The sequence below is a fragment of the Oncorhynchus mykiss genome, chromosome 30 (assembly GCF_013265735.2).
Source record: "Oncorhynchus mykiss isolate Arlee chromosome 30, USDA_OmykA_1.1, whole genome shotgun sequence".
NCBI lineage: Eukaryota > Metazoa > Chordata > Actinopteri > Salmoniformes > Salmonidae > Oncorhynchus > Oncorhynchus mykiss.
The window spans coordinates 37,728,120-37,872,298 of NC_050570.1; the positions used below are offsets into that span (position 1 = coordinate 37,728,120).

Sequence of the window (144,179 nt, forward strand, 5' to 3'; positions counted from 1 at the left end):
TGAACCATAAAGAAATGGGATGAAGCAATGTGTCGTTTCTTTTTTTCAGTCAAGTCTTGGTGACCATAGCTATACTTCTGCAGTAGTAACTGAATTAGATATGTTCATCTCTGATCAGTTACGTCAGAGTCCCTTATTGTTTTATGAGAGAACAAGATCAAGCCATTGTCAGTTAGGAAATGCTAACCCTAGGTCATCTAGATCAGTGGTATTCAAAGTCTGGGTCGTGACCCCTAGTGGGATCGCTGGGGAGCTGCAGTGGGGTAACATTTTTGGGGGGTATTTTTTCTTACAATAATCTGTAATCGTAATATTTTGTATGAGACAATATACAAATGTTTTCAAGAGAGATAATTAGAAAAACACTATTTTATTGAGTAAATGTATTTACAGTATTGGTTTTTTTTCATTTTGATAAGGGATTTAAAAAAGAGATGCAATAAATGTAAGATGATTTGTTTATGTAAAAATAGAAACCGATTTTAGGTTGTGTCAGTAGATTTGGGGTGGGGTCGCAAAAACATATTTTAAAGAAAATGGGGTTCCCAGAAATAATGAGGTCCCCTGCTGAAAAAGTTTGAATACCCCTAATCTAGATTGAACACTGTTGCCATCACCGACTGCAGGACCGTGGTTTCAGATTCTCATTTAGAATTTATCAGTGTGGCTGGCTGGGCTATGTAACGTTGGCCCTTATATTAGAAGAGATGAATCGAAAACATTTTAAAGGATCAGGAGGATTGCAATAAACTATAATTCTCTCTCTCTCACACACACACACACACACACACACACACACACACACACACACACACACACACACACACACACACACACACACACACACACACACACACACACACACACACACACACACACACACACACACACACACACACACACACACACACACACACACACACACACACACACACACACACACACACACACACACACACACACACACACACACACACACACACACACACACACACACACACACACACACACAGAAAGAGAAAGTGGAGAAATCTTAGCCTGATCCTCGTCAAAATATCTCACATTTTCTCCCCTGGCCACTGGGGAGAGGCTAATGGTCTCATATCTCAATATGCTGCTGGGAATCATTCTGGGTATTTTTTGTGTTATTATACTTATTATTATATAAAACTTAAGGGTTTCAAAAAGGTTATTTGGCTGTCCCCATAGCAGAACCCTTTTTGGTTCCAGGTAGAACGCTTTTGGTTTCCATGTAGAACCCTTTTTCCAGATACGGTTCTACATGGAAACTAAAGGGTTCTACCAGCAACCAAAAAGGGCTATTGAAAGGGTTCTCCTGTGGGGACAGCCGAAGAATCCTTTAAGGTTCTCGATAACACTTTTTTCCCCCCCTAAGATTATAGATAACTTATCACTGTAAACTTCTTCTCTCTCTGTGTGAAGAGAGAAATCTGGCCTTTTATATCAGTCTCACGGTCATCCATGTGCGTAGGTAGCTTTATCCAATGAGTTATCAGTGTCTGTATGTCGGTGTTCTTTGAGGCCATGGTGCAGTGTAAGGGGGCAGGCAAGGCCACGGGAGAGTGAGATGAGAGAATGAGTTTTGTTGTAAAAACACTCCTCTTTGAAGATTCACCCAAAGAGCGAGGTCAGGAGAGTGAGTGAGTGAGTGAGTGAGTGAGTGAGTGAGTGAGTGAGTGAGTGAGTGAGTGAGTGAGTGAGTGAGTGAGTGAGTGAGTGAGTGAGTGAGTGAGTGAGTGAGTGAGTGAGTGAGTGAGTGAGAGAGAGAGAGAGAGAGAGAGAGAGAGAGAGAGAGAGAGAGAGAGAGAGAGAGAGAGAGAGAGAGAGAGAGAGAGAGAGAGAGAGAGAGAGAGAGAGAGAGAGAGAGAGAGAGAGAGAGAGAGAGAGAGAGAGAGAGAGAGAGAGAGAGAGAGAGAGAGAGAGAGAGAGAGAGAGAGAGAGAGAGAGAGAGAGAGAGAGAGAGAGAGAGAGAGAGTGAGTGTGTGTGTGTACACTGTGTGTCCCTGTGTTGTCTATAAGGTCAAACCAAGAGGTGCACATCACGACTTGAGGACAGGCTGAGGCTCATTAGGTGAACCCACAGGTGGATCTTCTGCTTTCAAGGACTAAAACAGCCTCTCCCTGAGGCAACCTTTACCAATAACACTCAAAAAGTCTCTGAACCATGGAATATGAAGAGAACTCCTGACTGGTTTCCTACAGCGAGTGTGTCACTGTGGGCCTTATGTCATGTAAGGACTAGACTGTCTGTCAGGAGGAAATGTCGCGGCATGTGCCTGTCTCGCCAAGTTAAAACACATCTCATGTGATGACTGAGCTGGTGCTACTGCTGTGAAATAAGGACAAAGATAGATATGTCATGCTTTGTTTTGTTTTTAATTAGAAAAAGTATTTCAGATTTTCAGATACTTGAACACAATATACAATATTATACCATACATTGTGTGAAACATTTAATATGTCCGCCTGCAACTGCAACGCAGTAGGTAGGTATTCAACAGACATATAAAAACCACCTCTCATGCAGATAGTGCTAAGTCTGGCTAGTCACTTGGAAACGACTCAGACCAAAAGCTTGAACATAGATTAACAATGTTATACTGATGACAAATTTTGAATTTCAAAACTGCTAACAAGTTTTGGTCGGATAGAACTAGTTCACATTAGCACGCTCAATTACAAGAAGATCACATTTTTGTAACGATTCATCACGCGGGTGCTCAGAGATATTGTAGCATGCCACCAATAATCCCCTTGAACGACTTCACATATAAGTAAGTACGTGCGAGGTGTGAAGACGAAGACACTTGGTTCTGTGTGCGTCTGTCTTCCTGTTGTTTCTGTCTGCTGCCGTTGAACCAGTAGATCTGAACCCCAAAATCAGCCATCTGCATTCAAAATGTTGTATACAGAGGAGTCTGGTTACTAGCTTACTACAAGCTGCTCAGAGAGTCTTGGTTTGTAGGTCTGATATTGATACCGAGCCTAAGTGATAGGCTACAGTATAAAAGCCACAGCGGGCTTGTATTTATTTTTAGCTCTTCCCAGGTCTCTGTCGTTTAACATATCCTCTATGCGTTGTCAACCTACAGGTTGTGTATATGTCTTGTTAGCTGTTGCTCAGGGCACTCAAACATTTGTGTGAATATATTTACTTAGGATATAATATATATATATATATATATAAAAAAAGGAAACAATATTATAATAAAGAATCTAAAAAAAGACTCAGACACAGAGCCTTGAACACGCTAGACACCACCAACCTCCAGGTAATGCAAGTACATATACATTTAAATAGATTTACACTGACTGAAACAGTATTCTTATGTACAGCTGAAAGTAATAAATACACTGTTATAAACAGCAAAGGACCAACTTGAGCTCTAGTGACAAACAGGAATAGGAGTGTGGAGTCCGGTCAGGCCAGGTGGCAAAGGCCACACGGACGCACACACACTCACTCTCACAAACACACTTTCTGATACTCGTACACGCACTCACACACACTCACTCACTGACACACACGATTGCCATGTAAGTCTGCTGAAGTGAGGGTATAGTCAATAAGGCAGTTGAAGTACCTTTGAGTATGTCAGTAAACCTAAGGGAACAATGGAGGGAGGATTGGTGATATCTGAAAACCAGTCATGGAGACCTATAAGGGAAGATCTACCTAGCAGATTTTCAGGCGTGGATGGTTTTAATGCTGACCCAAAGATACAGTGAATTACACTGTCCGGGGGCCTTTTGGTTTGGTATCTCTGTCACGTAAATCTCTAGATACCCTTCTGTGGGTTATCATCCTATTGTTCTCAAAATAAGCACAAACTCTACAGTTTGTAAGTGCCAAATCTATTCTAAAGATTACATCTAACGGATCAAATCCTGATAAACTCCCCGGGCCGGCCAGGAAATGTGATACAGTTAGCGGGAAGGGAAGAGAGAAAAAAAAAGAATGTTTCGATTGACGTCAATGGGCAGACGCAGCACCTCCTTCAGTTATTCCCTTTTTTGGTGGAGGAAGAAATAGCTGACCTGATTGTTTTAGGGGTCAGAGTCAGGAGTTTGTAAAAAAAAAAAAAAACGTGAATAATAGTCACAGCTAACCAAGGTGTGACTGGGCTTCTACACAGGCAGCCGCCTAGCCACCTTTCATCATCTGGCCGGGTCCTTGATTTGTTACAGCATCAGAACCAGGCGGGTTCTGGAATCATTTGGTCGAATAGGATTAATACACAATAGCAGGATACCTTGAGATGGAGCTAGAAATATCCTTCTAACTTGAAGTCTGAGTATTATCAGGATTTGAGCCATGAGGGTAGTGGGGGGGGGTCCTTCAAGGAGAATGAGGGGAAGCAGATTAGATGGGGAGAAATGGGTTTAATTATTATTTTTTTTGCTGAGTTATAGTGATCTATCTGCCTACCGTTCATCTACAGTGAGGTCAGACACATGAAGCAACAATCTAGCAACAATGTAACATGAATCGTGATTTCCATAGAGAAACATATATGTTGTGCTCGGATTGAAATGGTATCTTGTTGTCGTGTTTTAAGTATTTGATGAGTTTGTCCAAGAACTGTTTGTCTAAGTTAGTTTGATTTCTTCTATTGCCCAATACTAGTAAGGAAGACTGTTCTCTTTGTCTGAGATATAAAAAGGATTTTGCTCTTGAGCTTTCGGATAACTCTTTAGAAAAAAACTAAACATTTCACGTACATACTAAAGTGTGTTCAATAAATAAAAAAAGGATTAAAAAGACAATAGTAAAAAAGACACAAAAGTATTTTGACAAATGGTACAGGAAAAAAAGTAAACAGTTTTCTCTCTCTATAAAAACACACGTCCATCCGTCAGTAGTTTAAACGCTACCCCTTGACATCCCATTTTCGTTAAAAAGTCACAAGGTACAAAACTTCTCTCAGTAGTAGTGTCAACATTTCAGATGCCAGTTTGGATGGAAAAACAACCGTTTCCCAGATTGGCCCAAGTCCTTCATTTCCTCGAGGCCTGTCCGTTCCGTCAGGTCCAAAATGTTTGCAGCATTTTTCCTGAGAACTTTGTAGCCGCCCCACTGAAACTGTCCCTCTGTCGCCGGCTCCTAACGCAAGTGCAAGGATAGGGTGGGGTTAAACTGACGCCCCATCCGGGCTCAAACTAAACCCATCGTGGGCTTGTTAAAATGCACAGCTGCAGGATTTCTCCTGTTTAAAACATGAAACCAACCACCTTCGCGGTGCAGCAGAGCCCATTATGTGTCTGTGGGTGATGCATCGTGGGTAATGATCTCTATGGACGACGTGGGCTCCATGGATTCCTCGGGGTCCTGACAGTCCGAGTAGTCTACCGGAGACCGAGACGCCTCCCCCAGACTATCCTCTTCCTCCTCCTCCTCATCCCCCTGGCTCTGTTCATCTTTCTCTGTACCCTCAGAGTCCTCCTCCTCCAGGGTGAGTTCAAACTGGAACTTGTCTCCCACCTGGCCCCCTTCGCCTCCCTCCTGATCCCCCTGCTCTGTGGCCCAAGGAGGAGAGGGGCTCTGGGGGATCATGCTCTGGTACCAGTTCCTGTTGTCCTCCAGAGTGTCCAGGATGTCCTGGGCGTCAGGGTGAACCAGGTCAGCCCAAGTCTCCCACAGAGGGTGGACAATGTAATCTATGAAGCCCACCTGGAGAGAGGAGAGGGGGAAAAAAAGGGGTGAGTCAGGAATCAGTGTATGTGTATGCTTGAATGCTATATGTGGGTGTGTGTGTGTGTGCGTGTGTGTGTGTGTGTGTGTGTGTGTGTGTGTGTGTGTGTGTGTGTGTGTGTGTGTGTGTGTGTGTGTGTGTGTGTGTGTGTGTGTGTGTGTGTGTCTAATATCATACCTGGCTTTTCTCTACTGAAGCGGTGTGTTTGTCACACATGGGGCTGATCTCCATGCCTCTCTCCCTCTCCCTGTCTCCCTGGTGGAAGAACTCCTCCATGATGCGGTCGGTCCACTGACGGTACAGCTCCAGGGACTTGGTCGGGTTACTCAGGTCAGCACAGTGAACCATGTTCCTCAGCACCTGATGGAGAGACGGACGGAGAGAAGAACCGTTAGAGAGGGAGAAGTAGGAGGGAGTGATATGGGGTGATAGGGGAGAAGGAGAGGGGAAGACAAATTGAGGCAGTGAACAGGGTTGGAGAGAGGGGAGGAGGCAGAGGAAGATGAAGAAGCAGAGGTCATCCCAGTGGGAGGCCATCTTTCAAAACAAAAAAAATAGATATACCCCTTTTTCCTTCCCAATTTCGTGGTATCCAATTGGTAGTTACAGTCTTTGTCTCATCGCTGCAACTCCCGTACGGACTCGGGGGAGGCGAAGGCCGAGGGCCGTGCGTCCTCCGACACACGACCCAGCCAAGCCGCACTGCTTCTTGACACAACACCCCCTTAACCCGGAAGCCAGGAAGCCAGCCAGTGTCGGAGGAAACATCTTACACCTGGTGTCCTTTTCAGTGTGCATTGAGCCCGGGCCCGCCACAGAAGTTGCTAGTGCGCAATGGGACAAGAACATCCCTGCTGTCCAAACCCTCCCCTAACTCGGACGACACTGGGCCAATTATGCGCCGCCCCATGGGTCTGGACTTGAACCAGGATCTGTAGTGGCACAGCTAGCACTATGATGTAGTGCATTAGACCACCGCGCCATTCGGGAGGCCAGTGGGAGGCCACCTTAATGACACTAATTAGAGCTATTACAATACAAATAGGGAGAGGAGAAGGGTCTGGAAGAGACCGGACGACGACCAGGATAAACCCACCTGTATTCTGTCGGTGTAGTTGTCCAGCAGCAGGACCCCAGAGCTGGTCACCTTCTTGGTCTCCACCATGGTCTTCAGGTCCGCTAACAGACTCATGTGCTTGGACATGTCAGTGGCCAGGACCATGTCGATGACCATCTTCCTCAGGCTCTGCCTCTGCTTCTTGGTCAGGTTCTGGAAGATGTCACAGTTGTCCCCCTGGAGCAGCTTGAAGCCCACAGCCAGGTGGTGGTTCTCTAAGACGGACTCGTCGTTGTACATCAGGGCCAGCTCAGAGTCTGGGGAAGACAGAGGAGAGTGAGTCACTTGGTCAGCACTACGTCGATGAATATGGATATGGCTATACATTATGGATATAGTATTCCCAGTGGAGGTACGCAGTAAACAGGTGTAGTAGAGAGACCCACTGGTATTGATGAGGAACTGGTTGGACACCCCCGGGTGGTCGACATCGTGGATGGCTGCAGCAAAGATGGCCGCCAAGATCTCCAGATCGCTGAAGACCGCCTGCGTTGAAAGGGAGAGGATCCGGGGTTTAGAATGTCTCAAGTGAGAGAAAAAAACTCAAAGCAACAGGCACAGAGAACAGCTCATCTCAGCGCAGCCCACTCTCATTGATTCCTATGGCCCGGTGTGCGCTATCGCTAACAGCCAACGTCGTGGAAAAAAAACACTGCGCTGGCCTACATTAGCGAGGTGGCTAGCTTATGTTAACTTTGTCTCTCTATAGGCACTCAGCCATAGTGGTTTGACACTGGGTGTGCTGGCTTTAAGAGCGGGGCCATAATCAGGATGGATGGAGGGATGGGGTGAATGTATAAAAAGAAGAGAGTGGCTTGTGACGCGTTGAGGGCTGGGTCGTGCTGTTAGACTGCGTCATGGATGAGGTTCCACTGTATTTATAGAACCACAGAGGGAAAGGAGCTGTGAGAACGAACAGATTGTGTGGCGGGAGTGAGAGAGAGAGTGAGGGAGGGGGGAGGGGGGGCAAGGAGAGAGGGAGAAAAGGAGGAAAACTAATGGTTTATGTCTACAGGTTGAGGGAAGATGACTTTGGGAGCATGCTCGGGAAGGTGCTCAAGTTTGAACTTAAAAACCCGGGGAAGATTTACGATAGGACTCATAGGTTGGGGCGGGAGTACGGCGAGCGCACACTAAGGCCGGAGTTCAATGAGCTCAGATGGGTGTGGGATGGTGAAGCAAGGGCAGGGTGTGGGGCTCGGATTTCTTCCCGAGGGACTTAAGCTTACGTCGAGGGCAGGGGTGGAGAGCAGGATGTGTGTGGACTGGGCCACGTCTGCCGCGTGGAGGCTGTTGTGGTAGGCCACGTCTCCATGGTAGTGGTCCTCCAGGGTCATCATGTACGCCACAAACGTCTCCGTCGGGATCTTAAACGTCTTCAGCAGGTCTCTCTCCTGCAGGGGACACGAGGATATGAGTCAGTACATGTTTTCCGTCCAAAACGTACAGCTGTAACATATTGTGTGTGTGCGTGTGCCCGCCTGCCATGCATATGTGTGCATGTGGGGGTGTGTGCGCGTGTGTAGGAGCCAGTTATAACGTACCTGGAAGATGGCATACATGATACAGGTGAGCGGTCTATGTTCGGAGTACTCGGACACGGTGAAGATGTTCAACCCCCACTTATTCAGATCCTCCAGCTCCTTGGAGAGCATATCCTCCTTGTCCGTCTTGACCCCGAACCGTGAGATGGAGGAGCTGGAGAGGGAGGGTCCGTGAGAGACCTTCTTCACTCCACTGATCTGAGTCATCATCAGCTGCTGCTTCTTCTTCTCCCGGCCGGCCTTCTCCTTGGGCGTCACCGACGGCATGTCCATGTCGTTCTGTTTGTCTGGAGAGAAGAGAGAGAGAGAAAACAGGGGGGGGGTTAGGATACTCCGTGTCATTCTGTACATGTTTGTGCGTGTGTGTGTGTGAGCACAGAGAGAAGGGCAAAAGAGGAGAGGAGGGAAAGGGGAGTGAGATGACCCGTTCACTTTCACTTCCCCTGCCAGAGAACATTTGGTTTAGTGAGGTCATTGCAATGAACTCTGCCTGTGAACCGGGTCCCAGGTGCACTGGTCTGGATGCACCTGTACAGGCTAAAAGGAAAGAATAGACTCATTCATCCATCCATCTTGTTCTCCTTCCTCCCTAGTCTGGATCACCTGCTACGTCCCCTCGGTAACGCGTTCTCTCTGTGGTCCTTTCTCTCCCCTGCTCGGCTCCTGCTCCCTTGACTCAAAAAGGCCATACGTTGATAATACCACCGAGACAATCCCATTGAGAAGCAAAGGGGTAAAGAAGGTCCCGAATGTTCCACATGCACATCTCCCGGAGGTGTTTTACATCTCTAAGGCAAAGGGGAGGGGGGGGGGGGGCTGTACCCCCTCTCACCCAGTGCTCTTAACCCCACATGTTTGAGATATCACATCCTCTAGTGGTGTGGTATATAGCTCTTTACAGTATACGCCCACTCCTCTGCAGTCGACCCTCTCACAGCTGAACTATCCTGCCCTCCCTCCGCTGAGAGTTATTAAATTACCACTGCTGTAATTCAAATAATCACTGTCACTCTACCCCCCCCCCCCCCCCCCCCCCCCTCTCTCTCTCCCTCTTTCCTCCTTCAGTCATTATAGAGACTGGGCGATTAAGCATTCTGTAAAGTGACGCGTGGGGAAACAGGGGGAAGAGCAACACACTGGGTCCTGTAGTTCATTATCACCGTCATTATCACCAGTGAAGCGATGTCTACTAGCTGCTCAGACACGCCACTGAGCCCACTCTCCTATTCCCATACACACAGAATGGACCAGAACTCTGTGAATGGAAGGGGAAGTAGGTTGTTGTCATAGACATAGAATGTCGTTCTATTTTTCAATGGGTTTTGTATGGACCCTCACATAATGGCCTCTGTCTGTCTGTCTGTCTGTCTGTCTGTCTGTCTGTCTGTCTGTCTGTCTGTCTGTCTGTCTGTCTGTCTGTCTGTCTGTCTGTCTGTCTGTCTGTCTGTCTGTCTGTCTGTCGGAAGTGGTTTTGCTAATTCACCGCTTTTCATGCAGGTGGAGTGTTGACATGACCTCTTTCCTCTGAGGCCCAGACTAGACTGTCACGTCTCTCTCTCCCATCTCTCGCTTCCCTCTCTCTCTATTTCTCACACATGTATTCTTCTGAAATGCTGAATCCCCTCTAGCCCGTTCCATATTATGCTCAGATGCGAGAGAGAGAGAGAGAGAGAGAGAGAGAGAGAGAGCGCGCACATGTGTGTGGGTGGATTTGGGCTTTTAAATCCCCTTAATGAGTTCTGCCTGGCTGTTACTGTGGTAGCGAGCTGGACAGAGCCCTGTCCACCATCATCTCCAACCCACAGTCCCTCAGGGATGAGTTGCCCAATATGATGCACTCACTTAAAGGGATCAACCAGAGGATTAACAAGGTGTCCCAGGACTTGACAATATGAACAACAACATGGGTGGAACATGATGTCTAATGGCCTGTGTTGTAGAGAGGGAGATTTGAATAAGACAGCCTTAAATGTCAACCATTTTATCCCCTTGCCTTTGTTTTGTCTATATATTTTTTTATGACCCCCTTTTCCTCCCCAATTTTGTGGTGTCCAATTGGTAGTTACAGTCTTGTCTCATCGCTGCAACTCTCGTATGGACTCGGGAGAGGCGAAGGTCGAGAGCCGTGCCTCTCGAAACACAACCCAACCAAGCCGCACTGCTTCTTGACACAGTGCCCACTTAACCCGGAAGCCAGCCGCACCAATGTGTCAGAGGAAACACCGTACACCAGGCGATCGTGTCAGTGTGCCCTGCGCCCAGTACACCACAGGAGTCACTAGTGCGCCAAGAGACAAGGCCAAACCCTCCCCTTAACCCGGACGACGCTTGGCCAATTGTGCACCGCCCCATGGGCCTCCCGGTACCCGGCCGGCAGCGACAGAGCCTGGACTCGAACCCAGCATCTCTAGTGGCACAGCTTGCGCTGCGATGCAGTGCCTTAGACCACTGCGCCACTCGGGAGGCCCTGCCTTTGTCTTCTAAAGAAACAATGAACTGTAACATAATTAGAAATATCATCCCAGTCAGTGGTGAGCTCAGTACAAACTACCAGCTGTCTGTCTCCCAGTGCTTTCCTCTGCTTCTCTTTCCCATATTAACAGCCAACCAGCTCCAGCTCTAACCCACTCCCACAGGGAACTATGGAGCGGTAGAAAGGTAGAAACTCCCATCTCCCATCTGCGTCTGATCTACGCACTCACTTCCTCAGGCATGGAGAGATGGGGGGAGCGAGGAGGGATGGGGGCAAAGAAAGCGAGAGACACATTAACATGGGGATGAGTCACTGAATGGGCTGCTCAGTTTTCATGAGGGGGTTCCACCGTGCCCCCGCCGCACCTCTACTGCGGAACACCGGTCCCTCCATCTCTCCCCATTTCCCCCCTCCCAATCTCTCCCCCATCTTCTCTCGCTCAAGACGCTGCAGTGGGAGAATCCCATCCACTTTCGACTAAATAGGACTGGATTCGGATGGCGGCGCATCACACATGGTACAGGACGCCATGGACGACCGTATTGTCCTTTCTCTTCAATCACACTGTGTCCCAAAAGGCACCCTATTGCGTATGTAGCGCACTATATAATGAACAGGGTGCATTTTGGGAGGCATCCACAGAGTCACGACTGGAACCTCCAACTACCCCTCTCTCTCTCGCAATCTGTCTATCCACCGGCTCTGATGTTGCCTGGAAATCTCAGCTGTCAATCAACCAGCAGCAGAGGCACCTCACTATGAAGTGCGTCGCCAGCGAACCATCTCAAAGCTTCAAGCTTTTCCTCTCTGATTTGGTTTGGATAGGCATTTAGAGGGGCAGGACGTGTCATAAACAGATCAACCAGAGTCGATGCAGTGTTTTGCAGTGCACGCCAGCAACAAGCAGACAGCCAGCCTCAGCCAGACAAAATGGAGGGGGAACCCCACAGACACACTGCGGTATACTGCACACATATATGCATCTGTGTGGGTGTATTAAAATGTGTTTTAAGAAGGCTATAAGAAGTGGGTGGGAACAGTCAGGCATCAAAAGCAAATGAATTGGGGTTCCCAAACCCGGTCCTGGGGCCCCCGCTGGGTGCACGTTTTGTTTTTTGCCCTAGCACTACACAGCTGATTCAAATAACCAACTCATCATCAAGCGTTGATCATTTGAATCAGCTGTGTAGTGCTAGGGTAAAAACCAAAATGTGCACCCAGCGGGGGCCCAGGACCGAGTTTGTGAAACGCTGACCAAATGAGAGAGAGAGAGTGTGTGTGTGTGTGTGTGTGTGTGTGTGTGTGTGTGTGTGTGTGTGTGATCAGGGCTTTACCTAGGAAGGTGTTGGAGATGAACTCGGACACCTGGTTGCCGGAGCGACTCATCTCTGATAGGTGTGTCAGCTCCCGATTCAACATTCTCTTGAACTGGGGAAAATAAGAGGGGGAAAAGGTCAGGATCCTGGAAACTACCGGAAAACCTGGAAGAAATGATGGTGCTGGAAGATTCCATGGAAAAAAAACATTACTGTATGCTCAGTCAAGCTTTATACAAACATTAAACAAAATCTCGAAACAAATCTCGAGACGTTACACAGAATCAGTACAAAAGGGAGTTGGAAAATAACAATTGGATTGTTTTCATATAACAACTAAAACCCCCTGAGCATCCTATTATACAGTGCAGATTCATCTGGTTTCACGTTCATGCTTTATGGTTCATATTGCAAGGGGACATTCTGCTAATCTGCAATGTATAAAACCCTGTATTATTATACAGTCTATGAGGAAAACCGTGCATAACGACACAGGATCTGCATGGGAATGTGGGGAAGCACCCCCACTGCAGCAGCATCTGTCTGTGTATGTTTTTCAGAGAGAGAGAGGGAGAGGGAGAGGGAGAGGGAGAGAGAGAGAGAGAGAGAGAGAGAGAGAGAGAGAGAGAGAGAGAGAGAGAGAGAGAGAGAGAGAGAGAGAGAGAGAGAGAGAGAGAGAGAGAGAGAGAGAGAGAGAGAGAGAGAGAGAGAGAGACAGACAGAGACAGAGACAGAGAGAGAGAGAGAGAGAGAGAGAGAGAGAGAGAGAGAGAGAGAGAGAGAGAGAGAGAGAGAGAGAGAGATCTCTAGCCCCATCCACAGAAACGCTATTCTGTTTTGAAGAGCTGCAGGCAAGATGGAGACGCAGCCCAGCTAAATAACACCAGTTCTGTTCTACGACCACAACCCAACTACACAGCTCTAGAACACAGAGACCACCAAAAATACTACAACAGCTCAAACACCAAAACACAGAGTAATGTCATGTTATCCCAAGCAGCAATGTGAGCTAATGGCACAAAACACACCTTAATGTAACCCCAAGACACAGACAACAGGTAGTTCACTTCAGGCATTTTGGACCCCGTTTTTCCCTCCCTACAGGACAGAGAGCCAGCAGCAGCAACGGCCGTAGCAGCACTGTAATCCACCGCGGTAAAATAGAGTGAGGCAGATGAACGGATTCCTTTAGTGCTAAAAAAAAAAAAAATCCCCCTCTTCTCTCCTCTTCTCTGCTCCCTTGGTGTTGTGGCTCAACGGCTAATAGAACAGTTAGATAAAGATGACTGGTCGCTCTCTCTCTCAGCAGACGTCTCAGTGAGGGTCTCCATGTCTAGGTAAGAAGAGAGGGGAGCAGGCTAGGTGTTGGAGCCAGGGTAAGGAGCTCCGTCTTGGGCTAGGAGATCCACAGAGCTGGGCGGCAGCTGGAGCTATGGAGTTATGAGCTAGATCTGAGCTAGGGGGGGGCTCTGAGCACGGCTGAATAATAGACAAGGGGAGGAGGGAAAAAACACTGGGATGGAGAGAGGACTAGGAGAAGAACTGCGATGCTCATCTGACTGGGGGGGGGGGGGGGGGGGGGGCTTCCTCTGCTGTATTCATCTAACTCCACTCTCACTGCTGCAGCTCTCTCCCTCCCTCATTTCTCTCTCTCTCGGTCCCCCCCCCTGCTTTTAGTCTACCATCCCCAGCAACATGCTGCACACAGCGCACATGATTTGACAGAAAGCGGAGCAAAGCAGAGCGAAGGGGGGGGGGGGGGAGCCCCCAGCAGCACAGCCCGGCAGTGGGGAGGGGTAGGAATGGGAGCCAGGGATACAGGATACAGGAGCTCTCTTCTTCTCTATCCTCCTCTCCTCTCTTCCCCCTCCTCTCCTCTGCAGCCCTGCCACTGCAGATAACCCACTTCCCTCCTCCCTGACATAAGCAAGGATGAGGAAAGCCTCTATTTCTTATCTGTCTGCCAGAGGACCACAGACTAGTGCTGCCATTCAGCCATTTTTAATACAGTATTTGAGGGAGGCATGGGGGATTGCATGTATAAATGTACCTTACGCAGTAGTGGGGGAAATGAGAAGGAAGGGCACAGTTTCTCTCTTTCTATTGCCTGACATGTGTCAGCAGGACCACAGTGGCTGTTCATTATCCACAGCCCATAATAACATGAGAGGTTGTCAGGGTATCCGTGGCAGGCTATTTTTACACAACCGTGGAGCGGGAGAAAAGCGAGAGAAAACACCAAAGAGAGAGAATGGTAGATAATTGCATCCTTCACCAATTTGGGTTGACATCAGATCAGCCCCCAACTCTCTCTCTCTCTCTCTCTCCCTCTTTCCTCCACTCTGTCTGTGTACGCCAATTACCAGAACATCCCAACGCCATGGCAACAGTGTCACGTGACCAGAGAGAGTGGTGCGGCTGGCTGGCTGGCTGCTGTTTCAGCGAGAGGTTTCCCCCTCCGAACACTAGCGAGGCAGCCCCGCCGTCACGAGGACACACCAGTGGTTCAACTGCTGAGTGAAAAGCACTAGTTCCTCCCCTCTTTCATTCCACCTCTCCCTCACTCTCAGCCACTTACATGTCAATTTCTCTCACTGCTGCCACTTCCCAACAGTGTCATTAATCTTGGTCTCTCTCCCGCCCTCCTACGATCAATGGGGTTGGCTGCCCTTGGAGGAGCAGATGTAAACAAGCAAACAGACAGGCAAAGGCCGGAGGCCATCCGCAAAAAGCTATCATTTCAACTGACTGTGTAATTGGGATGCGTGTTATTTGAAATGGAACCAGGCCTATTCAGGAAGACCTCAATATAGTTTCAGTTATCTTTCCTCCTCGGCAAGGCTTCTCATTGCTTGTCGTGAAACAATCCCCCAGTACGGCGAGAGGACTATCCACGATTGTGAAACTGAGTGTTCTCATGTCAGCGCTCGTCTGTAGGAAACGGCAGGAAAAACCTTCCCAGGAGTCTCCGATGAGCGAGCGGAACACTGCGCTGGGAATGATGGGGCGAGAGGAGTGTCCAGATGATCCTCCTGTTGCAGAGACGGGCGAACCAGAGAAAGGGAGGAGGGTGGCGGAAAGGATCCTCCTGTTGCAGAGACGGGCGAACCAGAGAAAGGGAGGAGGGTGGCGGAAAGGATCCTCCTGTTGCAGAGACGGGCGAACCAGAGAAAGGGAGGAGGGTGGCGGAAAGGATCCTCCTGTTGCAGAGACGGGCGAACCAGAGAAAGGGAGGAGGGTGGCGGAAAGGATCCTCCTGTTGCAGAGACGGGCGAACCAGAGAAAGGGAGGAGGGTGGCGGAAAGGATCCTCCTGTTGCAGAGACGGGCGAACCAGAGAAAGGGAGGAGGGTGTCGGAAAGGAAAGGGAGACAAAAAAATATAAGACATGAGAAGAAGCCCTCGTTATATAATACACTGCATACGACATAATATGAGGACTATAACAGCGGGGGATGTCTCTGCGAGGTGGTGGAGAAAGGAACAAGCGCAGCTAAAACAACGACACTGCCGCCTCCGCTCATCAGGACTCAACAACAGCTCTACTGAACACACAGCACTTGTCACATCCCTATCCCATAAACACACCCCAGCCCATATACACCCTAACCCAGAAACACACCCTATCCCATAAACACACCCCAGCCCATTTACACACCCTAACCCAGAAACACACCCTATCCCATAAACACACCCCAGCCCATTTACACACCCTATACCATATACACACCCCAGCCCATATACACACCCCAGCCCATATACACACGCCAGGCAATATACACACCCCAGCCCATATACACACCCCAGCCCATATACACACGCCAGCCCATATACACACCCCAGCCCATATACACACCCTAGCCCATATACACACCCCAGCCCATATACAGTGCCTTGCGAAAGTATTCGGCCCCCTTGAACTTTGCGACCTTTTGCCACATTTCAGGCTTCAAACATAAAGATATAAAACTGTATTTTTTTGTGAAGAATCAACAACAAGTGGGACACAATCATGAAGTGGAACGACATTTATTGGATATTTCAAACTTTTTTAACAAATCAAAAACTGAAAAATTGGGCGTGCAAAATTATTCAGCCCCCTTAAGTTAATACTTTGTAGCGCCACCTTTTGCTGCGATTATAGCTGTAAGTCGCTTGGGGTATGTCTCTATCAGTTTTGCACATCGAGAGACTGACATTTCTTCCCATTCCTCCTTGCAAAACAGCTCGAGCTCAGTGAGGTTGGATGGAGAGCATTTGTGAACAGCAGTTTTCAGTTCTTTCCACAGATTCTCGATTGGATTCAGGTCTGGACTTTGACTTGGCCATTCTAACACCTGGATATGTTTATTTTTGAACCATTCCATTGTAGATTTTGCTTTATGTTTTGGATCATTGTCTTGTTGGAAGACAAATCTCCGTCCCAGTCTCAGGTCTTTTGCAGACTCCATCAGGTTTTCTTCCAGAATGGTCCTGTATTTGGCTCCATCCATCTTCCCATCAATTTTAACCATCTTCCCTGTCCCTGCTGAAGAAAAGCAGGCCCAAACCATGATGCTGCCACCACCATGTTTGACAGTGGGTATGGTGTGTTCAGGGTGATGAGCTGTGTTGCTTTTACGCCAAACATAACATTTTGCATTGTTGCCAAAAAGTTAAATTTTGGTTTCATCTGACCAGAGCACCTTCTTCCACATGTTTGGTGTGTCTCCCAGGTGGCTTGTGGCAAACTTTAACCGACACTTTTTATGGATATCTTTAAGAAATGGCTTTCTTCTTGCCACTCTTCCATAAAGGCCAGATTTGTGCAATACACGACTGATTGTTGTCCTATGGACAGAGTCTCCCACCTCAGCTGTAGATCTCTGCAGTTCATCCAGAGTGATCATGGGCCTCTTGGCTGCATCTCTGATCAGTCTTCTCCTTGTATGAGCTGAAAGTTTAGAGGGACGGCCAGGTCTTGGTAGATTTGCAGTGGTCTGATACTCCTTCCATTTCAATATTATCGCTTGCACAGTGCTCCTTGGGATTTTTAAAGCTTGGGAAATCTTTTTGTATCCAAATCCGGCTTTAAACTTCTTCACAACAGTATCTCGGACCTGCCTGGTGTGTTCCTTGTTCTTCATGATGCTCTCTGCCCTCTGTGTGTGCTGCATCCCTACTGCATCTCTCCCCCTCCTCCCCTCTCTCTCAGTGTTGATCTGTTTAGGTATCCACCACCCAAGGTTGTCTCTATGAATCTCTATGAGCTGACTGTAAATGAGAATGAGAGTTGATGTTAATATTTGATGATCTGAGTGTTGATGCTTCATTCAGATATGCTGTGGCCTCTGACACAGAGAATGGGCTCAGAGAGGTCTGTCGGAAGCTCTCTCTCTCTCTCTCTTCTCGCTCTCTCTCTACTCTAATCTTCGGTCTCTCACCCCCCTGCCTCCCTCCCCTCTAGCTGCAAGGGGTGGGGGAGATCCAGCAGGGAGCTGCTGTGTTTCCCAGAAGCCTTTGCAGCAGAGCCAGTATAGAACTGCATGGTGATTGCATTTCGTTGTGAAAAAAGTCCCTCCATTCAGATTTGATCCTATAGGACAGGACACAGTGGATAGCAGTCAGGCATACAGACAGGCAGGCATACAATCAAGCAAACAGACAGACCGACAGGCAGGCAGGCATACAGACAGGCAGGCATACAATCAAGCAAACAGACAGACCGACAGGCAGGCAGACAGACCGACAGGCAGGCAGGCAGACGGGAAGACCGGCAGATAGGGATGTACAGGACAGTGCATGTCTTGTGGCATCTTTTGAAATGACTTGAGTTTATAACACCACTTTATAACACCACTGACACAGAGGATCTCCAAAACTCAAAATGTAATTTCATGTCCTCTTTCCGCCACTAGTGGACACTGTGTCCTCATATTGTCAGCTGAACAGACTAACAGTTAGTCCACTGCTTAACTTCTCAGCTAAGTTAACATTGTTGAATTTGACACTACTTCCATAGAAGTGAAAATATGACTCCGGCTCAAGATGGGGAATTTGCAGAGCAAAATAGCACGGTTTTATCAAACGTCATGCAATAGTATGATTTTAAACCGCATACGACTTCGGTGCCGGGTAATCTTATTAAGTTGCGCTTGATTCCCCGGCCTTGGCAAACATATGGCGCACAGGGATTACACAGTGGTTATGATGGGGCAACATAGACAGTGACATGTGTTTCCTCAGGGACGAGGGCAGTAAGCTTAGAGACCAACCCCACAGAGCCTGAATCCACACTACCTCTGACGACTCGCAAGCGACTGGCTCTGGCTGCGATGGCAACGTGTGTCTGTGTGTGTGTGTGTGCGCGTGCGTAAGAGTGTCTGCACGTGTGCACATAGGCATGCCGTCATTAGCCCACAAACAAGATCATCAGAGGAACTGGCGAACTGCATGATACAAGAGAAAGGGGGAAATAGATGATTAAAGAGAAAAAGAGAGGCGGAACAAATAAAGAAACAAGACAAGGCATATCACTCAAATCTGACACCGGGTCCCGTCAGTGCAGGCTGTCAGAGAGCTCCGGGTGGTTTTCACTTGTGTTTGGCAGCCCCATCTCAACCTACAGAGAGATCCGTTAAGATACGCTGCACTAAACCCACTCATCGTGGCCTTTAGACGTAGGAGTTCAACACCGCCGCCTCACCGTATTCAATGGCAGATGTCGACTCTTTCACAAATCTGACAAGAAACCACCTCATGGCTCACGGGGGCATTGGCAGGTGGTATTAGCAAGAGATGGAAGCACCACGTATCGAGCAGGCCACTTTCCTCGTTCACTCAAACAACTTGGTTTGGAGACATGCAGATTCTCCGGATAAATGGAATGATGGAGGACATTTCAGAGAACAACAACAACGTCCTTGAAGCTAGAATCCATGTTACGTCCATTTTATTTTTCTTTTTTTTTAGTTCAAACTGTTGTACCCAATCAGAACCCAAAATAGAAGCTTGTCATACTTCAATTTTTGTATACAAAGTAAATGCAAGCAAACACTGTATAGCCTCAAAACATAGTTCAAACGACCATTTTGATATCATGGATGATCAGTGATTGGCAGCGTAACTCTTGCTTTGAATTATTTGAGAATGGGTACATTTCTCCACAACCATCCCTAATATTTTTTTATTTATTTTTACCTAAACAAAGGTGGGGTGACGGCTTTGTTATTCTATCAATTCAGATTGAAATATATTCCATGAACATTGAAAAGCTAAAGTAAACTTTAAGCAACTCCAGCAAACAGCTGTCTCACAACTCTCAAAAGGACTCAAAAAGTCTACGTTAATATTTCACTGATAAAAATGTATCAGTGAACACTGAAAGCCATAGCACAGAAACTCAACTGACAGACCCACAAAGACTATCTGCAGGGCACTGGCAGCCCAATTCAGACAAAGCATCCACGACTGCAGCTTTGACCAGTGGTGCGCTCTGCTGTCGTAAGTCCAGTCATGACAAAGGACCAGCATTACATCCATTAATATTGGTGTCCTTCTCAAAATCTTACCAAATAGCCCAAGTGTACACAAACTATAATTATATAAAGACTTGCAGGCAGAGAAATAACTTTCCCCAAGACTTGGTTAAAAGCAGCATAAAATAAAACTCAACTCGGTATAGGCCTACCATACAGCAATGGCAAAACCCCAAAGCAACCGCATATGATGCGGAAAAATAACTTAAGTTTTCAGTATGAATACGCCAATACATTTCCACCCCAAAATAGATCAGAAAAGTCCATTTAAAAGCTTCAAAATAGGAAAAAGCTTCAACAAGTAAGCAATTCCAAAAGAATTTGAACTTTACCTTTCTCCAACCGTTCAGTTTCCCCAACTTTCTCTCTTTCTTTTCCAGGCAGCAGGCTCCCATCTTGTGTGTATGAGCAGCTTGGTTGGGTTTAGTCCTGCAGAGTGCCGGGGCTCGCGGAAGCAGCGTCTGTATGTACTGAAACTGTGAGTAAGGGCCAAGCCTCAGACTCTGACGTGGGGAGGGTGAGGAAACGCGATAGCTCTACTGACTCACTTTGAGTTGGGTGCTCGGGCTTGCCTACTCTTATCGCGAGGGAGCTGGGTGTGTGAGTGCGTGTGTGACTTCTGCTCAACGCACACACACACACACACACACACACACACACACACACACACACACACACACACAGTTCTGCCTCTCTCCCCCTGACAGTCTACTGCCTGTTCTCTAACCCAGAGTTGCAGCAGCCAGCATCAGGGTAGCATTGTTTACACTGTCAGTACACTGCTAACAATATCATGATCATTCTGATATTCCTGTTGTCAGTCCAAACAGTGCGTTTCCTTGAAAAGCAGATTCAAAGTAAATAAAATGATAACCTACCTCTCCTGATTTGACCTGTTGAAACTAATAGTGAGAGTTTGAAACCCTGACTCGGGGGGGAAAAAGGAACAGTCAAACTTCTAATTGTTCTTGACTCCTACACGGAAGATGCAAGTCTGAGCAAGAGCACATCACTTACAGGCAATCCGATACAGTCATAGAGCCAGACAGACAGACAGACACGGACAAAGTTCGATGCACTTTACCTTGGGTGTTTTACCGGAATCAGTCTAAATGTCAGAACTGAAGACTTTCACCGCCCTTTACTTAGGTTTCAAATGCTGTCAGATCTTCAAGAATGTTGTCTCCAACGTCATCTGAAACCGTATTCTAAGACACATTTGTATTCTCTTCATGACAGTGAATGCAGCTGGCATCATGCTCAATGCTACTCTGTGAAAGTTGTCTACGTTAAAAAATACACTTCAGTGTACAGTACAAGCAAGGCAAAGGAGACGGTCTTGATCCAGTGTCTCGACCACGCACCAAGACGGTTCAATGGGGTCAGTGGGGTATCTAACGGTACAGAAACAATGGATTTTAAGATAACCTCTCCCTACCGTGTGTTGGACTACGGGTCTGGCCTATGAGTGTCTTATGTTATCTTATCTCTCATCACAATGGCCCAAATAATGGCCAAAGCAGAACCAGTATGGCCCTCAGGGCAGCACAGGGAGATTCCTCGGAAGTCAGGGAACTGAATCAACACAGGGAGATTCCTCTGAAGACAAAAACTGAATCAACACAGGGAGATTCCTCTGAAGTCAGGGAACTGAATCAACACAGGGAGATTCCTCTGAAGACAAAAACTGAATCAACACAGAGAGATTCATCGGAAGCCAGGGAACTGAATTAACACAGGGAGATTCCTCTGAAGACAAAAACTGAATCAACACAGGGAGATTCCTCTGAAGACAAAAACTGAATCAGCACAGAGAGATTCATCGGAAGTCAGGGAACTGAATTAACACAGGGAGATTCCTATGAAGACAAAAACTGAATCAACACAGGGAGATTCCTCTGAAGACAAAAACTGAATCAACACAGGGAGATTCCTCTGAAGACAAAAACTGAATCAACACAGGGAGATTCCTCTGAAGACAAAAACTGAATCAGCACAGAGAGATTCATCGGAAGTCAGGGAACTGAATTAACACAGGGAGATTCCTATGAAGACAAAAACTGAATCAACACAGGGAGATTCCTCTGAAGACAAAAACTGAATCAACACAGGGAGATTCCTCTGAAGACAAAAACTGAATCAACACAGGGAGATTCCTCTGAAGACAAAAACTGAATCAGCACAGAGAGATTCATCGGAAGTCAGGGAACTGAATCAACACAGGGAGATTCCTCTGAAGTCAGGGAACTGAATCAACACAGGGAGATTCCTCTGAAGACAAAAACTGAATCAACACAGAGAGATTCATCGGAAGCCAGGGAACTGAATCAACACAGGGAGATTCCTCTGAAGACAAAAACTGAATCAACACAGAGAGATTCATCGGAAGTCAGGGAACTGAATCAACACAGGGAGATTCCTCTGAAGACAAAAACTGAATCAACACAGGGAGATTCCTCTGAAGACAAAAACTGAATCAACACAGGGAGATTCCTCTGAAGACAAAAACTGAATCAACACAGGGAGATTCCTCTGAAGACAAAAACTGAATCAACACAGGGAGATTCCTCTGAAGACAAAAACTGAATCAGCACAGAGAGATTCATCGGAAGTCAGGGAACTGAATCAACACAGGGAGATTCATCGGAAGTCAGGGAACTGAATTAACACAGGGAGATTCCTATGAAGACAAAAACTGAATCAACACAGGGAGATTCCTCTGAAGACAAAAACTGAATCAGCACAGAGAGATTCCTCTGAAGACAAAAACTGAATCAACACAAGGAGATTCCTCTGAAGTCAGGGAACTGATTCAACACAGGGAGATTCATTTGAAGACAGGGAACTGAATCAACACAAGGAGATTCCTCTGAAGACAGGGAACTGAATCAACACAAGGAGATTCCTTTGAAGACAGGGAACGGAATCAACACAGGAAGATACACCATATGAAAGATTCAGGGATATTCTGAAGACTGAAACAGAATAGTTTGAATCAGCATCCATCAGTGACTCCTCCCTCAGTCTGTCTGGCGCCCAGTCATTCAGTCTGTCCATGTGACTGTTTAGGCTGGGACGGCTTCTCAGTCTGGCTCGTGTGTTTCTTGTTTTTGGCTTTTTTTCAACCAAGGTGAATGAGTTTGAATCAATAATCTGTCAGTTGTTCAGTGTCTGTTGAGTGACTAAACCTCATTTGCCCAGCGACATTAACTTTCTAAGTCTGTATTGTCTGTCAGTCAGTCCCTATGAAATGTGTGTGTGTGTGTGTCTGTGTGTGTGTGTGTACGCATGCAAGCTCCTCCATTGTCTTTAGTAAAAGTCCCTTCTGTCCTGCGTGTGTCCTGATGACGTCAGCAATGGGCCAAATAAACAGGGCCATTAACCCTGCCCCAGGGCATTCTGGGAGGTCTATTGTAGTCTGGTCTGAGCGGGTACCAGGAAGGAGACAGGAAGACAGTCACACAGTCCAAGGGTCCTATGCATCTCTTTTATTTTCGGGACATTTCTGGACTTTTTGGGGAGTAATAATGTTTGACCATAAAAGAAAATCATAGTTTCTCTAACCCTAAACATTACACTAACCCCACTCCTTAACCCACCAAAACCCTAACCCCAACCTTAACCCCAAAACCCTAACCTAACTGCTAGGACATTTGGGTCCTGATAAGGTAGGAAGACAAGTACACACACACACACACACTCCATTTACCCAAAGACGCAAACCCTCTCTTGCTATGAAATTGCAAACATGAAATTGCATTGAATTGAGCAGGACAAAAATTGCACATTGTTTCTGTGAGATACCGTGGTTAACTAAGTTGCAAACAAATATGCAGCTGATTTGCACATGAGCATGTAACAATCAAAGGACAGTCTGGAAACAACTTTTACAGCCTCTCGCCTCTATACTTTCAATGTCCACTTATCTTCTTCCACCGCACAGAACTATCACTAAAACATGCACAGAGCTTTGGTGTTACAGTTGTCACATTACTGTATGCCCTTGAAAAAAAAAAAAAAAAGCATGAACAAGTGAATGTGTGAACAAGTAATGTCAACTAGGGCTGTCAAACGATTCAAAATGTAATCGGGTTTAATCGCAAGATTTGCTGTGATTAATCGCAAATTCATAATTGTCTCAAATTGAGCTGTAATTTAAGATATTTTATACAAAAAGCACGACAAGAATATTGCCGTTTTGATTTTGTCCAAAGTAAACGGTTGGCAAAATCTGGTCAATTGATAAGCACTCTTTTTTTAACAAAAAAAAGTCAACTTCTTTTGACGTCGCATTGTTGTTTTGATAAAGAATGTGGTATTTTGGACGTTTTCAGTGTATTTTGAAAGCTTCCAGACAAATGTGATAAAAAAAGGTGCACCAAACTAACTGACAGCGCTCATTTTTAACATGTTAAAAAGGATCAATAAGGAGACACGGAGCGCTAGCTACCCTGTTCTTTTCTCTGGGCTTCCTCCAACATTCACTGACCGACATATGAAGAAGAGAGCCGTGTGCCTGCAGCAGTTACAGCCCGAACGGACGGCTCAGAAATGAAATTTTAAAATCATTATTTTTAACACACTTGAATAATTCTACTCTGTTTGGCTAAGTTACCTTTTCACAGAATGGCATTGCAGAATTTGCACTTCCACACGTGGAAACATTACTACTGATACGTGTTAACCTCTTTCACACGTGAGAAGAACAACATTTCACCACCACATGTGAACTTGCAATTCCACATGTGAACGTGAGATTTTCACATGTGAAGTTCTCTTACATGTGACACTGCAAATGTGATTTTTACACGTGTTTGTTTATTACCTGTGAAAGTGCAACTCCACATGCGAAAGGGAGATTTTCACATGTGAAGTTCTCTGACATGTGAAACTGCAAATGACATTTTCACGTGATCGATTTTCAAATGTGAAACAGCACATTTCACATGGGCAACTGAGGTGAAAACATGGTTTTTCTTCTCACGTGAAAAAGTGGTGTTAACATGTAAACACTGTATTTAAAAACGTGAAAATATGGTTTCACCTGACATTTGGCGTGTTTTCTTTTGTAAGGCTGCGTACACAACTTGTCCTTTAGCAAAATAGACTACATAATATCACATGGTGAACTGCAGACCCAAGGCCACTACTAAAAACACAAGCATGAAAGGGACCATGCAGGGTACTCGTACGTATTGTAGAAGCACACCGCTGACCTATCCCCCCTGGCTGGCACTGTTGTCAAGAAATAGCAATACACTTTCAAAACCACCCAGCAACTTCATTTCCCGTTCGTGGTTCCAACGGGGGGAAAAACAAAACAAGTCACAATCTAAATCCACTGTTTGATTTAGGATCCTGAACGTACATTATATACGGTATCTAGTTGCCAGCTCCTTCAAGCCAATGCAACAGCGGTTGAAAGCAAGCTTGAAGGTTTCTATACTGTAGGTCTACAGGGTGTTTCAAAAGGAAGATGTCCCTCAAAATGCTCTTGTAAGGTGCAGGGGTGCCCTTGCAAACTAACTATTTTGCAGCACATACAGATTCACAGACGGCTGCTCTTCAAAACCAGCTTAGCAGTGGCTGTTGACTTGAAGGGCAGAGGTACAGCGGCTGTGTATCGTTTATACAGGGAGTTTGAGTCTTACCTTATTGGAGGCCATGTCACTGACGGAGCGGTAGGTCTGGATGGTCTCCAGCTGGTCCAGGCACCAGTCCAGCTCCTCCATGGTCTCCATGGCCAGCTTCTGGTACGACTCATCTGTCAACAGGCACACAGACATAGGGCAGTAGTCAGCAGGGTATGGAGGGGAAGGGCGAGGTGAGAGAGGCTGGCAGGGCGGCTGCTGCGTGGCGGCCGGGCCCGGTGGTGGCAGAGGCAGAGGGGGCACACGGCCACAATGCTCTTTCATCATGAGCAAGGCTAACACTGAGGCTAACAACTAATGGCCAAAAGGCTAGCGCTAACAGCTAGTGGTGAACTCTAGAGAGAGCAGAGTGGGACGCCACAGTAGCTGCACTCTCTCTCTCTCTCTCTCTCTCTCTCAAACTCTGTTACTGGCTCGCTCACTGGCTGACTGGCTGACTGAGGTTGTTTGTTTCTTTCTGCTACTTTCGCTCAGATGCACTGCACAGTCTCCCCCCCCCACCCAACTCATTTACATAAACCATATTTTAGAGCAGGAAACCGGACCCCTCTCAGGAGAACAGACACCTCCAGACTCATACTCGGTCCCATCATAAACGATCTCGCACTTTGCACACCAAAGGACATGTGATACATCTCCGCATAACAGATACAAATACAGCAGAAACGTCAAACACTTTATATAGAGCGCCACACGTTCGTAAAAGCAGAACCACGGATTAATTCAGGGAGTCTCCAAGTTAGACACAGTCAGTGCTGGGAGACATTGGGCCAGAGAGGAGGAGAGGAGGGGGTGTTGGGGTGAGCTGGGGTGGTGGGGGGAGGGTGATGTGTTGCCCTCTCTCAGACACACACAGGGTAGCCTTGTGCTCAGTGCTCAACTGTGTGTTCTGGGTCTCCTAGCTGCCGCGGCACAACATAGCGCACTGCAGCAGACCCGCGGTAGTGCCGACCTTAGCGTGGCCGCTTAGAATGTTACCCCCGCTCTGATCTCCCAGCCTTCAAAGTGGAGCGAATGTTTGCTCACCAAAACATGAGAGATACAGGGGCATTATAGCATTCTCCCGGCCTGCTGCAGAGAGAGGAGACGAGAGAGACTGAGGCCGCCGGCTGTTTGCAAACTCAATCAATCCTTTCCTCTGTAAGGCTGGAGGCTTGGCTGGGGTAAACCCTGGAGTGGAGTACTGGAAGGTTGGAGAAGTATGGGGGACTCTGGTACTGTATGTCACTATTCTCCCACACAGCACTGCTCTCAATACACGTGATGCACTATGTTAATATACGAGATGCCACTATATTAGATGTCACTATTTTTCTCTCATGGGTCTGTCTAGCTTGCAGTGTGTATACAGGCTACAGTGTCTTGTCCACGTAAGACGTTAGCATACGTAATGTGGCTGTGGATATGACTTTGTACAGTAGTGGTCAGTCCCCCAAATCTGCATCTCCACCCAGTCCCACTTCTTTGCCTTATATAAGACCCCGTTTTGGCCGCAAACCAAGGTCAGGCCAGGTCAGCCTCAATCAGTGAGTTCATCTGTTGTGGGGAAGCCATGATGGGATAGAATGGCACAAATATACACAGAGATTTGATCACTTGTAAACATGCTTACTGTAAATGAGCTCACCAGAAAGCCGACAACTGGGTCAAAAGGTGAGCTATGAAAGTGCACACAGGAGCTTAACACACATCAATAACACAAACAATAAAGCCTGACGTGTATCCAAAGTCCCTTCTATAACTGACGAGATTTGATTCGTTGCTTTCCCTTGTGTAACTACAAACGGTGACGTCGGTGACTCAAGTACAGTTACGTGTGTTGCTATACTGATAAAACAACATTTGAGTTGTTTTGCAGTCACATGGGCGACATTTTGATTTGGCGTTCCATATTCCATAAGGTAAATTGGACAGTTCCGTGAGAGTTTGGTGGTATTTTCCCTCCACTGAGGTTAGTGTGATGTTTTTGAGCGCTATAAAATCCTTTCCCTGACTGGCTGGTCTAGTCTGGGCTAGGGATGAGCTGGCACAGCCTATAGGCTGGTCTGGTCTGACATCAGTGGGTCTGGGCTAGGGAGGCAGCTGTGAAAAGGCCCAGTAAGTCTAACTTACCACATACACGTAAGAGTTGGGGGTTTTCACCACCTCTCCTCCTCACACACTCTCTCACACAGTCACAAGGAACACTCTGATCACAATCCCAGACACATCTGGCCTGCAGGGGCCTACAGCCAGGAAACACACACACTCGCAGAACCAACTCATACACGCACACACACACACACACACACTACCAGTCTGTAAGTTTGGACACATCTACTCATTCAAGGGTTTTTCTTTCTTTCTTTTTTACAATTTTCTACATTGTATAATAATAGTGAAGACATCAACGCTATGAAATAAGACATATGGAATTATGTAGTCCCCCAAAAAGTGTTAAACAAATCAAAATATATTTAAAAAAATAGTAGCCAGAAGGCCAGCATCCCGGAGTCGCCTCTTCACTGTTGACAATGAGACTGGTGTTTTGCGGGTGCTATTTAATGAAGCTGACAGTTGAGGACTTGTGAGACGTCTGTTTCTCAAACCAGACACTCTAATGTACTTGTCCTCTTGCTCAGTTGTGCACCGGGGCCTCCCACTCCTCTTTCTATTCTGGTTAGGGACAGTTTGTACTGTTCTGTGAAGGGAGAAGTGCACATTGTTTTACGAGCTCTTCAGTTTCTTGGAAATTTCTCGCATGGAATAGCCTTCACTTCTCAGAACAAGAATAGACTGACGAGTTTCAGAAGAAAGTTATTTGTTTCTGGCCATTTTGAGCCTGTAATCGAACCCACAAATGCTGATGCTCCAGATACTCAACTATTCAAAAGAAGGCCAGTTTTATTGAATCTTTAATCAGAACAACAGTTTTCAGCTGTGCTAACATAATTGCAAAAGGGTTTTCTAATGATCAATTAGCCTTTTAAAATGATAAACTTGGATTAGCTAACACAACGTTCCATTGGAACACAGGAGTGATGGTTGATAATGGGCCTCTTTACGCCTAAGTAGATTTTCCGTAAAAAATCAGCCGTTTCCAGCTACAATAGTAATTTACAACATTGACAATGTCTACACTGTATTTCTGATCAATTTGATGTTATTTTAATGGACAGAAAATGTGCTTTTCTTTCAAAAACAAGGACATTTTTAAGTGACCCCAAAGTTTTGAACGGTAGTATACATACAGTGAGACACACTCACCAACAGTTGATTAAGACTCAAATACTGTACACACTTAGGCACAAAAATTTGAGTGCAAACATAAAACCTCGTCCGAGGAAAGATCTCTGGCGCTCACCTTTCCTCTCTCATCATTCTCAAAATGGAACTTCTAGCCACATATCCTGTTCTCCCAGAATCTCTATCTCTCTCTCTGTGTGTGTGTGTGTGTGTGTGTGTGTGTGTGTGTATGTGTGTGTGTGTATTCAGACCCTTTGACTTCTTCCACATTTTGTTGTGTTACAGACTGGGGTGAAAGTAAAGTGGTAAGGTCTGGTATGCCATACCGGTAAAACGTGAGCCTATCACAATGAATACATGTCCAAAAACGATAGGCTATTACACCATCATTTAACATTGCTGCATGTCAGCTGCATGAAAAAAAATGAACGAATGGACTGAAAACCGGGTGTTGTATGCTCCAAATTGCGTTATGGTTTGAGGGGAACACTTACATCTTGTCAAGGCGGAGATGAGACACGCTCAAGGACAAGGCGGAGATGAGTGGACAAGACTGAGGCGCGAGTGGACAACAGTGGATGCCTCAGTTCAGGCTACAAGTGTAAGCTTAATGACACTAGCAGCAGTTCATTACACTACACTTCGGTGTTTGTAACTGATGTCTCTTTCGATTCATCAAATTGCGGTTGCACAGTGCACTGTTGGTGTTTGGATGCTTAAATTATTTTGTGAGTGAACGAATGTAGCCTGCTGGAGCGCCTTTGTTACGTGATTGTTTGACAATCAGATGAAAACATCATGATGCGCTGCGTTAAAAGGCATAGGTGGCATGTCCATAAGGCTAGAGGAAGCTATACTTTCCCTAAAGTAAATTGAATTTCCAAAAGGATATAGCCTAATTAGCTTACTCCTGTCTATACAGAAATAAATACAAATAATTCAAAATAGGTTACTACACCAGAAAGCATGATTTGGCCACAGAGGATCATTAGCGGTAGATTATTTTAAATCGCATAGCCAACAGTCGGAAGGGCCCGCAATTTGGGCAGCGTGCGCTGCAAATACCAAATAGATGATTGTTATGTTGCGACTGTCAGTGAAAAACAATGGGCCATATCCCAGAGCGTGCATATTCACTGTCTTTATCATTCGGTCAGTGCCAATTCTGTTTGTTTTTGGACAATCATTTCCTCATCCAGGTTAGATGGACGTCATATTGTATTTGTGTCTCCCCTTTTCGTTGGCCGATTATACGGATCAGACAACATCGTTTTTATGTCGGTGTCGGCAGAGTAGGCTACCCTGTCATTTTCATAGTATTAAAAAAAAATGTGTGGGCGCACTTCGGTGCCTGTACCAGTAAGAAATTAGATCTATATACTTTCACCGCTGGTTACAGCCTGATTTAAAAATATATATAAAATTGAGGTTGTGTCATTGGCTTACACAAAATAAATAGCCCATAATGTCAAAGTGGAATTATGTTTTTGGAAATTTTTACAAATTAATTAAAAATTAAAAGCTGAAATGTCTTTAGTCAATAGGTATTCAACCCCTTTGTTATGGCAAGCCTAAATATGTTCAGGAGTCAAAATGGGCTTAACAAGTCACACAATAAGTTGCATGGACTCCCTCTGTGTGCAATAATAGTGTTTAACATGATTTTTGAATGACAACCTCATCTCTGTACCCCACACATACAATTATCTGTAAGGTCCCTCAGTCTAGCAGTGAATTTCAAACACAGTCTCAACCATGAAAACCAGGGAGGGTTTCCAATGCCCTGCAAAGAAGGGTGACTATTGAATATCCCTTTGAGCACGATGAAATTATTTATTACACTTTGGATGATGTATCAACACACCCAGTTACTAAAAGATACAGGCGTCCTTCCTAACTAAGTTGCTTACCATCACGACACTGAATGTTCACTGAATGTTCCTAAGTGTCCTACAGTAGTTACATTTTTGACTTACAGTAAATTGGCTTGAAAATCTATGGCAAGACTTGGCAACCAACTTGACAGAGTTTGAAAATAAAAATAAACTAATATCATGCAAATATTGTAAAATCTAGGTGTGCAAAGCTCTTAGAGACTTACCCAGACTCACAGCTGTAATCACTGCCAAAGGTGTTTAACATGTATTGACTCCGGGGTGTGAGTACTTATGTAAATGAGATATTTCTATATTTCATTTAAAATAATTTAGCAAAGATTTATACAAACCTGTTATCACTTTGTCATTATAGGGTATTGTGTGTAGATGGGAGGTGAGTTTTTTATATTTTTTAATCCAACAGCAAAATGTGGAAAAAGTCAAGGGGTGTGAACACTTTCTGAAGGCACTGCACTTTCTGAAGGCACTGCACTTTCTGAAGGCACTGCACGTTCTGAAGGCACTGCACTTTCTGAAGGCACTGTACTTCTGAAGGCACTGTAGTTTCTGAAGGCACTGTAGTTTCTGAAGGCACTGTACTTTCTGAAGGTACTGCACGTTCTGAAGGCACTGCACTTTCTGAAGGCACTGCACGTTCTGAAGGCACTGCACTTTCTGAAGGTACTGCACGTTCTGAAGGCACTGCACTTTCTGAAGGCACTGCACTTTCTGAAGGCACTGCACGTTCTGAATGCACTGTACTTCTGAAGGTACTGCACGTTCTGAAGGCACTGCACTTTCTGAAGGCACTGTACTTTCTGAAGGCACTGTACTTATGAAGGCACTGCACTTTCTGAAGGCACTGCACCTTCTGAAGGCACTGCACCTTCTGAAGGCACTGCACCTTCTGAAGGCACTGCACCTTCTGAAGGCACTGCACCTTCTGAAGGCACTGCACCTTCTGAAGGCACTGTACTTTCTGTCAGGTCGTTTCAGAACAAGTGTGTGTCAGATGCATGGAGTTGGGCTATGGTTTGTGTGTGTGTGTGACAGCTGTGATTGAGACACTCCTCACTCAGTTTCCTGTCGAGGATGGGAGGTGAGGGGGCAGGGGGCTGGCTCAGTTTCACTATGAACCATTAAAACTACTGAAGCGTCACATCACTAACGTCCAGCTTTCACATCACTGACAACCTAGGCCTACAACACACAGGATGGATGTTGTGGTCACATTTGTTAGAAACCCCCTATACTCCCTGAGGAGAGAGACAGGAACAGGACACTGGTCCTCCAGGGCCCATTTCTTTCTTTCTCTCTCTCTCTCTCTCTCTCTCTCTCTCTCTCTCTCTCTCTCTCTCTCTCTCTCTCTCTCTCTCTCTCTCTCTCTCTCTCTCTCTCTCTCTCTCTCTCTCTCTCTCTCTCTCTCTCTCTCTCTCTCTCTCTCTCTCTCTCTCTCTCTCTCTCTCTCTCTCTCTCTCTCTCTCTCTCTCTCTCTCTCTCTCTCTCTCTCTCTCTCTCTCTCTCTCTCTCTCTCTCTCTCTCTCTCTCTCTCTCACACACACACACGAGCACAGGCACGCATGCGCGCGCACACACACACACACATGCACTCACACACGCACACACACACACACTTGCATTCTATTCTTTATCACTCTGTTGAACTCTTCCGGCATCTTTCTCTCTCTATTCCCACCAGAGAGATCCTACCACTGCTCTGAGGAACTCTGTTTTTCTCATTAGTACTGCAACAGCACTTTCTCTGCAGCACCATATCGTCTGCAAATAAGGGTACTGTTTACGATGGATCTGATGTTCTACATACCCACATCAAAAGCCCACACAAACAGTGACGTAGGTTGATACACAGCTGTGCCAAGGGGGATCTGACCTGTTTCATGTATAACAGCCATAATAAAACAGAGCTAGTCTTCAGGACCGTGAGGTGTTGAGCAACTCTTCCTGAAAAAGACTAGTGACTGGATGTGAGGAGAGGGAAGGCGCCTGCCTGGCTTCTCTCTGGTTGTGTTCCACATGGCACCCTATTCCCTATTTAGTGCACTACTTTTGACAAGGGATCATCAGCCTCTGGTCAAAAGTAGTGCACTGCATAGGGAATAGGGTGCCATTTCAAATCAAATCAAATTGTATTGGTCACATACATGTGTTAAGCAGATGTTATTGCGGGTGTTTCTAGCTCCATCAGTGCAGTAATATCTAACAAGTAATGTCTAACAATTTCACAACAACACACAAATCTAAAGTCAAGGAATGGAATTAAGAATATATAAATATTTGGACGAGCAATGTCAGAGCGGCATAGACTTAGATACATTATAATAGGCTGGAATACAGTATATACATATGAGATGAGTAATGCAAAATATGTAAACATTATTAAAGTGACTAGTTTTCCATTATTAAAGTGGCCAGTGATTTCAAGTCTATGTATATAGGGCAGCAGCCTCTATATGTGCTAGTGTGATGGCTATTTAACAGTCTGATGGTCTTGAGATTGAAGCTGTTTTTCAGCCTCTCGGACCCAGCTTTGAAGCACCTATGCTGACCTTGTCTTCTGGATGATAGCGGGGTGAACAGGCAGTTGCTCGGGTGGTTGTTGTCCTTGATGATCTTTTTGGCCTTCCTGTGACATCGGGTGCTGTAGGTGTCATGGAAGGGAGGTAGTTTGCCCCAGTGATGCGTTGGGCAGACCGCACCACCCTCTGGAGAGCCCTGCAGTTGTGGGAGGTGCAGTTGCCGTACCAGGTGGTGATACAGCCCGACAGGATGCTCTCATTTGTGCATCTGTAAAGGTTTGTGAGGGTTTTCTGTGCCAAGCCAAATATCTTCAGCCTCCTGAGACTGAAGAGGCGCTATTGTGCCTTCTTCACCACACTGTCTGTGTGGGTGGACCATTTCAGTTTGTCAGTGATGTGTACGCTGAGGAACTTGAAGCTTTCCACCTTCTCCACTACGGTCCCGTCGATGTGGAGAGGGCGGTGCTCCCTCTGCAGTTTCCTGAAGTCCACGATCAGCACCTTTGTTTTGTTTACATTGGGTGAGAGGTTATTTTCCTGGCACCACACTCCCAGGGCCCTCACCTGCTCCCTGTAGGCTGGCTTGTCATCATTGGTAATCAAGCCTACTACTGTTGTGTCGTCTGCAAACTTGATGATTGAGTTGGAGTCGTGCGTGGCCACACAGTCATGGGTGAACAGGGAGTACAAGAGGGGGCTGAGCACGCATCCTTGTGGCGCCCCCGTGTTGAGGATCAGCGAAGTGGAGGTGTTGTTTCCTACCTTCACCACCTAGGGGCGGCCCGTCAGGAAGTCCAGGACCCAGTTGCACAGGGCGGGGTTGAGATCCAGGGCCTCAAGCTTAATGATGAGCTTGGAGGGTACTATGGTGTTGAATACTGAGCTATAGTCCAGATGGGATAGGGCATTGTGCAGTGCGATGGCGATTGCATCGTCTGTGGATCTATTGGGGCGGTAAGCGAGGGTTAACACGCTTAAATGTCTTACTCACTTTGGCCACAGAGAAGGAGAGCCCACAGTTCTTGGTAGCAGGCCGCGTCTGTGGCACTGTGTTATCCTCAAAGTGGGCGAAGAAGGTGTTTAGCTTGTCCGGAAGCAAGACATCGGTGTCCGCAACATGGCTGGTTTTCCCTTTGTGGTCTGTGATTGTCTGTAGACCCTGCCACATACGTCTCATATCTGAGCCGTTGAATTGGGACACAACCTCTGTTTATTGTATTTATCAATGAGATTATGAGTTATGACTTAGTGCACACACTCTGCGCACATTTTCAAATCCTCCAAACCGCACACACACACACCTACATAGATGACCCCTCGCTGAAGCCTGTTGGTAGAGGTCAGCTGGGTATGCAGTGATATGGTCCTCAGATGTCTACAGGGACACTGATCCACACTGCGTCACAGATCTGATCAATAAAGGCTTCCAAACGTCCTTCTCTTCACCCCTTTCCTCATCCCTCGCCACTGTCCTCATCCCACTCATCATAGCTATGCCCTGCTGTCTCCAAAGGACAACTAAATGAGACTAGGGTTAACCATTAAAGCTTAGCTCACCACATGGCTCTGTGGAGTTTGACTAGAGCCACACTATCAACGTCTAGCGATCAGACCAATGTCTATATCACTCTGATGTTTATTGTGTTAACAGAGTTTGGGGTGATCTTTGGGGGCATCTGACAGTCACCCAACATGACTCCTACTGGTCTGGCTTATAACCAACAGATGACACAATCTTCACTATCAAAGGACACACAGAGAGAACTCTGAACCAAGCAGCCCCAGGTCCCTTCTGGCTCTATGACAGTGATGTTACACGAACGTCATATAGCATTTGGGAAAAACGACAACAACTGGGTAGAAGTGTGGTAATTGGGGTATGAATCTTTGTGATCCGTGTTAATATGGTGACTTGGAGGGCTTAACTCCAGTCATCGTCCGTCCCACCAGTCACAATGGGCCCTATTGAGGTCTGCCAACAGTCTTTCGCGGCTTCACTGCAAGTATATTGTATGTTTTAAACATTCAATAAAAAAAATAATTATTTACAGTCTTTCTATCAGTGTGGAAGTTCATGTCAGATGAACAGGCAAAGCTTGGTCTGTGTGTGTGTGTTTGAGAGCATTAAGAGTAAGTCCTTACTGCTGGGTTTAGTTAGATGAGTTTCTTCAACTCATTGTTAACAGTACAAATTGTTCCTAAATGGCTGAAATGTTCTATTTCAACTGCAAGAATTGACACTTGTTGACTAATTGAAACTTTTTGAAGTTTGAAGGAATTTAATTACAGCCCATTCTGCCCAGATATGACTAACAGGGACATAGATAACACAATGGTTCTGATAGTAAATTAAGCAGTACACAGTAATGCATTGACTGATTCAAACAGACTCTGTGTGTGTGTGTGTGTGTGAGCATCCATGATCGCCGCTCCCTGTCTCTGTACATTCGTTTCCAGACGTTCTGTAACACTGCTCTCCCTGTCCCTCTCTCCCTCCCCTCGGCCCCTGTAGCCCGCCAGACATTTCTGTAAACAGGCCAGGCGAAATGACTAGGGAACACCTCAGACACGGAAGTACCAACCGAGGGAAACCAGCAGGGAACGCTGTAAATTGGTCATGCAACCAGGTAATCAAATCAAGAAAATCACCCCACCATGCATGCCCCCATCCCTCTCTCTATCTCTCTCTCTCTCTCTCTCTCTCCGTCGCTCCCCCTTTCAGCCCTCAGGATGGTTGGCCAACCTTGACTCCCCTCTCTTTACACGCTCACTCAACCTTACCCCCATCTCCTAAATCAGAAAGACCCTGGGAAAGATAGACAGTTTGGCACGTGTGAGGTTTGCGTGAGAAGTTGCTTGAGAGTTTTCGGAGTGAATGCTCACCGCTCAAACGCAACGCTGACATCATTTACTGGGGGCATAGGCATCTGTGTGAGGCGATCAAACGCACATGCACACACACACACGGACAAACACACAGACCAAGCTTTGTCTGTTCACCTGACGTGAACTTTCACACTGATAGGAAGACAGTTGGCAGACCTCAACAGGGCCCATTGTGAATGGTGGGACAGACGATGACTGGAGTTAAGCCCTCCAAATCACCATATTAACACGGATCACAAAGATTCATAACCCAATTACCACACTTCTACCCAGTTGTTGTCCTTTTTCCCAAATGCTACATGACGTTCGTGTAACATCACTGTCATAGAGCCAGAAGGGACCTGGGGCTGCTTGGTTCAGAGTTCTCTCTGTGTGTCCTTTGATAGTGAAGATTGTGTCATCTGTTGGTTATAAGCCAGACCAGTAGGAGTCATGTTGGGTGACTATCAGATGCCTCCAAAGATGACCCCAAACTCTATTAACACAATAAACATCAGAGTGAGTTAGACATTGGTCTGATCGCTAGACATTGATAGTGTGGCTTTAGTCAAACTCCACAAAGCCCAGTGGTGAGCTAAGCCTTAATGATTAACCCTAGTCTCAGTTAGTTGTCCTTTGGAGCCAGCAGGGCATAGCTATGATGAGTGGGATGAGGAAAGGGATGAAGAGAAGGTGAGAAGGACGTTTGGAAGCCTTTATAGATCAGATCTGTGACGCAGTGTGGATCAGTGTCCCTGTAGACATCTGAGGACCATATCACTGCAAACCCAGCTGACCTCTACCAACAGGCTTCAGCGAGGGGTCACCTGTGTAGGTGTGTGTGTGTGTGTGTGTGTGTGTGTGTGTGTGTGTGTGTGTGTGTGTGTGTGTGTGTGTGTGTGTGTGTGCGCTTTTGTGTTGCTGGGCAGTTAAGGACACTCACAAAGTGGATGCAAAATGTTAACTCCTGATCCTGATCCAATTAGGACTTGATCAGTTTAGCAAATGTTGAGTTTGGTTTAAATCATTTCCTAGCTGCCTTCACTGACATGAAGACATTAGTTACGTAAATTGGACATTCTGATTAAATAAAATGTAAATACTGTTACAATCAAAACAAATAAAACAGGTACTTACTTCCTTAAGGCTTGCTAGTTTGAGAGGAATTTATTTTCGGAGGAAAAACACACGTTATATGAGTTCACTCCCATGTTTGGTTAGTGTTCCAGAAAAAAATGACATGAAGGTATATCATCATTCATTGTCTTTTTTTTTTTAACGAGAGGGAGGAACTGAAAACTAGGAACCTCGCCAAACATTCTTTATCACACCATTGACAAACATCGGAAAAAGGAGATTTCTCTTTTATGCTTTACAAAAGAAAGGGGGCTTATGTATTCTCTCCCAAATTCCCAAAAGAAAAGCATCTGTCTGTGTGGCTGCTTGGTTGACTGTGAGGGTTTGAATGGATCTGTGCTGGGATAAATGTTCCCACTGCTCAAAACCATGTCATTTCAACAAAGAAATTCAATGTGATGACGTTGAATCAATGCAGAAAACTGATTGGATCAACGTAAAGGATTTTTTTCCGCCTAACGTTTAACCCAAATCCAATGACATGGTGACCTTTTTTTTGTTGTTGTTGATTTTTTTGTTGTTGAATTCACATTGGTTGATAACTCAACCAAATGTAAATCAAAAACTAGATGCTGAAAGTCCGTGCCCAGTGGGATAAGACGGAACCTATGGCTGAACAGGGCTGCTGCTGGCAGGGGAATACTCGAGGGGAAGGGGAGCCATCTACTTTATGACTGTGCTGACGTCAATGGCATAACTCAAATACTTACTGGGTGCATGCTTCCAGCTTTCAGAACCTGTTCTAGGGCAGGGCACACACCAAAACCTGATATGGAGTTGAATGAAAAACTGTAGTGGAGTCAAGTTGTGGTTTTGTTACATTTTATGGTGACACAACTGTGTTTTTCTGGACAGTGGTTTAAGAACACAGTTTGCTTTGGCAACAACAACTCAAAAAACAAATTCAACACTGTAAGAGATGGATGGTTTGCGGGGTGAAGTGTAGATGCCATGGAACAAACATGACTGGATGAGACAACCGTGTGTGTGTGTGTGTGTGTTTGTGTGTGTGTTCTGAGCAGCTTGACCACACAGACTTAATGTCATTAAAAGCATTGAAATGAAATATTGGTCTATTACAGTCCTCTGCATATGGCCTCAAAAACAGGCATCATGGTAATATACAGTGCATTCAGAAAGTATTCAAACCCCTTGACATTTTTCACATTTTGTTACGTTACAGCCTTATTCTGAAATTGATTAAATTGTTTTTTTCCCCCCTCAATCTACACAAAATACCCAATGATAATGATAAGCAAAAACAGGTTGAGAAATGTTTGCAAAAACCTGAAGTATCACATTTACTGTCAAGCGTAGGTGTAATAGGTGGCAGGGAAGTCAGGCGCAGGAGAGTCAAATGGAGTGAAACATGGAGTCTTTTAATAAAGTCCACGGAGTATGCTCCATAACACTAAATGTACATGAACATACAAACATGGGTACGAGGACCCGACGCGCACCTATACAACAATCACACTACACTGACAATAAAACAATCTCTGACAAAGACATGAGGGGAAACAGAGGGTTAAATACACAACAGGTAATGAATGGGATTGAAAACAGGTGTGTGGGAAGACAAGACAAAACCAATGGAAAATGAAAAAAGGATCAATGATGGCTAGAAGACCGGTGACGTCGAACGCCGAGCACCGCCCGAACAAGGACAGGCAACGACTTCGGTAGAAGTCGTGACATTTACATAAGTATTCAGACCCTTTACTCAGTTGAAACACCTTTGGCAGCAACTACAGCCTCAAGTCTTCTTGGGTATGACGCTAAATTTTTTACATTTATTTAACTAGGCAAGTCAGTTAAGAACAAATTCTTATTTTCAATGACTGCCTAGGAACAGTGGGTTAACTGCCTTGTTCAGGGGCAGGATGACAGATTTTTACCTTATCAGCTCGGGGATTCGATCCTTCTGGTTACTAGTCCAACAATCTAACCACTAGGCTACCTGCCACCCCATGCTTAGCATACCTGTATTTGGGGAGTTTCTCCCATTCTTCTCTGCAGATCCTCTCAAGCTCTGTCAGTTTGAATGGGGAGTGTCACTGCACAGCTCTTTTCAGGTCTCTCCAGAGATGTTAGATCGGATTCAAGTCCGGGCTCTGGCTGGGCCACTCAAGGACATTCAGAGACTTGTCCCGATGCTACTCCTGCATTGTCTTGTCTGTGTGCTTCCGGTGATTGTCCTGTTGGAAGGTTGGTCAACTCTAGGAAGAGTCTTAGTGGTTCAAAACTTCTTCCATTTAAGAATGATAGAGGCCACTGTGTTCTTGGGGAACTTCAATGCTGCAGAAATGTATTGGTACCCTTCCCCAGATCTGTGCCTTGACACAATCCTGTCTCGGAGCTCTACGAACAATTCCTTTGACCTCATGGCTTGGTTTTTGCTCTGACATGCACTGTCAACTGTGGGACCTTATATAGACCTTCCAAATCAGGTCCAGTCAATTGAATTTACCACAGGTGGTCTCCAATCAGGTTGGAAACAGGATGCACCTGAGCTAAATTTTGAGTTTAATAGCAAAGGGTCTTTTTTTATATTTTTTTCATTTGCAAAAAAAAATGTTTTCACTTTGTCATTATGGGGTATTGTATGTATATTGATAAGAAAAAAAATGCATACATTTTACAAAAAGGCTGTAACGTAACAAAATGTGGAAAAAGTCAAGGGGTCTGAATACTTTTCCGAATGCACAATATGTCCACCGTGTGTGTGTGTGTTTATTGTCACATCACGGAGTCACACACACTTTTTCCTCTGATGTTCTGAGGAACTGCTGTGACACTCTGTGGTTGTTAAGAACACATGTACCCACAGTCACACTAATACCACTGTCTGATGCAGCGGGCAAAGTCCTCATTCTAGATCTCTCCTCCTGATTCCAAGGCAGTGAGACAGTTTACCAGCCCTTCCAAGAGAAGACCACAGTGTAAACCAGCCCTGTCTGAGGTCAGAGCTACAGTAATGTCATGCCATATCTGTTCCAGGCAGGCTAGTGGGTAAAGATAGCCCTTCTGTGAGGAGAGAAGAGTGCAGACACACTGCCTGACCAGTCGACCCACCCCTGACTGGAGGGCTCATGTTGGGGCTTGTTTGTGACACTGGAGACATGGAGGACCAAAGGTTAACGGGGTAAGAGGGTAGTGGTAAGAAGCAAAATATAAACGCTGCACTGCAAAGGCCTCTGAACAGAACTCTACAGGCCAGGCCAGCGCCTGACTGATACCCGACACTCAGCATAGAGGGAGTGAGAGAAGGCTGGGGGGGGGGGGGCTATATGACCTGGATGCTGCATTAGCTAAGGGATTAACACTATACAAGACGAGTAGGTATCTGATGTCATCAGTCCAGCTAGTTTCAGGGGGGGTATGTTTTATGAGACTGACTTACATCAAAACCAGCCAACCAACATGTGAGATGAATTGTAAACGTATAGAAAGTACAGAACAGCTACATAGAAAACAACAGTAACAACTGGAAAAAAACTGGCATGTCTCCTGTCCTGATCAGATAGAATTGTTCAGGAATCCTGTTCGACGTTATGCACATGATGGTGTTAAAGAGTTCACCTGTTACCCAATCTACTTCACACGCACACACACGTGTGCGCAGGCACGCACTTGCTCGACACACTCACACGTAGGCACGTACGCACGCACGCACGCACACACACACAACGGATTGAAGATGTGATACAGAACACAGGTGTTTTCTGTCTAAGAGGCCAGTACAGGCTGTGTATCCTTGGCACAACCAGGACGAGGCAAGCGAACGAACGCAGAGTTCAGAGGAGAAAAGACTTTCAAAGAAAGCGTTATGCAATATTCTGGACTGTCAGGTGGGTACGTACAGGGTGAGCTACGCCAGTGCTTTAATGTCATAACAAATGGACTGCCGTCGCTTATTGACGAAACCAAATTCAGATGTTCTGCTGGTTTTCCTTGGCTGTTCAGTGGGCTCTCTCCATCACCATCCAGAGAGAACGTTTTTGAAAAGATCCATGCAGCCTAAAACAGTTTCTAAAGTATGTGACACAAATAATAGTTTTGATTCGGAAGATATTCAGATAACCTCCATAAGAGGACGAACAGAAAATAGATGAAGGTAGGGCTGGGCGATAAATCAATATCAATAATTATCGGAGGTAATTACTTCCCTCAATAACGATATAAAAAACTTTAGATTCATTTTCGCTAATGTCGATATAGAATAATTAGGTCCAGCAGTCCATTTCACCTCTGACGCAGCAGGAACGTGAGGAGAAGTGACAATATGAACGTGGAGAGGTATATGCCCACTAAAACCCACTTAGCACCTCGAGTGATGGAGTAGCCACTATTAACCACAAAAAAATGAGTGATGTAGGCGAGAACAGTGGCAGTGATAACCATGGAGAAGGAGCAGCTTCCAACAAAGAAATGATTGATAAAAAGGGTTCAACTGTTTCAGTAATTTGGAAGTGGTTTGGCTTTTTGAAGTCCGACAAAGAGCAGAGCAATGTTCGGTGCAAATTGTGCCGTAGACAGGTGGTTACGAAGTCTAGTAGTACGGCAAACCTTTTTTCAACATCTGAAGCAAAATCACTCTTTGGGGAACATGCAGGAGGTTTGAGTTTGCGCCACGGTATTTATAAACGCCCCTCAAGCACCAGCCAATCTGGGGATGTTTGCCTGAAGCAGTCAACACTGACAGCGTTTATGCCCTACAAGCAAACATTGAAAAGACAAAAGACATCACAAATGATATTATGCATTGCATTGCTAAGGACATGCTACCAATTAGCACAGTCGAAAAGGAAGGTTTCAAGAGGCTTATCAATTGAATTGACCCCAGGTACCTGCTCCCTGGCCGTAAACATGGAAAATGTTCCTTAAAGTATAATTTGATGTGTAACTCACATAATAATAAAAAAATGTAACCTTTATTTAACTAGGCAAGTCATTTAAGAACAAATTCTTACTTACAATGATGGCATATCAGGGAACAGTGGGTTAACTGCCTAATTCAGGGGAATTCAGGGGAACTCAGGGATTCGATCTAGCAACCTTTCGGTTACTGGTCCAACGCTCTAACCACTAGGCTACGTTTTTTTCAGGCATTAGGCATTGTTGAGTCTGAAGCAGATATGCACCTTTTAAACATTATTTGATTAATTTCGTGATTATTATCGTTATCGATGAAAAAAATATATAGATATCGTGATAATTGATTTGCCATATCGCCCAGCCCTAGATGAAGGTAATATCAATCAATCAAATGTATTTATAAAGTCCTTTTTACATCAGCAGATGCCACAAAGTGCTATACAGAAACTCAGCCTAAAACCCCAAACAGCAAGTGATGCAGATGTAGAAGTACGGTGGCTAGGAAAAACTCCCTAGAAAGGCAGGAACCTAGGAAGAAACCTAGAGAAGAACCAGGCTCTGAGGGGTGGCCAGTTCTATTCTGGCCGTGCCAGGTGGAGATATGAAATAGCTGATACTAACAGAAACATTATCTAAACTGTGCTGGATGTACAGTATGGTTGCTTACATTCGCAAATATCCAAAGGGTCTTGTCCTAACCTTCACACAACCTCACTTCACACAACCTCTTTTTTAACTAGGCTTTTTAGGGCCTGTTCCCAAGAGTGAAAAAGGACTGTTATGTACTTGTTTGGCCAATGCGACACGCATACACACACACACACACACACACACACACACACACACACACACACACTTGTCCATTAGCTTGATTTGAATCATGACTCTTCCTAACAGTACACTCCAGTTGGATACCAAGAAAAATATTATTTGTGATGTCATACGGTCTCCAAAAGTTTGAGCAAATAACCAGAGTGTGGATCAAAGATGGAGGCCAGTGGATGGCAGGGCAGAGGGCCGGCGCTGGGGTTTAGGAGCAAGCTGTGGTATTCCGCACCTCGGCTTGGAGTAAACACCACAGGACATCAGTCAGGGAGAAACACACACCGACGCAGCTGTCACATACACACACATATACCCACGCTCGAACGCATAGATGTAGGATCTTCATTTGATCCCCCACTTACAGGAGTCCTGTCCTGCAATGCAGTGCATTTAAAACCTGTCATGTATTTGACGTTTTAAAAAACTCTTCTGAAGTGTGTTATTTCCACTTTGACATTTTAGACTTGATTTTCCCTTACGAAAAAACCGAGACAAAAATGTCCATAAATTATAATCCACATAATCGTTCACAATCTCTGTTGCTGCAGGACTCTTTTTCCTTCTGTAGAAAACGGGCTCAAATTAAGATCCTACATCTGTACACGCACAGACATACACACACACACATAAACATGCTTGAACGTACAGGGACGCACACACACATTTGAACACACACTAGGAGTGCGACGTGCTCTTGTGGCAGTATCCAGGGGAGTACACAGTATACAATGGAAGAAGAGGGAGGTACTGTAGTGTTGTTGGTACAGGGCGGTCAGCGCAGAGAGGGACAGTTAAACATACAGGGACAACAGAGGTCAGCTCTGTGCCTTTCTGCTGCACACATAACAGTTCCACTAACTAACAGTTCCACTGGTCATGTTTCCAGGGGATTTCTTTAGGCGTGACACTGACATATCATGGAGATGGTAATGTTTGGACAGTCTGGGTGGTTGCCTCGGCAGCCTGGGTTTGGTTGGAACATGAAAGGAAGTCACAGTTGTACAACTGAATGCACTCAACTGAAATGTGTCTTCCGCATTTAACCCAACCTCTCTAAATCAGGTGAGTGGAACTAATGTGATGTTAGGGCTAGTACAACATTGTCACAACATTGTCTCATAGTGGCAGCAAGGCATGTGTGGTGGCCAAGATTGACCAAGCCTGGCCAAGCCTGGCCTGGCATGACAGGGTAGTGCCATTCACTCAGAGAGGTGGGTAGTGAGGATCAACATTGGGGTATGAAACGGGCCTTACTTGAGCTTCATAGATGGCTGCCAGTCTACAAAGAGGGATATCAAGGTTTTACTAATGCTTATAAAAAATTAAACACACATTACCGTAGCGCCATGTAAACTAAAATGTATTTTGAGGGTGTCCCATTTTGGTTTCTGAAATCCCTCTTATCAATTTTATCCTAGAGCTAATGTTTGCTGGTTTTCCAGCACATAAATGGTTATCCAGGATCCCTGCAGAAGCTCTACGTAAACACAGTGGGGTGAAGGTTGTGAGGGAGAGGTGTGTCTGTGAATGCAGACACTGAAACTAACTCTGAGGGTAGCTATGACCTCAGGCCTAGTACCCACATGCCTGAGAGAGTCAGAGAGAGAGGGCATCTCAGTTCAACGCAGGAAGAAAGAGAAAAAAAAGCACATCCTCTCTCAGCGATGAGAAAACAAACCATAGGTCAATAAACAGTGTGGGGGAAGAAAAACAGCAGCCATTTCGGAAGCAGTCACTGACAGTCACAGTCACGGACTAGCAGAGGTGTTTGAATGATACCGCAGACAAAACAGAGGTCCCATTAATAACATCAACAGTGAGTGATGTGACTGTGACAAAACTCTGGGTTAGGTGCTGGATGTCCATCTAGGTCCTACAGACATCTAGCATACATCCAGTGCCAATACAGTACCACACCTCCAGGCCTGATTTTTCATCTTGACACAATTGAGACATGGATTGTATGTCTGCCATTCAGAGGGTGAACGGGCAAGACAAAAGACTTAAGTGCCTTTGAACGGGGGACGGTAGTAGGTGCCAGGCGCATCAGTTTATGTCAAGAACTGCAACGCCGCTGGGTTTTTAACGCTCAACAGTTTCTCGTGTGTATCAAGGATGGTCCAACACCCAAAGAACATCCAGCCAACTTGACAACTGTGAGAAGCAGTCTTCATGGGCCAGCATCCCTGTGGAACGCTTTCGACACCCTGTAGAGTCCATGCCCCGACGAATTAGGTAGGTGTTCTTAATGTTTTGTGCACTCAGTGTATATACCAGTGTCAATGACTATTTGTGTGAGTGATCTGGGAAAACATTCCAATCCAAAATTAAATCTAGAATTGGCTTCCTATATCGCAACAAAGCATCCTTCACTCATGCTGCCAAACATACCCTCGTAAAACTGACCATCCTACCGATCCTCGACTTCGGTGATGTCATCTATAAAATAGCGTCCAACATTCTACTCAACAAACTGGATGCAGTCTATCTGCCATCCGTTTTGTCACCAAAGCCCCATACACTACCCACCATTGCGACCTGTACGCTCTCGTTGGTTGGCCCTCGCTTCATACTCGCCGCCAAACCCACTGGCTACAGGTTATCTACAAGTCTCTGCTAGGTAAAGCCCCGCCTTATCTCAGCTCACTGGTCCCCATACCAGCACCCACTCGTAGCACGAGATCCAGCAGGTATATCTCACTGGTCACCCCCAAAGCCAATTCCTCCTTTGGTCGTCTTTCCTTACAGTTCTCTGCTGCCCATGACTGGAACGAATTGCAAAAATCTCTGAAGCTGGAGACACACATCTCCCTCAGTAGCTTTAAGCACCAGCTGTCAGAGCATTTTACAGATCACTGCACCTGTACTTAGTCTATCTGTAAACAGCCCATCTATCTACCTACCTCAACCCCATTCTGGTATTTATTTATTTTGCTCCTTTGCACCCCAGTATCTCTACCTGCACATTCATCTTCTGCACATCTACCGTTCCAGTGTTTAATTGCTATATTGTAATTACTTTTTTTTTGTTTAAATGTCCATAAAAATGACACAAACAAATGAGACTCTTTATTGTACGTCTTCAAGGCATAGCCAAGAATCCTGACACAAAATGTAAAATATTTTTTAAATAAAATATAAATATAGGACAAAACACACATCACGACAAGAGAGACAACAACATAGCAAGGCAGCAAGACATGACAACACTGCACAGTAGCAACACAACATGACAACAACATGGTAGCAACACAACACAACATGTAGCAGCACAAAACATGGTACAAACATTATTGGGCACAGACAACAGCGCAAAGGGCAAGAAGGTTGAGACAACAATACATCACGCAAAGCAGCCACAACTGTCACTCAGAGTGCTTGAATGAAGAGATTGAGATAAAACTATCCAGTTTGAGTGTTTGTTGCAGCTCGTTTTAGTCTCTAGCTGCCGCAAACTGAAAAGAGGAGCGACCCAGGGATGTGTGTGCTTTGGGGACCTTTAACAGAATGTGACTGGCAGAACGGGTGTCATATGTGGAAGATGAGGGCTGCATTAGATATCTAAGATAGGGGGAGTGAGGCCTAAGAGGGTTTTTATAAATAAGAATCAACCAGTGGGTCTTGCGACAGCTATACAGAGAAGACCAGTTACAGAGGAGTATAGAGTGCAGTGATGTGTCCTATAAGGAGCATTGGTGGCAAATCTGATGGCCGAATGGTAAAGAACATCTAGCCGCTCGAGAGCACCCTTACCTGCCGATCTATAAACTATGTCTCCGTAATCTAGCATGGGTAGGATGGTCATCTGAATGACATTGCATGTAAAATGATGTTTTGATGCTCGTGGTTGTATTCATTTAGGATCTATCACATCCCTCAACTGTCCCAGAGTGTCTCGCACAGAACAGGTCGATTTTTGTACTACAGGGGATAGTAGATCGACATAGGCTAGTGTTTTTGCTGTTCGTTAGGCCTACTCATCTTGTTGGCTGACGAAAAGTAAATGTCTTCAATATGCACCTCGGAATTGGATTAGGACGCACGCAGTTGCGTCCCCGATGTGTCCGTCTTCACTTGTAGCCTGAGAAAGACCCGATCACTTCGGATTGCGCAGCACACTCAGGGAGAAGGGCACAGCACAGCACTCTGGGCCGCAAAAGGCATGGATTTTTTTTGTTGTTGAGTGCATTCACAATTGGGATGCTGCTGTGAAATTCGAGGCAATATCAAGTGCTTGTCAAATTGTGAATGAGGGAGACCATTGAAGTGCGTACTGCCTGCGCAAAGAATCAAGCAGAGCTCATGCCTTTCAAGCAACTTTTTTTCAAAACAATCATTAGTCTCATCATGCAGCCTTACAATGTATTACAAATCTAAAATATATAGCCCAACATTTGTTGGACAACTAAAGCTACATTAATAACTCTAAATTAAGCATATAGGACTACCTATTACTTTGTTAACTGCTCGACATAGAATAGCAGCGTGTGGCCACTCCCTCAAATCGTTTGGAGAAAATATTTAGATTTTATTCAGCTTTGTTCAATTGTATTCTTCATACTATAAAATAATATAAAATAATGCCACGGAATTATAAGCTAATCTTGTCTGCTAAATTACCTAGTGTAGCCCACAGCCATATGGCATAGCCACATCAGGACCTAACATAAGGACAACTCAGAGTATGCTATTCTGTTCTTCTGAAATAGACTACATTTTCTTCATTTCATGTTTCTTTAGGCCTGTCTAAAACAACTCATGGATTTATTGTGAAGGTGTAGGCTATTTCACATGGATTTATTAGACTTTTTCAACTGGCTTGCAGGTTATGTGTGGAAGCCAGGAGATGCTAAATGTGTTTATGTTAATTAACGGTCAATTACAGTGAGACCAACAACAAAAAAACAAATTAGTCCATCAGTCATCGGGGAACATTTATTGGTTGACGGGAATAACCAAAGTGATGAATTATCCCGGGGGTGAATTACTTCATGAATGTGTATTGTGACACTTAAAGAATAAGTTATGGCACAAGTTATTAAAGTGTGTATTTATGTAAAACTGTTGTTTATGATGTTATACAGAATGTCCATGGAAAATTATGCATTTATGGTAGGAATGTGTTTTGGGGCAATCATGATGGTACTTTTGTAGCTGAAGGGAGTTCCTGGAAAGAGTACACCTACTTGGCTTTTGCCTGGGGGAGAGCAGGCTGGGCAAGTAACAGGTTGGCTAGAGTAGAGTTATAGCTGACTTTTGTCATAGGTTGTTGCCCGGAATAGTTTATATTGAGAAGAATTTGATTTATTCAAGTCTTATTCAAGTTTACACACTACTGTAAAAGCAGACAAACACTCCTGTCAACTTTGTCCTTGTCTCAGAGTGTGAAGGTAAATATACTTATCTCTGATTATAAAGTACAGCCTCATCCAGCTCCCTGGTGATTTCAAACAAGATATCCTCTCTCTGTTTTTTTCAATGTGAGCACAAGACCCCAAAACACACATCTGTACTCCTGAGAAAAAAAACAACATCTTTCCTAACAACTCTAATAAACCCACAAAATCAGAGAAAGTCTCACTTTCAACCAGTTAAGTGCATTAAGATCGTATAAAGCCTAAATTCATCACACACAAAACTCAGCTAAATTCACTGTCAACCCTCGGGCTGTAACGATGACACGCAGTATGTGCTCTATAACAGGCCACGAGAGGGAATAGCAATGTTATGTCATACTGTGAAAGATAAAAGCAGTGTCCCTGTCAAGAACTCATTCGTGTCAACAGACAATGGACGACTTGTTGGACAACAGCCTCCCTTTGGGGTTTGAGGTTAGGATACCATACACCTTACTATAGGACTCAATGTGACTTTGCGATAGTAGAAAAGGTCATTCTAGGTTAACCAACAGGCCTTTGCTATAGCGGTAAATGTCCTTCCAGGTTAACCAACAGGATATGCACCTGTGGTGTATACTATAGTGTGAGAGGATCTCGCTTGCCCGCTGTGGTATATACTATGGAGGAAGAGGTCATTCTAGTTTAGTTAAACTAATAGGATATAGTATATACTAGAGTGCATCAACTCGATTCAGCAGCAGGCCAATTTTTTCATGAGCGGATGGTCATGCCAGATCTGTTTTTGTTTTGTTTTCAAATCAACTTTGCGATTCTTGTTTGTGATGAATAGTGCAATATAAAATACATGTATTATGATTATTATTACCCCGAGGAGAGGGGCTGTGATACTGACGCAAGTCCTGGGGCTTTTGTAGGGAGTCCCCATAATGCCCTGTATTGTCTTCCCTAACCACTACGGAAAAAGTCACATGACAGGCTGTGTCGCACGCTAAGCCTGGGCACGCTAGGAGGACTGACTCCCTGGGAGATTAACGTTACACCCACAGGAGCTGGATCATAATCACGGGTGAGCGTATTGACCCTCCAATAAAATAACTGAACGCAATATCATTCAATTACAAGTCTGTTTTTGTTTCTTTTTGTGGTTCCTGGGTCTTGTCTATCTACACGGCAGGATTAGTAGGCGGTAAATACTGCACGTCTACTGTACCAAACATACTTGAGAAGTCGATTCTAAGTCCATGTAACTTCTACCACCGAATAGTAACTAATCCATCAGACATGGTTCTTATCTAGTGGAGACCTATGAGTGAGGAGCCTTGTTTGCTACAGACCCAAGGCCCCGGGGGGCCACATGGACACACTGCCCAGTGATCACAAGCCCGCTTCACTTCTCTTCCGGAACCACTCAAGGAAATTCCGCGCTGTTTTTATCCCAGAACAGGAACTCTGGTTCTGGGGAAATGTGTCTGTACTGACACTGCAGAAAACAAACACTCAATGAACAAAGACACTGTACACACATTCACACACGCACACTTTTCATGAGGACACTTTGTCAAAGTTACGGAACACATGCTCGCAAAGCTGTTTCATTGTCATTGTTCCATAGAAACTGAATAGACTATCTGTAAATCAGTAAAAACACATTTTCCTTTCAGCTGGAGGCCAAATCCAGTTAGCAGGCTAAATGACTTGACCACCATAAACCCTGGGTTTCACACTGCTCCTTTCTGCCTGCCTACCAGAGAACCGGGTCAAGCCTGGATCAGCGTGTCCCTTCTCTGAGGCCAGAGACCGGAGGCCAGAGACCGGAGACCAGAGACCGGAGGCCAGTTCCAATAAACATTTGAAATAAGTTGACCACCATTAACACCCTCTCATGGGTTTCACTCCGCCCTGCCTGATTACTAGAGAACAGAGAACCTGGCCCTGCTACCCTTCTCTTTCCTTCCCAGCTAGACTAGAGGCCTAAATCAGTTGACCGTCATCGGCACTCTCTCTAGGGTTTCACTCTTTCACGCTTACTGGCTACTAGAGAATTCTGCCTGGTTGCCTGCTCCTTCTGGGGCCTGTGAGCAGGAAACAGTAAAGAGTGGATGACAGGAGGTAATATTATAGGACAGAAATCCTGTAAAGGACCACAGGGCAGGATAATACTGGGCTGGAGAAAAGTGGGCCCAACACTCTGTCATCTGGGGGTAGGAGTATCTTTTGCCCAATATCATTATTGCAGACTACAGGGAAAAGGAATACTGTGTATGTGCGTGCATGTGGGTTGTCCTGACCGGGAACACACACTGTGGCTGACCCCCGGCAGGGCAGCAGGGACTAATAATCGCCTTGGCAACAGGCAGCAGTGCGTGGCATGCCGGTATGGTATTTAGTGGACGTGCTGTGTTAGAGAACAGGGAGAGATGGGTGTGGCATTCAGAAAGGCTAGATGTGCCATAGGACCCGGTACCGATGCCAACAGGGATACTATGAGAAGGGCAAATGTCTGATAGTGTCATCACTTCTTAATTAAGTGTGTAACTGCAAAGGGGGAATGCTTGAGATCAGCTGTCTGAGTGTGTGTGTGTGTGTGTGTGTGTGTGTGTGTGTGTGTGTGTGTTTATCCCTGAATATGTATAGCTGTGGTCATGAGGGAACCACATCCCAGTCCTTGGCAGATGGCCACCTATGTGTCAGTGAGGGTAGGTGCACCCGGTGTGGTATCAAGTATTACCCGAGCCCCTGGCTTCTCCTCACCTCCAGCTGGGCCTGCTCGATATAGAGGCAAGTCACCGAGACGGCTAAATAAAGGCAGAGACTACATGTGGACGAGAGCGGATTAGCACAGTTAGCGCTAGGAGGATGTGTCAGTGCATGTGTACACTCATAACAAAGAGCCCAGGCTGGCAACACGTAGAGAGAAGGAGCAGGGCAGGTATAGCATGTACCGCCTGGGAACGCAAGGCTAAGGTCGCGATGCATAGTCGCATACTGGGCCACACGTACAAGGCTGGCCACACACACACACACACACACACACAAAGTTAGTTTGACCAGTGAAAAGTACAAGGGTCCTTATCAGTTCACACAGTGACTTTGGCATACTTCTCCAGAGGGCAGCCTCATACCTTCATTACTTTCTTCTCTCATCTTCCTTTCTTACTTTCGCTCTTCCCTTCCTCTTCGCTCCCTGTCAGTCTAACCACACTTTCCTAATACCACTGACCCCACGTTTCCCCGTCCCCATTCTCTCTCCGCTCTTCCTCTCCTCTCTTCTCTCTGATCTCTAAGGGTGCATTCCTGCAGCTTTGATCTGTTAGTGAGGGACTCCTTATCTCTCTTAACCGTCTTTTCTCATCTCCCCATCTTTCTGCCCTTCTTTTCTCTCCATTGCCCCTGAGTGACCTCTCTGTTACATTCCTGCACACCAGCATTGTATTAGCAGCAGGGTCAGACCAGGATGGGCATATGAATGAACACTGATAAACAGGATGATGAAGAGTACCTCTTCATTCCCTGCCTGCATGGGCTCAGGTCATTACAGCCTAGGCATTTATTATACTGTAGGACCCCTGGCACAGCTACAGAACAGAGCGAACACACAGGCACACACACACACTCACACACACACACACACACAGACAGAGAGAAAACCAGGGCTTAAAGAGAACAGACGTATTAAGTGTTACTTAAAAAGTGCCCAGACTTGATTGAATTCAGAGAAAGAGCTCATGTTTCCACCCTAAGCTATAAAGGGCCTTGACTGCAAACAGGTGGTTGGAATATTAGGAACCAGCGATGATAGGACGACACATTCTTATGCCTTAAAAGTACTGAGTGCTGTGGTTGCAATTTACTGGTTAAATCAAGGTTCATAACATCGGGTTTAAAGTTAACCACAAATTAAGCCATGTTCCAAGATGATTCAGTGATTTGCTGGAACTTTGACACAGAGGGGCCCTCACCAAATATGTGCTTAAAGCTTAGAGGGTCATCTGGGGATGCTCTTAGACAATGAAGAGCCAAGATAGGGCCCCTTAAGGGGACTACCAAATACATCAGGGGCTATGTTTATCTTTACCTCTCTCCTGTTTTATAACAGTGCTTACCTTAGCTCCAGACTTCATTTAACTCAACGAGAGGTATAATACGAGTGTTCCTGAAGGTTCCTGTTTGTGTGCGCAAGGAAATGTTTAGGGAACCTGACAAAAGCAGGCAAAAGCAGGATCTGAGAAGAATCACTTTGTTCTTTGAGAGTTGGCAAAACTTGGCACACCTGGCAAAGTCATCAAACATGCTTAAGAAAGACTCTGGCTTTCTCTAATGGACAGATTTTAAATGGGTGTTACCTCGTTTTTATACCCTAGTGAAACAGGAAGCCATAGAAGGCCACCATACAGTTCCTTAGGCTGAGATCAAAAAAATAATAATTAAGTAGAATGTTTATGCAGATTTAATTTTGTTTGATTTAATTGATAAGACTTTTTCGGATGCCATTCATTTTGACACCTATCTTTTTGAGAAGAAAAAAGAAAAAGAAACAATTGTATTCATCTAAAATAATATTGTTTCCCAATTTTTTTGGAGCATACAATCTAGCTCACTATTTGAATGATTTATTTAATACAGTCTTTTTTTCTCATGTTTATCAAGGGTGCCAATCATTTTGGATCTGTCTTTTTGTTTTTTTCCCCCTTCTTCGTGGTGTCCAATTGTTGTAGTAGCTACTATCTTGTCTCATCGCTACAACTCCCGTACGGGCTCGGGAGAGACAAAGGTTGAAAGTCATGCGTCCTCCGATACACAACCCAACCAGCCGCACTGCTTCTTAACACAGCGCACATCCAACCCGGAAGCCAGCCGCACCAATGTGTCGGAGGCTACACCGTGCACCTGGCAACCTTGGTTAGCGCGCACTGCGCCCGGCCCGCCACAGGAGTCGCTGGTGTGCGATGAGACAAGGACATCCCTACCGACCAAGCCCTCCCTAACCTGGACGACGCTAGGCCAATTGTGCGTCGCCCCACGGACCTCCCGGTCGCGGCCGGTTACGACAGAGCCTGGGCGCGAACCCAGGGACTCTGATGGCACAGCTGGCGCTGCACTACAGCGCCCTTAACCACTGCGCCACCCGGGAGGCCCTTTGGATCTGTCTTTAAGCATGACGTGGCTTCCTGATCGATCCCACTTCCAACATTAAAAGGTCTCTGTGCTTGCGTGCGTGCGTGTGGTGATGGGTGTGTGTGCGTGTGGTGATGGGTGTGTGGGCATTCTTGCATGCATCCAGGTGTACCTGTGTGTGTATGTGCATGTCCATGTGTCTCTCTCTCTACGCCCTATAGCAGGATTTCCCAAACTCGGTCCTGGGGCCCCCCATGTTGTTTTTTTCCCCTGGGACTACACAGCTGATTTAAATATGTAAATGACCAACTCATCATCAAGCCTTTAATATTTCAATTAGCTGTGTAGTACTTGGGGGAAAAAAAGAAAAAACGGGCATCCATGTTTTTTTTTGAGGGGGGGGGGTGTTAACCCTGCCCTATTACATAACAGTCTTACATTGTTCATACCACTTTAGCCATACATTTAGACTAGGCTTACCGAATGCCAAAGCAAACACTACTCCTGAGCTTAGCTTGAAATAACACAGGGCCTCTCATTGCGATAATGTCAGGCATCACGGATAAATAGTCTGACAATGGAGCTTCACAATGGGACTTTCACTTAAAAGCCAGACTGTTAACACTTTTCTATACAGCCAAACATACATCGTGTGAAGGAAGCCTGAAAGTTCACAGGCCTTTTTACTTACGCACACACACCCATCACCACACGCACACACACCCATCACCACACGCACGCACGCACGCACAGAGACCTTTTAATGTTGGAAGTGGGATCGATCAGGAAGCCACGTCATGCTTAAAGACAGATCCAAAGGGCCTCCCGGGTGGCGCAGTGGTTAAGGGCGCTGTAGTGCAGCGCCATCTGTGCCATCAGAGTACCTGGGTTCGCGCCCAGGCTCTGTCGTACCCGGCCGCGACCGGGAGGTCCGTGGGGCGACGCACAATTGGCCTAGCGTCGTCCGGGTTAGGGAGGGCTTGGTCGGTAGGGATGTCCTTGTCTCATCGCGCACCAGCGACCGCTGTGGCGGAGTGCGCGCTAACCAAGGTTGCCAGGTGCACGGTGTGCACCCGACACATTGGTGCGGCTGGCTTCCGGGTTGGATGTGCGCTGTGTTAAGAAGCAGTGCGGCTGGTTGGGTTGTGTATCGGAGGACACATGACTTTCAACCTTTGTCTCTCCCGAGCTCGTACGGGAGTTGTAGCGATGAGACAAGATAGTATCTACTACAACAATTGGACACCACGAAAAAGGGGGGGGGGTAAAAAAAAAAAAAGACAGATCCAAAATGATTGGCACCCTTGATAAACATGAGAAAAAAATACTGTATTAAATAAATAATTCAAATAGTGAGCTAGATTGTATGCTCCAAAAAAATTGGGAAACATTTTGTTTAACTTTTTCTTTTTTCTTCTCAAAAAGATAGGTGTCAAAATGAATGGCATCCGAAAAAGTCTTATCAATTAAATCAAACAAAATTAAATCTGCATAAACATTCTACTTAATTATTATTTTTTTGATCTCAGCCTAAGGAACTGTATGGTGGCCTTCTATGGCTTCCTGTTTCACTAGGGTATAAAAACGAGGTAACACCCATTTAAAATCTGTTTGTCATCCATCACCATTGGGAAAGGCAAAGAGCTCACAAACGAAGAGGCAAATGGTTGTTGACCTTCAGAAAACATGCAATGGGCTACAAAACTATTGCTACAAAATGAAATATACCACTTACCACTCAAATCTGAGGGCCAAAGTTAAATATTACTTTTCAATTTTTGATTTTTTTAAACAGGGAGTCACTATTGAGACCAGGGAGCCCTGCACATACAATTCACGAATCAAAATCCAATGCAAATCAAATCAGTGCAAAAACAAACACAAATACGACACAATACAACAAACAATCAAGAACAACAGCCACATGTTTCAGGTAATAGTTCCCCAATCAATAGTTGTAATTGCCCAAGAGGCATCAAGGGCGTCCAATTGCAGTGTATTTTGCAGTAAGTTCCAGCAATCAGGTGCATTAAAACTAAAAGCGGATTTACCTAATTACAGAACTAATTATAGAACTTGGTCGCATCTTCAGGTCAAGTCTCCAAATCTACACTTAGATGTCATCTCCATGCCAATGGGTTCTTTGGAAGGGTTGCCAGAAAATATTCTACTGAGAGCAATCGACAAATGTAAAAGCCTGGAGTTTGATAAACAGCATTGGCTGGGATTGGAACCGGTGTCAGAAAATAGAGGTCTTTGGCCACGCACACCAGTGGTGGGTTTGGCGTTGAAAGAAGGATGCATGTGCAGAAAAGAACCTCATACCACCTATAAAATATGCTGGTGGAGAGGCTGTTTTTCTTCCATTGGTCAATAGCATGATGAACTCCACCAAGTACCAGGTCATTTTAGCCCAAAACCTGGTTGCCTCTGCCAGGAAACGGAAACTTGGCAGCAAGTGGATTTTTCCAGCAAGACAATAACCCCAAGCACACTTCAACATCCACAAAGAAACGGCTAATTGACCACAAAATCATTATTTTGCCATGGCCATCTCAGTCTCTGGACCAACTTTGAAAACCTGCGGTTTGAATTGAAGAAGGCGCCGACCAAAAGATATCAAGGATCTGGAAAGATTCTGCATGCCCTCGGATCCCTCCCAATATTTCTCAAATCTCATAAACATTTCAAAAAGGCTCAGTACCATATTCTTTGCAAAGGGAGGTTGCTGAACACAGGGATGAGTACAGAAAACAGGGATGCCAATACTTTTGACGGCTATCTTTTTAAAAATAGATTGTTTTGTATATTACACGTTAAACAAAATCTCTTTCATAATATAATTAACAAAAATAAAATTTGGAGCATACAATATAGCTCAGTATTTGTGTTATTTTTGCTCATCTTTATCAGGGGTGACAATAATTTTGGACCTGACTGTGTGTGTTTCCACTATCCATCGTCCAGTCAACACAGGCAGGGAAAACACTTCCTCTGTAATTCTAGAACTATGACAGAGTAACAGAGGCCTCTGTTATGCATGACCATCACAGCAACAGAACAGCAACATTCCTCTGGTGAGAAATGCACAGGAATCGAGGAAGCAGGCAGACATCCCCAACCTGTTCTGATAGTCATCTGTGATTAGTGACAATCGCTCTCCTCTATCTCTCTCCTATATCTGTCCATCATCACGGCCACCGTGAGAAACGGCACTTGGGTTTTTCCAATTCCCTGCATGGCCTGCCGCTGCGGTGTGCGCTACATGGCGCGTGTCACTTAGTGTGCCGGTGGGAAGTTATGACAACAGTCCCCGCTGTGCTAGTCCTCACTGTGATAAGAACAATAGGTACTGATAACCTTATGGAGTCTGTGTGTGGTTATTTCCATTCTCTACTGCACAAGATATAGTATACAGTCTTGTGGATTTTTCCATTCTCTCCCGTGCTGTACAACATACACAACAATAACAGAACAGATGATGAGGCCCTGTCCCTAACACTTATCACGGCTCGTGCCATGACATTGCGTGAACTGCGAGTGTGCAGATCGCAGACCAGTGTGTGTGTGTGTGTGTGTGTTTCTACCAGCGCCTACGTGTTTGTGCGGTGTGGGCATAGAGACAATGGCCCTTTGTCTGACTGCATCCTATTTTTCCCCCAGTCCGCTGAGTGAGCAAACACAGTGGCAACACACACACACACAGCTTCCCTGCCTGCCAGACACAAAAACACCTCCTGGGTTATGTCAGTCCGTCCACCGCATTCCTTTACGGCAGGGACAACAGGCCAATAACAGGATCAATCTGCTCCCCTCTTCCTGCCCTCCGTTTCCTCTCCTCCGCCAGCCCGTAAAGAGAGGGGGAGCAGACAGAGGGAGGATGGGACAGGAATCACTCTTTCCCTCTGTCTCATTGTCTCCAGGGCGAGACAGAAAAAGCCAGGGGTGGGTGTAGAGTTACATCACCCACTGTCATAGAGGGGATGGGGGGGGGGGGGGGGTACAGGTGGAACAGGGAATTCAACCTCTCAGAGCATGGGAAGAAAAGAGGATCTGGAATGGGATAGAGGTGAGGGAGTCAGAGTGCAAATTAAGGGGGGCCCAGGGGGTTGCTGTCAGACATGAATCCCCCTAAATGTAACAAAGTCTAACTTTAGTGGGGGTCAACAAATTGTCCTATTTGTTTAAAATGCAATGCAATTTGTGCTGCTACAGTGGTAAATATCAAGATTAAAAGCCTATTCCAAATTAAACGAACACCCCCGTCTCTGTTTCATGGTTTCCATTTTGTAATTTTTTTTTTCATGTGTCTGCACTTGTCATCCTGGGACAGTCCTGTATTTCAGCCCCTTTTCAGGTGTCCCAATTTTTCTTTCTGCAAAAAAAGGTAATTATGTCAGCAAGACGCATCAATGAATTTAATAACCTCTTACAAGAGTGTAGACCCAATGACAATCACCCAATTTCATCACTTTGGGGTGTTTCGTAACAGGTGTTTCTTTCCATTCATCAAATGACTGGAGTGCACAGTGCACTTTTTGGACAATGGCAATTATTCGGCGAAAAATGCGCAGGTAGCCTACTGTTTGAAGTGATTTGTTCGACAATAAGATGAAAACTTCATGACTGGTTGTATTCATGCCAAATTAAAAAGTAACTTTTTAAAAAAAAATAACATTAAATGACATGTTTTTACTAGGCCCATCCCAAAATGTTGCGCACACATACTGGCTTCATGCAGAGTAGCTATGCAGAAGGTAACCGACAACACAGTCAAAGCATTCAGCTACAATATGTGGATGTCTCATCCACCAGCTTTGTGTCTAGATATGACCTAAGCTAACCTAAGCAAGTGAGGGAAAATGTATTATTGGAGGATTGGCTGAGTGCAGTCTGTCTATCTGATCATTCACAATGAGCTCAATGAAGGTAAAACATCTCCAATCAAAATGTCCAACCCTTCAGCACTGCAGTCAATTACTCTTGTGCTACTGCCAGCAGCCTGCTAGTGATGATGCTCTCTGAGCAGACTTTGAACTAAAACTACTGATAGGAAAACGCATCAAGTATCAGACTGACAGCGCACGACCCTGGATGGATTTACTCAATAGGTAGAGTAATCTGCTTATTGGAAGCCCCCCACACACACACTCAGGACCTGATGAGCCCTCCCTCTCCAGATACTGGAAGTGCTGGTCTGTCCATCTGTGCTGACAGGAAGTCAACAAAAGCCACATGCAGGCGGGCTGACGTCAATCAGGGCCCCGCACCACTGTCACACAGGAACACCTCCCTTCCCACAGCAACACACCCACACCCGCTCATATACACACACCCGCTTGAACACACACACTCTGATACACAAACACACTAGTGCAGGACTCCACTCTAAACACACAAAAACACCTATACACTGTGCATTTGCACATACAGAAATGCAAATGTAGGCCTACTCATATGGACGCACATGCACTCTCTCACACACACATTCACACACACACAACATACACCTACAAAAACACGTACACACTGCGCACTTGCACATACACAAATGCAAATGTAGGCCTACTCATATGGATGCACATGCACTCACTCTCTCACACACACACACACACACACACACACACACACACACACACACACACACACTGTGCATTGCACATACAGAAATGCAAATGTAGGCCTACTCATATGGACGCACATGCACTCTCACATCCCGCACCTGCTCTTCTCTATTTTAATCTGTCTTCTCTTTCTCTGGGAACTAGGCACAGTAGTCAAACCTCTTCAAAATGAGACAGATGCAATAAAAGGGCGTACTTCTGTAATACAGGTTAACCAAAATGATGAAGTCAATGTTATTAATCCTGTAAATCAACCGGGCCAACAATAAAGTGGACTCCTCTGTCCTTGCATTCCTTGTATTGTAAGTCCAATGACTGGAAGTGTTTAGGATAACACACAGTGAGAGGAATGAGAGGCATGAAAGTAAGCTCCCTGTGTTATGACTGTCTGTAGCAGGAGACTCAATGGCATCCCAGACTCCTTCATTGTGACGCTAACCACTAACGAAATCTCACACTTATCCTGCTATGTTTAATCAACATTTCGGAGAGCTCCTCTATCTCTCTTGTCTCACCATTCAAGTGTGTGTGTGTGTGTGTGTGTGTGTGACAAAAAGGCTTTAGTGTGAGTAGCACAGGCTGCCATAACAACATCACCCATATACACAGCTTGATAGCTAGTGACGTAGTGTAGGCTGAGAGCATTAAGCTCAAGGACACAGTAAGGAGTTCCCAATCACACACACACCATTGTCTCAACTCCCTAATAATGGGTCCAGTACATTTCTAATGAGCAAGATTCACATTGTTGTATTTTCAGTGAGAAGATAAAGACATTGGGATAGAGTGGTGAGAGTAAGAGGTTTTCTGAAACTTCCCATCAGAGCAGTGATAAATACAGACTAAATACAGGCTGGGGGTGGGGAGGGGGATGTATCTGAACCGATGACAGGGAGGGACAGGGTCGGGGGTGAGGTCTCAGGGTCTCAAGAAATCAAGAGAAGAAAGAGGGAAAGAAGGAGAAAGAGAGAGAAAGACAGGAGAGACGAGAGACCAGAAGAACCGTCTTGACATTGAGACAGTGTTTTAAGACTTAGGCTGATTCAAACAACAGTCAGTGAGTCAGTGGCAAACAGATGGACAGACAAACCAATATCACTTTTTTTGGGACAGAAGATGCATTGTAGGAGAGAGCAGTGCATTGTGGTCTTACCTGGCAAACAGACTCTGGTGATGGGAGGCTGAGTGGCCACAGGGGACCTCCTGAGGAGAGAGAAAAAAAATGCAATAACATTATCAGTATGGACATGAAGTAAATGTTGATAGGCCTACATCAGATCATTGTGTAATGGCCAACCACATCTGCTAAGCCAATATCAGTTAAGTGCCTCTACATGAAGAGAAACAGAGGAAGACGGACAGAGGAGCATAAGAATGTCTGTGAGGATTAAAAAAGAAACACTGAAAGAAAGCGATTGTGTGAGAGAGAAAATGATAGAGAGATAGAGAGCAAGAGCAAGAGACAGGTGGGGAGAAACAGAGAGAATGAGAGACCGAGAGAGAATGAGATTGAAAAAGGGACCAGGCAAATGAGGAATAAAATGTGAATTGCGTTCAACCTTTTCATTCAACAAGCTCAAAGCCCATCTGCCTGATCCACACTGAGTGTGTGTGTATGAGCGTGTGTGTGCCTGCAATTGTGTGTTTAACTACGTGTGTGAAGTGTGTCTGCGAGAGTGTGTGTGTGTGTGAGTGCACGCGTGTGTGAAAAGGAGAGAGCTGAGAGAGAGAGTGTGAGATTAATGTAGGTCATGGAGGCTTTGGGTTTTCAATGAGGCAGGCTATTCAACACAAGCGTTTTAATAGGAGAGCTTGCGTTCCAGTATCTTACAGCGTGCTAGAGACAGACCCGACAATAACAGGGTGATATCTAGGGTGCAGGAGGAAGGATGCCCTACACTAAATCTTTCCGACTGAAGCTTTACACCCCAGTTCCGAGTGGAGTCATTCTAGAGAAGGATGTTACTGTATGTACTCCCTAGTAAGTGACTCACGCATAGCCTGTCATGTGCACATTACGTTTCAGACGTACCAGACAGACTAACAGCAGATATGACTTAGCACGCACAACCTAATCACTCACATAATGACAGTCCACATCAGGTCAAATTCAATGTTGATGTACATTAAGTATAAACGTCCACAAATGAATTTGAGAAATTAGATTTTAGTATTTTGTTTTGAAGCTGATGTTTTGATTAGAACCAATATTCTCTGTGTCGGTGGTAATAGGGTTGTTTTTGTACGTTTTTCAAACCATCCCACAGCTAAACCCGCTTGACAAAAGACTGCAAACAGATTGTCCCGTTTTCACGAGGAAAAATAAAAACCTGGCGGTTTACATTCTGCGGTGCAGCGTACCATCTCTCTCCTCGGCGTTATTATTAAACTTAGTTGAGAAAAACACAAGGGAGAGAAGGAATCCGAGGTCTCATTGAAACCTGGCAGAATAATAAGACATGCGTTCTAGGTTCCGTGTTCTAAGATCACTTGTTCTGCCTGAGGATGAACGACATGTCGAACTGTGAAAATGTTCCCATGCAGCGAGACGGTTCCAGTGAGATCATGAGTGGGTTGCAGGGCTGCCCAATCGAGTTCAACTGTAGACATCATCTATCAGACCCTTCATCTCTAAACCCCTCTCCAACACCACAACCCCTCAATATTATGACTATACTGCTACCTACTGTACTGGTGGGATGAGTTTCGGTGTTGAATGAAAATGGCTGAATGAATGTTAGTATAGGAATACAGCTTGCACTCTTTGTTGCAGGGATCATAATGCTTGTGTTTATTAACTGACACTTTTAATATTCTGGATAATAAAAGTATGATCAGAGTTTTCGTTGAGGCTATGTCATCATTATAGCATAGTTAATGTGCAATGTTTTAGCTTAACATTTGTGTGGAATCCGTTGATGCGTTGGATACCAGATAACGTTAAAAGTATTGCGCGAAAACATTGCTTGGTAGGCGGGGGCGAAGGACACTGCGTACAGGTGTCCTAGCCATCTAGCTAGCTACTTCACTCGCCGTAACGTTAACTGCAGTGTTGCCAACTCCTCAGTAAGGAAAGTAGCTATTGGCTGTCCTATAAGTCGCTAAATGACGTCATCACCTAATTTGCCATGTGCATGTAATTGTGATGGACCCTGTAGGAGAGAGGAATAACATCATGGGAGAGACAAAAAGTAAGTAAAAAACACCCTAAATATGTTTAGAACTACAAATGAGCAAGCTGCAGAGGGTGGCACACACAGCGATTAAGAACCGGATATTTGAGGGAATACTCCTCCTTCAGCACTTTATGGACCCCATTGTTAATCCCCGTCATAACGGAGGAATTGTCAGTCCCTATCCCCAGGGGTTTCTCCTTTTTAAGACAACACTTCTCGAGGAAAGCCACAACAGCACGGGCTATAGATTTGGCATCTCCTCCCTCCAACTCAACAAGGCCCAGAAATGTTGATACAATTGTCTGCTTGGTGTTGCTAAAGTACCTTATCACAACCCCCAGGTACTTAGAAACATTTACATCCGTGGACTCATTGAGGAGGAGGCTGAAACGCTGGTCACCCACATCTGCAACCAACTTTTTCAGTAACTATGGTGCTAGAACACCATTAATCATTTCTGTGCACTTTGTCCTGTGCATTTTGAAGTGGGTAGCAGCAGTGGAGTCTGAGAAAGCATGATAGTGTAACCGGTGCTGTACTGCACCGCTGAAACTCTGCGTTGTGTGTGGTTGATTGAGACTATAGATGTGGACTTTTGGAGATCAGGTAGTTTTAATCAAGCAGAAATGACTCTCTGCATCCTGCATCTGCATCCAAAAGGAAATAAAACATTTGTAGAGCCACATATGTTCTGAGAATCGTCGCCTCTTTCTACAACAGATGCACAATAGGAGGGACTGGGATCATTCGAGGAGCTAGCCATCGTTCACACATACAATAGCCTGCTAATACCTTAGCTAGCTATTAACCACATGTTGAATTCAGAATGTTGATATCATCCTAAAAAAGTACAATTACAAGTGCATCTTAACAATACCATCCACTTATGAGTAACCTCTAAATATACATCATTATTCATGAACAAAACACTGTGTGTATGACTTTGTACTTAAAAGAATCAAACTTTTCTGAAGACAACAGAAAAAGCGTGCCAACCTCTCATAGTGCATCAAAATGATTTGAGCACGCAGGGCAGAACGGAAGTACACACTCCCCTACTCCCAGGATGCAGGCATGCATAATAACAAATCAACATGACATATTAATATCTGAACCTGGTGAAATTCACATAGTACTTTAACAACTGTTACAATAGCTAATGCCATGGTGGCCGCTTGTTTTGGGTGGAATGTTATAAGTCTTTGCCTTTTGAGTATGTTTTTGAGTTGTCATGTGTTTTTTTTACATCACTAAGTTTGGCGTAGAAATCAGCCTTACAATACAGGCAGGATGCCCGTGTATCATCTCCAATAGACGGCTTCAACCAGCCTTTGAATTCAGGGTTTGATTCCCACTCCTTTCTGTATTTTTGAATGTAGAGTTTAGACTGAGACATGATGAGCTAGCCAGCTAGATGTTTAGTTTATGTCACAAAGAGGCACACACACTGTGGACAAGGTCAGTAAGTGACTGAGGCTGTGTGAGTCAAATGCAGCGATTTATTTTTGTGCAGTGATTTATTTTAGGCAAAGAACATTTTACATTTACATCCCGCCCTGAATGTAAGCCAGGGCGGGATCAGCCAGCGGCAGGCTTCACCGTTCGCGATTAATTTGCAGTTTGGACGGGAGGGGTGAACATCTCCTGCTCTGACTGCAGCTAGGGGACTATTGCGAGAGGACTGGGACACCTGTGAGTGCTTTGGGACGGGGTTGGGGCCCGCGGCAGCACTCGCTGCTCGTTGAGAAGAGTAAGAACGATACGTGCTTTCACGTCAGTCTCCAAAAGTGTTCAACAACACCAGAAAAAGTCGCTAGGTTTATCACTAGTCGATTAAAAAAAAATGTGTCGCTAGAGGGGTCTGAATACTCGCTAAATATAGCGAAAAAGTCGCTAAATTGGCAACACTAGTTAACCTGTTAGAGCTCTAGGGGCGCTATTTCATTTTTGGATAAAAAACGTTCCCGTTTTAAGCGCGATATTTTGTCACGAAAAGATGCTCGACTATGCATATAGTGAAAGAAAACACTCTGAAGTTTCAGAATCTGCAAAGATTTTGTCTGTAAGTGCCCCAGAACTCATTCTACAGGCGAAACCAAGATGATGCATCACCCAGGAATTAGCAGAATTTCTGAAGCTCTGTTTTCCATTCTCTCCTTATATGGATGGCTGTGATTGCGCAACGAATGAGCCTACACTTTCTGTCGTTCGCCCAAGGTCTTAGCAGCATTGTGACGTATTTGTAGGCATATCATTGGAAGATTGACCATAAGAGACTACATTTTCCAAGTGTCCGCCTGGTGTCCTGCGTCGAATTTGGTGCGCAATTGCCAGCTGCTTCTACTTTACCATTTGATTCAGGGGAGAAAGCATGTGTCCAAGAACGATGTATCAATGAAGAGATATGTGAAAAACACCTTGATGATTGATTCTAAACAACGTTTGCCATGTTTTCAGTCGATATTATGGAGTTAATTTGGAAAAAAGTTTGCGTTTTGAGGACTGAATTTATGGATTTTTTTTGGTAGCCAAATGTGATGTATAAAACGGAGCTATTTCTAATACACAAGGAATCTTTTTGGAAAAACTGAGCATCTGCTATCTAACTGAGAGTATCCTCATTGAAAACATCAGAAGTTCTTCAAAGGTAAATGATTTTATTTGAAGGCTTTTATGTTTTTGTTAATGTTGCGTGCTGGATGCTAACGCTAATGCTAACGCTAAATGCTAACGCGAAATGCTAACTCTAGCTAGCTACTTTTACACAAATTATTGTTTTCCTATGGTTGAGAAGCATATTTTGAAAATCTGAGATGACAGTGTTGTTTACAAAAGGCTAAGCTTGAGAGATGGCATATTTATTTCATTTCATTTGCGATTTTCATAAATAGTTAACGTTGTGTTATGCTAATGAGCTTGCTGATAGATTTACACAATCCTGGATACAGGGGTTTTTTCATAGCTAAACGTGACGCAGAAAACGGAGCGATTTGTCCTAAACAAATAATCTTTCAGGAAAAACGGAACATTTGCTATCTGAGAGTCTCCTCATTGAAAACATCTGAAGTTCTTCAAAGGTAAATTATTTTTTTGAATGCTTTTCTGTTTTTTTGTGTAAATGTTGCCAGCTGAATGCTAATGCTAAATGCTACGTTAGCCATCAATACTGTTACACAAATGCTTGTTTTGCAGTGGTTGAGAAGCATATTTTGAAAATCTGAGATGACAGTGTTGTTAACAAAAGGCTAAGCTTGAGAGCTAGCATATTTATTTCATTTCATTTGCGATTTTCATGAATAGTTAACGTTGCGTTATGGTAATGAGCTTGAGTCTGTATTCACGAACCCGGATCCGGGAAGGGGAGATCAGAAAGGTTAACTGAACTGTGGGAAATCAGTGCTCGGCAGGCGGGGCCGAAGGACACTGTGTACCGTTCATACGTTCATTGTGTATTAGTTTTGACCTAAAGTCCGTTGTCAGTAGTTTGGACGCTATCCTCTCTGTGGTAAACAGAAGAAAAAAATCTTAAACTTCATGTGTCAGGGCCGGAAGTGACCGTCCTGGCTTTGGAGAGGGGCCTGAGAGATACAGGGCCTGTTAGATGATATCTGCAGCTAGACCCCTCTCGGGCTGCCATCTCTCATGCATTGGGCATGAGACGCACACATTTGACCCTCTTCTCATGCTCACATCCCACACATCTTAAATCTCACGCACTGAAAAGTACTGCTTTTATTTGTCTAATTAGTCCATTGTATAGTCAGTGAGTTAGCTTTTCAACTGTGACTCCAAATACCTTTGAAATCGGCGCATCTGCACCTCGAATTTAACATCACCAGCGGAACCTCTATCATTGTCCTGTCCTGCAACAGTACTGTGAACCGAGGCACATTGAATCATATGATTGGTCTAGTTGTGTAAGAGATCAAGGGGATTAGATGCGCGTTTAAAGAAATGCCCCTCAAGATTAGAGAGGAGCCGAAGCGGCTGAATGGAGAGAAAGAACGTACGTCTTCCAATGAGTTTATAAAACTGTAAAAAGAGCAACACGAGTGCTGTTTTCTTGCACATTACACAATGTTGTCAACAAATTAGGTTGCTGTTACTCCCGTCCCTATTGCAAAATGCTGCCTTAAATCAATGTGGTTATTGGTACCTAATGTAGCAGGTTTGAAAGAAATGCCTGAGCATTGTTTCTTTCTTTCTGGTGCTGATATGGAAAAAAAAACTGTCGGGGAAGGTTATCTTGTTCTGTTCAACCAATCCAATAAATGTAGAGGAGGAGTTAAGATGGAGTGTCGCCTTGTTAACGTTCAAAAGCAGAAGTTGCGTCACAGGCTCTCTTTCCAATTCCCCTGAAAAACTGATTCACCCGGTTGTTATCAGCCCTCCTTGGTGACAAAGGGCCAGGGTTCTGGTAAAGAAGCACGGTTTGGACTGCTCCTACAACTTTGCTTCGGTAGTGCAGTTTAACTGACGCCCAGCCCAGGAAGACAATTTCCATAGACGGCCACAAACAGAAGTCAAATTTGAACATTCCTAATAAAACACTTTAGTCATCACCTTTGTGCCCGAAACATCCATTGAGTTATTCAAATAATTGTCGCTGAGGACAATTTTTCCCATCACTCACAGCAGAAGAAATAATTGTATTTATTTATCCAATGTCTGCCATATTTTTGGATCACATGTGCGCACTGAGTGTTAGTTCTCGTGTGAAGTTGGACCATGTAAATCAGATGCAACCCGGATATAGATGGTCCATAAATTGGCATATGAGAACATCAGTAGGTTAAGCTGAATATAACTCCATTCTCTAGTTTTTATACCTTAACGGTTGGTGATTGGCATTAGTAGGATAAACTATAGACGGGTTGGTTGTTTAGCAACAAAACCGACGTGTGTGCAACTACGGGGCAAAACAGACAGGGTTGGCTTAGATTGTTGACAACATGTAAACTACATGGGGCAAAAAAGTATTTAGTCAGCCACCAATTTTGCAAGTTCTCCCACTTAAAAAGATGAGAGAGAGGCCTGTAACTTTCATCATAGGTACACTTCAACTATGACAGACAAAATGAGGGAAAAAAATCCAGAAAATCACATTGTAGGCAATTTATGGTGGAAAATAAGTATTTGGTCACCTACAAACAAGCAAGATTTCCGGCTCTCACAGACCTGTAACTTCTTCTTTAAGAGGCTCCTCTGTCCTCCACTCGTTACCTGTATTAATGGCACCTGTTTGAACTTGTTATCAGTATAAAAGACACCTGTCCACAACCTCAAACAGTCACACTCCTAACTCCACTATGGCCAAGACCAAAGAGCTGTCAAAGGACACCAGAAACAAAATTGTAGACCTGCACCAGGCTGGGAAGACTGAATCTGCAATAGGTAAGCAGCTTGGTTTGAAGAAATCAACTGTGGGAGCAATTATTAGGAAATGGAAGACATACAAGACCACTGATAATCTCCCTCGATCTGGGGCTCTACGCAAGATCTCACCCCGTGGGGTCAAAATGATCACAAAAAATCCCAGAACCACACGGGGGGACCTAGTGAATGACCAGCAGAGAGCTGGGACCAAAGTAACAAAGCCTACCATCAGTAACACACTACGCCGCCAGGGACTCAAATCCTGCAGTGCCAGACGTGTCCCCCTGCTTAAGTCAGTACATTTGGATGTTCCAGAAGAAGATTGGGAGAATGGTGTCATCTGACCATATGACAAAATATAACTTTTTGGTAAAAAACTCAACTCGTCGTGTTTGGAGGACAAAGAATGCTGAGTTGCATCCAAAGAACACCATACCTACTGTGAAGCATGGGGGTGGAAACATCATGCTTTGGGGCTGTTTTTCTGCAAAGGGACCAGGATGACTGATCCGTGTAAAGGAAAGAATGAATGGGGCCATGTATCGTGAGATTTTGAGTGAAAACCTCCTTCCATCAGCAAGGGCATTGAAGATGAAACGTGGCTGGGTCTTTCAGCATGACAATGATCCCAAACACACCACCCGGGCAACGAAGGAGTGGCTTCGTAAGAAGCATTTCAAGGTCCTGGAGTGGCCTAGCCAGTCTCCAGATCTCAACCCCATAGAAAATCTTTGGAGGGAGTTGAAAGTCCGTGTTGCCCAGCAACAGGCCCAAAACATCACTGCCCTAGAGGAGATCTGCATGGAGCAATGGGCCAAAATACCAGCAATAGTGTGTGAAAACCTTGTGAAGACTTACAGAAAACATTTGACCTCTGTCATTGCCAACAAAGGGTATATTAACAAAGTATTGAGATAAACTTTTGTAATTGACCAAATACTTATTTTCCACCATAATTTGCAAATAAATTCATTAAAAATCCTACAATGTGATTTTCTGGATTTTCTTTCTCATTTTGTCGTTCATAGTTGAGGTGTACCAATGATGAAAATCACAGGCGTCTCTCGTCTTTTTAAGTGGGAGAACTTGCACAATTGGTGGCTGACTAAATACTTTTTTGCCCCACTGTAGTCTCCTATGTTTATTGAAAACATAAATTAATTAGCATTTGCTGTCTCTCAAATACATTGTTACAGTTAGTGGTTAGCAACAGTGCCTTCGGAAAGTATTCAGACCCCTTGACCCCGTGTGTGTGTGTGTGTGTGTGTGTGTGTGTGGGTAAGTAAAGAAATAAAACAGTAAAAAGACATTTGAAAAAAAAAACAGTAGCAAGGCTATATACAGACACCGGTTAGTCGGGCCAATTGAGGTAGTATGTACATGAATGTATAGTTAAAGTGACTATGCATATAAGATAAAGAGAGAGAAGCAGCAGCGTAAAAGAGAGGTTGGAGGGGGAACATAATGCAAATAGTCCGGGTAACCATTTGGTTACCTGTTCAGGAGTCTTATGGCTTGGGGGAAAAAACTGTTGAGAAGCCTTTTTGTCCTAGACTTGGCACTCCGGTACCGCTTGCCATGCGGTAGTAGAGAGAACAGTCTATGACTGGGGTGGCTGGGGTCTTTGACAATTTTCATGGCCTTCCTCTGACACCACCTGGTGTAGAGGTCCTGGATGGCAGGCAGCTTTGCCCCAGTGATGTACTGGGCCGTACGCACTACCCTCTGAAGTGCCTTGCGGTTGGAGACTGAGCAATTGCAGTACCAGGCAGTGATGCAACCTCGATGTTGCAGCTGTAGAACCTTTTGAGGATCTCAGACCCATGCCAAATCTTTTTAGTTTCCTGGGGGCGAATCGGCTTTGTCGTGCCTTCTTCACGACTGTCTTGGTGTGTTTGGACCATTCTAGTTTGTTGGTGATGTGGACACCAAGGAATTTGAAGCTCTCAACCTGCTCCACTACAGCCCCGTCGATGAGAATGGGGACGTGCTCGGTGCTCATTTTCCTGTAGTCCACAATCATCTCCTTAGTCTTGGTTACGTTGAGGGATAGGTTGTTATTCTGGCACCAACCGGCCAGGTCTCTGACCTCCTCCCTATAGGCTGTCTCGTCGTTGTCGGTGATCAGGCCTACCACTGTTGTGTCGTCAGCAAACTTAATGATGGTGTTGGAGTCGTGCCTGGCCATGCCTAGTGGGTGAACAGGGAGTACAGGAGGGGACTGAACACGCACCCCTGGGGAGCTCCAGTGTTGAGGATCAGCGTGGCAGATGTGTTGCTACCTACTCTCACCACCTGGGGGCGGCCCGTCAGGAAGTCCAGGATCCAGTTGCAGAGGGAGGTGTTTAGTCCCAGGTTCCTTAGCTTAGTTATGAGCTTTGAGGGTACTATGGTGTTGAACGCTGAGCTGTAGTCAATGAATAGCATTCTCACATAGGTGTTCCTTTTGTCCAGGTGGGAAAGGGCAGTGTGGAGTGCAATAGAGATTGCATCGTCTGTGGATCTGTTTGGGCGGTATGCAAATTGCAGTGGGTCTAGGATTTCTGGGATAATGGTGTCAGCACATGCCCGGAGCACACGTCCTGGTAATCCATCTGGCTCCGCAGCCTTGACCTGTTTAAAGGTCTTACTCACGTCGGCTACGGAGAGCGTGATCACACAGTCATCCAGAACAGCTGATGCTCTCATGCATGCCTCAGTGTTGCTTGCCTCGAAGCGAGTATAGAAGTGATTTAGCTCGTCTGGTAGGCTCGTGTCACTGGGCAGCTCGCGGCTGTGCTTCCCTTTGTAGTCTGTAATAGTTTGCAAGCCCTACCACATCCAACGAGTGTCAGAGCCGGTGTAGTATGATTCAGTCTTAGCCCTGACGCTTTGCCTGTTTGATGGTTCGTCGCAGGGCATAGCGGGATTTCTTGTAAGCTTCTGGGTTAGAGTCCCGCATCTTGAAAGCGGCAGCTCTACCCTTTAGCTCAGTGCGAATGTTGCCTGTAATCCATGGCTTCTGGTTGGGGTATGTACGTACAGTCACTGTGGGGACGACGTCCTCAATGCACTTATTGATTTACCAAATGGAGGGCGAGGGAGAGCTTTGTACACATCTCTGTGTGGAGTACAGGTGATCTAGAATTATTTTCCCTCTGGTTGCACATTTAACATGTTGATAGAGATTTGGTAGAACTGATTTAAGTCTCCAGCCATTAGGAGCGCCGCCTCTGGGTGAGTGGTTACCTGCTTGCTTATTTCCTTATACAGCTGGCTGAGTGTGGTAAATAAACAGCCACGAAAAGTATAGCTGAGAACTCTCTAGTCAAGTAGTGTGGCCTGCAATTTATCACACTATACTCTACTTCAGGCAAGCAAAATCTAGAGACCTCCTTAGATTTCGTGCACCAGCTGTTTGTTTACAAATATGCACAGACCGCCCCTCCTCGTCTTACTGGAGTGTGCTGTTCTATCCTGCCCGCGCAGCGTGTATCCCACTAGCTGAATATCCATGTCGTCATTCAGCCACGATTCCGTGAAACATAGGATATTACATTTTTTGATGTCCCGTTGGTAGGATATTCGTGATCGTACCTCATCTAGTTTATTGTCCAATGATTGCACGTTGGCGAGTAATATTGATGGTAACGGCAGCTTTCCTAATTGCCTTATGCGGGTCCAGGCGAGGCATCCGGCTCTTCTTCCTCTGCGTCGCTTCCTTTTGCGAATAATTGGGATGTCTGCCCTGTGGGGTGATTGGAGAATATTGTGTGAGTCCTGCTTGCTGTTGCTGTTGCTGTTGTTGTTGTTGACAAAATCTTTGTCTAATCCGAGGTGAGTGATCGCTGTCCTGATATCTAGAAGCTATTTTCTGCCGTAAGATACGGTTGCAAAAACATTATGTACAAAATAATTTACAAAAAAAACCCCCACATAAATAGCATAATTGGTTAGGAGACCGTAAAACGGTGGCCATCTCCTCTGGCGCCATATTTAGTAATATTCCATTGTTAGTAATATTCCAAACAGGATGTACCCATGACTAGAACCATTCAACACTGGTCTGACCAATCGGAATCCACGCTTCAAGATTGTTTTGATCACACGGACTGGGAAATGTTCCTGGAAGCCTCAGAGAATAACATTTGTTTATACGCTGACTGGGTGAGTGAGTTTATAAGGAAGTGCATTGGAAATGTTGTACCCACTGTGACTATTAAAACCTACCCTAACCAGAAATCGTGGATAGATGGAGGCATTCGCGCAAAAATGAAAGCGCGAACCACCACATTCAACCATGGCAAGATGTCGGAGAATATGGCCAAATATAAACAGTGTAGTTATTCCCTCCACAAGGCAATCAAACAAGTGAAATGTCGGTATAGGGATGAAGTGGAGTCGCAATTCAACGGCTCAGACACGAGACGTATGTGGCAGGGTCTACAGGCAATTACGGACTTAGCCACGTCACGGATACCGACGTCTTGCTTCCAGACAAACTAAACACCTTCTTTGGCCACTTTGAGGATAATACAGTGCCAATGACACGGCCAGCTACCAAGGACTTCGGCCACTCCCTCTTCTTCTCTGTGGCCGACCACATTATCTCCAAAAATAATTCTCTTTGATTATAGTCACAGCCGTGTGAATATTTGCCCGCTTTGAGGATAATACCGTGCCACCGACTCTCCCCCCTCTCCTTCTCTGTGGCCGATGTGAGTAAGACATTTAAACATGTTAACACTCGCAAGGCTGCTGGCCCAGATGGCATGACTAGCTGTGTCCTTAGAGCATGCACAGACCAGCTGTCTGGTGTGTTTACGGACATATTCAATCGCTCCCTATCCCAGTCTGGTGTCCCTATTTCAAGATGGCAATCATTGTTCCTGTACCAAAGAAGGCAAAGACTGAACTAAATGACTATCGCACCGTAGCACTCACTTCTGTCATCATGAAGTGCTTTGAGAGACTAGTCAAGGATCAAATCACCTCCACCTTACCTGCCACCATAGACCAACATCAGTTTGCATACCACCCCAACATGTCCACTGACGATGCAATCACCATCACACTGCACAGTGCCCTATCCCATCTGGACAAGAAGAATACCTATGTACGAATGCTATTCAGACTACAGCTCAGCATTCAACACCATAGTACCTTCCAAGCTCATCATTAAGCTTAAGGCCCTGGGTCTCAACCCTGCCCTGTGCAATTTGGTCCTGGACTTTCTGACGGGCCGCCCCCAGGTGATGAAGGTAGGAAACAACATCTCCAATTCGCTGATCCTCAACACTGGGGCCCACAAACAGTAGAGGGAGCACCCCCCTATCAACGGGACAGCAGTGGAGAAGGTGGAAAGTTTTAAGTTCCTTGGCGTACACATCACAGACAAACTGAAATGGTACACAGACACAGACAGTGTGGTGAAGAAGGCGCAACAGCGAGGCTGAGAAAAATGTGTCTTGTCACCTAAAACCCTCACACATTTTTACAGATGCACAATTGAGAGCATTCTGTCAGGCTGTATCCCCGCCTGGTACAGCAACTGCACCGCCATCAACCGCAAGGCTCTCCAGAGGATGGTGCGGTCTGCACAACGCATCACCAGGGGGCAAACGACCAGCCCTACAGCACCCAATGTCACAGGAAGGCCAAAAAGATCATCAAGGACAACAAACACCCTAGCCACTGCCTGTTCACCCCGCTAACATCCAGAAGGTGAGGTCAGTGAGTGCATCAAAGCTGGGACCGAGAGGCTGAAAAACAGCTTCTATCTCAAGGCCATCAGACTGTTAAATAGCCATCACTAACACAGAGAGGCTGTTACCGACATACAGACTGAAATCATTGGCCACTTTAAATAATACCACTTTAATAATGTTTACATAACTTACATTACTCATCTCATATGCATATACTGCATTTTATACCATCTATTGCATCTATTGCTGCTCGGCCATCGCTCATCCATATATTTATATGTACATATTCTTATTCCATCCCTTTACATTTGTGTGTATAAGGTAGGTGTTGTGGAATTGTTAAATTACTTGTTGATATTACTGCACTGTCGGAACTAGAAGCACAAGCATTTCGCTACACTTGCATTAAACATCTGCTAACCATGTATTTTATTATTTTTTGTTTTTAAATTACCCCCTTTTCTCCCCAATTTCATGGTATCCAATTGTTAGTAGTTACTATCTCGTCTCATCGCTACAACTCCCGTACGGGCTCGGGAGAGACGAAGGTCGAAAGCCATGCGTCCTCCGAAACACAACCCAACCAAGCCGCACTGCTTCTTAACACAGCGCGCATCCAACCCGGAAGCCAGCCGCACCAATGTGTCGGAGGAAACACCGTGCACCTGGCGACCTGGTTACCGTGCACTGCGCCCGGCCCGCCACAGGAGTCGCTAGTGCGTAATGAGACAAGGATATCCCTACCGGCCAAACCCTCCTAACCCGGACGACGCTAGGCCAATTGTGCGGCGCCCCACGGACCTCCCGACAGAGCCTGGGCGCGAACAGCTAGCACTATGCTAACCATGTATTTGACCAATAAAATGTGATTTAATTTTTTATTTGAATAACAAAGTAAACCGTTTTTTTTTTAAATTGTTGCGAATTTATTAAAAACGAAAAACTTAAGTATTACATTTGGATAAGTATTCAGACCTTTTACTCAGTACTTTGTTGAAGCACCTTTGCTAGCAATTACAGCCTCGAGTCTTCTTGGGCATGACGCTACATCCGTGACTAAGGCCCTTCTCCCCCGATTGCTCAGTTTGGCCAGGCGGCAAGCTCTAGGAGGAGTCTTGGTGATTCCAAACTTCTTTCATTTAAGAATGATGGAGGCCACTGTGTTCTTGGGGACCTTCAATGCTGCAGAAATGTTTTGGTACCTTTCCTTAGAACTGTGCTTCGACACAATCCTGTCTCGGAGCTCTACGGACAATTCCTTTGACCTCATGGCTTGGTTTTTGCTTTGACATGCACTGTCAAATGTGGGACCTTATATAGACAGGTGTTTGCTTTCCAAATCATGTCTAATTAATAGAATTTACCACAGTTGTAGAAACATCTGAAGGATGATCAATGGAAGCAGGATGCACCTGAGCAATATTTTGAGTCTCATTGCAAAGAGTCTGAATACTTATGTAAATACGGTATTTGTTTTTTATTTAATAGATTTGCTAAAATTTCAAAACTGTTTTTGCTTTCTCATTATGGGGTACTGTATGTAGATTGCTGAGGATTTGTATTTATTTAATCCATGTTAGAAGAAGGCTGTAATGTAACAAAATGTGGAAAAAGTCAAGGGGTCTGAATATTTTTCGAATAGCACCGTAGCTAGCTAATTTTAGACACATTAGTATCAGTCAAAACCACTCAAAACAAGACATGGTATAAAGAACCAAATAAAACTAGCTGAAATGAGCCACCTACGATTCCCCACATTGCAGCTTCTTATCATTACATATCTGATATGCCTACTTATGTCTTAGAAAATGAATTTAAATGAGGCTATGTATGTTTGCAGCCATTCATGGACAGTGTTGAATAAGATACAAATAAGTATTGGATAGTAAATACTTCACGCATCAAATATTATGTTTTGACATTTCTGTACTGTGAACATGCTAGGCAAAGGTGGTAGGAGGACTCACAACTCATAAACACATCATATTTTGTCTATGTAGAGTAAGATGATGGCAAGGACCTTCAACTAGTAGGCCTCAACCACCTGAATATTGATCATTAGATTTATCTTGAAGGTTGGGTGATTTGGAGAAATGAATAATTATAACATAACATTTTCAAACACAGAGCAAAACTCTGTTTTCTTTTCCACTGAGACCCCCACACCAGTTGGTCACCGGTGTTTTAGGTTAACGTGAGCTCTAGTGTAATTTTGTTTTCCATCAGGAGTCTGACACGAAAGACTTGGTGGGAGCATAATCAACAGCGTCTGCATCGATCAAGACAATTGCTTTGTGAGAAGGTGCTAAAGTTCACAGTTAGCCATTGTTATGTAAATGCGAGCTGAAAAGTACCCAGGGGCTTGGCCCCAAGTCAGGGCAGGTCTGCCAGAGCCATGGCCCAGTGAGACACAGGTGCCAGTCTACGTAGATGGAAACAGAAAAGTATTTTGGGTAAAACACCAGGGTAAATCCTCAATTGGAACTCCGAATATATGAGGGGTGGCCAGCCCTTATGGAGAGCAAGCAGGATTTTCTTCCAGACCTATTTTAAAGAGATAGTTTGCCCAAATTACAAATGTACATGCTTGCTTCCTTACCTTGAAAGCAGCCTATGGACAAGGATAGACTGCAATCTATGCTTTGGTTACCTACTGCCATCGACCACTAATATGAGTATTTCCTGTGCAAAGCATTGGTGTAGTGTTAACATGCCACATAACTCCCCACCTAAGAACAGGGATCAATCTCTACGTCCAACCTTCCCACTGTCTCCCCATCTAATTTCCTTACTGTTTAAATAAAGTGTAAAAACATATATATTAAAAAACGTATAATAAATATATTTTTTAAAATTAGCATACTTTAAATGTAATCTTGTCCAGGGGTTGTGTCAGGGGGCAATAAAATTCACAATAGCAAATCTCACACCAAGCGGTCTTCAAAAATTGCCAGCAGCTGGGTTGAATAGTTGGATACTGTCCTCTTGTGGATGAAGATACAAGCTACAGCACATGTACATTCTTTCCTGTTATTTATTATTTGACCCTGCTGGTCATCTATGAATGTTTGAACATCTTGAAGAACAATCTGGCTTTAATGGCCATGTACTCTTATAATCTCCACCCGACACAGCCAGAAGAGGACTGGCCTCTCTCTTGGTTTCTTCCTAGGCTCCTGCCTTTTTAAGGAGTTTTTCCTAGCCACAGTGCTTCTACATCTGCATTGCTCTCTGTTTCGGGTTTTATGCTAGGATTCACATCTGCAGATGTGAAATGAGCTTTATAAATACATTTGATTGATTGATTGTTATTTCCTCCCAGATCTATGGAAGCTCGTTCCTGCCACCAAAATAAAGAAATCTGATTAGGAGGTCTGAGATAGTAAGTCGGTATTATGAGATAGTAAGTCGGTATTATGAGATAGTAAGTCATAATTATGAGATAGTATGTCATTATTTGGTAAACAGCTGAGGAATGGGACAGGAGAAATGTAACCACTCTCAAATACATAGATGCAAGGACTGACTATCCATTATATCAAAATGATAGAGTTAACCAGGTTTTGAAGCTATACAGGGTTTGTTTACAATAACATTGTTTACAAACAATGAAATAAAAAAAAGCTTATATTTTGGGTTCTGATGGGGTAAGACCGTTGATCATGAGGCATTTCAAAGTTACATTTTTTAAGAATCAATGGCTTCATATGAATAATTTAAAAGTACAAAAATGGATGTACAAATCCCAGATTGCACTTTTTAATGGATTTAATTGCATTAATGAATTCATTAAATCTGATGTCATCCAGATGTCATCAAACAGGCACCAACCCACATCAACAAAACTCTCCAATCCATTAATATGGAACAATATTCCCACAATACAGTCCCTTCAGAAAGTATTCATCCCCCTTGACTTTTTCCACATTTTGTTGTGTCACAGCCTGAATTTAAAATGGATTAAACTGAGATTTTGTGTCACTGGCCTACACACAATACCCTGTGATGTCAATGTGAAATTATGTTTTTAGAAATGTTTGCAAATGAATAAAAAATGAAAAGCTGAAATGTCTTGAGTCAATAAGTAGCTGGCAAGTCTGTTTGTTTGGTTACCTCCACAACTACTGTAGCTATCTGGTAAACTTGCTAGCTACTTCAGTGGATGTTGAACACATATCTACCGGCAAATGAACACGTCTAGTAGCAAACGTGTAAAATTATAGCAGTGGGATAAGCGGGATAATCAACTCTATGTGTTCTCTGGAAAGAATGCAACTCCGTGGAAGGGTGAGCACCACGCTGCTAGGTTAGCACCACGTCATGCATTATTGTCCATAGAACGCATAGCCCCTCATTGATTATCCCTTACATATACCAGTTGATATTGTGGTTAGTGTGGTCTAAATGAATCAGTCAGATCACCAATAAGGCCAGAAGCTTACTTGTTGGAAGCACATTGGACATTGGTCAGGACTGTGAAGTTGTTTCTTACACTTCGAAGGCTTGCGAGGACCTGGAGCGAAAGAGAACACATTCATCCATTTTGAATAGCACACAGGACAGTACCGGGTCACTGGGCTGGGTTTCTCAAAGTGGTCTGAATGTAGCTGTGCTACAGTACAGAATTGAGTAAAAGGACAGATGTGGTGGGATATTACCTGAGCAAAAGGCGTTACTATCAAGTCATCACCATGTCTGTAAACACAAACAAAAACATGTCAGCAACACATCGTAAACATAATTAAGAAAGCATTTATAACTGTACCATGAACACATATCAGGGTGAATGGGCTCCATCAGTCCATTGGTTCAACACCAGGGGCAAGAATGTTACTTTAAACCACATCTAAGGAGGTAGTCATTATGAAAGTATGTGTCAAGTTAGTTACTGGGCCAAGTCTGGGCGAGTGACGAAAGTCCCAATTCCCTAAACTGTGCCTGTAGTTCAGCCATGGAGACCGACCGACTCCACAGGCAAATCACAATCAGATCAGAGCTCAAATGGCCTTTTGCATGATAGGCCCATTGGTACATCAGTGCCAAAATAGGACTTCGTCACATAAAGACGTTAAGCAATAAGAACCAGTTACACTCTGACGTGACTAAATATCCCCAGAATTCACTTAGGTACAGAGGAAGTAAGTAACACTTGTTCTACTGGAATGTAATGTTGTTAGGTCAAACACTGGATGTTCCTTGTTAAAGGACTTTCCACTTCTTTCAACTGCTCTGTTTCTGGAGTAATACGGTCTTTAAGATTTTTCTATCATCGGCTGAATCTGTCATTATATTTGGTCATTTCGGGTTACAAATTAGCCTCTTTTGGAGCACTTTTTCCACTCATCACTATTAGTGGTAGTAGTTTCCATAGAAACGGGTGTCATGTGATGTACCTCTGTACCAGGGGACATGGATCAAACACAATGGAACACATATTCAGATCACTTCATGGTGTGTGTGTGTGTGTGTGTGTGTGTGTATCTGTATGTGTGTGTGTACATGTATGTGTGGTGCGTGAAAACATACAGTTCAGATGCAATGGATGAGTTGCGGGACATGGACTTGGGCGAGAGGTCGTAGTCGCTGTCTGAGCGGTACAGGAAGGACTCTCTGCGTTGGTTGTGTCCGGGGAAATTGGTGTGTAGAACCAGGCCTGACCCGGGAGAGGCCGAAGGGTCCAATGGACTACAGCTGGCTGAAGGGCCATTCTCCACATCAAAGCTGCAACACAACACAGAGACAACAATGTTAGTAACACAATTACTACATGTTTTCTACTGGTCCTTTGTGGCTCAGTCGGTAGAATAGGGCGCTTGCAACACCGAGGGTTCGATCCTGCAAGTTGCTTTGGATAAAAGTGTCTCCTAAATGGGATTTATTATCTTTAATACTTTGCGCCTGCCTGTCCTTGTATGTGCAACTCACTGACACCACAAATGAATATGTTCCTTTGGGAAATAAAAGTTGATCTAAATCTAAAAGTTTCAAGGTCTTGACAAAAGTCTAGACTACAATACGTAGATGGCCTAACATACCCATGACAAAGAGCATGAGCATGGATGTCACGAATTACTAAGGTGGGTGGAATCAGGCGCAGAGAGCAGGTTTCAGTTACTTGTCAGTTTATTCTCCGGCGCACAAACGAGGGTCACGCCAACACACAGGGCGAATAAAATACCCAGGCCTAACACAGGACCAAAATAGTCCGGAGAATAAAACACACGAAAAACCACCATATAACAGGATAACAAAAACAATCCCGCACAAAACAGGGGCGGGACAACCTACTATATATAAGGACGCTAATTAAACTAAAATACACACAGGTGATACTAATAAGACAAAACCAACAGACAAACGAAAAAGGGATCGGTAGTGGCTAGTAGGACGGTGACGACGACCGCCGAGCACCGCCCAAACAGGCAGGGGAGCCAACTTCGGCGGAAGTCGTGACAATGGATGACAATCAGGATTATATTACACTGACACTTTTTTATGGAATGCCAATCATTGGTTTCATTTTTCATGGACAGGATAGTGACACATCGTGAAACTATAGGCCTAACTGATACAAACTGGAAAAAGAAAGAAATTATGACATAGACGTTGCTAATCCAATCAGGGTAGGAGGTCAGTGGTGTAAAGTACCTACGTAAAAATACTTTAAAGCAATACTTTAAGTCGTTTTTGGGGTTATCTTTACTTTACTATTTATATTTTTGACAACTTTTACTTTTACTTCACTACATTCCTAAAGAAAATAATGTACTTTTTACTCCATACATTTTACAGAACACCCAAAAGTACTCGTTACATTTTGAATGCTTAACAGGACAGGAAAATGGTTCAATTCACATACTTATCAAGAGAACATCCCTGGTCATCCCTACTGCCTCTTATCTGGCAGATTCACTAACCACACATGCTTAATTTGTAAATTATGTCTGAGTGTTGGAGTGTGCCCTTGACTATCTGTAAACAAAAAAAAAACAATACAATTCTGCCGTTTGGACTGCCTAATAGAAGTAATTTGAAATTATTTATACTTTTACTTTTGCAATTACATCTACTTTTGATACAAGTATATTTAAAACGGAATACTTTTAGACTTTTACATAAGTAAAATTCACTTGGTGACTTTCACTTTTACTAGTAATTTTATTTTAATGTATCTTTACTTTTACTCAAGTATGACAATTGAGTACTTTTTCCGTCACTGATAGGGGTTTGAGGAAAAGAGAGAGGGATCTTGACAAACATTCCCGGGAGAGATATCTTCTGAAAAGTCTCAAGGTTTTCCCAGGCAGCAAGTGGGAGACGACGGGGAAGAGGGGGAAACGAGTGGTGACCTCTGTTACTCCTCGCTGCAGGAGGCTCAGCTGAGAGGAGGGCAGAGGTCTTCTGAAACTCTCACAAACACACGCACACACATGAAAGACCACCAATCAGAGTTCAGAGAAGATAAATAATTATAACACACCACCTGATTGAGGAAACCAGCCTGGGGCCACTGATGCATGTGCTCTGGATAGGGCCTGATGAGAGGAGGACACAGTAATGTGTGAATATGTGTGTGCACGCGCACGCGTGTCAGAAGGCCTGTCCTCTATGGCAGGGTAATGTTTAGGACATTGCCAGCAGTAAAATTGGATCTCAATTTCCAAAAAGACAAGCCCTTTAAGTTTGTACTGTATGACCGAAATTGACAGAGTGGGTAACACTTCCTCTCCGCGGACCCGGTACAGGGACCAAAACAACCGCTCAGAGATTAACAGAAGATCAAAACACACACCTCAGGGCTGATGAAAACAACAGGACACACACAGCAGGCTGTGCTGGGCCCAGTGTTTGCGGTATTAGTGATAAGTAATCTTATGAAAGAATTACATAAGGTTACTGAGGCTAAGGCTTTGGCACTATACTGTAGGGCATCTGAAACACATGGCTTTCACTACCACTACCCCTTTATTAAGTAAACAGTAAGCAAAATGTCAACTCTGTTTGGACAGTATGGGGCAATGTGATCACCTACACTAATCAAAGTGAGAACATATAGAATTAAGCCTGCCCTATTACCCCAAAATATCAGTCCAAGATGGACATCAGACTGACTGAGCCATAAGGCTGCCTGAACACAACAAAGTGTTGAGTCTTTCACAGAAGCGAGAGAGAGAGCGAGAGAGAGAGCGAGAGAGCGAGAAAAAGGTAAAGCTAGAGAGAGAATGTTTTGTACCATTTCCTCCATCCATCATTCCCACTAGCTCCAACGATTCCTGTTTTCTGACTAGAGAGATAGAAGAAGGAACTATTTATCAAACACGTTGGCTGATATACACAAGCAAAAGCAAAATCCCTTACTGCAGAGATTAAATTATGAGCTTTGAGGGGTCAGGATTACACCACAACCAGGAAGCCTGGCTATGATTGGTAGAGTCTGATGTGTGAGCCTCTGCTGAAAGGCTCAGAATGGTCATGGAGTACATTGACGTGGATGTGACGGAAACATGAAACAGCCATGGTTAAATCAGCTCTGGGAGCCTGAGTAGGGAACAACAGTTCAATTGCCACTGGAATGTATACATTAATGCAAAATGGTGGATGCCAACCTGACAGTGAAAGGGGGAGTTGACAGTTTTAGCTTAATATGTGACCTGACCAGGAAAAACTCTGGACCAGAATTATAGCTCAACCTATGCTCTCATTTCAGAGAAGTGAGGATGAGGAGAAACGGTGTACAGTAGAAACCATCATTTCCAGTAAGTATTAAGTACTGTATTGTCTCTGTTCTGCAAAAACAACCAGGAAGTGATCCCAATGACCTCTGTGTGACTTATACAGTACATCCTTCCCCCGTGATGCAGCTGAATCATCCCGCCTTAACAACAGTCTTGATGGGGGGATATACCATGGAAATGGGGAGCGATATAGAGGGAGCAAGTGTGAGAATAGTAGAGAGTCAGGAAGTGAGTGAAGAGTCAAGAAGTAGGAGGGAGATCATTCGGGGACATGAATTGACTGAAAGACAGTAACAAGAGAAACTAAGAAAAATGACATTGAGAGAGTGCCAGGAGAGAGCAAACTAGACTCTTTCCCTGGCACTGAGCAAAGACAGTGGGCAATGTCAAGTTAAGTCTGTTTAACTCATGAAACATGGGGATTGGGGAATGACTGAAGGGCTATGGACATCCCCTTACAGATACACCACATGATTTCACATGTGGAAAATCACATGATTTCACATGTGAAGTCATGTGAAAATGTGTTTTAGGAACACTTCACGTGATCACGTTTTCACATGTGTAGTTTCATATTATCACATGTTGCTTTACATGTCACATGTTATCACATTAACTTCACATAACATCACGTAATCACATAAAACGTGTTTTGATCAAGCTGGACATCTTAGTTACTTCCTGGTCTCATTCATGCTGGCATCAAATTTTTTTTAAAGTATTAATAGGAGACCGAATGCGATCAGACCATCATCTAATTGGCCTCCATATAACTCTTACAGAATTTACTTAGAAATTCAATCAAAACCTATTTGATGACAATTTTTTCATAACTAAGACAAAATAATTAATACATTTACTTTATTTCTGCACAACATAGGTACAGCAGATCCCCTTATTGTATGGGACACTTTTAAATGTACTTTTAAAAGCCATCCAATACTATACTCATTAAAACAAAAGTGGTTGTGGTCAAAAGAGATTAGACTAATAATGGAAATAGAGGAAGTAACAGCGCAGGTAGATGGTAATGACAACTGTCCTATAAAGGTACAAAATAGGTTAGAGGAAAAACAAAAAGAATGGGAGGTACTTATTCAAGAAGATCAATAAAGGGAATTGGATGGATTATTTTTTTAAAATGCACTACATTGAATCTTCAACGTAGAAATGCTACCAAAAATAATTTACGGAAACTCGTTACAAATGATCGGAGTCATCCATGATTCACCAAATTCTATGTTGAAAGAGGAAGCAAAATATTTTAAACATATGTTTTCTTTTCAATCTCCTCCATTTCCACTGAATGATGTCAAATGTAAGGACTTCTTTCCTAATAATAATAATAATAATAATGTAAAATTAACAAATTTACAGAAAGACCTGTGTGAAGGCCAACTTACAGAGGAGGAACTTTTTGAAGCAATAAAATATTTTCATTCTGGAAAACCACCAGGGCTTGACTGTCACGACTTCCACCGAAGGTGGCTCCTCTCCCTGTTCGGGCGGCGCTCGGCGTTCGTCGTCGCCGGTCTACTAGCTGCCACCAATACTTTTTCCTTTTCATTTGGTTTTGTCTGTCTTGTCGTTCACCTGTGTCCCATTTTGGTTAAATAGTTGGGTATTTTAATCTCGCCCTACCCTCTTGGTTTTGTGCGGGATTGTTTCGTTTACTGTCATTTGTTTGGGTTGCGTTTTCGTGTGTTCTGTTGAACAGGTTGCTGTGGTCCTGTTCCTGTTCTTTGGGCTTGTAAAATAAATGCCCTTCCTTTACATTCGCTCTCTCCTGCGCCTGACTCCACACCCACCTCTCATTGGGGAGAACCCGAAATAGACGGTATACTAGTAGAGGTATATCAGACCTTTTTTTTTTATGTACTCAAACATCCATTATTAGCATGTTTTAATTACTCTTATACAAATGGTAGACTTTCAGGTACTCAACAAGAAGGTCTGATTTCATTACTACTGTAACAGGACTCCGGTGGTAAGTATAAAGATCCAGTCCATTTAAAAAAAACTGGAGGTCTCTTAAATGTTCATTGTTGTGATGCGAAAATCCTGGCGAAATGCATAGTACATGGACTAAAAAAGGTTTTACCAGATATTGTTCATCCTGATCAGACAGGTTTTTTACGTGGACGATATATTGGAGATAATATACGACAATTACTTGAAACAATTTAACATTATGAAACATCAAAGATACCAGACCTGGTCTTCATAGCAGATTTTGAAAAGGCGTTTGATAAAGTATGACTATAATTTAAATATAAATGCCTGGATTACTTTAATTTAGGTGATTCTCTTATACAACGGCTTAAAGTTATGTACAGCAACCTCAGGTGTAAATAATGGTTACTTCTCAAAGTATTGAGCTTTTTCTATTTATTATGGGCATTGAAATGCTAGCTATAAAAAATGAAATCCAACATGAACATCAAGGTGTTAGAAATCCAGGGGATAAAAACAAAAGTGTCAATGTATGACAATGACTCTAGTTTTGTCTTAAATCCTCAATCTGGACCCCTGCAGAGTCTCATTGAAGATCTTGATCACTTTTCTAGCCTCTTTGGATTAAAACCTAATTATGACAAGTGTACCATATTACGTATTGGGTCGTTAAAGTGTCTACGCTACTTTGTAGTTTACCAATAAAATGGGCGGATGGTGAAGTAGGCATACTTGGTATTCCTATCTCCCAAAATATTAATGAACTTACCACAAATTTCAATAGAAAGTTTGCAAAAATAGACAAGATTCTGCAAACATGGAGAGGTAAATACTTGTCTATGTAAAAATCACATTGATTAACTCGTTGGTCCTATCACAGGTTACTTACTTACTAATGGCGCTGCCTACTCCAGGTGACTCGTTTTTTAAATCGTATGAGCAAAAGATATTTCATTTTATTTGGAATGTTAAACCACACAAAGTTAAATGTGCCTATTTATATAACGAATGTGAGTTTGGGGGGGATAAAATGATTAAATATTAAAGCTTTAAACCTCTCACTAAAAGCTTCACTCACACAGAAGTTATACTTAAACCCAAAATGGTTCTCCAGTAGATGATTAATTAAGGCTCATCCTTTGTTCAAACACGGCCTTCATACAGATTACAACTTCTCATTCCCGACTAATTGAAAATGTAATTTTGTTTAAAGTATCGGCCTTTAACAAACCATACAAAGCTGGTTACAATTTCAGTTTTATCCTCGAGAGAAGATAGAACAAATGTTATTGTTAAACTCAAATATACTGATGAATAACAAAAATATTCTTTACGGAATAATAAAAAAGTGTATTATATTTATTAATGATATTATGAGTAGAAACAATGAAGTTAAAAGTAAAAATATATGGGAATGTCTGTTCAATCCAAACTTAGAACCAACCGACTGCAACGTTACCACAAAAATGAGGAAACAAGTGGAGTTCCCACATGCTGAGCACTTGTTGGCTGCTTTTACTTCACTCTGCGGTCCAACTTATTCCAAACCATCTCAATTGGGTTGCGGTCAGGTGATTGTGGAGGCCAGGTAATCTGATGCAGCACTCCAACACTATCCTTCTTGGTCAAAACAAAAGATGGGACTGCGTATCGCTGCAGAATGCTATGGTAGCCATGCTGGTTAAGTGTGCCTTGGTTTTCTAAATAAATCACTGACAGTGTCATCAGCAAAGCACCCACACCACACCTCCTCCTCCATGCTTCACAGTGGGAACCACACATGTGGAGATCATCTGTTCACCTACTCTGCATCTCACAGACACGGTGGTTGGAACCAAAAATCTCAAATTTGGACTTATCAGACCAAAAGGACAGATTTCCATCGGTCTAATATCTGTTGCTCGTGTTTCTTGCCCCAAGCAAGTCTCTTCTTATTGGTGTCCTTTAGTAGTGGTTTCTTTGCAGCAATTCTACCACAAAGGCCTGATTCACAGTCTCCTCTGAACAGTTGATGTTGAGATGTGTATGTTACTTGAAATGTGAAGCATTTATTTGGGCTGGTAACTCTAATGAACTTATCCTCTGCAGCAGAGGTAACTCTGGGTCTTCCTTTCCTGTGGCGGTTCTCCTGAGAGCCAGTTTCATCATAGCTCTTGATGGTTTTTGCGACTGCACATGAATAAACTTTCAAAGTTCTTTATGTTCCACATTGACTGACCTTCATGTCTTAAAGTAATGATGGACTGTCGTTTCTCTTTGATAATTTGAGCTATTCTTGCCATAATCTGGACTTGGTCTTTTACCAAATACAAATCTTCTGTATACCACCCCTACCTTGTCACAACACAACTGATTGGCTCAAACACACTAAGAAGGAAAGAAATTCCACAAATTAACTTTTAACAAGGCACACCTGTTAATTGAAATGGATTCCAGGTGACTACCTCATGAAGCTGGTTGAGAGAATGCCAAGAGTGTGCAAAGCTGTCATCAAGGCAAAGGGTGGCTACTTTGAAGAATCTCAAATATAAAATATATTTTTGGCTACTACATGATTCCATGTGTTATTTCATAGTGTCAATGTCTTCTCTATTATTCTACAATGTAGAAAATAGTAAAAATAAAGGAAAACCCTTGAATGAGTAGGTGTGTCCAAACGTTTGACTGGTACTGTATAGCCTCCTATTATCCGCCAGCTCCTTGGTCTACTACGTACTGTATACGTAGTAGAAGAGCTGTAATCTGAAGAGGGGAGGTGGTGGATGGAGTAATAGAAATAATATGAAGTGTTTTTGGAACACTCCACATGTTTACATGTGAAATGCATGTGGTTTTTCCGTAAGGGTCATCATGATATGCAGAGAAATCCCACCAACACACACACTATTTTAAATCAAAAATGTTCTCAGTAAAGCAGTGGACAGTAATGTAGACAGTAAATGCGCACATGCAGTAATTAGTACACATTCTCAGCCAGGTACAGTAAGATGGGAGTCAGAAAACACTTAGGGAATCATTGAGAAGGCCTATTTACTTAGACTTTCTGTTGTGGAATTACTACTAGAGCTGCATGGATAAACAGGACGCGTCTGTCTCCATGGTAACACAGTCTACACAGCCAGACTGAGACGGCAGTTTTATAACACAGAGAGGAAAACAGCCACAGAGGTGTCAGACACGACAAAACGCACACAGCATGCACACACACACAGCAGACATACACAGTTCAACATGTTGAGTGTTCTGAAAAGCCAGAGACAACATAAGCACCGATCACTTCTGGTGTAGTGACTGCATTTCATCACTCAACTATTTTTGGTGGTAAACTTTGCCAAATCCTTCAGGCTACTTCCTGGGACCGGAGGCATTAAAGGGCGAATTCCTCGGAATTCCCAATCAGTGTGTTTTTCCAAAGCTCTAGTCTGGCCTGCATGGTTCTGGTGGTGGGAAGGAAGAACATTGAGCGTTCAGTTCCCAAACTCAGTCCAGCCCACACTCTGCACACGTGACAGAGTCAGAGAATAGAGACTACACACGTCTGCTACAATACAGACTCTGCATCAGTTTGATGGACATGGCCTTGATGATGGAAGAATAAAGGGCTCGACCTTTGACATGATAAGAGATGCAGTGTAGTGAACAGAAACATATTCAGTTGATGAATTAGAAATGAGGTGGAAGTATCTGGAGATAGCACACTGAAAATGCTCAAGAATGAAAATTCGGTTTAAGTCATTTCACGCTGGCAATCTACTCTATTTCAGAGCACTCTGGTTTGAGAGTGCCAGAGCGCCCCAAAAATTTTAGGAATTTACAAACATCCTAAACTCAGTTGTTATGACAGGTGTGGGTAAACATCGGCTGAAAAACTTCATGAAATTGTTACACAGTTAATAACTAACCAAGATCTTTACTCTGCTAGGGCGAGTAAAATGTTTAGAGCGACGTGTTCTCTCATTTGTGCCTGGAAGTAGCTAGCAAGCTAGCCAACTTTAGCCTGTTCGCTTGGGTGCTTGGCTGCCATTGTCAGAACGGTCAGAACGCTCGTATCAGCTGTACTCCTCGGCCAGTGTTCAGTGTACACTCTGAACACTCAATTTACAAACAAACAATATGACAACGCTCAGAATTTGTGAATGCCCAGAGTGCACTTTGACACTTTAGAGTGAATTTACAAATGCACACTTAAGCGGCCAACAAACCAAATCTAGAATGCAGAAACTATGACGTTGCAAAGCCGTCATGCTAGGATATGCAAATAAGAGGACGCTTTTGAATAAACAACAACAAACAAAGCATTCTTATTTACATCTTTTTTCTCTCTCTTCCAGACATCCTCATTGTGAGAGACTTACGGTTAGTCGTGTCAGATCATATTTCACTATGTCACATGATTTTGGGAGAGTGAGTGAGAGAGAGAAAGAGAGAGCAGGGAGCAAGTGGGAGAGCAGGCGAGAGAGTGTGTTCCATGGCTTGGCTGCGTAACTAAACAGAACTTGATTTAAATGGCATTCATTCCATGGGCTGTGTACAAAGTCAAGTTACCCTAGGTTAAACTCTGCTCTGAGTTAGCCTTCACCCCTCTCTCCCTCTCTCCCTCCCTCTCTGTCTGTCTGTCTGTCTGTCTGTCTGTCTGCGTAATCGTGCGTACGTGTGTGAAGGGAAAACCTCTCTAGGTGGTCCGAAACAGGATTTGTTCCCTAGTCTCCTGGTAGTAATTCAACAACCACTTCCCACTATGTTGTTCACTCTTGTGTTGTCATAATCACCTTCATCACCAGCACACGGCTTCCTACAGGATGTATGCAAAAGCAAACTCAGATAGACCACAGTATCACAACACACACAAACTCCTCACAGATACGTGCTCACATGAACAGACAAGCACAAGTGTATACTAACTATCCCTGTCACGTGTCAGACACACACACACGCACACACACACACACATCTGACTGTGTGGTTCTTTCCACTTCCACATGCACTGACTGGCTGTACAGTACTTTCCACAGGAAACCTTGGTTCTTAAAAGGTGGGTTCTGGTCTGGCTGGAGTCTCAACAGGTCAGTACTGCTGCTGTGGCTATGGAGAAACTCCTTAACCATGAGACCTGCAGCCAGAACCCAATGCTGCTGCTGTGGTTGAACCTGTACTACCCCGGAGCCCAGTGGCCATACATCCATAGATATCTGCAGCCAGAGGCCTGAGGGACCACAGAACCAGTCTCAGCCAAGGCTGCCTGCTACTGAACTGTCTGGGTTGGACCCATGCGCGTCTTGCCTGCGGCCCCCCCTCTCTCTGCTTCCCCACAACAACAATCTACAATTTCACCATGACTCCTGGTCAGAGTCACGTGAAAGAGTCATGTGTGTATCCCTGCAATGCAAATCCATTCAAAACAGAAATAACTCTTCATAAGCAATATTGGCTTTGTAGAGCATACTGTGTTTGCACGATGTAAACATAAGCAGTTGCAAGCGGTGTTGGAGAGAATAACTGTCACGCGCTTGGATAGACAAGGAGGGTGACACAAAACATTTGCGAGGCACAGTGGAACAGTAGAGCGCTAGTACAAATCCTGCTGGGAGTGTTTAGTTGCGTTATCAGCGGGCTACATTAAGGAAATTGCATTACATCAGGGACAGTACTGGAGGTGAGCTTTAAGTAACAGCAGCACAGCTGAATCTGGATAGACCAGTAGTCCAGAACTGCCTACTATATAGACTCACACCACAACAGTGTAAACTAACCAAATGCCACACACTCAAGATATATTATTCACTCACTCCCTCCCTCACACACACAAACTCATATTCCTAATCCACTTCAGAGATATAGCTAGAGACTGTATCGGGGGGGGAATCTGTCCATGCAGAGCAAGAGGGAGAGGCACATAGAGGGGAGAGTGAGGACTGAAAAGCAAGCATAACAAGCACTGTAAAGATGAAATGAGCATACTGGCAACACATCACACGCTAATCGGAACATGAGAATAGCAGAGAACCACGAAAGACAGGGAGAAGGACAGAAAGGCAGGTAAATGATGAGAGAGAGAGGGAGAACGAGAGATGCAGAGACAGAGAGAGATGGGAAGGCAGAGAGGTACAGTATATCATCGGTCTGACCTGTGAGTGTGGCTGGAGGCATGGAGTCCCTTGACGACGTCCTCGCTAAAGTCAAAGTGGGCCCTGCTTCTGTGACAGGGCGACCGCCGATACATAGCCCCAACAGCCCAGTTACCCAGCACCATCAAACCCACGCCTCACATACAACACACAACTCACGTATCAACACACACACACCAAATCACCATCATACACACATCAATCACACAACACTGACTGTATAAAGTAACCAACTTCCACTGTCACAAATGCAACATTCAAGCATACACCATAAACAACCAAAAATAATCATCAACTAACCCATCAACTACCATCAAACACACTGCAGCAGTGAGGTCAATGTCAAAATCCAACACTTAGTCGTGACTCTCCTCTCTTGTTCTCTCTCTCTCTCTCTCTCTCTCTCTCTCTCTCTCTCTCTCTCTCTCTCTCTCTCTCTCTCTCTCTCTCTCTCTTTCACACTCTGTGAGTCCAGCTAGCACTTCCTCCCCCTGGTGAGTGAGGAGCTGTGCTCTCTCTGACAACAGAGGGCAAACACTATGACCTGGAGCGGATTCTCTGGAAAGGACTCACTACTATCACCCTGACACACAGGACAAGAGGGGGGAATAGAGTTGTGTATCCCACTCTGTTTCTGTGTAATACATGTCCACCCTGCCACACATGTCTAGAGAGAATAATATCCATTACTAGCCATTATCTGCCATGCTCCACTAGATACATAGGCAAACCGTTTCAGCCAAACTGAGAGCTAGGAAGGCAACTGAAACAAGACTGAAAATCCATGTTCATAGAGGCGATTACGCACTGTTAGAAACTGTGTGGATTTGTTGTAATATCAATCATCCACTGGGTGTTCTCTAGAGTGGCAATAAAACGCATTGATTAGCCAAACTAGACATGGAATAGAACTGTGAAAGACAGAGACAGACAGACAGACAGTGTCAGAGAGAGAGTGAGAGAGAGGTTGTGAGAAAGAGTGTCAGAGAGAGAGAGTGTACTGAACTGGACTGGACTTGACTGGACTGGATTGAATTTGTACAAGATTGTCGTGAGAGAGAAGTCAATAGGAAAGTAACAAGTGGTTATGGGGTGTTAAGGGGCATACCCCACACCTGTCACTTTAATGTCACCGCCTGTCAATACTCATGCTGGATGGACGGCCTGCTAATGGCAGGGTAAGGTCAAGGGTCACGGAACTCTGAGCTCCTCTGACTCTTCAATCAACAGAAGACTGACGTGTTCCCTCTCTCATCATCCTCTTCTCTCTCTCTCTTTCCCTCCCTCTCCTCACAGAAAGCACTGAGACGTTCTGAACTGGTGAATCACAAGGGGACCACACTGTGTGAGAGAGACACTGCCTCAATTCTGAGAATCCACTGAGAATCGGAAGGTTCTCACACTCAATTTAACATGAACGGCATTTCTTAGAATGACAAGGGACATGTCGTGAATGATGATGACTGAGAGTTTTTCATTATGACAGCGAAGCTCATCGTGGTTCACTACATCATCATGCAGTCAAGTGGATTGATTATACGTGGGTTGATTATGTGGTCCTGTACCCTGCTTTCTAAGAAATGATCATGAATTATCATGAGATGGACGGAGGGAAGAGGACAAGAGGTTAGAGTGCACATGAAGTGAGAGAAAGAGCAGGTTTCCTGGATATTAAGAAAGGTGTCCAGCAGGGGTTTGATTCTGAGTCCTGTACTTTTTATTGTTCACATGAACGATATTGTCTGTCAAAATAAATGTAACCTACACTTGTATGCCGATGATACTGTTGTGTATGCTATTGCCCCCACAGCTGACCAGGCCCTATCTGAACTACAATCTGCCTTTATTGTATTACATAAACACTTTACTGACCTGCAATTAATATCGAATGCAGGTCAAACAAAGTATTTGTCGTTCTATAGAGCGCATACAAATAACTGATGATTTATGCATGTGTACTTTGGATGGTGTTCATATTGATCGTGTCCCTGCTTACAAATATATGGGCATCTGGAAAGATGAAAAGCTGCCTTTTTAAAATCATATTGATGTTGAGGTTTAAGAAGCTGAGAATGAAAGTGTGCCTCTTCTATATAAATAGTTCCTGCCTCTCGCTAAATAGTAGGACGCAGATTCAGATTCAGTCAACGTTCCCATCGGGCCTAGACGATGGCGACATCCTCTATCCGAACGCAGCTGCTACTTCATGAAAGCCGGTAGATGCAGGTGATCATAGCGCACTGCGTTTTATTACAGGTGACCATTTTAGTGGTCATCACTGCATTCTCTACCAGAAAGTTGGTTGGCCCTCTTTGATGACACATAGGTTGATTCATTTATAAAGCCCTTTTACAAAAAGTCCCACTGTCCCTAACATACTTACTCAACTTTAGCCATACTAGTTACCACACCCGGTCTCGGGGATGGCTAACTCTGGAAATTCCTTTGGTCTCTACGGGGTTAAGTAAATCAGCTTTAAGTGTTTCTTGCACTTTATTTGTGGAACAATCTTCAACATGTTCTTAAATGTGATGTTTTGGTGCCTGTAGGGCAATTTAGAAAGCTGACTGAGGACCTGACTTCCGATAAATGTGTTTTGTTTTTTATGACCCTGTTTTTCTTTCTGCTGGCATTTTGCATTTATATTTTGATGTGTGGATTTCTTTGTAATTCATCTCATTCAGGGCTCATCTGTATAAGAGACTTTAGTCTCAGTATGACTCCCTGATAAAAGAGAGAGAGGGAGAACGGGGTGCTACAGTGAGAACGAGAGAGAGGGGGATGATGTAGTTGTTTATAGGTAGAGAGAGACAGAGGGCACAAGGTGGGGGAGAGAGAGGAGAGCGAGAGAGACCGAAAACGAGAGACAGAGAAAGAGAAGGTGGATCTGCAGTCATGTGGAAGTGGAAACGGAGGAAGGTGTCACCTGCAGGGAGTGAGAGGTTGTGTTGACGATGGTTACGGTTCAGTCACATTGTGGTTGACAATGGGGACATTCCTCCCTAATAACCCCCTGAGGGGAACACACAGATGATACACAGCTAGATTCACAGACATTTTCTCCCAGACAGATGGATAGAGAGGGAGAGGTGGGGTCAGTTAAAGGTCTGTATTCTATAGAATATCCCTATTCATTTCAGTGATCCAACAGGAATAGTGAAGCACACAATTAGAGAAGTATCAGAATATATTTTCAAATTCCTTATATCTTCATCATATCTGAAATTACATAACAGTTCTGTTGAAGTGACACGATTATGGGCAATATATTTCAGTAGGTGTGCTAATATGGCAAGTATGAACAGGAGATTTAAGTAGAACAAATGGATAGAGGAAGTCAAAAGAGCCACGCTCTCTCCACCTCAGCAAAAAAATAGTGAAGGGGGACGCATTACCTAACTGTGAACACTAGAGGGCACCAATTTAGTACCAGAGAAAATGGAAGTATTGTCGAACTGTGTCCACTAGATTTACATTGTTATTTAGTCATTTAGCAAACACTCTTATTCAGAGTGACTTACAGTTAGTGCATTCAGGTAGGTGAATTGACAATTTGTTCTTAACTGACTTGCCTAGTTAAATAAAAATATAATATTTATCCTCAATAAAGTAGCTATTAGCATAGTCAGAGCTAGTTAGGAGGAAAAGAGCCAAGTGTAAGTTCACGGGGGTGAGGCGAGTGAATGTGAGCTTCGACTTGAAGCTAGTGGAGTGTGCGGAAGAGCGGGGTGGGAGAATTTGGGATTGTGTTCTGCAGCCAGGCGGGCTGCAGTTTTCTGGATAAGTTGCAGGGGTTTGATGGCACAAGCGGGGAGCCCAGCCAACAGCGAGTTGCAGTAGTCCAGACGGGAGATGACAAGTGCCTGGATTAGGACGTGCACCGCTTCCTGTGTGAGGTAGGGTTTTACACTACGGATGTTGCAGAGCATGAACCTGCAGGAGCGTGTCACTGCTTTGATGTTTGCAGAGAACGACAAGATGTTGTCAAGGGTCACGCCAAGGTTCTTTGCACTCTGGGAGGGGTGCACCACGGAGTTGTCAACTGTGATGGAGAGGTCTTGGATCAGGCAGGCCTTCCCCGGGAGGAAGAGCCGCTCTGTTTTGTTGATGTTGAGCTTGAGGTGGTGGGCCAACATCCAAGCTGAGATATCTGCCAGGCACGCAGAGATGCGTGTCTCTACCTGGGTGTCAGAAGGGGGAAGGAGAAAAGTAGTTGAGTGTCATCCGCATAGCAATGATAGGAGAGACCATGGAGGATATGGAGGATATGACGGAGCCGAGTGACTTGGTGTATAGAGAGAAGAGGCCTAGAACTGAGCCCTGGGGGATGCCAGTAGTGAGAGTACATTGTGCAGGCACCAATCTTCCCCACGTCACCTGGCAGGAGTGGCCTGCCAGGTAGAATGCAATTCAAGAGTGTGTAGAACCTGAGACGCCCAGCCCCGAGAGGGTGGAGAGGAGGATCTGATGGTTCACGTGTCGAAGGCAGTGGATAGATCTAGGAGGAGGAGAACAGGAGAGAGAGGAGCTTCTGTTACACAGAGAAGCCTTGGTTGAGTGACCAATCTTGAAGCTTAAGTGGTTAGGGTGAAGAAGATCGTTCTGAGAGAAATAGCGCGAGAGAAAATCAGAGACAGCACACTCCAGTTTAGTCATTTAGCGCTCTATTTTAGTCATTTAGCAGACGCTCGTATCCAAAGCGACTTACAATTAGAAAGATGGCCCTCTAGGTGGCCCTCTAACACCACAGTATGTTAGAGTTCTCATTTCCAGACAACTGACAGGCAATGACTCACAGGTAAATTGGGGCTATGGAAATTGGGGGCTGTTGACTGTTTAATACCGCATGCAGATGCAGCATATGCCTGCTGCGTTCGCCTATAACAATTAGGTATTATGTGTCCAATATATACAACTGGCACAAAACTCCACTATAAGCCACTGTCCACAGTCATCAAAAGCAAACGGTCTTTTCCATAATCCAGTCTACCTATTCCTTTTATCTGTGCCAAAGCTCATTTACTAAAATGCCATGATACGTCTTAGTGAGAGTCATAGAATGCAGTGACATTCTATATACATCAGGCGGGGCTGGGGGAATGTCAGGGGATTTCAGAATTAAAGCCCTTCTGTGGCTGCGTCTGATTCTGACACCTGCATGCCAGGCGCAAGCACTCTCCCTCCTGACATAGGCATCAATGGTACACACGGCATGCCACACGCCATGACATGCAATCATCAAATCACTGCTCTCTCTCTCTCTCTTTAAGCTCTCAAGATCAAACACTACCAGGAGTCAGTCCTTGAAAGCTACATTCACACACAGGAGAGAGAAAGAGTGAAGTGGAGGGGTATAGAAAGAGTGATATAGAAAGTCGAGTGAAGGACAATTGTGGAGAGAGAAACAAGAGAGACGAGGTGGGCAATTTGGTGAGCGAGAATTCGATGAGAGGTAGGGGGACGAGGGTCGAGGGAAGCAAAGGAAAAGACAAGAAAGATAACAGATATACATGTTGATTGATAGAGAGTGACAGAGATATAGAGATAGAGAACGATTAGTCATGCTCTGAGGGAGGGTTCAGAGGGTTCCTCTTCGGGGCTGGTGCAAGAGCTTCTGACTCCTGTATTACCGGTTCAATGATGTAACCTCTGACCCGCGCCCACCCAATGAAACATTTCACATGGTGCTGACTGCTGAGTACAGAGATGGAGTGTGTGAGAGAGCAATAGAACGGTAGGACAGGAGAAAGCTATAGGTCCATACTGTACATATGCATGCATGGCTAAACATAGGGTTGGTGAATTCCTCAAGAAGGTTTCAAGTGTCACATGCACAGGATACAGCAGGTGTAAAACCGTAGGGTGTTGAGGCATTATTTTTTTTAAATGACATTCAGCAAGGGAAATACAGTATTCTTTCTAACAAATATATCTGTGTGTATTTCAGGATGTTGTGTATCCCTGGAAATGATTCGAATTCATGTAAACATAACAGTTCTGAAAACATAGCTTGTCCAAAAAAAGTGGTATTGGGTGAGTTGAGCTGCGGGACAGGGTAAGATAAGCCGCCTACAAACGTCTGTACTGAATCAAATATTACAGCTACCTTTTTAAAACCATCTCTAACTTTATTTCTCAAACACAGTTCAACAATATCATAATCACTTTTAGTCTTCTAATCATTTTAATAATCTTTTAACACAAGCTTAACACCTAACAAACACTTTGTACTTAAAAAAAAAAAAACACTTTAACATAGGTCATATCCTGTTGTTACCTCATATCCCAGTGATAATGCCTTGCATTACACCTGGGAAGAAATCACTTACATTTGCTCAACTTGCCACTGCCTCAACCGTTCGCTCAACTTACCCCATGGCCAATGGATCAACTTACCTCATGGCCAATGGATCAACTTACCCCATGGCCAATGGATCAACTTACCCCATGGCCAATGGATCGACTTACCCCATGGCCAATGGATCAACTAACCCCAAGGCAAACAAGTTGACTATTAGCCCACACAGCTACAAGAATGCACTTTCATTCCAGGTTTAGGATGTCATATTGAAGATTATAGAGACCCCAACTGTTGTATAGAACAATCTTACAATGATCTACTTTTGTTCAAATACAAGCATCATGAAACCTTTAACACAATACAAGAATTTGACTTGGTGAAGATCTGTTTTTTTGGGACCTAACTTGCTTACCACTTTTTCGATGTGTTTTTTTTCCTTCACAGACTCCATGAAATGCTGACCTCTTCCTAAATATTTGGTCAACTGATAAATTCTGTGTATGGTTTCCTAAAAACAAAGTTGAGCAACTTACTCATGTCTCTCTTTACCCCTCTCTCCTCTACAGTGAAATGCTTACTTGCGAGCTCTTTCCCAACAACGCAGAATTGAAGTAATAATATAGACAAAAAAAACACAATAAATATGAGAAGAAAAAAACACAAGAATACAAGTTATATACAGGCCAGTGGCAGTACCATTATTACAATGTGCAGGGATACTGAAGTGAATGAGGTGCAGATGTAGGATCTTAATTGGATCACCCTGTTGCAGGAGAACTTTCTGTATTCCAGTTAACTTTAAACTTTCAGTGTATTTGAGGTTTAAAAAAGGCTTCTGAAGTTCGTAATTTCCACTTTGAAATTTCAGTCTTTAAAAATGTATCAACCCCTACAAAAATGCTAATGAATTATAATCCACATAATCATTCACATATCATGTTGCTGCAGGATTTATTTTCCTCCTGTAGCAAACTGTCTCAAATTAAGGTCCTACATCTGTACGTATGTACATGCAAACAGGGTTAAAAGTGACTGGAGGCATGATAAATACATTGGTCAAGTTGATGTTCTCACTCTGAGAGAGAGAGGGGAGGGAGGAGGGGAAAGGGGTCAGTTGATCTTAGTTGCACTGACATGGAGGCACAGGGACTGTGGGGGCAATGGAGAGCGGGAAAAGAGAGGTGAAAAGAGAGGTGAAAGGAGAGGGCAATGAGTGTACGAGACAGAGATAGATGAATCTGTGAGAAAGACAGAGAGTGTTATTCCATGTCTTCACAGGTCCGTTGTGTAACTGGTATGGTGTGAGCTCAGTAGGGATGGGCGGTTGGATCTTGAGGGCTCTGTGTTTGACCCACAATGGAGCTTGAGCCCTGCAGACTACTCAGTTGCACTGGATAACAACTCAGTCCACAAACACACTCAGTTCTCCACTAACACACTGAGGGAGCACTAGCCTGGATGCTAATGCAAGTTAGCAGTGGATGTTTGGTAAACTAATTGGCATAGCATGGACAAGTTCAAGAGAGTTCAGGGACCTCACCGCAGTTGGTTTTTAGATCTGTACATCATGTCGATAGGAAGCAATTTAAATGTGGACTTATTAGCTTTTGGATATAAGAGCAATTGTAGGTAGTTATTGCTTAGTATGCCTATTGAAGATAGTTATCTTCGGGTCACTAAGTCTCCAAATCTACAATTAGATGGCACCAAATCTACAATTAGATGGCACCTCCATGCCGAAAGGCACTTTGGAAAGGTTGCCAGAAAAATCCTTTATTGAGAGCAATCAACAAATGTAAAAACCTGGAGTTTTCTAAACGACATTGGCTCTTGGATTGGAACCGGGTGCTATGGTCAGATAACACGAAAATAGAGCTCTTTGGCCATGCAAACCAGTGGTAGGTTTGGCATCGAAAGAAGGATGCATATGCAGAAAAGAACCACATACTGACTGTAAAATGTGGTGGTGGATCTTTGATGCTATGGGGCTGTTTTGCTTCCACTGGTCCTGGGGCTCTTGTTAAGGTCAACAGCAGCTTGAACTCTCCCAAGTACCACAACATTTTAGCCCAAAACCTGTCTGCCTCTGCCAGGAAGCAGAAGCGTGGCCACAAGTGGATCTTCCAGCAAGACAATAACCCCAAGTACACATCAAAATACACACAAAAAATGTGTTAATTGGCCACAGAATGAACATTTTGCAATGGTCATCACCGTCTACAGAGTTGAAACCCATTGAAAACCTGTGGTTTGAATTGAAGAGGGCAGTCCATAAGCGCAGACCGAAGGATATCAAGGATCTGGAAAGATTCTGTATGGAGGAATGGTCTATACGACCCCTCTCTATGTGTTCTCCAATCTCATAAAACATTTGAGAAAACGGCTCAGTGCGGTTATCCTTGCAAGGGGAGGGTGCTGAAAACGGGTGAGTATTTAATAACACCTGTTTTTTATAACTTGCTGAATAAAATCTCTCTGAGCAATTGTATTAGTATAAAATAATAGATTTTCCTTTTTTTTGCATACAATATAGCTCAGTATTTGTATTATTTACAGTACTTTATACAGTCTTTTTTCTCATCTTTATCAAGGGTGACAATACATCTGGATCTGACTAACTCAATTTACATGATTTATTTATTTATTATATTATATATATATATTATATATATTATTTATTTATTATTTATTTATTATTATTTACATAATTTACATTAGTCAGTCACAAGAGATTAGTGCAACTATAACATTTGGGGGGGGGGGGGGGTGAAAGGGACAGATGGACACAGAAAGAAGAGTGAAGGACAATGTTTATGTGTGTGTCAACGAGAGTATGGCTTCTTGTACTGCATGTGTTTGCATATGAGAGAAGACCAGAGATTGTCTCAGTCTGAGTAGACTGTGTGTGACTCACACTTCCATATTTCCTTTTCCTCTCCACACACAGGAGTGCTTTTCCAGGCTAAATAGGTGTTTGTTATAGCAGCCAACAGACAGCAGCACTGCTAATTAAATAGATTGCAACACTAGCCACAAAGCATTGCCATCTAAGAGCATCGGCCAAAGCTAACGAGCATTACCCACAGAAATCATTACGTAGGGTTTCCAACACTTCCGGATTTGCCAGACGGCGTTCCGACCCCATTCATTTTCAACGGGAGCGCGTGGAGCAATGAGCAGGGGATTGTAGGAAGGTGAGAGGTGCGAACCCTGCTAGCGGAGCGATAGAAAAAGTTCAGCTTTGCTCTACTTTCTGCAAATTGCAGGCGGCCACCACTGCCATTAACCAATCAAAATTTGATTTGATTTGATTTGATCAGGTGAGGAGCAGATATTTGCCTGAAAATCTTCCGTTCATAAAACATGTAGTATGCTACCAATTGGATGATGGTATCTTAACATTATGATCTCATATATTATAGCTTATGGCTCTTTCAGTATACTGGTGTCATGACATTGATGATTATAGCTCACTCCCTGCAAAATACATAGGCCTACATGCACATGAATGGGTAAAGGAAATTGTGGCTTTGACTTCATTTGAAATTGAGAACATATAGCTAGCTCATCAATATACAAATGATGTGTGAGTTTAGCTATTTTCTGCTGCAGATGTACAATGACAAGGGGCACATTGATTGCACATGCCCATTAGGCCAGTTGCACCATCATACTGTAGGACTATGGCCACATTGGTGATGCATACCATTATGATAAGCTGCAAACTGGGTCCACATGGCTCATACCCTGAGACAGAGACAAAAATGGACAAAAATGTAATGTTCACTTGAGAAAGCAACACAGAAACCACAGACAATTAGAGACAGATCCCCCTTCGGTCTTTTTATTGCAGGGTTGTGATCTGTGGTGAATGAACATTGACCCTAGTTCATCTTGAATAATGTTTTTATGTTGAAAAAAATATAACTTCAAAATATACAAATAATGAACTTGTTTGTGAATGTTAGACATCTTAGTAAGAAGGCTGTTATTACTAAAGAATAATTTTGGGTGAACAAAAAAGTCCATACCAGAGGTGACCAACCTTGCTCCCCTCCCTGATCTACTTGGTGAGCACACTTCTATTCCAGACCAGCAATAATACACAGTTTTATCAACTCATTAGGTTTGATAAGTTGAATCAGGTGTGTTAGTGCTGGGCTGGAACAGAAGCCTGCACACCCAGCATACCTCCAGGAGAAGGATTGGCATGATACAGTTGTAATACGTTTGTAGCCTACATTGTGTACAACTTTTGCTAACATACAGTAAGTACACATACAACCCATGGCATACAAGCATGTGCCAGCAGTCTCTTGGGACATTTACTGGGACCGCAGTTTCGCAGCTCTCCATATCTGAGGACAGACATCACAAAGAAACAGGCTTAATTTGATTAGTTAGACAGCCCTGACTATTATCTCTCTGTCTGTCTTCATAGTGTTTCTCTCTAGGGACTGAAACTGGAGAATATTTTCCCATCTTAACTAGTACACCTACTCTCTTTTCTGCTGTCTCTTTTCTGACAGCTGGAGCTGAACATTATTTCACCCACTCCCATTGCTGTTTTCTACAAAGGCATTTGGAGCACGAGTTTTTCATTTGCAATGACAAATAGGCCCACATCAAGGTAACAAGCTGCTATGAAGCTAACTAGCTGATATTTCAGCTGATATTTCAATTACCTATAGTATGTAATGTTGCCTAGCTAGCTAGCTAACAAGCAGCTCATTAGCCTACACACAGCTAGCTAATAATACATTGTTTTTTAACATTTAAAAAATGTATTTACTTACTGACTTGAATAGGTTCACGCCTACGCCCACGAAGCGGCCAATCTTTAGGAGTGGAGAGTTGTCAGACAGAGAAACCGCTTTTAGACTGTAGTTGAGACATACAATGTGAAGAGGATAATGCTTTGGTGGCAGGCAGAGCAAACAAGAAAGACGGCTCTCCGACAAAGAGCACAAGACTAATGCACATTGTGTACCAACACATTCATTCCCACTCCTGAAGTAAGAGGCACCTGCCCAGCCCAGCCCTACATACCCGATCCAGGAGTGGTAGAGGTAGCAGGGAGAGATTGGCCTGGAGGGCAGTGCCAGGCTGGACATCATCACACTATAGCTGATTGGCTGTTGGAAAGAAATGACTTCCTCTGTCCAAGGAAGAGCAGGTTTGATCTCAGAGCACCTAGAGCCAAAAACGTTTATACGGAGTGCTCAGGTTATAGCATCTCACTATAGTAGTACAGTACGGCCCAATGATGAGTAGATATTCACTGTAAAGAGATTCAGTGCTGTAAGATCTTCTCCTTTAGAAGGACTTTTCCACCTGAGGTCTGACGATCTGTCTCCTGTCCAATGCGTGCTACTTGTAAGCTAGTATCTCTGTTTCTTCTCTCTCCTTCTCCTGTTTGTCTGGCTGGGTGTGTGTTTGTTTGTATATATTTGTTTCCAGGACCGGCTCTAGCCTTTTGGGGGCCCTAAGCGGGATTTGGTTGTGGGGCCCCCACATCGTTGCAAAATATTTTAATAATCCCCCTCTCGACAAAGAGAAAATAAGATGTACATTTTAAAGTTCATTTCCTGCACTTCTATTTTGCCATGGGAGGAGAGAACATTTAGCAATTTTTGACATTTTAAATGTTGAAAAATTCATGTAAAATCTTGTGAGATGAAAATGGACAAACTAAAGGGTGTGCAATATAGAAAAGGAGGAGGTCAAAAGGGGGGTGAGTGTAACGGATGTGAAACGGCTAGCTAGTTAGCGGTGGTGCGCACTAAATAGCGTTTCAATCGGTGACGTCACTTGCTCTGAGACCTTGAAGTAGTGGTTCCCCTTGCTCTGCAAGGGCCGCAGCTTTTGTGGAGCGATGGGTAACGATGCTTTGTGGGTAACTGTTGTTGATGTGTGCAGAGGGTCCCTGGTTCGCGCCCGGGTATGGGTGAGGGGACGGTCTAAAGTTATACTGTTACACTAGCTAGCTGGCTAACGGGAGTGTTTTTCTAGGAGTTCTGTTTGTTGAGGTCTACTAAGCTAACTAGTAGTTAACAACCCCATCTAGCTAGTGTGAGGGTTAAAAAATATGCTTGGCCTATCATGAGGGTGTCTGTGTGTGTTGGAAGTAACATTTTGCAACATATGGTGTGACTTGCGGAAAGGCTATGGCTAACCTTGGGTGTAGGCTGTTATCATGAGTTATGGGAGACACATACAGAGCATAGTGTTGCGAAAACAAACGGTCTTTTGTTAGACATTAACAAGAACCAGATGTGTGATAACGGTATCTAGGGTATGAGCGCATAGATAGTCTGCCCAGCAACAGCTACACCTACCAACTGGAGCGCCTGGGGGGCTGGGACCAGCCTGTGCGCCAACGATAGGCTGAGTGAGTTTAAACCACGCTCAGCCTCTACTCTGACAGGCCAGCTCAGAAGCAGGAACTACTTCTGTCAGAGTATTTAAGAAGAAACTATTAGGGTGTTGGCTAGTTCTCTGTTCTGCCCTGCGTGGTGTTACAGCGAACCCGTATATACGAAAATTGCATTTACCATTTATTGCTTAGCTAATAAAAGTACATAGTATACAATCGGTGACTCAGTGTCATAACTTGTTCTGATACCAGGTTCGAATTGACGCAACCCTAACAATTGGTGACCCCGACGTGATCTGTTAACGGGACTTCGCTGGAAATTGTCCGGCCGATTGGCCATTGCTGTCGTCGGACGGTGTGCCTCACAAATCCTGACCGGTCAACTAAAAAGGTAAGCAGACACGTATTGTGAATAACTAAAGTTCTGCACATTGGCATTATCCAAATTTTTGTGAGACACCTGTTTGGCGTAAGTTATCAAATTCATGTAAGTGTTATAATTAACTATAACAAAGTATTGATGTGGTGAATGCAATTTTAAAATTGATCGATCACTCTTATGGTATAACAACGAATGTAATGTACTAAATGGGTCGGTTGGTGTAACGCGTACCCAGTTGTTTGAATGACGGTGATTCAGATTGGTTAGAAGAATTCACTAGTATGTGTGTGAGCAGGATCGCAATGTAACAATAAATGCTGTGTACTGGTGTGCATGAGGAAATGTTTGTAGTATAAATGGATATTTACTTTGGATAAATTTGGAGTGAGTGCAGTACACTGGGATTTAATAACCTGTTAAGGATATGGCAGACATACGCCCCCCTTTGGAGAGATTGGGTACCCCTAGTAAACTGGAAAAAAAATCTGTCAAAAATTGCTAATATATGCAAATAAAAATTATTATTGGATAGAAAACACTCTAAAGATTCTAAAACCGTTGGAATTATGTCTGTAAGTATAGCAGAACTCACAGGGCAGGCATTCTTCCAAACTAGTTTTTGTGGCCATGAAAGTTGGAGCAACTTTGACGTCATGGCCCCCACCCTTCCCAACCAGTCTATCTCTTCCGCTAGATGTCCTCTTTCAGTAGAGCTTTGAATCGTTCAAATCGCGCGAGAATTGACCCTATGGGAGTGAAATTAGTGCGTGCCACGAGAGAATAGGCTGTGCGTATGGGCGCGAATTGGTCCCAGCCATTCCTTTGTTCCAGCACTCAGGAGAAGGGCAGACGATGGCCGATTGAATTGAAGTTTGTTTTGCGTGTCTAAAACATTATAAAGCTTGCTTCTGCACTTAGTTTGACCTGTTTAGTCGACATATAATATGTAATTTTGAAGTTTTGATGCGCAACTTTTCCGGACCAGAGGACGTTTTGGGTGCATTTCAGCTGATGTTATTAGCAGTAGCTAATACAAAGACGCAAGACTTGAAACCAAACGATGTATTGGGTAAGTATGAAGCCTTCCAGAACATTCTAAACGAAGACCATCGAAGGTAAGGGAATATTTATGCTTAAATCTGTGTTTCTGTTGACTCCAACATTACGTAGAAATGTAGCTTGGAACTGAGCGCTGTCTCAGCATATGGAATAGTGTGCGATTTCTGTAACGTTAAAAATAAATCTAACACAGCGGTTGCATAAAGAAGCAGTGTATCTTTCTAACTATATGTAGAACATGTATATTTAGTCAAAGTTTATGATGTCTATTTACGTTATCTTGCCGCGCTACATAGATTTCCTGCGGGCATTTTTGAGTAATTTCTGAACGTGAACTCACTGTAAATTGACATTTATGGATATAAATGGCATATTATTGAAAAAAAAAAAATATGTACTGTGTAACATGTCATATTACTGTCATCTGATGAAGATTTTCAAAAGGTTAGTGAGCGATTTATTTTTTAATCCTGCGTTTGTTGATTGCATGTTTTGGCTATTCAAATGAGCTGTGTCTGGTGGTGGTTTTACATATATATGTGCTATGTTTTCGCCGTAAAACATTTTAGAAATCTGACTTGCTGGCTAGATGAACAAGGTGTTTATCTTTCATTTGAGCTATTGGACTTGTTAATGTGTGGAGGTTAAATATTTTTAAGAATATTTTTGCGTTCCATGCGCCACCGTTTCAGCTGAACGTGGGAGGGTTGATTCCCAATTGGGAACCAGTATCGTAGACAGGTTTAAGTGGGGCGCTGTATCAGAGTGAATGATCTACAGATAGAATTTACAGGCCAACAAATTAAATAGACCTGTGTTACATTGGATGGTTGCTGTATGTAGTACATTAGATATTTCAGTTGGAGCTGGTATCAAGTTTGAATTAAAGGTTTATAGATCATTATAGAGGTTATAGTACCTGATTACATTGCATAAGAGTAAGGGAGGATAAATAACTGCACACTTTTATTACTTCAATTGAGGATTCCACATTTTGCTGATACATAACTAAGGTGATTGATAAATAAATACTTTATAGGATTGAACAGAATACAATAAAATAATGGCAGGCCAGGAGGTAGAGAAGGTATTAAAAACACAAGTCAACATTAGAAGTTAACGGGGGTAAAAATGGGAAAGATTGGAAGAAACGGGGAGAAAAACTATACAGGGAGTGGATGGAAGAGGGCTGCATTGCCTCACACCACGGGCTCCCAGTTGACGGGGAGCCTGGTAGAATCTGAAACGGAACACATATAAATCCAGTTCCGAGTGGAAACAAGATGGAGAGCCGCGTAGGGGTAAACTCAAAGAAGCCATGGAGAAGGCATAGGCGTGGCTATGCTGGAGAAACTCAAGAAAATGTGTAAAGAGGGACAGCCCACCCATTCCGGGTTGTATCCGCCCATCCCTTTTGCCTGGAAAGATACGGTCGCTAGTGTTTGTATAAGATATAAACTGAAAGTTTTAATAGCTTGTTTGGTACAAATTGATAGAAGGGATAAATTGAACTTTTATAAATGATTGTTTAGGTTAAATTGAAAGACCCATCCATTCTAAATAATAGCGGTACGATGTCGATGGAATACGTTGTCTTGCGTAAATGGTCTGCTCGAATAACGTATTGGGAATGGAGTCGTATTTAAAATGCTGAATCATAGATGAGACAGTTACCTAAATCTGATGAATTCTAAAGAATAACGGAGAGATACGATAAAGTTGTGCCCATCAGGATATTTTAATTTTTTATGGATTGACTGACATGCGATATACATTTAGTGAAGTACATGGTACGTTTAAATTTTGAGGTAGAGAAAGTTGGAAAGTTAGGTTGGTTTTACTTTTACGATAGAATTAAAGCAGAACTCAATCTGAGTAGGGGGTATATTTTTTGCCTAGGGACAGGTTGATTTGCTGCGCGATAATGTAAAACTGCGTCATTACGTTGTATACACAATAACGTTCCTCAAATTGTGACAGAGAAAATTGGTTGTGTCATTTAGAGGGAAAATGCGTGCATTATAGCTTTGAGTCACTTTTCAAAAGTTGCTAAAAGTTCCTAATACATTTTTAAAAGTAATTGAATATCGTCAGGGTAGTCTGAAAAATATGTTAAAACTAGCAACAAAATTGCTAGGTGGCCATCACTGATTGGTGGCGTACACTGGGCTATATTTGGCTATAAGAGAGGGAGGTCTGAATAGTTGTATCGTAAAAGTTTTGTAATAGTACACGGTTATTGATTTTGGTTTGATTGTTCAGATAACACCAGTGAAATTAAACAGGAGGTTAAGGTATTCTAACATTAGAATCTGATTTCATTATGGGGAACAATGAAAGGTCCGCAAAGTGGATTGCAGGCTGAGTTTATTTTATGTTAAAGACACAATGTACGTTTTTCACAGTTGTGTGTGTCTAATGGAAGGGTATTCCTATCAAGCATTTTGGGGAGAGTGTTTGAAGAGACTGAATTGGTTTTAGATATAACCATTAAGGAAATGTAAAACTAATGATTTGAGGGAGTACAATATAATTATTATAATTATTAGGTTTTGTTTGTAGTAAACGTTTGGGTTTGAGGGGATTTCATTAGTACAGCCCAGCGACAAGATATCTTAAAGGGATACACTCACATATGGAATATTAGAAGTTTTGTTTTCTGAGTTTTTCATTAAACACATGAACTCTTTAGATAAAGGGTTCTTTAACCTTTTACGTGTAGGGGGCAGTATTTTAGTTTTTGGCTAAAAGACGTACCGATTTGAAACTGCCTATTTCTCAGCCCCAGAAACTAGAATATGCATATAATTGTCAGATTAGGATAGAAAACACTCTAAAGTTTCAAAAACTCACAAATATTGTCTGTGAGTATAACAGAACTGATATTGCAGGCGAAAACCTGAGGAAAATCGAATCAGGAAGTGCCTCTTATTTTTAAACCTCTCTGTTCCTATGCATGCCTATCCTCCATTTAACAGGATATCAACCAGATTCCTTTTTCTATGGCTTCCCTAAGTCAACAGTCTTTAGACATAGTTTCAGGCTTTTATTTTGAAAAATGAGCGTGAAAGATCACATTGCGTAAGCGGATAGGTGGGGGCTCTCAGAGTGAGTTTTGCGCTACAGAGTAAAGCGGCCATTGCTTCTCCCGGTGTTATTGAAAAACCTACACACCCGGTTGATATATTATCGAATATATATTTTAAAAATAAATAAAAAATGTTTGACATGTTTCTGTGGACATTATGGATATTATTTGGAATATACGTCTGCATTGTTGTGACCGCTCTTTCCTGTGGATTTCTGAACATAACCCGACAAAGAAACTGAGGTATTTTGGGTATGAAAATAATCTTTATGGAACAAAAGGAACATTTGTTGTGTAACTGGGAGTCTCATGAGTGAAAACATCCGAAGATCATCAAAGGTAAATGATTAATTTGATTGCTTTTCTGATTTTCGAGACCTAGCTACTTAATGCTTAGTGTACATGATGTTATGCTAGCGATATCGATAAATTTACACAAACGCTTGGATTGCTTTTGCTGTAAAGCATAATTTCAAAATCTGAGACGACAGGTGGATTAACAAAAGGCTAAGCTGTGTTTTGCAATATTGCACTTGTGATTTCATGAATATGAATATTTTTTAGCAATATCATTTGACTGTGGCGCTATGCTATTCAGTGGTTGCTGACGAAAATGATCCCGCTAACGGGATGGGTAGCGTCAAGAAGTTAATATGTCTAATATAGTATGGAACATAACTGTAAAAGGGTGGTACAACCTTTGACCTCTATCATGGCTTTCCCTTGTGGTCTGATCAGCCTCAGGGGAGGGCCATTTGGATAATGAATTTGTGGTCATTTGTGATACTTGTTTTTAAAGGTAAATGAATTGTAATGGAGTTTATAGCTCTTGGACATAATTATAGTTTGAACCACAGAGGAGAAAGTGGAATTTAGGCAGGATAAATTATGGGGAGTGGGGGAAGAAACTCTAGTGAGGAAGAGGTTCAGGATTCTGTTTTAAACATTGGCTGTGACGGTTTCGAATGGGCTACTATTGATTTAGTATTACAACAGGAACAGAAATCATATTTATCATCGATAATAAATGGAGGAGGATATGGTCCTTTGAGGTTTGGACAGGACATAGTTTAAGCCAATAGGGCAGGAAAATTCAAGATAGAAAAAGTGATTTGATAAGCATAAAAATTATTTATGAAAAGAAATAAGTTGCAGTTCTTAGGGATGGTAAATTACTGTAGATAAGGTATCCCACACTATGCAACATATACAGTGGGGCAAAAAAGTATTTAGTCAGCCACCAATTGTGCAAGTTCTCCTACTTAAAAAGATGAGGCCTGTTATTTCCATCATAGGTACACTTTAACTATGACAGACAAAATTAGAGAAAAAAATCCAGGAAATCACATTGTAGGATTTCTAATGAATTTATTAGCAAATTATGGTGGAAAATAAGTATTTGGTCAATAACAAAAGTTTATCTCAATACTTTGTTATATACCCTTTGTTGGCAATGACAAAGGTAAAACGTTTTCACAAGGTTTTCACACACTGTTGCTGGTATTTTGGCCCATTCCTCCATGCAGATCTCCTCTAGAGCAGTGATGTTTTGGGGCTGTTGCTGGGCAACATGGACTTTCAACTCCCTCCAAAGATTTTCTATGGGGTTGAGATCTGGAGACTGGCTAGGCCACTCCAGGACCTTGAAATGCTTCTTACAAAGCCACTCCTTCGTTGCCCGGGCGGTGTGTTTGGGATCGTTGTCATGCTGAAAGACACAGCCACGTTTCATCTTCAATGCCCTTGCTGATGGAAGGTTTTCACTCAAAATCTCACGATACATGGCCCCATTCATTATTTCCTTTACACGGATCAGTCGTCCTGGTCCCTTTGCAGAAAAACAGCCCCAAAGCATGATGTTTCCACCCCCATGCTTCACAGTAGGTATGGTGTTCTTTGGATGCAACTCAGCATTCTTTGTCCTCCAAACACGTCGAGTTGAGTTTTTACCAAAAAGTTATATTTTGGTTCGATCTGACCATATGACATTCTCCCAATCTTCTTCTGGATCATCCAAATGCTCTCTAGCAAACTTCAGACGTGCCTGGACATGTACTGGCTTAAGCATAGGGACACGTCTGGCACTGCAGGATTTGAGTCCCTGGCAGCGTAGTGTGTTACTGATGGTAGGTCCCCCCATTCACTAGGTCCCCCCATGTGGTTCTGGGATTTTGACCCCACGGGGTGAGATCTTGCGTGGAGCCCCAGATCGAGGGAGATTATCAGTGGTCTTGTATGTCTTCCATTTCCTAATAATTGCTCCCACAGTTGATTTCTTCAAACCAAGCTGCTTACCTATTGCAGATTCAGTCTTCCCAGCCTGGTGCAGGTCTACAATTTTGTTTCTGGTGTCCTTTGACAGCTCTTTGGTCTTGGCCATAGTAGAGTTTGGAGTGTGACTGTTTGAGGTTGTGGACAGGTGTCTTTTATACCGATAACAAGTTCAAACAGGTGCCATTAATACAGGTAAAGAGTGGAGGACAGAGGAGCCTCTAAAAGAAGAAGTTACAGGTCTGTGAGAGCCAGAAATCTTGCGTGTTTGTAGGTGACCAAATACTTATTTTCCACCATAATTTGCAAATAAATTCATTAAAAATCCTACAATGTGATTTTCTGTATTTTTTTTCTCATTTTGTCTGTCATAGTTGAAGTGCACCTATGATGAACATTACAGGCCTCTCTCATCTTTTTAAGTGGGAGAACTTGCACAATTGGTGGCTGACTAAATACTTTTTTGCCCCACTGTATTCAATTATTGATGTGACTGATTTTTAAGGTTAACCCATGTTATTGTTAGATAAAATTCAGTGGACTCCCGAATGAGAGATTTCATAAGCACAGAAAAGAGATATGATATGGTTAGCATTCGTTTTGGCTTTATTTGACCATTAGAATATTTTTATTGAAATAGTATATAGTGGACAGGGATATATGACATCTGTGGTGATTTGGGATTATGGATAGAATCGAGATAACCTTAATTAAGCTATATAAGGACTTTAGAAATTGCCACCATAGACAAGTTTTTCTAAAATCCATGATTTTAGATAAAGCCCAACAGTGAGACATTTAACAGAGAATTGGTACAGGATAGATATGAATGGACGCCCAAGGGAGAATTGGACATGTGGAGAATGAAAGGGGCGCTCCTACATGATAATGTCAGACATAAGGATAATTGACTAATCTTACCTAAATCATTGTTTAGAGTAGGCAAGGTTGTTACCTGGGCAGAGCCGGTATCAAAGAGGGGATGGGTAAATTGTGGTCTAGCATAGGATGTGGCCTATTGGATAATAAACTAATATAAAAAATATATAAAAAATTCTAGCTAACAAGTAGGCATAGAAGTTAAATATATAATCAAATAGAACAAATGAGAAACTGTTTGTTAACCAAACCTGTATGTCCAATATTTTATGCACTACAGGTGAATTACAGGAGAAGGTGATTCACTCAACCCAGTCCCTGAGGAGAATAGATGGGAAGCAGCCCGTTGGGTGGGGCCATACCAAGGACTCCTGGTGACAGCCTTCGCTGTGAGAATAGCTAAAAGAGCTACCTGGGTGCATATCACACATTGTAAGAGGGTAAGACACTCTGACACTGGCGAACAATCACAGGGGTAGGAGCAGAACCGATACCAACAGGGTACAGGAGTTAAACTCCTACTGAAGATTCCCTTATACCCAACCTTTTCCCGCTGTGAGCGTTCATAGAAGTGAAAGTATGGCTTGGCCTCTGGCTGCTGATATATTTTCCGGGAAAGGGCGAGGCTTTACAGGTGTGCTGGCCGTCCTGAGCTGTCTGATCGTGGGAGCCATATTCCTGATACACCATGAACCCCGAGAAGGCCAAAGAGGGTAACTTGACTCATGTGCTAGACGAGGGGAATTTGATATTACCATAGCATCTCAAAAGGTCACTGGAACTGAATAGTAAGGAAGGGAGAGTGAGATTGGGAAGGATGTCTCAGTGGAGTTCTATGTAGACCAAATGGGGTCTCTGACTCCTTGGCAGTCTAGTACTATGAGCGATTATAGAATATATCTGTACAAGTCCCTGTGAAGTTCATGGAAACAGGTTATAGCTCACACCGAGAGAGAGGGCAACATAAATCCACATACCCAGCATGGAAGAAGATGGAGTGTAGTGAAAAGTAAGGATTTCAGTTGATAACCTAGTGCCATTCCGGGAAGAAGAAGTTAGGGCAGATGATAGCTCTATAGTCAGCCAGAATACAAGCAGAGCCCCTGACAAAGCAGATACTGACCGTGGAGTTGTCCGGAGCCAAGGGCTGGTGAGGATTGTGCAGACGAACGATCTTAAGGAAGAGATTGAGGTGGAAACTGTTTATGGGGATTCTAACCTAAGGTTAGAATTGATTCAGTAAAAAGCCAGATCAGTAGCGAAAGAAGAATGTTAGGCCTGCGCCTCAGCAAAACCTCAGTTCACAACCATTCCCTTTCCATTTGATGGAATTCTTCACCTAGGGGAAGGGCCTGTGTGGTAAAGCTGTTCAAGAGGGCAGGGAGCTGAACAATGACAGTTGCATTGATCTGTGATATTTGTGTCCCCATTTGCCGATTACATCCAGACTTCCCCCTTTCACAGTTACAGGAGGATATTATTATTGTTTGGCTCGCTACATAACACACGGATGGGACGTAGGGGAAGTAAGAACATAGAACTTGCCATAGGAAAGAGAATCTTTACCGACAAGACAATGAGGGTCCTGACTGACAGATGAAAAGGCTTAGAGTGTGGAGGTATGAAGCTGTGACTTAACCTGCCTACCAATTGAACCGGTAGTTGTGCACTAGTGCAGTTAGGCATGCTCTTTGCCCTTACCCAGAGTCAGGTAGAAGAGTGAGAAGGAGTGCTCCGTCAGGATCTTTTGACAATAGAGTTGACATTGATAGCATTGGCGTTCCAAGGGGGTTACCTGTTGAGTTCTGGATAGGAATCAAGCATCTTCTGGTGATAACAGCTGCAACTAGGTTGATGGGATGACAGAGTAGAATAGCCTTGGATATGTTACTGGCAGAAAAGGGTGGGCGGGTGTATGAGGTTCTGAGCAGAATGTTGTAATTTCATCCCCAATGACACGGCTCTGGATGGATCAGTGAACAAGGCCCTGGCTGGTTTAACCACCCTAGCTCACAAGTTGGCAGAAAACTCTGGGGTGGATACTTCTCTGACTAATTGGATTGACAGTATGTTTGGAAAATGAAAAAATGTCATGATCACTGTATTGTGGGCTACCTTCACCTGTGTGACTGTGTTAGTTTTGTGCGGATGATTCCGGTGTGAAAGGTTCTCATTTCCAGGACAGAAATCAATGAGACAACAGATGGTGAGATACGGAACGATTCCAAACTCTGACCAGTGGAATGATGAATACATGCCTCAGACCTAGTAGATGAATGAATCCGTATCCTTCACATAGAGGAGCCTATGTTTGATGAGACCATTTTGATGTTTAGAGATTCTAGGTTGTATCTTGTTTTGATGCTAGACTGTTTCTTTGATGAAGATGGTAACGAAAATCCTGATAAGAAGAGTTATGATTCTGATGTAGGCCTACAGCAGCCAGTGTAAATGCATGTATTGGTTTCTATTAGGTTGTATTTGGATAACAAAATATATTTCTAATAAAAATAGATGTGCTTTTTTAAATTCTTATAAAAATAGAGGTGTGATTGGATGTATAAGATTTAGTTATAGGGTGGATATATTAAGGGATTTTGATAAATAATGACTAAATTATGAATACATTTAGCTTAAAACTATAACTAAACAGAATACTACTATGTTACTGTATGGATGTATGAATCCTATTATAATCATAATACTGAATACAATGTGTGTAATTATAATCATTAGAACAAGGACTGTCTGTTACTTGTTAGAAACGAATGGAGTTATCGTTAGACCGGATGGAATACTGTGTTCCTTACAGGACATCCTGTCTCTACCCAGGGAGGGGAGAGACCTTGGGCTAGTAGTAGATTGTCTAACACCTGTTAAATAATGTGGGAAGGCTTGTGAACTATACTGCCATTGTATCTGAGAGGAGGAGTTTAACATTTAATCTGTTTTTTTTTTACATTGTTTTTTCCCTGTGTGCATTGTTTGTCCTTCCTTATGTGAGGGTTTGAAGTTCCTGGGTGGCTGGTAGCCAACCCAGTACCAGTTAGGTGTAGCAGGGTGGACAAGAGGGGTTTTATTCTTTATACAATAAATTTGTGTTTCTTTTAACCTTTGTATTCTGAGTATGACACCCTTGTGGGTGTCAAAAGGGGGAGTCGAAAAGCATATATCAGTTGTTGATTTTTTCTGTTTTTCTGTAAAGAAATAAATAAAATAAAATTAATAATGAACTTTTTATTATTTTCATGAAATGCTATTAACATATTACTATGTTATGACCGCTGAAATAAAGGATAATGAGTGACACCCTAGGGGGTGTCAAAAGGGGGACTCAAAAAGTGTTTATCTATTTAATTAATGAACTGTTGTTCTCTTTTGAAACGAGGGTTTTAAGTTCCTAGGTGGCTGGTAGCCAATCTAGTACATAGTGGGATCGAATGGAGGACATGAAAGTATTTTAAACTTTGTAGCTTTTATATGATTCATTGCTGAATTTTTATTCACACCCTAAAAGGGGGATTGTGAGGGTTGAAAATATGCTTGGCCTATCATGAGGGTATTTGTGTGTGTTGGAAGTAACATTTTGCAACATATGGTGTGACTAGCGGAAAGGCTATGGCTAACCTTGGGTGTAGGCAGTTATCATGAGTTATACATACAGAGCATAGTGTTGCGAAAACAAACTGTCTTTTGTTAGACATTTACAAGAACCAGATGTGTGATAACGGTATCTAGGGTATGAGCGCATAGATATTCTTCCCAGCAACAGCTACACCTACCAACTGGAGCGCCTGGGGGGCCTGGGACCAGCCTGTGCCCCAACGATAGGCTGAGTGAGTTTAAACCACGCTCAGCCTCTACTCTGACAGGCCAGCTCAGAAGCAGGAACTACTTCTGTCAGAGTATTTAAGAAGAAACTTAATGTGTTGGCTAGTTCTCTATTCTGCCCTGCGTGGTGTTACAGCGAACCCGTATATACGAAAATTGCATTTACCATTTATTGCTTAGCTAATAAAAGTACATAGTATACAATCGGTGACTCAGTGTCATAACTTGTTCTGATACCAGATTCGAATTGACGCAACCTTAACAGTAGCTAGCTAGAGTTCTCCATTGGTGGGATTAGTTATAAAAATCTTTGTCCTCTCTGCTAGTGGTGGTTTGTTCTCTGTTGTATAGCTAACTAGCTAGCTAACTACTGTAGCTGGCTAACATTCATCATGCAGCCACTTTAAGCAGAGAAAAGCCCTTAACTAACTGTGGTTGCTGGGTAGCTAGAGTTACATGAATCACATTTCTCTACACTTATTTAGCATATGGCTCCTGTATTTTGTCCCAGTGTAGCTAACAACGTTTGTCAAAATGGATTTCATACATAGCTTGTTAGCTAGCGATGGAATTCATGTATGACTTCATGTTTAGCTCATTTGCTCCTGTTGAACTTGATTTACATGAATGTGTGTTAAGTGACATCTTGTGGTTGGGTGACAGTATTGCACTCCTTGGCTTTAGCCATTCAATAGTTGCATTTTCTCAGACTGTTTTGTGAGGTGTGAGAGTCCTAACAACTAACACAACTGCCATGTTATGTGCTTGTCATTACCCACAGAATAAAACAAATTGAATAAGCTACATTATCATGTGCTTCCTAGGCAGTTACACCAGCAAAAGAACACACAAAATGGAGGAAACAGGCACAGTGGGTTAAGTTACATGATCATGTTAAGTCTCTCATTCCCTTCCTCATGTTTCCTCATGTCTTATGTTCCCTTTCTTTTGTTCAGTAACACAAGGTAAGTTATTCAACTGATAATAGTGTTGACTAAGCACAAACAGGTTAGGTAAGTTTTGACATGAACTTGTAATGTATTCTTTTCGGTAATTTTACTTTGTCAGATTTAGCTAAATGCTGAATACAGTGTTATAAATGTGTTTTTATGTCACGCCTGCTCCCTCCCTCCAGCGCTCAACGTCGCCGGTCTAGGAAACCCACATTTTGCACACCTGGCAACCATCATTGCGCACACCTGCTCCCCATCGTTAAGCACACATGGACCTTATCACCACCCTGATTAATCTCCCATCATATAGCCCAGTCATTAGGCAGTATTGATTTTGCTTAGATTCAGTATGCTGCTCCTGTTTAGTATTTTTGTAATGTTTATTATTATTAAACTAACCATCTGCACCTGCTTCCTGTCTACGTTACAGAAAACTGCCTCTGAAATTGAGGAAGCAGCAGAAGATTACACCATCTTCCAGACGGTCGAGGAACAGGGTCATCTACTCCACCAACACCACGACCAGCTGGCTCTACTGGGTACGACCATGAAGGAGGTTGTCCGTGTCCTCCACCGCCTCGACACCACTAGCGAGGTTCTCCATACCTCTGACAGAGGGCATCCTACCACGGGTCGTCACAGTGAGCCAGTCCCCCAGATGTCCGCCCAGGTCATCGATGTCTGACTGTCCATTCTGGAGAAGACAGCACTCCATCGAAATGCCGTGGCTTCCTACTCCAGTGCTCCCTCTATTTTCTCTATCAGACGGGAGCCGAGTACGCCCTCACCTTTCGGACTGTGGCAGCCTCCAGCGGATGGAATGAGCCAGCGCTCCGCACTCTATTCAGTAGTGGACTGCGTGAAGAGGTCCAGATGGAGCTGGCATGTCAGGATGACAACGGGATGGCAACATAACCTTGGACTCTCTCAGTGCGATGGCCATCCGTCTGGATAAACTTCTTCGGGAGAGCCACCCCACTGAAAAATGGCGGTAGGGGCCACACCGGCAGAGCCGGAGACAGCTGAGGCTCTGTCCCTATTGCGGCCAGGAGGTACACCAGCTTCTGTGTGTCCCAACCCGGGGTCCACTAGAGCAGTGGGGCAGCCCCGTGACCTTCCGTCTCCCAGTGTTGGTGTGACTATTCCATTATTCCATTATCATTGTTCTCCGCCAAACCCTTTCTGGTTCCCATTTCACTGGCTGGCTGTCCCTGAAGTGTTGTTTCCATAGCTCTAGTGGACTATGGTGCCATGGGGGGATCGATCAGGCCCTCTCCTCCTCTCTGAACGTAACTTCATAACCGCTCTCCTCTCCTTTTCCTGTCCAAGCCCTGGATATAAAAACATTGGGATCTGGCACCGTTACGCACGTAGGAAAGCCTTCCCTTCCTCATCACCACATCCGTACAAATTGCACCCATACACACCCACCTGGGGACCAGAATGCTGGAGGATCTACTTTCCCACATCCTGTGGTTCCACATCGGTGGTGGGCCCTGTGAGTGTCCTCCAGCCCTTCAATCTGTCCTCCCGTGTCATTGGTCCTGTGTGTTGAGACGTACATGTGTACATCCACCAGGATCTGGAGAGGAAACGTGCCCCTGCCATCCAGAGCGCATCTATGTCGCCACGGGGGTGAGAGATTGGCTGTTGACTTGGGTACATACATCCCTCACTGCTGGACACCCAGGTATCACCTGCACCATGCAATCCCTTTCCGATAAATACTGGTGGCCCACTTTGGCGCAGGACGTCGCATACTATGTCAACTCATGTTCGGTATGTACTCAATCCAAATTTCCCCGGCATGCTCCAGCAGGGAAACTACTTCCCCTTCCCGTGCCTCAGCGGCCTTGGTCACATCTGTCCATAGACTTTGTAATGGGGCTCCCCCTTTCTGATGGTTTCACCACTTTTTTGGTTGTTGTTGACAGATTCTTTAAATCCTGCCGTTTTATCCCTCTCTCTGATCTACCTACCGCTCTCCATCTCACTGAGGCACTATTCCAGCAGGTCTTCCGGCACTATGGCCTTACGGGGGACATCGTTTCCAACCGTGGTACCCAATTCATGTTGCGATTCTGGAAGGCACTGTCAGCCTCACATCCTGGTACCGGCCTCAGTCTAATGGGCAGGTGGAGAAGACCAACCAGGAGCTGGGGAGGTTCCTAAGGAGTCACTGCCAGGACAGGCAGGTGGAATGGGCCTGGTTCCTTCCCTGAGCGTAATACACCCAGAACTCTCTTTGTCACTCCTCCCCTGGGAAGACTCTCTTCGTGTGTCCGGGGATATCAGCCGGCCCTGGCTCCGTAGACTCGGAGGCAGACCGAAGTTCCTGCAGTGGACGAGTGATTCCGTCCTCCGTCAGAAGGATCAGGCGGACTGCCATCACAGTGAAGCTCCTGTGTTCCATCCTGGTGATCACGTTTGGCTCTCCACCAGGTACCATCCGCTCCGCCTGTCCTGCCGGAAGCTGAGTCCCCATTTTGTGGGGCCATTCAAGGTCCTCCGGAGGGTCAAAAGGAGTAACCTATAGATTAGAACTCCCTACAAACTACCGGAGCTCACCCTCCTTTCATGTTTCCCTCAGGCCGGTGGTAGTTCGGCTGTTAGGTCCCTCCTGGACTCCTGTCGTCGCGGGGACCTGATGTACCTGATGGACTGGGAGGGGTATGGTCCTGAGGAGTGCTCTTAGGTCCCGGTGGCGGACATCCTGAACCCCTACATCATCCAGGATTTACACCTCCGCTGTCCGGACCGGCCCGCTCTTTGATCTCGGGGCCGTCCTTCTGGCCAGCGTCGTCCTGCGGCTGGAGCCGCGGTGGCATTAGGGGTACTCATGCCTACTCCTGCTTCCCCCTAAATTAAATTGTATTGGTCACATACACATGGTTAGCAGATGTAGCGAAATGCTTGTACTTCTAGTTTCGACAGTGCAGTAATATCTAACAAGTAATCTAAAAATGTCCTAACAACTACCTAATACACACAAGCTTCCTGCCATCCAGGACCTCTATACTAGGCAGTGTCAGAGGAAGGCCCTAAAAATTGTCAAAGACTCCAGCCACTCTAGTTATACACTGTTCTCTCTGCTACCGCACAGCAAGCCGTACCGGAGCACCAAGTCTAGGTCCAAGAGGCTTCTAAACAGCTTCTACCCCCAAGCCATAAGACTCCTGAACACCAATTTAAAAGGCTACCCAGACTTTTTGCATCCCCCCCCCCCCCCTCTTTTACACGCTGCTACTCTGTTATCTATGTATAGTCACTTTAATAACTCTACCTACATGTACATATTGCCTCAACTGACCGGAGCCCCCGCACATCGACTCTGTACCGGTACCCCCTGTATATAGACACGCTATTGTTATTTTACTGCTGCTCTTTAGTTACTTGTTACTTATTTCTTATCCGTATTTTTTCAAACTGCATTGTTGGTTAGGGGCTCGTAAATAAGCATTTCACTGTAAGGTCTACACACCTGTTGTATTCGGCGCTTGTGACTAATACAATTTGATTTGAAATCTAAAGGGGTGAATGAGAATATGTACATATAAATATATGGATGGGCGATGGCCCAACGGCATAGGATGGGTGCAAAAGATGGTATGAGTTTTTATATTTTACCTTTATTTAACTAAGTCAGTTAAGAACAAAGTCTTACTTTCAATGACGGCCTAGGAACACTGGGTTAGGATGGGTGCAAAAGATGGTATGAGTTCAGGGGCAGAACGATAGATTGCTGTAGCTGTCATGGCGGGCAGGTAGGTTGCCCCCGATAATGCGTTGTGCAGACTGCACCACCCTCTGGAGAGCCTTGCGGTTGAGGCCGGTGCAGTTTCTGTACAAAGCTACCGTGTGCACGCTTTTGCTCCAGCCCATCACTAACACATTCAAATGTCTTTAGTCTGGTCTATGATTTGCTGAATCAAGTGTGTTACTGTAGGGCTGGAACGAAAAACCTACACATCGAGTTGCTTTCCAAGATCAGAGTTGGATACCCCAGAGATGGTCAAAGCATTTGACACATCATGTATCACAGATGTGTACAAATGTGTTAATTGAGACTGACACAAGGTGGTCCGTTTCTTGGTGTGTCCAACTGTGTGGAAGTGTTGATGTGGTCCGTATTGGACCTGGGCACGTTTGGATACTCATGCTGTGTTGTAACGTGTGTCAATACTTGTCCAATCTTGATACAGCGGTCCTTAACAAGGACCCCATGACTAGTGGAAGCAAAATAGTCCCATAACATCGAAGATCCACCACCATATTTTACAGTAGGGATGAGGTATTTTCTGCATATGCATTGTTCTTTCAAAGGCCAAACCCACCGCTAGTGTGCATGGCCGAGGACCTCTATTTTTGTGTCATACTGCAATTGCACCGGTTACAAGTGCCAATACCGTTTAGCAAACTCCCGGTGGTGCTATGGTGAGATACCATGAAAATAGAGGTCTTTAGCCACGCACACCAATGGTGGGTTTGGCCTTCAAAAGAACCATGCATATGCAACAAATACCTAATAACAATTGGACCAAATGATCAGGAAATTCACCAGAAACACTATTTAAATAATCTCCGGGGGGTATGCCCCCGGAACCCATTGACCCTGACCCCCCGAAACATGCAACACAAATTAACGCCCTTGAGCAGGTCCATGCTAGCTTTACACTTCAGGGAGTCACAGTAAAATTACATCACCATAACCTCTCTCCCTGCCCAGAGAGAGAGAGAAAGGGAGAGAGGGGGAGATGGAGGGAGGGAGAGAAAAGGGGGAGAAAGATTCAGGGAGAAATGGGGTTTCCATGACAACCAAGTACAGGTTTAGTGACACCGAGCCCATTGGTGATCTGGGTGTTATCAGAGGAAGCAGCGGGCCTCGAGGCTCAGAGACACACCACATTGGTCTGCGGACCTTAAAAAGGCGGACCTTAAAAAGGGGGGTCTGCTGCCCGCCAGTTGCCCATCTCTGGTCTAGTTAATAACAGCCTGACTCCAGCTGAAGCATGCCGTATGAAGAGTGGGTGTATTTGGGGTAGCTATGCGTCACTGGCCTCATCTCCCTGCCAATTTAGCCTGTCCCCTTTATCCTGCCAATTAGTAAGACATTCTGGAGCCAATCAACCCCCCCCCCCCCCCCCCCACACACACACACACTAGAATCTGTCTGTTGTGTTCGGAAGGGCTGCCTCAGTACAGACTCATCCTTTACCGACGGACAACAACTTAGACCACACGTCTACTGAATTGAACTCATCCTTTAGTGAGAAACAACTCATTTAAACAACACCTCAACTCAACTTCATATTATACTAAGACAACAATTTAGACTACACTTCCATTCAATTAATTTGTATTGTTTTTTTATTGAGGAACAACAATTTAGACTACAACTAAATGCAACTCAGCCACAGAGTGCACTCCAGTTTTACTGCCATACACTTGCCACTGAGGACACCGTTGACATCATTATGACTGAGACAAGCAATCTGAATGCCATTCTCATTTAGTAGCCTCCATGGGTTTCGCCTCTCACCTCCGGCATGCAGTGTCTCACGAGGTGTGGTCTGAGTGAGGCACATGGGTAACAACAAACAAAGGCCCCCTCCTTTGCCATGGTTCTGATGACATGGTTCTCTAAGGTCCCGAGACACCTGGTCTCTAAAGCATGAAACACACCCAGAATTTCACTGCTGATAGACTGACGAAATGTACTTATCACAGTGGGAAACCACTCCTTCTCTTGCTAGAACAAAAGCGGTACCTGCTGCATGCTGATCCGGTAGCGACGAACCTACAAAAATACTTCTCAGTGGCTAACAACTTGACTTTGAGCCGATCAGAGAGCACAAACCCCAAATTATTTATTTTTTAAAATAGAGAATTTTCTCCGTACATCCACAAATGAGCCAGTCACACTTCATATGCAATGTAGGATATGGGATAGTAGCTACTGTTACGGAGTCTAGTTGATAGGTATTCGACTAGTCGGACTGTTCCCCGGACTCCAAGTGTAGGGATTTGTACAATGCACAAACAAGGCTATTAAACTTGACATTGGTGTCTGTCTTTATTCCTTCATCCAACATATCATACAGAAACAGCTACTTCCTCCAAGCTAGCTAACAAATGTAACTAGTATTGAAATTATAATTAAATCACAACGGATTAGCTAAATTCCATGAAACAGCTGAGTTAGTGCAGTGTCCTTAGCTAGCTAACTAGCCTGCTATATTGTGCTAGCTAATATGCTAACATTAGCTAGCTAGCTAAACATTTTGCTATGGGCTGGCACTGGCAGAATGGAATTAGGGAGAGTGAATTCAATTGTTTCTTCGTCATCTTGCTAGGTAGTTATCTAGATGTGGCCATCTGGGTAGTATCAACAAGGGCTTTCTACAAAATAGCAACATTATCGCAGACCATAAGCAATACGGACAGATATGCGTTGCCAAACAACACTACTGCCACCTTCTGGTTTGTAGTATTTTAGCAAGGCTGAGTGGCTGACAACTTCCAAGGTCTTTGCTGTGTGACTGCCGACACTGTTCAGAGGTTCTAAGTACTGTAGGCAGGCAAACGTTTGACATCCAACCGGTGTGTCTGAGCTTTCTCCCTATATCTTACTCACTCTATTTCTCTCTCTCCTTTCCTTCCCCTTCGTTCTTCCTACCTTTAACCCTCTCCTTATGTGGTTCTTTATTTATTTTTCACTCTCCATGGGAGGATAGGTTTTAGTCCCCCCTCCCCAATCTGTCTTATTCTCACCTTTATCCCTCAGTATGATTATCCTTCGTTCTACCTTTTACTTTGAACTTTTACTCAAGTATGACAATTGAGTACTTTTCCCACCACTGTACTTAAGTACATTTAAAACCAGATACTTTAGACTTTTTCTCAAGTATTATTTAACCGGGTGACATTTACTTTTCCTGGAGTCATTTTCTATTAAGGTCTCTTTACTTTTACTCAAGTATGACAATTGAGTACTTTTTCCACCACTGACATATTTCTGAAAATGTGGGCACAATCAGAATGTGGACAACATCAGGACAAAGGACGCATGTTGGCGGCAGGTATACTGTAAATGAGGCTAAAGTCACAGTGTTCTTTGATATTGTACCTGAGACAGGCAGGCAGAGAACTAGAGAAATCCTGCTAGGCACAGTTAATGAAAGCCACAAAGTTAGAATATGCAAAGCTAACTTTGGTTATCTCTCTCTATAGCTATAGAGATCATGTATACAAGCCCCAGAAGGCAGAGAGGACAGACATTTGTAAAGGATTCTAATATAGCCTACAGCCAAAATCCGAGCATAGAAAGAAAAGCAAAGATTTCCTGATATGCCATTGAAACCAGCATTTCCTCTTCTACAGTTGAATCTTTCTACGTTTCTTACCATTGGGCTGTATATCCATCTGTTGCATTATAAAAACTGCTCGCATCAGGTGCGTGCTTGAGAATGGTGTTCCCCCGTAATAGCATTTTGGAACATTGATGGATATGGCCGAGACGCGTGAACACATTGCTGTACTTGTTATATGAATTATTCATAGTTGATCAACTTCTAAGCTGAATGTTGTGATCTATTTCATCAGCCTCGTCTTTGTGTTTACATTTTTTAGTTTGGAACCACTGCATTTTATATTTTTCTGGCCTATCGTCCCGCAACTGTCCCAGACATATTTTTTTATCGGCCCCAGGATGACAGGACGCCCTTAATTTCGAGCCCTGTGTCTGACACTGAGTCACATGACCTACATAGAGCCAATAAGCAGAGGGCTTGAGGGTGTCATGTTATGGGAATGACATTATTAGTGACTCCAGGCCTTCGGGGGAGGGGGGTGGGGGGGGGGGGGGGGGGTGTTTTGTGTGCGTGTGTGTGTGTGTGTGTGCTAGTGTCTTTCTGGGCTCCTCTTTCCCAGGTCCCATTGTGTCAAGGTCATCCAGCAAGACCCACAGGGGTAAACTAAACAACACCTCTCACCCTCTCTAACACTCTCCTGTCTACAATCTGAGTGCATGGATCAAATCACTGTCCTACTTAAATGGACCTGACCTCACAGTGGGACTGAGAACCCTGGCAGTTGGCTGGCTGATGTGAATCGCCATGATTTATATGGCACTGTGTGTTGCTAGCAGGGAGCAAGGTACACTACATTAAAAGCTTCTGTTACAAAGTTATATGACTGAAAGAGGGAGGCCAAACCAACTCAGAGCATCTGCAACACTCTGGGGTACATGTCTTTTTCTCTCTCGCTCTCTGTCTCTCTCTTGTTCTCTCTGTCTACTCCTCATCTCTCTCCTTTACATTACCCTTCAGGATTTCTCCCTTCTAATTCATTATTAAAGAGGGGAGAGTGCTCTGCTGCAAATGGGACTCCAAACGTTTAAGTGAGGACTGGGGAGGGTGAGGGTCACAAAAAGAAAACAATGTGTGTCCTACCCAGAAAATCACACATTAAAGTGTGCCTTGCCTTAGAAGGTGAGGGAGAGTTGTGCGTGTTGTGATCTGATTAAGGAGTTCTGTAGACTGTAGAGTCTAGCTTTGATCCTGTCCGTCTTTAAGAGGCTGCACTTCATACAGTATCTCTACAGACAGCTCCTTAGTCATCAAAGAGCTGTGTGACTGACGCCACGCTGATGGACCACAGACCTGAGAGGGAAAGACGGACTCTGACACTGCTCATTCTGATACTGCTCATTCTGATATTTCTTGATTTCTTTCTTTTGACTTTTTGGATTATGTGTGTGTATTGTTTTGTATTGCTAGGTATTACTGCACTGTTGGAGCTAGAAATACAAGCATTTCTCCGCACCTGCTATAACATCAGCAAATCGCTGTACGCGCCCAATACACTTTGATTTGGAGAGAGAGAAAAGGAAAAAGAGAGAGCATGGGCCAGCACAGCTCTTTTATGAAAGCTAAGCCAGTTGTAACTCCAATTCCCGGTATGGGACCTGAGTGGGCCCATGATTGTCATAATTCTCTTTGAGCTGAATGGCAAATAACATCACAACATCTCATATTGGTGGGTGTAGGTCCCACTCAATAGGGCTGTAATGACATTGGGAGAGAGGTAAACCTGATTTGCTTAAACGGCCGTCTCTGAACCTGTTGGATAACCATTCATATGTCAAGCACCTTCTAACAGCTCTCCTTTTCTCCCTCTCTCTCTCTCTGTGCCACTCTGTGGAGATGGAGGGGTAATGGTGATTGGCTGGATTCATGGCTGTGTCAAGGCCACTGTGGGGGCGTTGGATTAGATTAGCTACATCTGTGCCTCTGACACTTTGCCTTTTGTACCAGGGCACAGAGGAAAACAGCATTGGTAAATTGGGTTAATGGCAGCAAATGAAATGGACAGAAGGCATAAGTGTGTTAGGATCTAAGGCTTCATCACATCAGCCTGAGAACAGAGGAGACAGAAGGCAGTTGAGGAAATAACTGTCACAAGCGCTGCTAGGAAATATCCCTTGCTACTAAAAATAACAACTAATAGAAGCCATTTTTCCCATGGTTGGTTCTATAATAAGAAATCATTTGCATGTACGCAAGTACAATGCAGGTCCAAAAAATTGGAAGTTGACAGACTGACTATGTAAGAGAGAGAGAGAGCACATTGCCCTTGTGAGACTCATCTAGGTGGTGAGATGAGGACCATTTCCAGGAGTCAGGTCACTGAGCCCAAGGAGAGAGTCTGTAATTAAAACATAATCCCTGCTCTCCGCAGGTAGCGGTTGGCTACCAGCGAGGTACATTTTTATAGGGCAGTATTAGTGCTCAGCTAATAGGTGTGCCTATTTTTTTATTTTTTATTACATTAGCGATAGTGTTCGGCTCACAGCTCCAGCTATTTTAATGGGTTTGAGGTAGTGCTTGTCTAAGTCTATTTTAACGGATGTGAGGACGGTATTTGCTTCCTATTACATCACATTGGATACAATACCATTCTCTTCATATCAAAGCTATACTGATCAGCTCTCTCACTGAGATGGGGTTACAAGGGAAATATCTTGGCCTGCAGTGTATCTGCTGTAACCACAGTTGTAGCACGGTGATGGGTTGATGTGTGTGTGTTTGTGTGTGATGAGTCAGTGTGTGTGTGTGTATGGGTACATGTGTGTGAGAAGGGCCTGTTGTTGCCCGTCTGTCCCACCCCCGCTCTGTGCCTCGTATGGAACGTTGTGAGCTACGTGTATTACTCCCAGATGGCAGCCGTTGGCAGGGGGCTCTGTTCTTGTGCCACACACACACACAGCCACAAGCAGGCTGTCTGGCACACGGGCTGGCACACACCTCGCCAACATGAACGTAATGCAAACTGCGGCACAAATGGGTCACAGCTCTCTCACATTCGAACAGGTCCAAAACTCCTAGAAACCTGTTTGCACCCGGCCTGGGTCGTACAGGACTCAATGTGAGCATTCTGGAACAGAACCAAGAGCTTATTGGGATCATTCTCTGTAGTTCTGTTCTTTTGGACCATTCTCTGTTGTCTCTTCTGTTCTCTAAGCTGACTTCAAGTCCAATCTATGTAACTGTTGCTCTGGAAACTGTATCTAGGGAGTACGGACAGCCCTTCTGTCTGGACAAGACACCAGCCAAACTGCATGGTGGGAGACTATTCAATTCCCTTTACCGAGAGAGGAGAAAATGTATCTTGAACAAGGACAGGGGAGACTAAATTTAAGCAACATATGTGTTTAAAGAGAATTGTATTTGGTGCTTTTTGTCACAAATATGTGTTAACAATCTATTTGAAATGTGTATACACTGAGTGTACAAAACATTAGGAGCACCTGCTCTTTCCATGACATAGATTGGCCAGGTGAATCCGGGTGAACGCTATGATCCCATATTGATGTTAAATCGACTTCAATCGGTGTAGATGAAGGGGAGGAGGCAGGTAAAAAAAATGATTTTCAATTGAGACATGTATGTGTGCCTTTCAAAGGGTGACAAAATATTTAAGTGTCTTCGAACGGGGTACGGTAGTAGGTGCCAGATGCACCGATTTGAGTGTGTCAAGAACTGCAACGCCGTTAGATTTTCCACACCCAACAGTTTCCCTTGTGTATCAAGAATGGTCCACCACCCAAAGCACATCCAGCCAGCTTGACACAACTGTGGGAAGCATTGGAGTCCACATGGGCCATCATCCCTGTGGAATGCCTTCGACACCTTGCAGAGTCCATGCCCCGACAAATTGAGGCTGTTCTGAGGGCAAAGGGGGGTGAAAAACTCAATATGAGGAAGGTGTTCCTAATGTTCAGTACATTCACTGTCCTTTGTGAAATGGTGTGTGGTGATGGTTTTATGAAAATGTATTTGAGCACAGTTTTCAGTGGGAATATTACAGAGAGGCATGTTGTTTGTGTGAAATTGTCTGTTGAGTACTGATTTGTCCCTGGAGTGGTTGCCAAGCCTCTGAACCTGCTGGATAACCATTCCCATGTCAAGCACCCTCTAACAGCTCTCCTTTTCTCCCTCTCTTTGACTTTCTCTCTCTCTCTTTCTCTGAATCCCTCTTTCTTTTTCTCACTCTTTCTTTTTCTTTCTCTCTCTTTCTCCCCCTACAGAAAAAAACATATGATTTCACATGTGGAAAATCACATGATTTCATATATGACACTTAACGTGAAATTGTGTGAAAATGTGGTTTTGGAACACTTCGCATTTTATATTTATTCTATTTCCCCTTTATTTAACCAGGTAGGCTAGTTGAGTGCAAGTTCTCATTTACAACTGCGACCTGGCCGAGATAAAGCAAAGCATTTTGACACATATAACAACACAGAGTTACACATGGAATAAACAAACATACAGTCAATAATGCAATAGAAAAGTCTATATACAATGTGTGCAAATGAGGTAGGATAGGGAAGTAAGGCAACAAATAGGCCATGGTGGCGAAGTAATTACAATATAGCAATTAAACACTGGAATGGTAGATTTGCAGAAGATGAATGTACAAGTAGAGATACTGGGGTGCAAAGGAGCAACATAAATAAATACAGTATGGGGATGAGGTAGTTGGATGGGCTATTTACAGATGGCCTATGTACAGGTGCAGTGATCTGTGAGCTGCTCTGATAGCTGATGCTTAAAGCTAGTGAGGGAGATATGAGTCTCCAGCTTCAGTGATTTTTGAAGTTCGTTCCAGTCATTGGCAGCAGAGACCTGGAAGGAAAGGCAGCCAAAGGAAGAATTGGCTTTGGGGGTGACCAGTGAGATATACCTGCTGGAGCACGTGCTACGGGTGGGTGCTGCTATGGTGACCAGTGAGCTGAGATAAGGCGGGGCTTTACCTAGCAGAGACTTGTAGATGACCTGGAGCCATTGGGTTTGGCGACGAGTATGAAGCGAGGGCCAGCCAACGAGAGCGTACAGGTCGCAGTGGTGGGTAGTACAGTGGGGCAAAAAAGTATTTAGTCAGCCACCAATTGTGCAAGATCTCCCACTTAAAAAGATGAGAGAGGCCTGCTATTTTCATCATAGGTACACCTTAACTATGACAGACAAAATTTTTAAAAATTCCAGAAAATCACATCGTAGGATTTTTTAATGAATTTATTTGCACATTATGGTGGAAAATAAGTATTTGGTCAATAACAAAAGTTTATCTCAATACTTTGTTATATACCCTTTGTTGGCAATGACAGACGTCAAACGTTTTCTGTAAGTCTTCACAAGTTTTTCACACACTGTTGCTGGTATTTTGGCCCATTCCTCCATGCAGATCTCCTCTAGAGCAGTGATGTTTTGGGGCTGTTGCTGGGCAACATGGACTTTCAACTCCCTCCAAAGATTTTCTATGGGGTTGAGATCTGGAGACTGGCTAGGCCACTCCAGGACCTTGAAATGCTTTTTACGAAGCCACTCCTTTGTTGCCCAGGCGGTGTGTTTGGGATCATTGTCATGCTGAAAGACCCAGCCACGTTTCATCTTCAATGCCCTTGCTGATGGAAGGAGGTTTTCACTCAAAATCTCACGATACATGGCCCCATTCATTCTTTCCTTTACACGGATCAGTCGTCCTGGTCCCTTTGCAGAAAAACAGCCCCAAAAGCATGATGTTTCCACCCCCATGCTTCACAAAAGGTATGGTGTTCTTTGGACGCAACTCAGCATTCTTTGTCCTCCAAACACGACGAGTTGAGTTTTTCCCAAAAAGTTATATTTTGGTTGCATCTGACCATATGACATTCTCCCAATCTTCTTCTGGATCATCCAAATGCTCTCTAGCAAACTTCAGACGTGCCTGGACATGTACTGGCTTAAGCAGGGGGACACGTCTGGCACTGCAGGATTTGAGTCCCTGGCGGCATAGTGTGTTACTGATGGTAGGCTTTTTTACTTTGGTCCCAGCTCTCTGCAGGTCATTCACTAGGTCCCCCCCGTGTGATTCTGGGATTTTTGCTCACCGTTCTTTGACCCCACGGGGTGAGATCTTGCATAGAGCCCCAGATCGAGGGAGATTATCAGTGGTCTTGTATGTCTTCCATTTCCTAAAAATTGCTCCCACAGTTGATTTCTTCAAACCAAGCTGCTTACCTATTGCAGATTCAGTCTTCCCAGTCTGGTGCGGGGCTACAATTTTGTTTCTGCTGTCCTTTGACAGCTCTTTGGTCTTGGCCATAGTGGAGTTTGGAGTGTGACTGTTTGAGGTTGTGGACAGGTGTCTTTTATACTGATAACAAGTTCAAACAGGTGCCATTAATACAGGTAACGAGTGGAGGAAAGAGGAGCTTCTTAAAGAAGAAGTTACAGGTCTGTGAGAGCCAGAAATCTTGCTTGTTTGTAGGTGACCAAATACTTATTTTCCACCATAATTTGCAAATAAATTCATTAACAATCCTACAATGTGATTTTCAGGATTTTTTTTCTCATTTTGTCTGTCATAGTTGAAGTGTACCCATGATGAAAATTACAGGCCTCTCTCATCTTTTTAAGTGGGAGAACTTGCACAATTGGTGGCTGACTAAATACTTTTTTGCCCCACTGTATATGGGGCTTTGGTGACAAAACCGATGGCACTGTGATAGACTGCATCCAATTTGTTGAGTAGAGTGTTGGAGGCTATTTTGTAAATGACATCGCCGAAGTCTAGGATTGGAAGGATGGTCAGTTTTACGAGGGTATGTTTGGCTGCATGAGTGAAGAATGCTTTGTTGGAAGCCGATTCTAGATTTAATTTTGGATTGGAGATGCTTAATGTGAGTCTGGAAGGAGAGTTTACAGTCTAACCAGACACCTAGTTATTTGTAGTTGTCCACATATTCTAAATCAGAACCGTCCAGAGTAGTATGACATGTGACATTTCCATGTAAAAATGTGGTTTTGAAACTGAATAATATGCCCAATCAATATTAGACAACAATACAGAAAACTCTCAAATTGCTGGAATAAGTAAATTAAATCAATAATGAGAGAATAGTCAGATGAATTGATAACTAAAATAGCAGTGAGGATGGCACTCTTTTGCCAAGTGCAGAGATAGGTGAATGGGAATGCTACAGGCTTTGTGTTGCAGCAGAAAGATTAGTGCACATCAAATCCAGAGGTTGTGAGTTCAAATCCCAGATGTGGTCATACTTTAGCTGAACAGCGTACCAGCAGAATATCCCACTGCTGGCTTTCCTCTGAAATTAAACAGGGTCGGTCCGGGTCGTTCCCTGGATGAGAGACCAGATGCTGCTAGAGGTAGTGTTGGAGAGCCAGTCTTCCCTCAGGTCTTAAGATCAGTGCCCCAGGGCAGCAACGAGGACATTTCCCTGTGCAAGGTGCTGTCTTTTGGTTGGGATGTTAAACAGGTGTCCTTACTCTCTGTGGTAATACAAAATACCATGGCACCAGGTGGGTGCCACACATTGGTGGTGGATGAGGTGAGTTTTCCCCTTACTATGTAAAGTGTTTTGAGTAGTTCCGTTGGTAGAAAGGTGCTATATAAACCCATTACTTACCACCATTACTTTACTTAGAATTGTTTATAAGCATCTTAGCTGGCTGCATCAATAAGGTAAATGCTTGGCAACCAAGCACAAGACGCTACAGAAGGTGGTGTATACAGCCCAACATCACTGGGGCCGAGCTCCTGCCATCCAGGACCTCTATACCAATTTCTGCAGCAAGGAAAGTCCTAAAAATGGTCAAACACTCCAGACACCCAAGTCATAGCCTGTTCTCTCTGCTACCACACAGCAAGTGGTACCGATGCACCAAGTCTGGAACCAACAGGACCCTGAATAGCTTCTACCCCCAAGCCCTAAGTCTGCTAAAAACAGTTAACCAAATAGTTCCCCGGACTATTTGCATTGACTCCCCATTGCACCAACTCCTTTGACTCATCACATACGCCTCTGCTACTGCTTATTATCTGTCCTGTTGCCTAGTCACTTCACCGCTACCTACATGTACATACAGTTGATTCGGAAAGTATTCAGACCCCTAGACTTTTTCCACATTTTGTTACGCTACAGCCTTATTCTGAAATGGATTATATTAATTTGTTTCCTCATCAATCTACACAAAATACCCCATAATGACGAAGCAAAAACGTGGTTTTTGGACATTTTTGCAAATGTATTAAAAACAAGACCCTTTGCTATGAGACTCGATATTGAGCTCAGGTGACTCCTGCTTTCATTGATCATCCTTAAGGGGTGTTTCTACATCTTGATTGGAGTCTAACTGTAGTAAATTCAATTGATTGGACATGATTTGGAAAGGCATACACCTGTCTAAATAAGCTCCCACAGTTGTCAGAGAAAAAACCAAGCCATTAGGTCGAAGGAATAGTCCTTAAAGCTCTGAGACAGGGCTGTGTCAAGGCACAGATCTGGGAAATAATTTCTGCAGCATTGAAGGTCCCCAAGAACACAGTGGTCTCCATCATTCTTAAATGGAAGAAGTTTGGAACCACCAAGACTCATCCTAGAGCTGGCCACCCGGCCAAACTGAGCAATCGGGGGAGAAGGCCCTTGATCAGGGAGGTGACCAAGAACAAGATGGTCACTCTGACAGAGCTCCAGAGTTTCTCTGTGTTGATGGGAGAACCTTCCAGAAGGACAACCATCTCTGCAGAACTCCACCAATCAGGCCTTTATGGTAAATTGGCCAAACAGATGCCACTCCTCAGTAAAAGGCACATGGCAACCCACTTGGGAGTTTGCTAAAAGGCACCTAAAGGACTCTCAGGCCATGAGAAACAAGATTCTCTGATCTGATGAAACCAACATTGAACTCTTTGGAATGAATGCCAAGTGTCACGTCTGAAGGAAACCTGGCACCATCCCTACGGTGATGCATGGTGGTGGCAGCATCATGCTGTGTGGATGTTTTTCAGCGGCAGGGAGTGGGAGACTAGTCAGGATTGAGGGAAAGATGAACGGGGAAAAGTACAGGGAGATCCTTGATGAAAACCTGCACCAGAGCAACTCAGAACAGACTGGGGCGAAGGTTCACCTTCCAACAGGACAACGACCCTAAGCACACAGTCACGACAACTCAGGAGTGGCTTCGGGACAAGTCTCTGAATGTCCTTGAGTGGCCCAGCCAGAGCCCAGACAGAGCCCAGCCAGAGCCCAGAAAATAGCTGTGTTGCGACGCTCCCAATCCAACCCGACAGAGCTTGAGAGGATATGCAAAGAGAAAGCTTGAAGCGTCATACCCAAGAAGACTCAAGGTTATAATCACTGCCATATTTTTGGATAAAAAAAAAATGTTTTTGCTTTGTAATTATGGGGTATTGTGTGTAGATTGATAAACCATTGTTTTTTAATTAAAATAAATTCATAAAGCTGTAACGTAACAAAATGTGTTGGGAAGGGCCCTTAAGAAAGCATTTCAAAATCAGATTTGATGGTTTGAAACATCTTAGTGTCAGAAAACGTCCTGATGACTGGTAAAACAAATGTACTGACATTCTTACATGGTCCTCACCTTTACGGACAAACCACATGAATTTCACGTGATCATGTTTTCACATTTGAAATGTTCCAAAAACAGATGTTTTCACATGTGAAATGCAATGTGTTTTCTGAATGGGAATGCCAGCAATCTGAATTTCCTGCTATGCCACCAGGTCTGTGACCATGACAGAGATCAGCCACAGATTTATTGGCAAGAATACATTTCTGACCTGCTAAAAGCTGCCCAGAATCAAGTCAATAATTGTGCGATTACACCAACGAAAGAGAATCAGTGCTCAGTGACACAAATTAATGCAAGCTTAAAGGGGAAGTTCACACATTTTTACATCTGGCTTTAATCTCACTCTTTCTGTGATTTTTGTTTGTCATACTGCTGAGTCATCACTTGCCATAGACTACAATGCATTATGAAAATGTGTCTAAGCATGTTATAAAATGCTCCAAAACAATCCAAACCAACACCCCTTAAATCAGAATCTCATTTTGGATAAATTTTTTGTTGTAAACCACATTATTCATAATTAAAAATATATATATATATATACTGTATATATCTTGAAGGATTTTGATGGGGATTTTTGTATTATGTTAGTTTGACTGATGCAAAGGTGTCCAGTGAGTGAACTGCGCATCATTGGGTGAGTAAGTGAAAAGAGGAAAGCTTTTATAGGATTATAATTTCCACATATTGTACAATATGCATCTCCACACACCTAGACCTAGGCTATTGACGGATTCAAGACAAGGTCATTTTTTATGATTTCAGATTCTCAATTTGTCAGTGTCAAAGTAGCCTGTCATTTCAAACATTTGTGCAGTATTAAAAAATGATCTGCTAAAGTTGAAATGTGTTTATATGCCTGTAGAATTCGCGCTTCAATAACTCTCGACCATTGTTACTCTCCCTTCTGGGGTGGTTACAAGGCTCTCCCCCTCCCTCCCTTCGGTAAATCATATCACGACTCCATTCTGTTCCTCCCTTCCTATAGGCAGAAACTCAAACAGGACGTACCAGTGCTGAGGTCTATTCAACACTGGTCTGACCAATCGGAATCTATGCTCCAAGATTGTTTTGATCGCGCAGACTGGGATATGTTCTGGGTTGCCTCTGAGAATAACATTAACGTATACACTGACACAGGCACGTGGAGGCCACACACACTACTGAGCCTAATTTTGACTTGTTTTAAGGACATTACATCAAAGTTGGATCAGCCTGTAGTGTGGTTTTCCACTTTAATTTTGAGTGTGACTCCAAATCCAGACCTCCATGGGTTGATAAATTTGATTTCCATTGATAATGTTTGTGTGATTTTGTTGTCAGCACATTCAACTATGTAAAGAAAAAAGTATTTAATAAGAATATTTCATTAATTCAGATCTAGGATGTGTTATTTTAGTGTTCCCTTTATTTTTTTGAGCAGTGTAATTGAGTTAATAAAGCTGCATACAACCATTGTCTCTTTTTTGTTTTCTTGAGTAAGGCAACTCCAAAATGCAGGTGTTTCAGCCTACCTCAGTGCTTTCTGTGGTGGTGGGGTGGGCCAGCAGAAAATAGAAGCATTGTGCTGTGATTGGTTCACTATTCTGTCACTCATAGGGATATTGCGCAATCGCCTAGCTTTGGTCTTTTACTAAGGTTAGACATCCACAATTTCAGCCCTTTGGGTCCTACCATAGAGTGATATTACAAGTGCCCTTCCAAGAAGGCTTAAGGTCATTGGCCACAGAAATTCCGTCAAATCCCGTTACATGTACAGTAGCTTTGATTGGACTGATCATGTCAACATCTTACTTTCACAATCTTAACTAGCACTCATCATCGTGAATCAAGTCTACTGGCACATCCTTTTTAATCCTTGTCCTATGAAGATAAATAATGAATTGAAAATTGAGATAAAACGTATCGGTGCTCATCGGCCATTGGACATAAACATTGCACAACAAGTTGGAAATCGCAAATTCAACAATGAGTTGTTTGGAAGGAATCGGTGACCGTGGCTAACCGCAAGCATTGCAACTGGGAAGTCAGACTTGGAAAATACATCTAAAAAAAGTTTTTTTGACTTTGCCCCACCAAGATTTAAATGCTAAAATCGCCACTGATTGATACATGTGAGAAACTGAAAGTGAAAAGTCTGCAGCATTGCAGTTCTTGACACACTCAAACCTGGCACCTAGTAGCATTCAAAGACACTGAAATACACCGAACAAAAATATAAACACAACATGTAAAGTGTTGGTCCCGTGTTTCATGAGCTGAAATAAAAGATCCCAGAAATGTTCCGTAATCACAAAAAGCTTATTTCTCCCATATTTCTGCACAAATATGTTTACATCCCTGTTAGTGAGCATTTCTCCTTTGTCAAGATACTCCATCCACCTGACAGGTGTGGTATATCAAGAAGCTGATTAAACAGCATGCTGACTGCAGGAATGTCCACCAGAGCTGTTGCAAGATAATTGATTGTTAATTTCTCTACTGTAAGCCACCTCCAATGTTGTTTAAGAGAATTTGGCAGTACGTTCAACCGGCCTCACAACCGCAGACCACATGTACGGCCGCAGACCACATGTACGGCCGCAGACCACATGTACGGCCGCAGACCACGTGGCAATTTTGGCATGTAAATCTTGGTGGGACCAACTCAAGAAAACATTTTTTTAGATGCATGCCAGAACGGAATTCAGCTGGTCTGTCTGTCAATCCTAATGTTTTGTACACTCAGTGTACTGTGTAGCCACACAATAAAAAAAAAGGAGTATGGTTGCAGTACAATGTTGTTCCCTGTTTTACACAAAAGTTCAAAGGTACACATACTGTAAGGTACCTTCAGAGGTACATGGTACTGGTCAGTACCTTTTAGGGTACATGTGCGGATAATCTAGTATAATGGAGAAAATATTTCTACACATTATTCAATATAAGGTATAATCATTACTGCACTTTGAAATGTAGGTGTAGCAATGTGCTGGGTTGGGCTCATTAGGATATTTGGGGGCTTACTGTAAAATGTGTTGTATTTGAGACATTATGGTGCGGCAGGGAAGTGAATATTACAATGATATGGTGACTAGCTATGAATGAAATATTGCATGTCTCATGCACTTATATCAGTCTTTAACAAGGCAGGAGATCTGACAGTGTATAAACGTAGTGTTTATGAACAGAATAAAACAGAGCACATTTACTGGGATGGCATTCCCTCTCATGGGAGACCAAAAAGAGCAAGCTGAAAGACACACCTGCAATATGCTAATAGGGTACCGCTGCTACAGTACACTGCCAAATAGCAAGTCATGTTTGTCAACATAAGCGTCAGTGAAGGCACAGTAGGTTACGGGCCTGTATTGCTAATTGCAGCCATTCGCCTAGTTATTGTGAATTTTAAAATAGCTTATGAAAAATGGTTTCCAGTTAAAAGAAAATACAAATTTAAGCTAACTTCTAGCAACAAGTTGCAGTTAAATGACAGGAAAATGCTATTTTTACAGTGCAGCTCATTGGTGACACATGCTCTTACAAAGTTTGCAGAACAGACAGTGTCAAAGAAGTGCTGAACTTGCATAGGCATAACCATCAAACACTTAAACTGCTATAAAAAAAATCCTCTGACTGTTGGCCCAAATACTCATATTTTCGATCACATCATTAAATATGCTAACGAGCCCCACCAGTATTCCCTCCCCCTCTCAATGATGAGCGTACCCTATATTCTAAATATTGGGTGGGAAAGTGACCCATTACACCTACAAGGTACCAAACTGTACCATGTGTACCTGTGAAGTGTACCTTTTACTTTTTTGTACTCCAGGGAACAACACTGGACTCTAACCATATCCTCAATGACATTTGACACCGGGATTTTTACATGTGCTCAAATGTTGTCACGTGCAATTTCATGGTATCAAATGTTGAAATTTGGCATACCCATATTGTCGCATTTATTTCACAAGTTCGCATGTTAAGTTAAAGTTCAATTCATGTGGTTTTTCCTTAAGAGTCATAGGCAGGGTAGGCAGTGTCTACCCTGTGAAAATAAAACAAAAAAACTCTTATGAAAAGCCAAATAAAAAATACAATTATATAATGCTTTTTTTCTCAATGATTCTGTTGGTTTTAAATCCATGTGCTAAAACTGCATCAATACCTCAGGAAAGGCGGCAGGGTATTCATGTCTTCCTTTCCATCCATTCAAATCGTTGACGAGGCGGGCGTTCCTGACTACAGTCACTGTTAATGAACAGGGTCAGCATAGGCATCACTGCTTTGCCTAGTTTGAAGTATCTTCATTCATTGCATTGACACGATTTTCATAGTGTGTGCATGCATATTGCCTAAACATGCTGTGTGGGTAAACCTGTGGTAAGCTCTGCACATTTGGACGTCTACATAATTTGGAGCTCAAATCCCTTGATCTGAACGAAGCTAGCTAACTAGCAAAAAATAACCTGACAAATGGACACTGAACTGCACCTCAAACAATTTTCCAAGTCGGAATAAGGTAACACACTGTTTGGAGGGTTCAAAGAGTGGAATATCAACTCTAATGAAAGTTAAGACTAGACAGAGGCAGAGTACAGGAGCTCTACAAAACGTGACTTTATTCATGACAGACAACCACAATCTCGCTCACTGCTAGATGTGGCGCAGCAGAACAGTACTGGACTGTCCACTTGTCTGAAACGTCATTACCAACTAATACTTTTTACCAAGACTTTTACACATCTTGGACATTTACTTTTGCTTTGTGGACGGGGCTGCTCCCGCCACTCAATGCGAGCTCCACTGCCTTGGCTTCTACAAGATGCATGTGACTAACTACATCAGTTCTACATGCGTGGCTGCATGGGGATGGACTCGCGTGGGAGGATTCTTCTCTCCGATCGGCTGGATGCCCTAATGGATGGAGCTGCCTAAATGTGTGCTGCTAACAACTACTGTTTGTGTGTGTGTGACTTTTTGTGTCGGTGTGAAAATGAAACTGAAGGAGGCATTGGGGATGGGTCTCCCACACAACCGTGTGCCTACAGAATAAAATAATGGACAATGGATAATGGCTTTGCTGCGTCTTCTACAACTCTGTCATTGAGAGGTTCACACTGAAGGACAGACGATTGGACTTCATTTAAAGTATTGTAGGCCTAAATGCATTTTCCTTTGCAATTTGTGGGTTAGGCAACCATTGAATGGACATGAGACTAGATAACATCCCTTTGATGCATTCAATTTATCAATAAATAATTTCATTTTAATTAGACACTTTTCTTTACTTTTTGAGCTGCATTTTTGCAGTAATTTTGATTTACTGATATGAACAATTCATTCAAACCTTATTTATAATATATGTGTGCGTGTGTAATTATATTTCACATATTCATATTATGTGTGTGTGTGTGTGTGTGTGTGTGTGTTTGAGTGGGGCATTGGAAGAATTGTAAATCCATTGTGAAAGGCTATGGAGTTTGCGTTGTAAACTATTGAGATGAAATGTGTCCATATATTGGTATTTTCATGCCACCTATTGGTTGTAACTGTGGATGCTACATCGGTCTACAGCTGAGCTGAGTTGAGCAGTGTGTCATTTTGTGAGATGATATGAAATATGCCGCTGTTGAAAGTTAGAAAAGTAGAATACATAAGGTGCAAACTCGAAATTTGATTGTGGTTCAGCAGTTTCCTCTTGTTATGTCAGTCACTCAGTTAGCCATGGTAAATTAGTCTAGCCAGCTATGTAAACTTGTAGTAGTCATGGCCAAATACCAACCGGGCACGCAGGGCACGTGCCAAAGGGCCCCGACCCCCAGGGGGCCCCCATTGATTTTGTTAGTCACTTTCACTCAGATATCATATTAACATGGTATAAGTCATGGCAAAATGTGTAGAATTGCAGGAAAAATCCCAGAACGAATTCCAGCCTGTGCTAGCAAAACAGTTCTGTAGTTTAGCATCTTCTTCATCTGACCACTTTTTTTATAGACCAAGTTACTGGTGCTTCCTGCTTCAAAGCTGGAATAAGGAGGATATAATTATGGTCAGATTTGCCAAATGTAGGGTGAGGTAGAGCTTTGTACGCGACACTCTTCCTAAAGACTGTTGACATCTTCGGGAAGCCCTAGGAACTGCAATCTGGGAGGTATTCCTTTTACATTCCCATAGACAGCCATTATAATGAGTGGTGAGCTCAATTTTTTCCCGGATGGATTCTCCTAAGGTCTTTGCCTACCATATCAGTTCTGTTATACTCACAGACATTATTTTAACCGATTATTCACATATCCTAGCTTCTGGGCCTGAGTAACAGGCAGTTTACTTTGGGCACCTCAGTCATCCAAACTTCCAAATACTGCTCCCTACCCCGAAGAAGTTAAAACCTGTTGAACTCCACCCCCCCCCCCCCCCCGTTCAGCTGAAACGGTGGCGCAGGGAATGCAAAAATATTCTTAGAAATATTTAACCTCCACACATTAACAAGTCCAATACCTCAAATGAAAGATAAACACCTTGTTCATCTACCCAGCGTGTCACATTTTTTAAATGTTTTACGGCGAAAACACAGCACATATTTATGTTAGACCACCACCAAAACAAAGACAAAAGGCAGCCATTTTGTCCCAAAAACTATAAAATGACAAAAGCAGGATAAAAAAAAAATTCATTGACTAACCTCTTGAAAATGTTCAGAAAATTCTCAAAAATGTCCGGAGGAATTATAGAAAGCTACGCCAGATAACAGAAATACTCATCATAAACTTTGACTAAAGATGCATGTTCTACATATAATTAAAAAGATGCATTGGTTCTTAATGCAACCGCTGTGTCACATTTTTTTTTTACGTTACGGAAAAAGCCTAAACATTGCAATAATCTGAGACGGCGCTCAGACGTAACAATATTTCTCCGCTATGTTGGAGTCAACAAAAATACAAAATTACAACATAAATATTCCCTTACCTTTGATGATCTTCGATCAGAATGTAGTGGAAGGAGTCCTAGTTCAACAATAAATCGTTTTGTTTCATAATGTTCAATTCTAGTGTCCATGTAGCAGCATTAGCTACCACTTTCAGCTCAAATGCCCAAAAAATGACTTCTGGTCCAGGATAATTTTGCATCAAAACTTCAAAATTACATTTACAGGTCAACGAAACTGGTCAAACTAAGTGCAGAATCAATCTTCAGGATGTTATAAACGTACAAAACGAATGGCATTCCAACAGGACAATCCTAGTTCATCTCGGGCTGATTGGAAAAGAGGAAGCACTCCAAACGCATATGCGTATTCAAGCACATGAATCTTTTGCGACACTGTAGTAAATTCCTTCCCATTAGGTCAAAGTTCACAGCACATGCTGTGGAAGCACATCTAGTGGAAGACATAGGAAGTTTTTCCAGATCCATAACTTGTTGGGAAGGGAGGGGACGATGACGTCAAAGTTGCCCCAACTTTCAGGATTCCAAAACTAGTTTGGAAGATTGCCTGCCCTGTGAGTTCTGTTATACTCACAGACATAATTCAAACGGTTTTAGAAGCTTCAGAGTGTTTTCTATCCAATAATAATAATAATAAGCATATATTAGCAATTTAGGACAGATTTTGATGCAGTTCACTATGGCCACGCAATTCATCCAAAGGGGAAATACTGCCCCCTATCCTGAAGAAGTTTTAATAACCTGTTTTTAAATTTGTATAAAGATGTGTTTTCTTGCAGACATTGTCTGTGAAGTTTGTAAGTTATTTGGTAAGTATATAGCATATGTATCTGTCTTGTATTCAAAGTAACGTTTACAGGCATGTACATATTTGTATTTTTTTACATTTTGAAATATTTGAAACTTTCTCAAATTGGCTATAAATGTATATATTTGCATATTAAATGTATTCATTGCAAGTAAAATGTCCAAATGACTGAAAATGACAGTTCAATTGCCCAGTTCCTTACTGCTCCTTAACCCCTTATCCCTAACCATTAATCTTTTGTGTCCAATTGGACATTGGTTTCTAGTTAGTGTTCGCATATCTGGAGGTTCTAGATTTGTGTACGTAATATGGCAGAAGTCTCCTGGAGTCCATTACACAGCAGGGTTGAGTCCTCACCAACTTTCTACACCTATCAAAGCCCCATCAGGTCAAACACTACAAAGATAGAGTAGAGGGTTAAATGCCTTAATTAAAAACAAAATCATTCTCTAGGCCTGTACCTTGACGTGTTGAGAGGGCTTCCAACTAAACCAGGCCCATGTTATTGAACCCATGACTGAGACTAGCTGCCTGTCGAGGACAAGTGACAGGAAGAACTAGCCGCAGCACCTGATCAATCATCTCTTGATTCTTTCCTCTCTCCTCATCCTTTAACTCTTTCTCTCCTCTCCCTCCAGATGAAATGTTGCATCTCCCACTCATCCCATCTCCTCCTCCATCTCATTACATCATCTAAAGATACTGTTATTGTCATGTTGTCATTATCTGCTAACAAGGTTTGCTTGCCGTATCATACTCGGAATATAATATGTGAGATACACAGATTAACTAAAAACCACTAGCACTGCAAACACTCAGAACGAAGGGAGCAGCAGTGCCTGGACGTTGCAGTCTCCCTCTTCAAGTCCCTCTTCTGAGACTGACTGCCTGTTGAGAACAAGTAACAGGCAGAACCTCCCAACCACACAGTACCCACCTCTTTATTCCACACACCTTAATAAAGTATTTCAGTCTGATTGCCATGTGAGTGTTCAAAAAATAATATGTGAACATAAATTAATGACACAACTGTACCAAAAAACAATCAAAGTTTATGTATTTAAATCTTAAATATTGCCAGGTTGGTTTCACAGCTGTTTCACAAGGTGTTCATTATTGTAAGTTGTATGGTTTCCTTTGATGGTATTTGTTTTGTTCCACATTATTCATTGTTGTATCCTAGGACCTACAATAGATACATATATATTCAACCACAAGGTTTATACTAATGAGCTATGCCAGACAGAAAAAAATGATCATAATAGAGGACGACTGAAATTATATTTTTTCAGTGTAGATAATGGAAGGACAGGTTCAAATTAAAACATGACAGCCAGACAAGCCAGAGTATGAATCAAACAGATTTGCATATGAGTGGGGCGAAATTAGCTGACTTCCTGATCTGTAAGGTAAGTACCTTTAATGTGTCAAGCAGATTACACATTTTCTTTGCCATTTCCGCAACGTAGCAACGTTTAACACATGGATTTCATGTAATGTTGATAAGGTACCAAAAAGTAGTTAGAATTAATGTTTCCATTTTATTAGCTAAACAAAACTTGTTTAAACAGCGAAATTGTCGTGGAAATCAGCCTTGTTTGCAAAGCGATGATGAAAAAAACGTAATTTAGACTGTAATGATCTCCAACATTCTAATCATTAGGTCATCACACCGTTGATATCGCAACGGACGCTAATAGTTTATCGAATCCCATTGTAACACCGTTGATATAGCAATGGACGCTAATAGTTTATCGAATCCCATTGTGACGTAAAGGGGGACACTATTTGTCCGGGGGACAATATTTGGCATGACAGGCCCCCCAGCCGGTAATTTGACCATGATAACAAGTTTAGATAGCTGGCCGCTAAAAAAATTTAGCAATCTGAAAAAGTTTAGCTGACATGAGCTAATTGACTGACATAACAAGAGGAAAACTGCTGATGCACAACATTTTCGAATTTGCGCCTTGTGTATTCTACTATATTAACTTGCAACACTAAGTTGAGTACCGGACTGAGTTCCTAAAAAATGACTAATATATTTTATCTTTTATTAATTTGTGGAAATTGATCTGAGGGCCTTCGTGGTGCTTGTCTAGGCTCTCCAGCACCATGAGTCTGACTGATTGTGAGTGACAGGAAATCTTGAATAACAACAGGAAGTGGAGGCTGAGTGATTGACAACCTGTTACCACGGCACTCTGACCGCTTGCCCCTTTCTGTGCTGGACCGAGCAGTTGCCATGGTGACCAGGCATGAGAGACACACCTTCGTGGACGGAATAAATGAGTGTCCCCCCAATCCCCTCCATCTCATCAATCCTAACCACACACACACACACAGGTCTGTGATTAGTCATTGAGGAGCATGACAAGAGCCAGTCACAGAGGGCAATCAATCACTCCCCCCCCCCCCTTGTCGGCCCCTCTCCAGCACCTTGGCACAGATGAGTCAAATTACAGCCCTCGACATGTCATTCAAACACAGAGAGAGGGAGGGAGAGAGAGAGAGAGAGAGAGGGAGCAGAAAAAGGAAGGTTGGTCAGTTTTATGTACTAGAAACAGGGTTGTATCCCCTGAAGACCTTCCAAGAAAAGCATACCTGTAACCTGATTACAGCATGAGGGCTTTAAAAAAAATACTTTAATTACATTTATAGCATAAAATGCAGCAAGAAATGTCATAGAAACATGTTATTAATTCCATTCCATGTGAATGGTTTTCAACATTCCACTTCATAGTGTTGCTACAACTGAAGCCCTACTTTATCGCCCCTAATACCATGACACCACGTACATGCGTGGTGCATGTACGTCAGTTTGAATATAGATTATCGTTGGCATGTCCGGTACATCAACATTACATATATAGATTATCTGCACGCAACACGATTAAACCCAGTGTACTCTCCCACTGATACCCCATGTTGCACATCACAGTACGTAAAACCCCAATGATGCTCTTACCCACGTCATTATGCAAACAGCATAATACACTACCAGCCATAAACCCTCATGGTGTCTGTCCCCTGAGGTTTACCGTACAGCCCTCTACTCACTGGGCGATTACACTACAGCCGCACAGTACCTAAATACTGACTGGATTTCCCCTGGGGGAAAGATATTATGGAGATAGGGGAGGGAGGGCTCGTTAGAAAGCTTTGAGCTCCTCTTGTTAATCCACTATTTGAAAAATTGTGCAGTCTTGGCTACTGGCTGGTTTCTCACACACTGGGTGACAGGGAGGGACACAGCGTAGCCTGTGTTAGTGTTGCAGTCTGAGTCTGGCTAGGGTTCTATGTCTATGTCTACAGGAAACACACACACACACACACACACACACACACACACACACACACACACACACACACACACACACACACACACACACACACACACACACATACAGATATTCTATTAGACCCTAACAGGATGGAGTGAGATTGCGTGACACTGAGCTCAAACTAACAGGACACTCTGAATTGCATCACTTTAGGATGTGACTGGAGTCGTAAATCACATTGGCAAGAGTCTGCACTGTCACACACATGCTGCACTTATGTACCAACACATACAAACAATAATACACACACACCAGGGTTTCCGTTAGCCGGTAATAGCCAGCTTTGGTCAATAAAAAAATATAAATAAAATTGGCGCTGGCAAATTTTTCGGGAGAAGAAGAAAAAATTCCATTACGACATAATGCTTTTTAGCCTATTCATTGATGGAAATATCAGTTGATGTAAATACAGTTGAATGGTCATACTTATCGCTCTATAGGTCAATTTGCATAATTTAGTGGAAGTAAATTGGCATGTGGGTACAGTGCGCTGTATTCCTTATGTAGGCTATTATATTTATCACATGCTTACAGCAGATACAGAGAGTTTTGAGCTGACAAGCGTGAGAGCTGCTGCTACTTCATCTGAAACAGCGAATGCAACAGAAGGAAGGCTTCGTCATTATGGAACGGACATTCACGCGTAGCCTACTGCCCAATGTAAAGAAATAATAGTTGATCAACATTTTAAGGCTAAAAGTTTTGATCTGTCGCATCAGACTCATTGCTTTTTTAATGTTTTTTTTTAGCCTAGGCCTACTGGTTGTATGAATTTGGGATCTATCGTCCCACAACTGTCCCAGAGTCTGTTTGGAATAGGCTATTTCTTTCTCGACAAGTTGACCAGTAGAATAGGTCCATTTTTCTCCTATGGGGAATAGCAGAAACCCCAAACAGCATAGGCTAGTGATTTTGCTATTCGTTACTCGTCTTGTTGGCTGAGGAAAAGTACATGTGGACAGTTATTCTGACATCTTCAAAGTGCACATCAAAGTGACAATTAGGGTAAGAAGGAAAACACATCGTCGCATCCTGACTTACATGTTCTGTTAATATAAATTACCATCATCTAAATGTGATTTCTGTCATTCTGAGCACCGTGGGTGGACGCCCTAATCAATGGAACATTTATTGGATCTTTTAATGAAACATGGGACCAACACTTTACATGTTGCGTTTACATTTCTG

General features: G+C 43.6%; 1 protein-coding gene and 1 long non-coding RNA gene across 4 annotated transcripts; both read right to left on the minus strand.

The window, feature by feature from the left end:
• Window positions 1–2,378: 2,378 nt before the first annotated feature.
• LOC110521793 (cAMP-specific 3',5'-cyclic phosphodiesterase 4B) lies at window positions 2,379–90,211 on the minus strand. Of its 3 annotated transcripts, XM_036969410.1 has the most exons (13): window positions 89,827–90,211; window positions 78,540–78,734; window positions 77,672–77,708; window positions 77,456–77,526; window positions 59,928–59,977; window positions 25,332–25,444; window positions 12,183–12,276; window positions 8,376–8,662; window positions 8,061–8,225; window positions 7,218–7,317; window positions 6,811–7,088; window positions 5,892–6,074; window positions 2,379–5,692 (listed from the first exon to the last, which is right to left on the minus strand). In XM_036969410.1, exons 1-13 carry the CDS (start codon window positions 89,949–89,951, stop codon window positions 5,276–5,278), a joined length of 2,115 nt encoding a protein of 704 aa, XP_036825305.1. In that variant the 5' UTR covers window positions 89,952–90,211; the 3' UTR covers window positions 2,379–5,275. The 3 variants fall into 3 exon arrangements, with proteins under 3 accessions (XP_036825305.1, XP_036825306.1, XP_036825307.1); XM_036969411.1 differs by lacking the exons at window positions 25,332–25,444; window positions 59,928–59,977; window positions 77,456–77,526; ... (1 more) ...; window positions 78,540–78,734; window positions 89,827–90,211 and adding an exon at window positions 20,013–20,233; XM_036969412.1 differs by lacking the exons at window positions 25,332–25,444; window positions 59,928–59,977; window positions 77,456–77,526; ... (1 more) ...; window positions 78,540–78,734; window positions 89,827–90,211 and adding an exon at window positions 13,193–13,671.
• A 9,735-nt stretch (window positions 90,212–99,946) lies between these two features.
• On the minus strand, window positions 99,947–101,554 carry LOC110521794. Its single transcript, XR_002473213.2, has 3 exons — window positions 101,177–101,554; window positions 100,924–101,008; window positions 99,947–100,485 (listed from the first exon to the last, which is right to left on the minus strand). It is a non-coding gene; the product is annotated as an uncharacterized LOC110521794 (long non-coding RNA).
• Window positions 101,555–144,179: the final 42,625 nt, after the last annotated feature.

Excerpts from the sequence above, each read along its gene's own strand:
- LOC110521793 (XM_036969410.1), bottom strand. The coding sequence starts at position 89,951 with ATGGTGCTGGGTAACTGGGCTGTTGGGGCTATGTATCGGCGGTCGCCC. Across the intron at positions 25,445-59,927 it reads CACCAGAGTCTGTTTGCCAG|ATGAGTCGTACCAGAAGCTG; the intron begins GTAAGACCACAA and ends GCCTGTTGACAG. Across the intron at positions 8,663-12,182 it reads CATCTCCAACACCTTCCTAG|ACAAACAGAACGACATGGAC; the intron begins GTAAAGCCCTGA and ends TCTTCTCTCCAG.